The sequence below is a fragment of the Solanum verrucosum genome, unplaced genomic scaffold, assembly GCF_900185275.1.
Source record: "Solanum verrucosum unplaced genomic scaffold, falcon-dt-bn FXZP01000261.1, whole genome shotgun sequence".
NCBI classification, from domain to species: domain Eukaryota; kingdom Viridiplantae; phylum Streptophyta; class Magnoliopsida; order Solanales; family Solanaceae; genus Solanum; species Solanum verrucosum.
This window is the reverse complement of record NW_026019969.1, coordinates 942,707-1,069,858: the sequence shown is the minus strand read 5'-3', so window position 1 is coordinate 1,069,858 and position 127,152 is coordinate 942,707. Positions and strand designations below refer to the sequence as shown.

The window sequence follows — 127,152 nt, the reverse complement described above, 5'->3', positions numbered from 1 at the left end:
CCCAAACTCCGACCAACAGCTCATCAAACAACCACCAGTGACCACTGGAAACAACCGCTAAACAAATCCTCCATCCTCCTCATTCTTCTCCAGTAAGAAACCTCCAAAACAGCAATTATAAAACTTCGACAAACAGCCATGATCTCCGGCGAAACGAGCTCCGAGCTCGTGAGAAACAACCCAAAACAACCACCTCCAAAACCCCCTTTGTTTTTTCCCATTTTTTTCCGGCAGAAGCTCCGGTGAGGAGCTCAAAGCTCCGATGAACTGGAGCTGAACAACACCAGACCCCTTCCCCTTTCCCCCTTACGATTTTTTGTTGTTTTTTGTAGATATTCGGCGAGGTTTCGAACTCCGGCGGAAACCAACCAGATCTGGCGTGGCTCCAAGCTCAGGCGAACCAGATCTCGTACCAGCGAGGCTCTTACGCCGTCGGAAAAATCGATAGTGCTTACAAATGATTGTTCCAGTCATAAACTCCATCTCCGAAAACGCGGTACTTGTTTTACTGTTCTCTCATTTTTCTACCATAGCTACATGTATTTCGTTTATTTTTAGTGGGTTGATTTTATGTATTTTTGATTTCTTTAAATATTTATATATTTTTCTTATTATGTTACCATTTGTTCCACATTCACTGTTGTCATGCGGTAATGCCATGTTTTAAGACTGATTTTAGTATTATTTTTATTAGGTTGCTCTGTTAGTTAAATGTCAAAAATTGGCTTCCAGAAAGTCACTGTTGATATTTTTATTTGCTTTGATAATTATTAATTATTCCATCTGTTGTATTGATGTTATTAGTTGATTAATTCGGATAATATTGATTTATTTTTTATAAGTAGTTTAGTTAGTTTTGTTCGAATGAGTTTTTGTGCTTTTTGTTGTTAATCTTATTATGATATTGAATAGATGTTAGATTAAAATGTGACCAATGAAAAAAATCTCTTCATCGGTTTTCGAAGCCTTCATATTATAAAAGATGAAAATTTAGTTTAAGTTTATATATGTTGTATGTTAAAATTGGTCGATAAAGAAATTACCGTCGATTTTTAAGGTCTCTCATGTTAATTAGACAGGTTTTTATTTTTAAGTTACTATTTAATTTATTCATTTTATTCATATTTATTTATTACTAATACTTTTACTAAGTGTCTTTGCTTCTCATTGAAGCTATTCAAATGAACTTCGAACAACATTCTTTATTCATTATTTTGCATTATTCACGTTAGGCAAAGTTGTTTATTATATTATTGATTTACTTTATTATTTGTATATATTGCATGTTTGTTTTACTTGTATATTGTGTTGGGAACCACATTTGTGAATTTCGAAGGATGCTTAATACATTTCCTTTGAAGTCACTTGAATCCCATGCCTAGAATTTAATCGTTTCGTAGATACTTTTTAATTGATTTTCTAGTTTTTTCTAAAATTAGGTGGCGACTCCTTTATTTTTTATTTTTTTCTTAGAACTCTTTTAAAATCTATTTAATTGATTATTCTTCGAGTCACCTCGACGTTTCGTATTATTTGAATAGAGTAGAGATGTAAACCAAATGACGATCGACAACTTGTGGGACACCATATTCGTACTTAGCCTGGACATATCTCTGTAAGATCAGACAAATACATCAATGTATTCTCTAAGAAAACAAACCAGGTCCGTTCTTTGAGCTTTGGTCAGATGGACACTGATTCTAACCTTTTTGACACACTCTTTATCTCTGAGATTCACAATCTCAGTTTCTTTAAGATTCGACTTGTGTTGATTTTCAAATTGTCGAAATTCTTCCGGTATATGTTCAGGTACCTCATTTTCTTTTTCGTATTCTTCGCATACATCATCGCCTGCTTCATTTTGTTCATTCGGCTCGTGACATGTCATGACATTGACAGGTTTTAAATTATTATTACTTAAATCATAATAAAAAACAGTTAGGAAAGTAAACGTAAACAAATAAGTAAAATAAACAGGATTTTGATAAGAAAGACTTTTCATTTAAGTTGAAAAAATTGGGAACAAACTTTGGCCATGACCAAGGGTCATATTGCCTTTTCAAAACATCACGAGGGAATTCAAAAACTTAAAACACATAAAATCTGCATAAAAGGTGCATCCCAGATCTCTTTCGAATTACTACCGATTTTCATAACAAACAAAAACATGTCATTTCTACCAAGCTGCACGGGGAATCAGGAGCGATGTGGAGGTCCAATTCTGCAATTACTTTTCTGGCTCAGCATCGCAGATCCCTGAGGTCTTTGCTTCATCCTCCATGATTGCATTAACTTCTTCGAATAGGCCCCAGATTCCTTCCCCAAGGCCATCATCCTTGACATATTCTCGCATTGGAAATGACTGGTACAAATGAGGCATTGGTCTGGCAAGCATCCGATCATCACTTTTGTTCATTACATCCGCTTCATCATCATCTGTGGGGACATACCTCAAGTCAAACTTTACTCCTATGGCAGAAATTTGAATAGGCTCAACAATTCCTTGGAAATGCTTTCCCATCCTGAAATCTGATTTGAAATCACTCTGAAGCATAACAATAACAATCATCTTGTACACATAAGGCATATGAGGTTGTGGAGCCAAATCATCACCAGTGGCATTTATCAGCTTCAGTGTGTAAAAATCACAACCTCGGCAAACCTCATCAACAATCAGCGCATACTCGTCGGAATGACTCATTTCACCATGAATGACCAATTCCTGGTCCTTCCACACAAATTTCATCAGTTGGTGAAAAGTAGAGGACACAACCCTAGCTATGTGGATAAATGGTCTTCCCAGAAGCAGATTATAACTGGTGTTGATATTCAACACCTGGAACTCCACGTTAAACTCTGCAGGTCCCATCTCAATTACCAAGTTTACCGCACCCAAAGTGTTTCTTTGCTTTCCATCGAAAACTCTCACATTGACCTTGTTCTGGTGAACTTTTCCCACGTCGAAATTTAGCTGTTTCAGAGTGAAAAGTGGGCAAATGTTGAGATCAAACCCGTCATCGACCAGAACGTGATTTACAATCTTGTCTCGGCATTTGATGGTGACATGCAGAACCTTGTTGTGCATCCTGCCTTTAAAGGGTAACTCTTCGTCACAAAAATTGATGCGGTATCCTCGAATGACCTGGCTTATCATGGTCGCCAAGTTGTCACTGTCGGTACTCACGGGTACATAAGTGTCATCTAATGCCTTCATCAGAGCATGCCTATGCAATTGCGAACTCATCAACAAAGCCCATACAAAAATATGTGTCGGCGTCTTCTCCAAATGCTTCACGATCAAGTAATCTTTTGGCTGTATTTTTCTCCAAAACTCCTCCACTTCAGCTTCACTAAATGGGTTTTTAGACTGATCCTTCTTTTGCACTTCTTGAGCTAACTCTTCCAGTGTATAGCATCTGTCGGACCTAGTCATACCCTGGGTAGCGGCCGCTTCAATCACAAACTTTTGTTCGGAGGAAATTTCTCTTGGTACCAAGGTAACAACTTTTTGAGTGTGATAATTATAAATTCCTTCTTCTCCTTTATGGACAATACAACCACAACCTTCTTGAGATCATTTGGCCTAACCGAGACAATCGCCTTCGTCGTACACCATTTCTCCTTCGTCTCTATCATGTTGATATTGACGTCTTCATGGTTTGAAAGAGGATTGATGTTGACATTAGATGCAACAGTTTGAAGCGTGACAACTTTTTGGTCAATCAAATCTTAGATCTTGTGCTTCAAGTTGATACAGTCTTCGGTATCATGTCCAACACTGTTGGAATGATACGTACATTTTTTGTTAGGTCTGTAAAACCTAGAACTGGTATCGACAGGCTTGGGTCCAACTGGATGCATAAAACCTGCCGCAGTCAGCTATTCAAACAACTGTGTTCGACTCTCAACGAGAGGAGTAAAATTTTGGGCTGGTTTTTTCTCAAATCTTGAACTGGAATTGTAGTTGCCTTGTTGGGGAGGAGGCATTTGACGATAATTTGTGGCGTTTGGACGAGGATCTTGGTATCTGGGATATGAATTAGTTGGGTAATTTGGCTGTGGAGCTTGGTAAGTGGAAGAGTTATTTTGGTAGTGTGGAGGTGGGGTTTGATACATGTGGGGAGGGGTTTGGTAGTTTGATTGGACATTTGCGCAGTTTGGGGCTGCATTGCGATAGTGAGAAGGTGGAGTCTGGTATATTGAATGAGGGTTTTGATAAATGGGAGGAGTATTCTGGTAAACATGAGGGGGGAACATTTTGGTAACTAGGGGAGGGGTATTTTGGTAATTGGGGGAGGGGGTTTGATAATCAGCATGTACAAAACAAGCTGGGTGTGAGCTCTGCTAAGGTCGAGAACGACCTTGGTACGATGAAAATTTTCTCGAGGGTTTCTTTCCCTCAGATACATAAGAGATAAAAGACACGTCTTCCCTCTTTTTCTTTAATAGTCCCGAAGATCCGAGCGAGGCAGCAACATGGCCAATCTTCCCGGTTCTTAATCCATCTTCGATAGTCTTACATACCTTGACTATCTCAGCAAATTTTGCTCCAACGAGCAACATGATCCTATCATAATATTGATAACGTTCAAATATACCTCTTGAAAAGAAATATAAACGATCGTATGCAATATATTTACCCAACTATGAGTCGAGGTCGATCCCACAGAGAATATGGAAGAATATTGTCAATAGTAAATATTGAACTCGATAGTCGTTATAAAAATGGGGGATTTAAATTGAAATAAAATAAAATAAAAACAATAAAAAGATAGCTTTGAACTAAGTATTTATTTACATTCAGATTATTAAAAGTAACTAGGAATGTGTTCCCCATAAGCTCATAACGCGGTAATCCTAATAATAGTAATCCTTTTCTAGTGTATTACATGCAAACTGATAAGTTAGGTATCTCTAAATCCTTGGTCCGGCATCTAGAGAATTTCACCCCGCACCTTGGTCCGGCTACGTGTGTATAATTTACTAACCCTTACCTTTACCTCATATTAGACATCATAATCGATGTTTGGCTTAGTTATTACTTCGCACCAATCGACACTAGCCTATTAGATAGTATCACACTAAATCTATGTTGATAATTCTTTTCTTGTTGATTACCTCCTTGGTCCGGCAAGTAGCAACAAGGCGAGTTCTAACGTGTGCACTCGTTAAAAAGACTTCTAAACGAAAGAATTATCAATGCATGCAAGACACTATTCAAGAATTGCTTAGTTATTATTCATACTTTGTTAATCGCTTATGGTTCTCACAACCCTAGTTATGAAAGTTAGCTACTCATTATCTCAAAAACACAATCAAAATTTATTAAAATAAATATGCTTGTGTTAATCATAAAAATTTAAGAACAATAGCTAAACTATCTTTTATTAATCACGAATACAAATAAATAATAAAGGAGAAGAAAGAATAAACCACAATTCTCCGGCCTTCACGACGGCTCTTCCAAAGTTCCTAAGCTAGAAGAAAATTTATATTGTGTTTTGTATCTTGGTTCTTGGCCTCCCTAATAATTTTGTCCATGCCCTATTTATAGATGTAGGAAACCCTAAATAAAATAATTGAGTCCAAACAAATTAGGAAATCAAAACCCGAAAGGAATTGGATTCCTTTTTCTCGGCATGTAGCTTCCAATTTTGTGCGTGTAACTTCTTTGATGTTGCTGCCTGATACATGGACCAGCAGGTAAGTTTTTCTTTCCTTATTTGCATATAAATTATATTAATATTATATTAACTTATTTCCATTAAGCTGTCTGCTTGATTTCCTTCTTCAACTTTCCATCTTTAATTCGTTTTAGCTCCAAACATCTCCAATTTTCCATCAATTTAATCCTACAAATAAAATACACAATTTAGCGCAATCCATAAAATTTATGCTCATAAAGGACAAATATAAATACTAAATGTGAGGCAAATAATGATTAACAATATGTATTTTGACCTCACATCAAATATTCGGGCTCTTGAATCCTCACAAATACTTCAACGATTTCTTTCTCAGACATAGGAGGTCAAACCCTAGACACCTCCTTTCTTTATCGGTACACGAATTCTCTATAACTCTTAGTTGATTTCTATTTCATCTTCTCTAATGAATAACGATCAGGAACGATCTCTATATTGTAGGCGAATCGTTCGATAAACTCTTTAGATAGAGCATTCCAGCTAGACCATTGTCACGTTTCTTGAGATGTAAACCACTCCAGGGCTTCTCCACTGACACTTTGGCTAAAAAGCCGCATTAATAAAGCTTCATCTCTTTCGACCCTCCCGAGCTAGTCACAGTAGGCCCTTAGGTGCACTAAAGGGTTCTTTATTCCTCCGAAAACATAGAATTTTGGCACCTTGAACCCTTCTGGGAGGTCCAAATTCGAATGAATGCATAAATTCTCATAACTCAAATTGGCGACTTCAAGAATACACTGTAACTCTTTCATGGCTTTTCAGATCTCTTCCTTCATACCCAGCTTGGCAGCCTCTTCCTTTGACCTCCACTCTCTCTCTCGCTCCTCATAGTGGTCGAGCTCAGAACCATTGGCGTCATGCTCGTTGGGGATCGAGGTTTGGAAAGTGGCTTCTTGAGGTAGGGGTGGAGCAATGGAGGGACTCTGGGCATTTTGAGGGGCTTGATAGTTTTGAGGGAAAGTCTGTGGGCTCCCAGTTACCAAATTACCCCTCCCCCCAATTACCAAAATACCTCTCCTCATGTTTACCAGAATAGTCTTCCCGTTTATCAAAATCCTCCTTCAATATACCAGATTCCACCTTCTCACTACCGCAATGCAGCCCTAAGCTGCACGAATGTCCAGTCAAACTACCAAACCCCTCATCACATGTATTAAACCCCACCTCCACACTACCAAAACAACCCTTCCACTTACCAAGCTCCAAAGCCAAATTATCCAACTAATTCTTATCCCAGATACCAAGCTCCTCGTCCAAACGCCAAAAATCATCGTCAAATGCGTCCTCCCCAACAAGGCAACTACGATTCCCATCCAAGATTTGAGAAAAAACTAGCCCATATTTTTACTCCTCTCGTTGAGAGTCGAACACATCTGTTTGAACGGCTGACTGCGATAAGTTTTATGTATCCAGTTAGACCCAAGCCTATCGATACCAGTTCTAGGTTTTACAGACCTAGCCAAAAATGTGTGTATCATTCCAACAGTGTTGGACATGATACCGAAGACTGTATCAACTTGAAGCACAAGATCTAGGACAAGATTGGCCAGAAAGTGGTCACGCTTCAAATTACTGCACCTAATGTCAACAACAATCTTCTTCCGAACCATGGAGGCGTCAACATCAACATGATAGAGATGGATGAGGAATGGTGTACGACGAAGGCCATTGTCTCGGTTGGGCCAAATGATCTCGAGAAGGTTGTGGCTGCATTGTCTATAAATGAGAAGAAGGAATTTATAATTATCACACCTCAGAAGGTTGTTGCCTTGGTGCCAAGAGAAATTCCCTCCCGACAAAAGATTGTGATTAAAGCGGCCGCTACCCAGGGTATGACTAGGTCCGGCAGATGCTATACACCGAAAAAGTTCGCCCAGGGAGTGTAAAAGAAGGATCAGTCTTAAAGGATAATTAATGAAACTGAAGCAGTGAAGTTTTGGAGAAAAATGCAAACAAAGGATTACTCGATTGTGAAACATTTGGAGAAGAGCCGGCGCAAAATTTTGGATGGGCTTTGTTGATGAGTTCGCAATTGCATAGGCAGATTCTGATGAGATGACACTTATATACCTGTGGGTACCGACAGTGACAACCTAGCGGCCATGATAAGCCAGGTCGTTCGAGGACACCGCATCAGTTTATGTGACGAAGAGCTATCCTTTGGAGGCAGGATGCACAACAAGGTTCTGCATATCACTATTAAATGTTGAGACAAGATTGTAAATCGCGTTCTGGTTGATGACTGGTCTGGTCTCAACATTTGCCCACTTTCCACTCTGAAACAACTAAATTTTGACTTAGGAAAGGTTCACCAGAACCATGTCAATGTGAGAGCTTTCGATGGAAAGCAAAGAGACACTTTGGGTGCGGTAAACTTGGTAATTGAGATGGGTCCCACTGAGTTTAACGAAGAGTTCTAAGTGTTGGATATCAACACCAATTATAATCTGTTTCTGGGAAGACCATTTATCCACATGGCTAGGGCTATGCCCTCTACTCTTTACTAACTGATGAAATTTGTGTGGAAGGACCAGGAAATGGTCATTCATGGTGAAGGAGCCATTCCGACGAGTATGCGCTGATTGTTGATGAGGTTTTTCAAGATTGTCATTTTTACACGATGGAGCTGGTAAATGCCACCGGTGATGATATGGCTCCACAGCCTCCTATGCCTTCTGTGTACAAGATGATTGTTGTTGTTATGCTTCGGAGTGGTTTCGAACCAGGCTTCGGGTTGGGGAAACATTTCCAAAGAATTGTTGAGCCTATTCAAATTCCTGTCAGAGGAGCAAAGTTTGGTTTGAGGTATGTCCCCACAGATGCTGATGAAGCGTAGGGGATGAACAAGAATGTTGATTGGATGCTTGCCAGACTAATGCCTCATTTGTACCAGTCATTCCCAGTGCAAGAATATGTCAAGGATGATGGTCTTGGCAAGGAATCTAGGGCCTGTTCGAAGAAGTTGATGCAATTATCGAGGATGAAGCCATGACCTTGGGGATCCGCGATGCTGAGCCACAAGAGCAGTTGCAGAATTGGGCCTTCACACCGCTCCCGATTCCCCGTGCATCTTGGTTGAAAAGACATGTGTTTTTGTTTGTTGTGAAAATCGGTGGTAGTTCGGAAAAGGCCCGGGACCCACTTTTTATGCAGATTTTATGTGTTTTAAGTCTTTGAATTCCCTTGTGATATTTTGAAAAGGCTATATGACCCTTGGTCATGGCCAAAATTTGTTCCCAATTTTTTCTTTCAACTTAAATGAAAAGTCTCTTTTATCGAAATCCTGTTTATTTTACTTATCTGTTTATGTTTACTTTCCTAACTTTTTTTGTTTATGATTTCAGTAATAATAATTTAAAACTTACCAATGTCATGTCACAAGCCGAATGAACAAAATAAGGCAGGTGATGATGAATATGAAGAAGAAAATGAGGTAGCTGAACATGTTGCTAAAGAATTTCAACAATTTGAAAATCAGCGAAATGGGACATAGTCTAAAGAGGAGTGCCAAACTCTTGGGACACGAGCTGATAAGCGACATCCACCACAATCAAACCTCACCCCTATCAGAAAGGCATGTGGGTTTTTCTTAGGTTTATCGGTTCCAGTTTCACATTTGAAAATTTTTGGTTCACCGTAAACAACTTTTCAATCCAAGTGACAATGCGCCAAGAACTTTAAAAATTATGTCCGTGTAAGTTCTTAATTATGGGTGTGAAGTGCGCCACATTCATGACTAAGAGGTTGCAACCCTCTTTTTCGTACTCGATTTACTTTGTCGTTTTTTTTTTCAGAATCGAAGGTTATCTTGCATAATAGATTTTCTTTCCAACCGATTGAGTCGAACTACAAGCTGCCTGATTCCCTAAGTTGAGGGATATGTAGGCAGGATCAGTGTTGAAACTTGATTGTATTCCATCATTCACTCTTAAATATTATTCTTGAGCATTTCGATTTCTCCATAATTCGATATCGGGATAGCTTTTGAACTCTTTCAGAGTCGTGCGTTAAATCAAACGTATAGAACTACAAGTGTCTTGAATTCTCATACAACCTGAGATATGTAGGAAACCCAATTTCGGGGTTCGGTCATAATTCCTAAAGTCTGTACCAAATTCCCTTTTTCCGAAAGACGAAGATGTGGTCGGCCAAAATTGGATTAGTCAATTTCATTTGCCTCGAATTTCTTTCATCAATCCAAGTCAAACGAGGTACAGTTGTTGACACCCAATTTTGGACCTTCACAATATAAATTAACCATCGAGCTTCTTAAATTTCAAAACAATTTGAAATAATTGACTTTATAAAATTCAAAATATTTTTCAATATATTTTAAATAGTTTGGTCACTTGGTCACTTTTTATAATATTTTAAATAATAAACATATTTATATAATTATCTATATAATTAGTATATTTTATAAATATTCGAAAATCATCTCAAAAAAGATTTTTGTTTTGCTTAAATATCTTACTAATTAGTTTAGTTATATAATAGTTTACACTTTTGAATTAATTAGTTTATAATTAAGTCAATTATTTTATTTTGTTAAAATTAAGAAGCTCATTAATTAGTTTATATTAATTCGTCTTATTTAATCAGTAGCCGTATTTACTAAATGAATTCCATATGACTACATTCTTAATTCATTGGCTAAATTCGTAATGCAATTGACCACTCAATTCGGTTAAAATTGTAACTTATTTGCCAAATCCCTTAAACTCATTTGACCCTTTCCTCTCAATTTTAGCCGACCCAGTTTTAATTCAATGCTCAGCCCAATCCTAAACAAAACAATTCATATCAATACAACAACAATACAACATCGTACCTGACCCATTCCAACGATACAATACAGTACACCATCCCCTACGCGTTCTACTTTACGTGTACAATCCAGAAGAAACTCCAGCAAACTAGACGACCCCACTCCTGTACATCGCGTTCTTCTTCTTCACGCGAAAATCGAAATCTAGCAAGCAAATCGCGCTGCAAACCCAAAAATCTCATCCAACTACCCTACAGAATCCATACCCTAGCAGCCTCAACGTCAAACCCTCATGTCCCCTTTTCCCCCTTTCACGGAAGTCACTGTTTTTCCCAACCCCTTCATTGTTGCTTCGAAAAAAGTAGAAAAAATTCAAATTTTGTTTGAATTTTCCAACAAATTTTCCCCCTAAATCCCCCCAACTTCCCCTATAAATAACCCTCTACCCTCACTGATTAAGAGGAGGGGAAAAAGATTGGGATTTTGAGGTTATATACAAAAAATAGCTTACAAAAAGGTTTTTTTTTTAGTTTGAGTTCTTTGGCAATAGTGATTTTACACTTAAAATTTTATATTTAGCTCTCTTGTTCTAAGTTTCGAGAAGGTTGCCGCTCAGATTTTCTTGGTTTGCTATTTGTATTTGGCTTTTGTGGTGGATGAATCGCTGCCCTCTCAAGCTCGTTGTCTCCGCTCGCTGCTCTGGAAGAGGTGCTAGGGGGTTGATATACAACTGTATACTGGGACTATATACAACAATATATAGTTCATATACGATGGTGGAAATGGGAGCAGCAATTCTTAATTCAGTTTCTCTCTGACTCTTAAGTTATTCATTTGCGATTATTTATTGTTTGTTTTTATTTAATTCTAACTTTAGAATTATTAATTAACTTAGTCGAATTTCCCAAAAGATGAACCATTTTCTTTGTGTTGATAAACTTTAATGAATTTCATTTTGTCAATTTCGTGTTCTTTATTTACTTGATCAAATATCTTTAGCCAAAAAAAAAAGTTTCACTTGCCTTCAACTAATTAAGTTAGTTTCTTGCTTTAATTAACCAAATTTCTTTAAATTATAATTCTTAAAGTGATTCAAATAAATTCTTACATAATCTATTTTTTTTAAAAAGTTAATATTTTTATTTCGTCTTTAAAATGTTAAACTTAATGTTATTTTTTGAAATGATAATATTAATTTATTTTTTTAGAAGTTTTGATCACTTTCAAATGATTAAATTAGTTTTATTTTCCTAAAAACTCCCAAAAAAATGTTCTTTTGTGTACCTAATTATTTTCTCAAAATAGTCAAATATTTTAGTCAAGTCGTTGGATAATCGTGTGTTAAGGGCTACTTTAAGTGCTAATACCTTCTTAAAGTAGAAATAAGAACCTCTTACCCATTTTCTCTAAATTTTTAAAGGTTTATCTGTTAAGGCCTTTTTAAATTAAGATTTCTTAATTTCTTTAAAAAATTAAGTTTTCTTAATTTCTTTAAAAAATTAAGTGACGACTGTTTTCTAAGTATTTTTCTCAAATTGTTTTATACTTGGAACATTTCAAAAAGTGATTTTTCTAATGATAGTAAAATTACGGCATAACATAGACTATCTCAATTCCTATCTTATTGATGTGTGTGTTCGATCCCCCCACATATAGTCCTTTCCCCCATTTCCCGTTCCCAAGCCAAATTTAGGAAAAAGAAACACCAAGTCATTATCAAGTTGATACGGAGTCGTAATAGTGTTGCTTATTTAAGTGGTTTAGATCACTGCTTACTTACTTGACTTGCCCTTTTTTTTAAAGCAAGGGGGAAGTCGTGCAAGCAAGCGTAGTGAAATCTATTAGAAAAATAAACAATGCAACTTGATCAATATAAGAACAAAGCCAGGAGGTTGGCAACAAAGATGACTTTCTTTTCTTTTAGAACTTCCTGTAAAGTGGAAGGATAGGCCTTTGACACCAGAAATGTGAGGACCAAAATTAGGAGAATGAAGAGAGGAAGGAACCTCTTTTTAAGTACGTCCTACGTATTGCTCTTCTCTCAACCACTCTTTGGTATTTAGAAGCGTGTGTGTCTATATATTTATAACTTCTCATTCTTATAAATTTATTTATTATTTTCTATTTATAGATTGTTTGGCTCCAAAAAACAACTTATTACTAATTAATTAGCTTTAAATTTAATTTGAGGAACTATCATTAGATAAAAAAAATATGCCGCAACTTATATTTATTTACAGTTAGATATAAGGACAATCACATAAGATGATTTCCTAAAATTAAGATATTATATAATTCAATCAAGACAAATCAATAAAAATGATGAAATTATAATTAAAATGTGAGTCAAAAGTATCTAAACTTTCAAGATTAATATTATAGACTACATTGTATGAAATTGAGTAGTTGGCATATTAATGTATATAGAGATAAGAAAACCACTATAAAGTATTTGAATGTTGACCGGACAAAAGTTGACTTAATAATAATAATAATAATAATTTATTTGCCTATTTTATGATAATGATTTTCTTGCTAAAATTATTTATTGTTTTTGGTAGGTTTTAAGATTGGTAGATTTGGTTAATTTTGACTTCTAATCAAATCTAATGTAAATCAATAGATATAGAAAGTTATTTACAATATTTCCATATTTTATCTTTAAAAAATACCTCACACCAACTATAAAAGCCCTTCCTTTGTTCCATAATTTTTCATTCCTCGAATGCATTCTCTATTTCTCTATACATTTCTCCACCTTGGAGACTATATTTAAGCTTTCTTTTCTATCGTTCCAAAAATAGTTTTCAAAATTTGTGCACCAAAATCTAGAATGCAATAGGGAGAAGCAATCCACCAACACCAACAACTCTATTACAGGCTTGAGGGTTCATATGTGAGTCCCTTAGCTTTCCCACTGGTATAGTAATTTGTTCACTAATATCTCAATTTTCCTTTTTCCTTATATAAATATGCATGTTTGTTCTTTTCTGTACGCACTCTAGTTTGAGATTCATATAGGACCATTTCGATCATAAAACCCCTAAAGCAATCTCTTGGAATCTCAATTTTTTTGAGCCCACAATTTTTTTCTAAAGATATATATATATCAAATTTTTGAGTCAGGTTTTATTATTTTGATTATATATTATATTTTTCATTGAAAATTACATTTTTTTATACGCTTACTTCATAAAGTTCTTGTACATCTTTCCTTTTACAGACCTCATTTATAGAATTTTACTGACTGTGTTATAGTTGTTCAATATATATATGCCAACCAAAAAAAATACTAATTTTTTTTATGAAGTTTGGCTTTATCCCCCTAAACTTTTGAAGACGTCCTGGATTCAAACACTCATCAATAAGAGTTTATGTAGAGTATGTCTTATTGTGATAATTATGACAAAAAAGAGCTCTTAAATGCAAAAAAAAAAAGTGAAAGAAATTTCATAAAATATACGTGTTCTAGTAGACCACATTCTCTAAAATACAAGATGCTTTATGTAAGAGAGCAACAATTTTTTATTCTTTGTGGAATTTGAAATTGTAATTATTATTTCATTGTAGATGAACCATTTATATTTGATAAATAAGATGTTGGATCGATTGTCTATCGATATTTGCAAGCAAAACAATCAATTGAGCAAGTTATATGATGTTAATGGAAAAAAAATTGTGATCACAAAAACATGAGAAAAGACAATATCCATTTGACAACTTATGTTTTTGTGATCACAAATTCTTTCAATTGTCATCCTACAATTTGAAGAACACCCAGTTGATGATTTTGCTTGCAAAAATTGATCGATGATAGATTCAACATATGCTTTATCAAAACTAAATGATTCACATAATTCAATTGAAAAAATGATAATTGCAATCTCAACTCCACATAGGATAGAAAGTTCTGTTGCTTTCTTACCTAAAGTGTTTTTTGCATTTTGGAGGACACGATCTACTTAGAATGTTTATACTTTATGAACTTTCTTTAAAAAAAAATATATTTTTTCTCAAAATAATTGAATATTTAAATATGAAGAGTGATTCTTTGGAATTACAGAGTTGAGTATATTTTCGAGACTTTGTTACATTATTAAGATTGATAAGGTAAGGTCTAACTCTCTTTGTTTTTACTTATCCATGTTGAGACAAAGGGAGTATGAGATTGTCGTTCTATGCAACTGTAAATCATATAACCTATGATAGGTTTTTTTTTTTATAATGTAATGATAGTACATCAAAATGAAATTTACTGCTAATTAATTAGAAATAACTTTTTTCTGAAACCAAAAAATAACTAGCAAGCAATAATAGATAAACTTACAAGAATAAAAGGTTGTGACATAATTTTCTGTGGGGGCCTGCGTTCGCGCGGCTCCTGCCCAAATCTAAAACCAAAAAGTTTTCTTGTGCATTAATGCAACTCTGGCCACACAGTTTTCTATCTTAGTCTTGGCTTCAAAGAGCAAATATTTGTTCAGAAAATACAAACCAGCTTCACTGTCACATTGGGTCTATTTTGTTCAATCGAATGTAGCTTTTGAGTAACATTAATTACTCTCACGATTTATTGAGTTCACAACTTTAAATAATACAAAATGTTAAAACCTAAAGTAAGAACATATTCCTCTTAATTTCTTTTTTTGTTACACTTTTCCATCTGCAAATCTATGTTTTAGGTATGGCTAAATAACTTAATGTCTCTTATAGAGTAAACAATTCATTCCTCCATTTCCATGTTTAGAGTTGGAAGCATTTTTCATTAGGAGATCTTATAAGTAGTTAAGTTGGTTTACTATTATAACTTTCACCTTATTGGTGATGGTTCAACTCCTTATCCTGCAATCTGTTCCGGCCTTATAAAATAAAAATAAAAAATCTTTTCATTAGCAATGATTTGCTTCAGTTGATTCACATTATTAGCCCTTTTAGCCTTAGTACCTAGTGATGGCATGCAGTGCAGTTGCAGGTCAAATCCGTGAAAACTCAAACCCAATCCGTTCAACATAGGAAAATAATTTGTTTTAAGGTATATTTTTAATCTGAGTTTAATACTAGAAATGAAATTTATAAAATTCCTTTTTTATTAATGGCAAATAGTATTTAATTTAATAGATAATTACTTGACTTTCTTGGAGGTCAATTGTGGATTTTCCTTCCATGTAGTATTAATTTTGCATGATCATCTTCTATTCAATTTGGGTTGACTGGGAAAATAATGAATTAATATTACTAATAATTTATTTTCCTATTTTATGATGTTTATTTTCTTATAAATAATTAAGATTATATTTTTGGTATGTTTCAATATTGATAAGTTTTTTTTTTTTTTTTTTTTGAATGGTCAAATCTAATGTAAATCAATATATATAGAATGTTATTTACTAAATTTCCAAATATTATCTTAACAAAACATCTCACACCAACTATAAAAATCCTTATTTTCTACCCCTCAATTGCTAGGAGAGCTAGGGATAGTCAAGCACAACTTATTGCTTTCTTTTCTGTTTGTTTTTCGGTGTCTCACTTACAACATCTAGGATTCAGAGGTCGTAGAGTATATTTCTCATTTCTGCAATTTGCAAAACACATAGAAACAAATCATGTCATTTTTGTCCGCATTGAAGAAAAACAATGAAAATACTATACTCAGCGCAACTGATGTTGAGGGATTCATCAATCATACTCGCGGAGAACATAAGAAGACCAAAGAGAAAATTGAAACAATAAAAATGATAATGGAAACTTTGAAGAAGAAAACAGAATCTTTGAAGAAGAAAATTGAAGATATAAAGATAGCACATCTCGAACAAGAACAAGCACATGAAGTTGAAAAAGCCAAGGTGCAGAAACTTGACACCCAGTTGGAGCATGCTCAAGCAAAGCAAAGGGAGATTGAGCAGCTCAAGAATCCAACTCCTCGAGGGATTAAATCCAGCACTCAACCTCTACCTCCTCTGGCGTATGCAGAGATGTTCAATTTACTTTATGTATGCGTATGGTAAAAATTGTTCAATAATTAACCGCTTCTACTACATTTTAAAGAGTAAATGATATATATACTTACCACCTAATAATTAGGAGATATTAAATTGTTGACGGTATTTAGAAACAAATCGAAGAGAAAGCTTCGCAGTGGAAACATTATCAACCAAACATAGAATGCAATAGTGAAGAGCGATCAGAACTAAACTTGAGGATTGTAAAGTAAGATAAATAAAGATCAAATAGTTGTTTCTAGGATGAAATTAGCTAAAGAGAGTGTGGCTAATTGGAGACTAACTATTAATAAAGATCTAATAGTTGTTCCTTAGCTTAATTGGGATTGCTACTAATTAATTCATAAATAACCCTCAGTCCTAATGGAAGTGTAAAAACTCAATTCCAAGTTCGCTAATCCAAAATATTGACCTTCATCAAATTTGTAATTTTCAAGTCCTAGAATTAGATATAATATTCTTCCTCGAAACGTATATCCATCACCTCAGGGAAAATCACAATATAAATGACTCTATGGGTCATTACACTTCTATTAAGAAGGCGGGCATCATTATGTTATAGCTAATTAAAAGAGTATGGTGTCTAGAAATTTTAGAATGATTTGTTTATTGTACAAGTTACATGAATTTAATATTTAGCGATAGCTAAATATAGGTTTGTGAATGGTGAAGTGCTACTCAGTTGCATAAGCACTTAAAGCTGTGGAATTGTATTTATGACATGGAAAGGACTATTTGGATTATAACCGCAATTTGATATAGCTTTGGGCAAAATAAGCTTGATCTCTCCAAAATTACTTTTTTTTTTTTTTTTTTATGTATGACGAGTTACGACACATCATTATTTTATATTCTAAAAATAGCATTATAACCTCTTGTTCTTATAAGTTTATCTATTGCTTGCTAGTAAATTATTTGGCTAAAAAAATTAAAAACTTCTTACAAATTAATTAGCTCTAAATTTAATTTGATGCACTATCATTATGTTTAGAATTTTTATCGCATTATGTTTACTTACAATTAGAAGGACAATTACATACAATATTTTTCCTAAAAAGTTAAATATTATGTAATTCAATCTAGACAAATCAATGAAATACGTCGTCTTGTTCATATTAAGTGAATTGTTAAGGATAATAACACACCCTTTCAGAAAAAAATATTTAATGATATAAATTAAAGACTATTTTCCACTATTATACTTTTTATTATTCTCACGTTATTGTCCTAAAAAGTGATAAGTAGCTAAGAACCTCATTAGAAGGAAGGGTAACTATGCAAAAAGGTCTCAAAAATTCTCTTGAACTTTGAGATATTCACTTATTTTGGACTATGCAAAAAATCTCAACAATTCATTGAATGTGGACTAGAGGGACTAATAATTTATTTACATATTTTATGATAATGATTTTCTTTACTAAGAATATGATTCTGATAGATTTTTAAAAGTGATAGATTTGAAATCTCAACAATTCACTGAATGTGAACTAAAGGGAGTAACAATTTATTTACAATTTTTAATGATAATGATTTTCTTGCTAATATTATGATTTGGTAGGTTTTTTAAGACTGGTAGATTTAGAATCTCAAAAATTCAATGAATGTGAACTAGAGGGAGTAACACTTTAGTTACATATTTTATGATACTGATTTTCTTGCTAAGATTATGTTTTGGTAGGTCTTTAAGTTTGGTAGATTTGATTTAGCTTTGACTTCTAATCAATCTAATATAAATCAATATATATGGAATGTTATTTATAATATTTCCAATTTTTATCTTGTAAAAACCCCTCATATCAACTATAAAAGCCCTTTTTTGTTCCTTAATTTTTCATCCCTCAGTTGCATTTTCTATTCTTTCTATATATACATGGCCTCCACTTTGGAGATCATATTTTAGCTTTCTTTTGTCGTCCAAATTTTATTTTATTTTCAAAATTTGTGGACTAAAATCTGGATGTAATAGTGAGAAGCAATCCACCAGAGCCAACAACTCTCTTGCTAGTACACTCCTGAGGGGACATCTGTGAGTACCTTTGAGCTTCCGTACACTGATATGTATATTATCTAGTAAAGAGGAATAAGCAGGCAACACAATGTTAACATGTCGGCTTGTGTTGCCTGCTTATTCTCCTATCTGATCTGGTGCCCCTTATTCTGTTTTTTTTGTGGGCTCCATTTATATTTTATACTTACATTATTTATTTTTATTTGTCCACTTTAAATTTTAAACGTTTCTTAAATTTATAATAATATAGGTATTTTATCACAATTTTTTTATCAATCGATATATAATTTGAGATTTTTGAAAAATGATTTGAGAAATAAGTAATTAATGTTGAGGGTAAGATATGAAAAATTCTCTTAATATGTTGAAAGTGAAAGAATAATTTTAATATAATGGACAAATTAAAGTGAATGAATGGAATTTTTGAACGATTTCTACTAACTTTCAATGGTAAGATATACTCAAAAATTCAAAGGACATTTTGTTTTGTTGTTGTAGCAACTATGTTTTCTTTTTTGTTGACATGAAAAAACAAAATGTTACTTGTGTGGTTCTCATATTTTTCACTTCTAAGTTATCTGTTTGACTATAAAAAATATGATTCTCATTTTCTTCAATTAAATTTTACTTTATTTGAAAATCAGTGTTTGATCGTGAAAATTTGAAATGTAATTTGAAGTTGTATTTCAAATTTAAAGAAATCTAATTATAGCTTATTTTCTAACTCACTTTTAAAAGAATAGTACATTCAAATATGGATATTATATATTCTACATATTATAAAAAAATATAATCAATTGCTATAAAAATTAATGTTATTGGGTCCTTGCACCATGGGCAACGAGGGATATATATATATATATATCGTTAGCATTTTTGGTTACCCTTTCTACAAATTTACATGTTTGAGATTCACACACATTCAACAAAAAGAATTATATATCATATATCTTATTATGATAATCATGGTAAGAAATAACTCTCAAATGCAAAAATAAGTGAAAGACAGTAAAAGATGAGCGTTTTGAGGAGATCACATTCTCTAATATGCAAAAAGCTTTGTGTAGGAAAGCAACAGATTTTATTGTCTGAATAAGAAAGCAACAAATATGTTGCTTTTGTTGATTCCTTACACAAAGTTTTCAACATATTAGAGAACATGACCTATTCACAACGCTCATCTTTTGTGGATTGTTGATTATGTTGAATCGCTTCTCACTATTGCATTTTATATTTTGGCCCATAAAGTTCCTACCGCCAAATTTTCTCTTGAATTTGTCGCTATCGTCAACAATTTAATCTCTCAATCCATTGATAATATCTAAGTTGTTCTTTCACCTAAAACCTGATGATTATTAGATGAGTAAGTATATATTATTTACTCCTAAATATCTAAAATACATCAGTAATTGAACAAATTTTACTAAACACATTTTCCGTATGCAAACATAAATTAAATTGAACATGTCTATATGAGCTTCAAATAATTTTCTTTTCTCTTCGAAAACGTAAAGTATTAATTTGATTCCCAAAATTCAAATACCTCCACATAAATTGGGACATAGAAAGTATATGAGTTTAACAAGATTGGTTAAGATATCCATTTTAAAATAGGTTACTCATTTGAATTTTGTTTTTTTAGACAATATAAAAAAGGCTAAAATGTGATCTATAAAGTGGAGTACATGTAAAGAAAGAAATAGAGAATGCAAGGGGTGAAAAATTTAGGAACAAAAGAAAGATTTTTATATTTTGTGTGACCGAATATACCAAAATCAATATCATAAAATAGGTAACTAAATTATTGCTATTGTTTATTCAATTTTTGGGCAATCAACATTTCTTAATGTGGTGTTCTAGTATCTATGTACATTAATATTTTAACGACTCAATTGCTTACCTTGTAATCTATAGTATTAATCTTGATAGTTCAGATTATATGTTTTAGTAATAACCTGATCTTTTTATTGTTTTGTCTTGATTAAATTATCATAATATTATATACTAAAAAGTGGGAAGCTCCAAACTGTAAAATTGAATTTTCATTTTAACGCTATACAAAATTAAAATGTCATAAAATACCTAATTAATTAAATCAAATAATAATCATATCATATTAGGCATTAGCCCTCTCCAATTAGTAAATCTGTATTTTATTAAATGATAAATAAACGTATCCAAATATTGAACTATTGAACGGACAAAATAAGAAATGAACTTTCAATATTTCAGGGGAAGCTATACAAATTCCATTTAGTGCTATTGTACTTCGAAATGACAATAAAAATCAATTGAACAAGTGTTATTTTTCATCTTTTTGAGCTTGCATTTTCAATTTCAAATTACACGTAACTCATCAAATACTTTTTCTAATAAACTTCATATCATTTATATGTATTTATACTATGGGACACACATACAACACATGTACCCATAACTAGTGATCTTCAAAAGTAGGCAACATTCTCATTTTAACTCTGTTATTTTATGTTGCAAATCCACAGGTTTTAATTTACAAAAGCTAGTATCCTGGACTTCAGTTTTACACCTAACATTCCAGAATAATTTTTTAAAATTTTATTTTTTACTTGTACAAGTTCAAATTTTAAGACATTGTGCTGGAGTTTTTCATTGTTTAATTATCTAGGGGTATTTTTGTCCAGTTTTTTTTTTTGAACATCAAGAAATGATTATCTTTAACTACTTTGTAAATGTTGAATAGTTTTCAATTATAAGTCTGAAAAGTGATCCATCATCACTATTTTTACCATAGTGATTGGATATACTAAATTTCTTTTACTATTTGCTTGTCATAATTCAACATATTTATATGAAATATAAATTTGAAAAGTGACCCTCTTCTATATAGCTTCATGAAATTAAAATTGAATCAATGAATCATCAAATCATTTTGAAGCAAAGGTACAAGCAATGAAATTGATGTCAATGGTGATAAAGAATATGCTGAATGGAATTGGCATGTCCCGCGATAAGCTAGCGGGTACATTTAATTGGAGCCATATCAAATATGTCGCGGGTTTTTTGCCAACTTGTTGCACCACAACTTCCCTGTAACCCTAGAAGAGAATTCCATAATTGGTTAACTTGATCCGACAGATAGCCAAATAGGGAATGTTTAGATCGAGGGATAAGAGATAATAATTCTAGATAAAGTGTGGGATTACTAATTATGTGTTTGGAAGAAAATAGACATTTGTAATATTATAAGGATGTTCATATTCCAAACACAAGCCAAGTATAGAAGAGGGGTTATACATCATTCCCTTTGTTGATGAATTTATTTGATGGTAAGTGTTGGGAGAGCTAAGAGCATCATCACTACAACAAAAGTGTGTATTCAACTGTCAATTCCTATACAAACGTCTACACATAAAGGGGAACCACAAAACACAGTCGTGATCATCTAGACATGATTCCCTCGGAATTATGTATCTATTATCCAAATTTTGGCTAATAATCAAATTTAAATTCTTAAGTATGTACACGTACAGTCAGGATGCTGATCTGCCCAAGAAACAAATTCATCATCTGCTGGCCTGTCATGAACTTTTGTTTTAGCTTACTTGAGATTACATAGAATATTCAAGAGTTGGGCCTTTAGTTTGCACCAAACTCTTGATTCCACTTTTCAAGCTCCTCCCACTTGCTCTTTTGCAGGCTAGGCCTAATCACGGTCATGGCCTTCTGAAAATCTCCATATCTTAAACCCCTCACCTGTAAAATAAGAACACCAATTTTGGACGAGTCAATACCCAGTGTTATTCATCAATTAACATGGTTGGTACGCAAACTGACTTGCTTCCAAGTGTTGGTCATTATACTTGGTGGCAAGAATTATCAAAGAGATGCATATAATTTCAACCCTTAGAGATAGGAACAGACAAATTATAGAATTACAAAACAAACTTGGAGCTTTAAAAATGCTATTTCCAAATTGTCTCAACTCTCCTCTTCACTAAGCTTTTAAGATACCATGCCATCCAATTTCAGATAGTGCATCCAAAGGTGTATAACAAACTCAAACTGACATCTAAGACAAATGACATCAACCTCGGGTTTTTCAAGGGAACTAATTAGGAGTATGGATACTCCTTCGGCCCTGTATCTGACAAGGTTGACTGAGCAGAGGGTTCAAATTTCAAACGAATTTAATTCTTGACAATAATTTAATCTGTATAAACTTCAGTACAAAGAGTCAAATATTTTGAGATAGCCCGAAATGAGAAGTGAGTCCAATAAATTGGGACAGGGATGGAGTACCTAAATGAGCATGGGAAGAGTAGTCTTCATAATTCAACTTCATAGAAGAACATAAGGACATCTTTGGAGCAGTATTTCAACTACTCTTGGCATTATGCTTTTTATTGCATGTGGAATCATTAACTATATTAACAAAACAAATTCAAGAGGTAGCAGTGTAAGCTCCAGAAGAGTTACCACCTGATTTGCCTTGACTGAGAGAATGTTAGCACCAAGCTCTCTGATTGGCATCATTGCCGCCTCCTCGCATAAGGCTTGAAGATCACTTCCAGAATACCCTGTGGAAATGTAGATTTCAGATGAGCTTCTCATGAGAACAAGATATGTTGATAAGGGTTCATAAGAATCAGATGTTCAGCTAAGAGAATTTCTAATGGCAAAACTTTTAGAACTTTTTACCTTCTGTGTCTCTCACTAGTCGTTCTAGATCTCCATCTATCATCCAGTAAACAAAACTGAATTAGATTACATTGCAACAGCAGGCAACTAAACTGACTCTGCTTAATATTTCACAAAATAAAAAGAAACGGTCTCTCCAATACAATAAGAAGTCCTTCAAATGATAAGATTTGATCCTCTGTCATCCTCATAAACATTGTATAAGAAAAACAATTCGAGCAGGATTATCAGTAACCTTAAGAAAGATAACTCCATAACGCACATTGTCACAGAAATGAAGAACAGAAGTAAAGCATTTTCTTTTCAAGATAACTTAGTTCAGAGATGCTTGATATGGTTTCAGATAAAGAAGCCAGCACTGATTGCACAAGATTTTGGTAGAAGTAGGGAAAACTTAGTGATAAGTTATGAGACAGTGAAGACACAAGCACCAATATTTAAAAGAACTCTAGCTTGCAACTATCTTACTGTTTGCTCAGAAGTATATTAGACAAGTTCAATCATAAATTATAATAGACTTTTGCCAAGCTAATAAGGAAGGAAAAGAAGGGAGGGGGGTATGCATTAAAAGAGATTCCTTATACCCCCGGTTTGAATTAGACAAAAATTTCAAGTTCTTTCAAATTTTCCTTTTTTCTTTTGTTTAATTTTGTACATTTGATAATTGATTAAGAGCTTGCACATCATCATGCATGTATTTAGCTGTTATCTACAGATCACATCTCATATTGCTGATTGGTCTTGGTAACTGAAACATACAGATAAGCCAAGTACATAGAACTAAACATATACTGACTTCATTAAAATCATTAAGGGCTTAAAACTACTCTTTTTTTTTTTTTGGTTATCAAAAAAAACAGACAGTAGTTAGCCAACATCAACTAAATAATAATGCATCTAGTTTTCAAATACAATCTCACCAGGCAAAGAAAAAGCTTTCCCCTTTAGTCTGTGTTTCAGAAGCTGTCTTCTAACACTAGCATCAGGTAGAGGTATATATATTCTTTTCACCTGTTTCAAACAGTAACAAGCACATTAAGAAGAAAAAAACCCTACAGATTTCTTTAGCGTTTTTATTTGGGAGAAAGGTAATAGTTAATCTATATATCCACACTTATACTACATCAAAAAATGTAGTCCGCTTTCAAAAGCGTTGTAATTACATTTGATCCTATACTTTGCTGGATTACTACCAGTCTATAGCTGTATAAATGTCTTCTGATTGATCTATCACTACCTATTTACACCAAAAAATATTACAAAGCCAAACAATTTAACTTAAATTTCTGAATGCTGCTCTGCTTCTCCTCAAAACACCTCTGATTTCCATACTTCCCACCGAATGTTGGTTGGGATAATCTTCCATCTCTACTCCTTTCTTTAGTATTTTAAAGAACAATTCACATTGTTCTCGAGAAATTAGAAATATACTCTCCAGTAACATACTAATTAAGCTTCTGTGATCAGAGACAAGGAAAGGAAACTACTTTTTAGAATAAGGGACAGCTTGTGATGCAATTTACAATTTAGTTGCTCTACTAATTTCTCTTCTAATTATAAGCTGCTGGTCAGATTCAGATCATTCACTTAGTTTCTAGAGTCGAAAGTATTTTAGTAATGCAACACAGGTATTCCAACGGTCCAAATTTGAATTTCCAAGTAAGATGCTGCAAGGATATCAAAGTGAGAACTGAAAATGTTAATTGGGTTTTTCTTTGATCAAGAATGAATTGGGTTATTTTAATGACCCGTTAGAGAAGATGGGCCTATGTAACTTCTTACACTAGAGATTTTATTTTTTTTACCAAGTAAAGGTTTCTTACACAAGAATTATGTGAATTTTTTCAAGAGAAAACTCAAACATGTAGCGGTGAAGTATAGTTATATATCCATTATATTTATGCCCATCCACTTGGTTGAGTTTTTGGCCAAAAACATCCTTAAACTATAACCCTAACTTAAATTACATCCTTAAATGATTCTTCTTAACAAAAAACATCCTAAGTATTTTAAACTTAACAACTTTCATCCTTTTGTTAAAATTTAACAAAAAATTAACTGAATTCATACAAAAATATGTGTAATTCATACTACTCTCAGCAAAACTCCCTAAATCACCGAAGATTAAAAGAATCTCTTCATTCCGTGAAACATCTAAAATATTATTGTGAATTCTTTTTGGCAACAACACTTGGCATTATGTAGATCCTTTTGTTAGCAACTTTGTTTTAATTTATTTTTCATTTGATTTGATATTAAAAAATTACCAGTTATAATATTTTTTTCTCATTGGCGACCTGAGACTTTTACTTTTAATGATGGTGACAAAACTCGAGTGCCATAATGAAATTCAGAATTTTGATCACTTCAAATATCAAATTGCCCAAAAAAATTGTTGATCTAATTACATTTTGACTTTACAGAAGGTGAAGATGAAGTGAAATTAAGCTCCAACTTCGTTAAGTTGGTAAAGGAGAAGAAGAGCAGATCACGTTTCTTTGCAACACCATCCTAACTTTATTTCTTTTCAGCAAATAAGGGTCTAAAAAAATATTTTTTTTTTTTTTTTGAGGGGGGGGGTGTTGAGCTTTTTCCAACGGATAATGAAATTATGGGAAAAATTTTACTGAGAGCAGTGTGACCAGCACATGTTTTTGTGTAAAATCCATTAATTATTTGACAAAAAATTTAACAAAAGGATGAAAGTGGTTAAGTTTTAAATACTTGGGTGATGTTTTCTGTTGAGAAGGATAATTTAAGGATGTAGTTTAAGTTGAGGGTATGGTTTAGGGATGCTTTTGGCCAAAAACTCACTTGTGTCAGTATTATCTATTTTACCCATCAGACCCAAGGAAAAAAAAACATGTTTAAGCAAGCCAATGATGAAACCATAACTATATTCTCCGAGACAAATTGCATTATGATAAGTGACAGCACTTACCAATCTCCTTAGAACAGCGTCATCCAACTCTTGTGGCTTATTCGTTGCACCTGCATTAGCATAGGCAGACAGCTCAGTCACAGTAGCTAGAGAATACAAGGACCAAAAAAGATCAACTTCTGTAGACTGATAACATATGCTCAACAATCATGAAAATCTATAGTTCTCAAATTTCCATGGGCGGGAGGGGTTTAGTTGAAAAAAAGGAACTGATTAGCAATGGAAATTTCAGAGGGACCCTCTAGAAGTCACTGCATCAGAAGCAGTTTGACATTTTAAGTCCTAGCATACTGGAGTTTCAGACTAGAAAAGGTTTGGAAAAAATAGCAGAACTTTCATATCTTTGCAGTGTCAAGATAAAGCATGATGTCTTAAACATACTAGGTCATTAGGTTCTTTATGTTTTCTGATAGTTTGGAATAAGTTGTTGACAGACTTGATTATATAAATGACATTCTTACAAGTTTTAGGTCATTAGTTTCTTTTTTATCTTTTTCTGATAGTCTAGCCATAGAGAGTATATCCCTCAGAAGATTTCCTTTTCAGTGTCACTTTAATGGTGCCACCATAGAACTTGGCACTTTGTGGCATTTCCTTTATATGTTGACTTGTAGGAATTAACTTGCTTGGAGATTACTACAAGAGATGTCATATATGACCACTTAGAGAAGAAGAAAATGATCATTCGACAGATGATTACACTCAGAAAACACTATGCCATGAGCATCAGTTAGCAGGAACAGCTATCTGTTTGAGACACCATAACTAAGATAATAGTTCATATCGAGCATGAAGCTTACCAATTACAATTACCAGGCCATCGGAATTTGATGTCACCCCATCAAACTGAACTAGAAACTCTGACTTCAACCTTCTGCTTGCTTCATTCTCATTGGTAGTCCTCGTTGACATAATACTGTCTATCTGTTAACCACAAAGATAATCTGAAAGTAAGTTTTGCTACCAATAAGTGACTGATGCACCATTCAGATGTCTTTACCAATAAAAGACCCAAGCAAGCCTAGTGACAGATATGTACTTTTAAGCAGCAAAGTCCAAAAGAAAAATTACTGATTGTTTTTTTTGTTTTGGGTAAGGTAAGAGAAAAAAAAATGCACGTGTTTTTGACTAGAGTATCTGCAAGAATCATAAGAGACTTCATACACAGAATAGAGAAAAAGTTTGCAAGAGACTTCATACACATAATAAAGAACAAGACATTACGCAAATATCAAAGGTGAAAGTGAGAATGCCAATCAGTTTGAGGCAAACAGATAATCTATACATAGCTAATTACTTCCCAAAATCGCATTGCAAATCCTACAGAGGTCTATCCAAGACTTGACTAAGAAAGCTTCACTTCTTGATAGATGTGCTAAGTTCATTAGACTTCGGAAATCGGCAAGGCGGCAACAAAACTTGATGACAGACAGTTTATCATTAAATTCGATTTTCTCTCCAGTTAACTCATCAGATACAAATGAAATAGTTTTTTTCCTTTTTAGATTTAGTGAAGACAGAACCCAGATCGATGAATCTGAAGCAGCAGATCTGCAAGACTCGGTCTTTCTTTCTTCTTTCTCAGTTTAAAGAGAGAGGAAAGGAGAAGCGACCAGTGTTTGATCATTTTATTGACGGAATTTTCAATGAAAGCTGAGATAGGGCAAGTGTGAAGAGTCAACTATTGCCCTATTTCCATTATTTATTTGAAGAATGGCCCTGATATATGTGAAGTAGACAATTGACAAAGACTCTAATTATTTTGTAGGTATTTCTTGTATTGATTAAATGAAGGCCTAGTAGAAAAAAACATTGAATTAAGTATATTACCCGAGGCATCAACTGACATAACAATTTCTGAAAAAGTCTCACCTCATCCATGAAAATTACAGATGGCTGCTTGGAAATGGCAACCATGAATAGTGTCTTGACAAGCTTTTCACCCTCTCCAACCTGTCATAATGTGAAGCTCTGTCTATCAAAATGATACAACACAAAGTCAATCAAAAGGCACAAACAAAAGAGACACACACCCACTTTGATGTTAACGAAGAAGCAGACACATTGAAAAATGTTGCTTGCGACTCTGATGCTACTGCTTTGGCAAGCATGGTTTTTCCAGTACCTGGTGGGCCAAAAAGAAGTAGACCTGTAATACAATAACATCAACCTTGTCAGAAAAAAGTTCCTGGGTGTGTTATAATGTTTTTCATGCATAGAAGCAATACCTCTAGCTGGCTTTCTCAAGCCAGTGAAGAGGTCCTTTCTTTTGGTTGGTAGAATTACCATCTCTAAAAGAGCTTGCTTTGCCTTTTCAAGGCCAGCTGCAGGAAAACCAAATTTATGATTAAAATATTTAACAAATCATTACATAGGGGTTGGAGGCAATGGAGAGAATAAAACTTTGACTTCTCACCAATATCTTCCCATTTAACAGACGGGCTTCTATCCACAATTACAGAATTTATCATCTCCACCAACTTTGGATCAGACCCATCAGCACTGGCAGATTCCTGTGAAGGTTTATGGCTTGATATTCTATTACTTGGAACCCTCATAGTAGAGCTGACTTTCCCTGAAGCAGGTGCAGATAGAGATGATCCTTTTCGAGCAGACGAACTTGATTGTGAAACAGCCACTCTTTGGGATTGTGGTTCTGACTGCTGGGGAGAACATGCCAAAACCCATTATGACCACATGATACTTAACCCATTTTGCAACTTAAATCCCAGACATTCACAACATCTCCAACTCTGGCTTCATTCAAAAGTACACCCCAGTGGGAGTAGGAGTACCATGAACCAAACCAGCTTGGTGTCAAATGTCTTGTTCAGCTCATAAAACTTTCTATGATAACATAATTTAATTTCAAAAGGATTTGACAGCCATATAAAAAGTTTACCAAATGACTTGTAATAAACTTCCTTTTCTAGTCTTGTCCCTGGGAATTTAAGTATTCTCCATTGAATATGACTTAGAAGTTGAACCCTTCATAGGCAAAGTGATCGAACTATGTTCAAGCTTTCTAAATCAAGTTGTCCTAGCACTATCTATCGTCAAATTGCATCAAAACCAAACCGAGCTTGTAAAAGGTTGAGCTTGGCTTGTTTAGAACCTTAAGTGAGAGTGTTTTAGTTCCTTTCAAGTGACAAATGAAGAGGATTATCCCTTTTTTATTGATAAGGTTATGAATTTGATTAAAGAAAGGGCAAAAAACGTGCCCGTAAACAAGTAGACCAAAAATAGAAAACCATATAAACAGAAATGGTTTTCTACGAATGACACCAGTCATCTCATCTGTACAAATAGGAACCTCATGGGGGCACCAAAAGGAAATAAGGGACAAGAGTTCATTCCTTAAGTGTACAAAGTCTCTCTTTCCACATGGTCCACATAAGTGCTAGTGTGGTAACATCGCATGCCCTATGTCTTATCTTTTGTCTTCTAACGGTCCAGCTAAACATGGTTTCTTTCACAATGCCTGGCATGTGAATAACTAATTACATTACTTCTATTAACAAAATAATCACTAGGAACTAAGAAACTGGAAAAAAAAAGGAAATACAGAAATGACAGCAGGCAGATGCATCAAAGAGAAGAACCACTTTGAGCAACAATGTTGTTCCACATTAGCACCAAGAGCTTGTGCTGAAGTTATAAAATTTAAAAAGGAGGAGTAAAGTTATTAGGATGCGCCAAGAGGACGAGATAGAAAATAGAACTGCATTCAATCGGCTGGAAAAGATGTATTTGTTTCCTTAAAATGAACATCTGAAATTGTCTACTCAATGGAACAAGCTTACACTTCACACAGCAGTTCATACCTTGACTGAAGGTGTGCCACCTGAAACAGGAGTACGGGCAAAGGGAAGAAAGAGAAGTACTCAGTTATTCTCCCCGCTACTAAGATATGATTAGAAACTCAATGCAAGAAAGATAAGGTTTTTGAACCTGCTCGTCGACTTAGAGTCTGAAGTCTGTCTGAAACTTGAGACTGCCATTTTGATATCTTCTCACGATATGATTTCACCTTCTCGTGTTCACTGTTTAAAGAAACACAAGAGAGTTGTGGTTCAATTACTCCATAATCCATCAGATGGCCAAGAAAATCACATATGATAGAAAAGAATGATTTATTTCCACATATTACTTTAACCATAAGGTTTTCTGTTCATTTTACTAGGTAAAGTGAAGGAAACCAACTCATTTTCCATCCTATGTACCTAGTCGACATTCTACTTCAAAAATAAAAAATATCTTATGAAAGATCAGAGGAACTCCTGTTACAGAAAGAAAAAGAGACTGCCAATTGTTTAAGGCACAAGAATCCAGTCTACACCGACAGAACTGCAGGATCTGGGTGTTCAATGAATTAGCATATGATGCTCAATTGCACATAAATAGAAGAAATAATATTCAAAAGAAAATACAGAAAAATTATAACTATCCACATATAACTCATATAAAGAAGAGTGTAAGCACTGTTAGTCTGAAATAAAGAAAGAAGCCAACTCATATAAGAAACAGACTGGTCATGGTTCTCCAGGTTACTCATGATGCAAAACCATATAGTTATTGTAAAATATAGTTGCAGATGCAATAATCTCTCCATTTTGCCACACTGAAGTGTAATGGCTAAAATGCGACATGACAATCAAACGTCACAAGTTATATTTAGATATTTAAATAGAATTCTAGAGGTAAAAGAGATTGCATTTCATTCCTTCTTCAGATTTCCCAGCCCAACCAAATAATCAATCAATCAAATACAACCCAAACTAGTCGGGATTGACTATATAATCTTCTATATCCATTCCACTCAATCACTGAGCATTAGATTATTTTTATTTTCCCTAACACCGCCACTTAAGCAAATTAGATAACCTATACACCTTCACTTTAAACTAGTTTAAGCAAATAATGAGCTAAGGTTGACATACCCCCTGCTCTCGGGGTTGAACCATACATGTGTAGTTGAGCAATTTTTTAAAAATACATATTTCTAGAAATCCGCACTCACTGTCACAAAAAGAATAGCGTATGCAGTAGACTCCGCAGCATCTGATTTAAATTCTTGGATTTGCCTCTGTCAAAGTCCCAGTCTTTCATTCAAATACTGTAGCACTAAGCCTCTAATAACTTCAATCAAACAATAAAATACATAAATACAGTAAAAGCTCTTGACTCGATTGGAATATGAGGAAAAACTGAATACCTAGAAGCTATATAGGAAGGAACCGGAGTAGAAATGCCTTCGGCAAGTATCTTTTGAGCATTATGGTAGTGTGCAATTGCTTCATCAGCCAATCCCCATTCTTCAGCTCTAACAGCTTTGGCGATCTCTTCTTTGGCCAATTCAAAGTAGCCTTTTAGCTTATACGCCGTCCGTTCATTCCCGGCGGCAACGCCATCCATCGTCCGATCACCGGAGTTCTGCTGAGGATGGTTCAGAGACGAAGGCGATGATGGAGTATCAGAGAAGATCGAGCTTAGGGTTTCTGCCAGGTCTTTGAGAAAACTCATTTGGGAGAAATTTGTATTAATGGAGAATCGGAAAATCTAGCATCTTTAAGGTCCTGTTTGGTTTTGAGGTAAATATGATCTTCAAGAAAATGTTCTTTTATGAATTTTAAAGGATGATTAATGGAGGACAGACTATTTCCAGATTTACTTTAAGGCTTAAGTCATACACAGCCCCTTAAAGTTGTCCGCATAATTCACTTAGACACCTCAATTTGGGTTTGTTCCAATTGAACACCTTCATTAGTTAAAAAAATATACCTATTGAACACTGTGTGACAATCAATTAAAAATAGAGAGCGCGTGTCATACACTTGCTAATGATGTGGCATAGTAACAAATAAGAAAAAGACATGTGGCATTTCGTTCATAATAAAAAGTAAAAAATAAATTAAAAAGAAAAATAATAGAAAAACTATGTTTTTAACAAAAAGAAAAACTCTTTTCTTCTTTGCCAGAACACCCCACCCAACCCACCCATCCACCCTTCGTCCATCCCTCCGCTTTCTTTACCGGAACACGCACAAAGCCGCCGCGACTAAAATCAAGGATAATCATCTTCGTTCCACCTTTTTTTGTCTCAATGTATTTTTTTCCACTCATACACCTGTCCCTCTTGTGTATTTCGATATCCATCAACATTTAGTTGTCATTTCTCTCAATCTCACTTTTTTTTTCAATCATCAATTTAGATTCTCATATTTTATTTTTCTTCTTCTATGTTGTGAGTTCTTTAGGATTTGAATTTTTAACAATTTGAAAGAAAATAATTTCATATTCATATTAGTCTTACCGGAAAAAATGGAATTTCGCCGGAATTATTTTTGACACATTTGATTTTAGGTTTTGATAATATTAGTACTCCATTGTGGAATATCACTAGTAAAAATAATCATCAAGGAGTGTATGGGAAAGGGATGTGGCGGGGTCATGGCAAAGAAATTTGGCCGGATTTTTATTTAAATAATATGACATTGAAAAGTTTAATTGGGGATGACACAACCAATAATTTAACTAGCAAATTAAGTTTAGCAAATTTAGGTTTTCGTTTTAACAAAAAATGAAAAAAAAAAAGTAGATCGAAAATGAAGTGCAAGAGATTTTTAAGATGGAGCGAAGAAGATGACAGGTAAAGGGGTGCGGGGTGGGGTTGTTTCTTTTTCTTGATTAAGAGCTTATTTTTATAGTTATTTGGTTAATGTATGCAAGTGTGAAAAAAGTAACAAATTATCTAAAAAAAAAAATTGAAAAATGAAATAGGAACCTATTCACGCGCTCAACAGCGGTGAGGTACACTTATTTTGCCACGTAAGCACTTTGTGTTTAATAGGTATATGTTTTGAACAATTTAAGTGTTCAATAGGTACAAGTCCTAGTTGAGGTGTCTAAGTGAATTATGCGGACAACTTTAAGGGGCTGTGTATGACTTAAGCCTTTACTTTAAAGAAATTCTATTGGTAGCTTGAAAATCAAGTCCCTTCTTTGATTATTCTTCCCATTTTATTTTACTTCTTTGTTATTAAATAGAAAAAATTATCAAAATGGTCCTTCATGTATAAGAGTTGATTTCTTTTGATCCATAACATATATTACTTGATAGAAATAGTCCTTAATGTATGTAAAATGGTTATCATTTTGATCCTAAGCCCTAAATTCAACTTTTTCACTGTTAAAAATTAACGTTCCCCTTCTCCGGTTCTTCAGTACTTGTTCTTCCTCAATAAGAGGATACTAATCCACCCCATATATTGCTTATTCAAACTCACTCATAACTTTTTTCTTCTTTTTTCCAAGTAATTTCTAACTTCTGAGTCAATTGAAAATTTATTGAATTTAGTGAAAAGACGAAAAAAGACTCACCTATTAATTTCAATTTTCATGTTTCATTGAATTAACCAATTAGCTCATCCAATCCAAAAATCATCTAAGTCATTCAAAAGAGATTATAAACTAAATAGTAATAAAATAATGGAGAATTCTTTTTGTGTCTATATCATCCAAAAGCATGGATATGATACTTCTTATATCATTATATTACCGGTTTGAATAATTTTTTTGATTCAGTCAAAGCGTTTAAAAATAAAGTCATTCATACCATTAATGAAAAAATGGAACAACCTACTCAAATCATAATGAGTATTGAATTTTTCTAAAAGAAGATGGAGATCACAAGTGAGAAAAGTAGCAAAAAAACACTAGTAGGAATGTTCCAAATGAGGAGGGGCTCGTAGAAGACTTGTTTTTTATTCATGTTCATTGTGAGAATTGTGGGTCATCGGACATCTACCAAGAGTCAAATTTCAAACATTTTTCGATAGGTATGAACTTTTATACATACATGTGAAAAATATAATTTTTTATCTATTTTAGGGATTAATGAAGACAACACAAAGGATAGTTAAAAAATGAAAAAAAAAAAAGAGCTTTTAAAATCTATTTTAAGAAGATGATGCAGTTTTAGAGAGAAGCAGAAAGGAAGACAGAGCAACCAAGGAGAACAGAGAAATGAGTTAGGGAATGACACGGTAGTTTTAATAGAGAAAAGTTCAATTTAGGGTTTAGAATCAAAATGGTACTCATTTCGCATACATTAAGGACTATTTCTATCAAGTGATATATATTAAGGACCAAAATAAATCAACCCCTCCGTATACATGAAGGACCATTTTGATCATTTTCTCTTATTAAATATTACTATTATATAAATATATCTTTCTTAAAAGCAAGTGATTTTTTTTGTGTTTGGTAAGTAAATATAAATATTGTCCTAAAAATACTTACATATAATGTAGGTAAATATTATGGATAGGGGTAGTAAGGGTGTACATGATTGGATAGGTCCGAGTTTTTCAACTATCAAACCAAATCATTTATATCGGATTTTAAAATTTATAAATCAAACCAAACTAATAAAATTCAGATTTTTCCGATAAGGTAATCATACAAACATATAATTAACTTGCTCCAAATATCTCTTTAGTCCTACCAAAATACAACTATATAAGGCGTTTCTCAAAAAAATAATACATAATATGAGATGAGTGGTGACACTAACATATTCGACAAAGAATAATAATGAAATGACATAAAATAAATATTGCAAATTAATAAGTCAGTTAAAATAATCATAATTTAAAAATACTAAATTATGCTAAAATAAGTCTACTAATGAAAACATTACTCATTCATGCATACACTAATACACTCTATTCGACATTATTCTTTTACATCATCCCAAACGATCGGTTAAATTAGTATTCATAACGCATAGAAATTAAGGATGGTGATTGCTGGTGTGAGGACAAGCAAGCAAAATCAGCATAAATTGCAGACTAGATAAACCTTAGCTATGTGTGATGATGAAACACCCATATCTATATAAAAAATCCACAGGGGGGCCAACCTATAATAGAATAAAATGTATTATTAAATCATATTCCAAAGGAACAGTGACATATTCTATTGTTTATTCTTCAAGTTTCTGTCAATTCATTATCTATATGATATGTGATCAATTTTCTTGATTGGACTTTGCATCTGTGTGGTATATAGTACATAGAGATGGTTGTCATCTCTCCAAATATATAAAACAGATCCGAAAAAGGAAATGGATGTTCTTTATACCATCTTCATCTCTATAGCTATTCTCTTGTTCATTTGTGTGACTCCTATATTAGTTTTAATAGTAAGGATCTATGCTGGCAAGTCAATCAGAAACCCCAAATATGCACCAGTGGAGGGGACTGTGTTCCATCAGCTCTTATACTTCAACAGAATTTATGATTATCAAACAGAATTGGCTAAAAAGACCCCTACTTTCCGGTTACTGGCGCCGGAGCAGAGTGAAACATATACCACTGATTCAAGAAATATTGAGTACATTCTTAAGACAAACTTTAGTAAGTACTCTAAAGGAAAGCGAAACCAAGAGGTTATAATGGATTTGTTTGGTGAAGGGATTTTCGCGGTGGATGGTGAGAAATGGAAGCAGCAGAGAAAGCTTGCAAGTTTTGAGTTCTCAGCTAGAGTATTGAGAGACTATAGCTGCAAAGTTTTCAGAAAAGGAGCAGCCAAATTGGTCAGCAAGGTTTCTGAGTTCTCTCTTGCCAACCAAGTTTTTGATATGCAAGTAAGTCATTGAAGAACTTAATGAATTTCAGGGTTATATCACCAGTGGCGTAGCCAGGAATTTAATGAAGGGTGTCCAAACTTTTAATAGTAATTTTTTAAAAAAAAAAACGACGATTTAAATTACCAAAACAAATGATCAAGTTAAATATAGGAATATTTTTAATAGAATTACAAGTGTATAATTCAAAACTAACATAAAGAAAATAAACTACTATTGAAAACATAATTTAAATATATTATTACAATTATACTCGACGAGGTTTCATATCCTGAAACGTTTTTATAATAGACTCATTAGAAATAATACGAAATACTTTCTTTTCTACATAAGACACTATACAACCGTCTAAAAACTCATCATCCATTCGATTTTGCAAGTCATTTTTAGAGTATTTAAATCAATGCTTTGTTTTTGAGAAGAATGTGACAACATCTCTAATTGATCTACCATTGTTTCTTTATTTGGTTGACTTAGAGAAGTCAAACTTTTTTTTGGTACTCTATTATAATAATTTCTCATGTGTATTGAAACTTGAAACTAAAATATTAAGTTGGTTATTTTTGTTATAAAATAAGAGAACAAGAAGGAAAAACAGAGAGAGAATTATTGAGATTATATTCTTAATAATATTGTGATATAATTTGGGTAAATGAGTTTCCTATTTATAGAGAAAGAAAACCTTATTCCATAAGGGAAAAGTATTAAAATTTAAGGAAATCTTATTCCACAAGGAAAAGGTATTAAAATTTAAGGAAATAATTCAATTTTAATTGAAAAAAATCCACAAGAAAAAGTATTAAATTCAAGGAAATCTTATTCTACAAGGAAAATGTATTAAAATTTAAGGAAATAATTTAATTTTAATTGAAAAAAAATAGTTAGTAAAGGAGGGATTAGAACTTGGGTCTTGGAGACCTTCATGATACTATTAACCTCCAAGCTATTGAACTTTTATGTTAAAATTACGCATGTTTATTTACTTAATTGAATTCAAGAAGTCAAAATAATTACAGAAAAAGAATACAACCCTGCGGGGAATCGAACCAGGACAAAGAATACAACCCTGCGGGGAATCGAACCGGGACAAAAAGAAGGATTGCACAGGCTATTGCCAACTCCACTGCACATCACTTTGTTATTTCAGGGGGTCTAAATTCTATATATACCAATATAAAGTCAAAATTTTATTGGACACCCTGGAGCCTACGTGGCTCCGCCCCTTATCACTAGCCAATTTTTATCACTAAAATATGCTACCACACTTGTAGGAACTGCTAATGAGATGTTCCCTGGAATCAATATTCAAAGTTGGCTTTGGAGTTGATCTGAACTGCCTGGAAGGATCAAGTGGAGATGATAACAAATTCATCAAGGCCTTTGATGATTCAAATGCATTGTCATATTGGCGTTATGTCGATCCATTCTGGAAGCTTAAGAGATACTTCAACATTGGCTCTGAATTTCTTCTGAAAAAGAACATCAAGTTCATTCAAGAATTCGTTGATGAATTGATTAGAACAAGGCGCAAACAGCTAGAAATGAAACAAGATTCTGTAAGTCTTAGTTATTAAAATGTTAGGAGAGCTAGAAATGAAGCATTTCCATCTTCTAAAGCTATTTTGGAATCTCGTCTAACATAATTATTAACTTTCTTTCTGTTCTGCAAGATGGATAAGGAGGACATACTCTCAAGGTTTCTGGTAGAGAGCAAGAAGGATCCAGAAAAAATGACTAATCGGTATCTCAGAGATATTATACTGAATTTCATGCTTGCTGGCAAAGATAGTACTGCTAATACTCTTTCATGGTTTTTCTATGTGCTTTGCAAGAACCCCTTAATCCAAATAAAGATTGTTGAGGAAATAAGAGAAGTTATTGATAATAACATGAAGGATAATGGAAGTGTGGCTGATTTTGTAGCAAGTATTACAGAAGAAGTCCTCGAGAACATGCATTATCTTCATGCAACATTGACAGAGACCTTGAGGCTATACCCTGCTGTCCCAGTGGTACTACTTCTGTCCATAAAACTGCAATATATGCAAAACCAAATAAATCTATCATTTCTGCCCTTTTGTATCTATCTGCGACTATATATCATATGCAACATGTCATTTGTTGATATGCAGGATGGCAGGTGTGCAGATGCAGATGATGTTCTTCCTGATGGCTTTCACATCAAGAAAGGGGATGGGGTTTATTATATGTCCTATGCAATGGGGAGGATGCCTTACGTTTGGGGGGATGATGCTGAGGATTTCCGACCAGAACGATGGTTGAAAGATGGGATTTTCCAGCCAGCGTCACCATTCAAATTCATAGCATTTCATGTAAGCGTATGTTTTAATTATTCATACTTAGCGTCTCCCGAAATGATATAGGTGATCACTGAGGCAATATAGTTGTTGTTAAGTACAGTTCGTGTTAGATTGGGTTAGAGTCCCACATTGGTTGGGGAATGGACACATGGTCTGTTTATATGGACTTGGGAAATCCTCACCTTATGATCTAGCTAGGTTTAGCAGAGAGCTGATCAAGATCTCACCAAGGGCTTTTGATGCTTATGTTAGGTTGTAACTGCGAAGATAGTAGTATACTTTGGTCTACAGAATATATATCTTCTTTGGCCTATATTATATGTAATCTGTGATGGGATTAGAATACCATAAGGGATACTGCTAAATCATCCTTCACACAGGGGCTGCATCATATTATGCCTATTATCTTTTCTCTAACTCATTGGTTTATTAAATTTACAGGCTGGTCCAAGATTATGTCTAGGTAAAGATTTTGCTTATCGGCAAATGAAGATATTATCAATGGCTCTTCTCCATTTCTTCAGGTTCAAATTATCCAATGACACGAAAGAAGTAACTTATAGAACCATGTTTACACTCCACATCAAAGAAGGGCTTCAGGTTCGTGCAGTTCCAAGAAGAGGATTATTAGAAGAATGAAATACAGAAAGCCACTTTCAAATTTCAATGTTAAAATGTCATCTTTAAAGCTAATCTACAGATGTAATGACTGTCCATTCCTCCATGTGAACTATAAGTTCAATTATTCACCACAACTTTGTGACAAGAAAGTGGATAATAATGTTTCATCATGTTCTGGATTTCGTCTTAAAAGTAAGGAATGACTTCATATTAGCGAGATGTTGCACTCAGAATTCCATATTTGTAACCTGTCTTTTTTTTTTGTTAACTTGAATAACAAATTAAAAAGTAGGAGTTGAAATCATAACAAACTACCAAGTCCAATTTGATGCATTTTTTACTTGTTACTGAAACATATAACACACATTGAGTTAAGTCAAGAACTTTTGATATTATTGAGACAACAAAATTTTATCAACTAGATCAGATTATGCCCTATAAAGATTTTCATGAGGCTGATCTTGAGCCTCCATCCAAGCACGAATACCTAGGATGAACAAACATGGCATAGAAAAATTGAAGCACAGAAGGTGCCTAACTCACAGGGAACTAATATCAGCTTCAGACTTTTACTCAAGAGACTTTTTCAGAGGAAAAAGAGAGAGAAAGAGCTAGCCTAAAACTTTAACAATAAAACAAAGAATTGAGTAAAAGTCTCTGATACACAGAAAATTGAAATTGAATCTACATGTGCTCCTTATATGCAGTTCTCGATCAATCAATGCCTCAATTCCTAAATGTTACCTTGAGAAAAGTCTACAACAGAAACATTTTTGTAATGACTATGCATGATTCTTGATTAGTTTATGTATATTCTTGTTAGACAGGTTAATTATAGTAATCAATAAAGCATAGAGATAACAGGTGCATGCCAATTGGTGATATGAGGACAAGCAAGCCAAAACAGGAGAGGCAGTTGCAGGCGAGATAAACCTTACGGTATACGTGATAAGGACATGTTCTTTTCTTTATTCTGTAAGTTTCTTTCAATTCATTTTCTATGATGTGACTAGGATTAATATTTCCCAGTCCAATCCAGCAAGATTCCAAATTAAAAGTTCCCTCCAAGAACACTGTTTGATAAATCTACTAAGAATAAAAAATTGGTGAATCTTCTTGGGCATATCCTCTCTAGTATCTACAAGATTTTCAGTACTATAAGGCTGAGTTTTAAATAGATGGTTGTCACCTCTCCACACTAGAGAAAAAAATGGATGTCCTCTATACCATCTTCACCTGTATAGGAACTCTCTGTGTCATTTCTTTGACTTCCTTCTTAGTTTTAATAGTAAGGATCTATGCTGGCAAGTCAATCAGAAACCCCAAATATGCACCAGTGGAGGGGACTGTGTTCCATCAGCTTTTATACTTCAACAGAATTTATGATTATCAAACAGAATTGGCTAAAAAGGCCCCTACTTTCCGGTTACTGGCGCCGGAGCAGAGTGAAACATATACCACTGATTCAAGAAATATTGAGTACATTCTTAAGACAAACTTTAGTAAGTACTCTAAAGGAAAGCGAAATCAAGAGGTTATAATGGATTTGTTTGGTGAAGGGATTTTCGCGGTGGATGGTGAGAAATGGAAGCAGCAGAGAAAGATTGCAAGTTTTGAGTTCTCAGCTAGAGTATTGAGAGACTATAGCTGCAAAGTTTTCAGAAAAGGAGCAACCAAGTTGGTGAGCAAGGTTTTCGAGTTATCTCTTGCCAACCAAGTTTTTGATATGCAAGTAAGTCATTGAAGAATTTAATGAATTTCCGGGTTATATCACTAGCCATTTTTTATCACTAAAATATGCTACCACACTTGTAGGAACTGCTAATGAGATGCTCCCTGGAATCAATATTCAAAGTTGGCTTTGGTGTTGATCTGAACTGCCTGGACGGATCAAGTGGAGATGATAACGAATTCATCAAGGCCTTTGATGATTCAAATGCATTGTCATATTGGCGTTATGTCGATCCATTCTGGAAGCTTAAGAGATACTTCAACATCGGCTCTGAATTTCTTCTGAAAAAGAACATCAAGTTCATTCAAGAATTCGTTGATGAATTGATTAGAACAAGGCGCAAACAGCTAGAAATGAAACAAGATTCTGTAAGTCTTAGTTATTAAAATGTTTGGAGAGCTAGAAATGAAGCATTTCCATCTTCTAAAGCTATTTTGGAATCTCGTCTAACATAATTATTAACTTTCTTTCTATTCTGCAAGATGGATAAGGAGGACATACTCTCAAGGTTTCTGATAGAGAGCAAGAAGGATCCAGAAAAAATGACTAATCGGTATCTCAGAGATATTATACTGAATTTCATGCTTGCTGGCAAAGATAGTACTGCTAATACTCTTTCATGGTTTTTCTATGTGCTTTGCAAGAACCCCTTAATCCAAATAAAGATTGTTGAGGAAATAAGAGAAGTTATTGATAATAACATGAAGGATAATGGAAGTGTGGATGATTTTGTAGCAAGTATTACAGAAGAAGTCCTCGAGAAAATGCATTATCTTCATGCAACATTGACAGAGACCTTGAGGCTATACCCTGCTGTCCCAGTGGTACTACTTATGTCCATAAAACTGCAATATATGCACAACAAAATAAATATATCATTTCTTCTCTTTTGTATCTATCTGTGACTATATCTCATATGCAACATGTCATTTGTTGATATGCAGGATGGCAGGTGTGCGGATGCAGATGATGTTCTTCCTGATGGCTTTCACATCAAGAAAGGGGATGGGGTTTATTATATGTCCTATGCAATGGGGAGAATGCCTTATGTTTGGGGGGATGATGCTGAGGATTTCCGACCAGAAAGATGGTTGAAAGATGGGATTTTCCAGCCAGAGTCACCATTCAAATTCATAGCATTTCATGTAAGAGTATGCTGTAACTTGTAATCATAGTTACCTTCATAGGTAATCCCTGGGGCAATATAGTTGCTGTTAAGTACCGTCAATATTAGAGTGGATTAGAGTCCCACTTTGGTTGTGGGGAATTGACTCGTGGTCTACTTATATGGACTTGGCAATCCTCACCTCATGAACTAGCTTTTAGGGTTGAGTTAGCCCCAAGTGTCATATCTTTACTGTCGGAAAAATAGGAGATTATGCCTAAATATGTCAAGTTTTAGCAGAGAGCTTGTCAAGATCTCACCAAGGGTTTTGATGCTTATGTTAGTTTGTAACCGCGAAGATAGTAGTATACTTTGGTCTACAGAATATATATCTTCTTTGGCCTATATTATATGTAATCAGTGATGGGATTAGAATACCATAAGGGATACTGCTAAATCATCCTTGACACCGGGGATGCATCATATTATGCCTATTATCTTTTCTCTAACTCATTGGTTTATTAAATTTACAGGCTGGTCCAAGATTATGTCTAGGTAAAGATTTTGCTTATCGGCAAATGAAGATATTATCAATGGCTCTTCTCCATTTCTTCAGGTTCAAATTATCCGATAACACGAAAGAAGTAACTTATAGAACCATGTTTACACTCCACATCAAAGAAGGGCTTCAGGTTCGTGCAGTTCCAAGAAGAGGATTATTAGAAGAATGAAATACAGAAAGCCACTTTCAAATTTCAATGTATAAAATGTCATCTTTAAAGCTAATCTACAGATGTAATGACTGTCCATTCCTCCATGTGAACTATAAGTTCAACTATTCACCACAACTTTGTGACAAGAAAGTGGATGATAATGTTTCATCATGTTCTTGATTTCGTCTTAAAAGTAAGGAATGACTTCATATTAGCGAGATGTTGCACTCAGAATTCCATATTTGTAACCTGTCTTTTTTTTTTTTTTGTGAACTTGAATAACAAATTAAAAAGTAGGAGTTGAAATCATAACAAACTACCAAGTCCAATTTGATGCATTTTTTACTTGTTACTGAAACATATAACACACATTGAGTTAAGTCCAGAACTTTTGATATTATTTAGACAACAAAATTTTATCAACTAGATCAGATTATGCCCTATAAAGATTTTCATGAGGCTGATTTTGAGCCTCCATCCAAGCACGAATACCTAGGATGAGCAAATATGGCATAGCTTTGCAAGTTAATACTGTGAGTAAACCTAAGGTGTACTATCATAACGATGGTTATTTTTTAGTGCGATTTGCTAATATGGATGATAGAAATGAAGTACTGTACTCAGGACCATACTTGCTCAACAATCGACCCATTATTGTGAAGGTTTGGAGTCCTGAGTTTGACTTCAATAAGGAAGTGCTACAAACAGTCCCTATTTGGGTGAAATATCCTAATTTACCTCTTAGTTGCTGGAGTATGGATTCCTTGAGCAGAATTAGTAGTGGACTAGGGGAGCCATTATATGCAGATGAATGCACTACTAAGGTTAATAGAATATCATTTGCTAGAGTGCTTATTGAAATGGATGTGGCCAGGGAATTACCTAGAAAGCTGAAAGTTGAAGATCCAAGTGGAAGGTGTTTTGAACAAGCTGTACAATATGAATGGGTACCAGAATATTGTGCTAAATGCATGCAAGTGGGGCATAAATGCAATGAGAAAGAAGGGGTGAAAGTGCAAAGGAAAGTAACTAAATGGCAACCTAAAGTGGATACCAATAAAACAAAGGAGGGTAAGGTACCAGAAGTCAAGGAACAAGTAGTAGCACCTAGAGAAGAAATATGGAAACAAACACCAGTAAAGGCAGTAGGAAGAAGTCCAAACAAATCACCAGATGTGCAGATGAGGATGCAGAATAGGTTTGGCACTATACAGGTGTATGAACAAGGAGGTTCAAGGCAGGTGGAGTGTCAACTTAAGCACAAGCAAGGTGAAGAAGATAACAGGAACACACTAGATTTGACTGCATATGCAGCTAGTCACTTGGAACACTAGAGGACTAAATAAACCTCACAAACAGAAGGAATTAAGGCTGTTTTTGAGGGAAAATAATGTTAGTATTATAGCCGTACTAGAGCATAAAATAAAGGAAGGGTTAGCTAATAAAATAATTCAGAAAATTGCTCCAGGGTGGAGGTATGAGGAAAATTATGCATTTACTCCTAAGGGTAGAATTTGGATACTATGGGATTCTAAGTGTCACGCCCCGAGCTACCCCCGAGACGCGGACACGGGACCTAGGACCACAAGTGATCCCAAGCTAACCCTGCTGGCATGATCATGAGCATACTAAAGATAATAAACTGATGCGGAAGCTAATTCATAAATAAATCTGAAGAGATGGGGAATACCCATATACTATAACTGAATATATCAAATCTGAGAGTTTAATACAAAAGAAATATCAAACTCAAAACACTAAGCTGAATCTAACTATGTCTGAAATAAGCCTCTAAACTGACTAGAAATGCTGGGACAGGCCCCAGCTAAGTCTAGCAAAACTGAAACTAAAGGACTAAAATACTGAAAAGAACTCATGACTATTGTCCTCGGAGAATGAGGACTCACCACTGATTCTGCTGAACTGGAGATCGGGAACCGATCTAAGCGTGATCTGGATGCTGAGAACCTGAACCTACATCACGAGAAGATGTAGCGCACGTATGCGTCAGTACTTGAAGGGTACTGAGCATGCAGGATTGAGTAAAGCTGAAAGAACATATAACTGAACAAAGCAATAAAGCAATGAAATAATCTGAACATGATATAGATACTGAAAATACTGAATACTGAGCTAACTGATGCAATGACCAAATTTATAACATGCTGAGACTGAATACTGACTGTACTGAAATATGGTCAATGCAATAGAGTCTGACTGAACTGTGGGAGCTACTAATAACCGACATAAAACCACATGAGCTAAATGTGGAGTCCGATGTATACGCCCCATCGAGAGGACCCAATATACCCTGCCAGAGGTATAGAGGCATGCTGGCGTGATCACTAAACTGATGTTGCCCACAGAGGGGACTTACACCTACGTGGCTCGTAGTTCTGGGACTATATGGGTACGCTGAAACCCTAGTCCAACTCGGTATTATGCTACTCCCAATGAATTAAGTAGTTAACTGGTTATGACTGAATTTCTGAAAATACTGGATAGCTCGAACTGAACATGCAAACTGAGAATGCAACAATTAATCTGATAATGATGCATTCATAAACTGAGGCATGTAAAACTGAATACTGAAATATCTGACCTAGCATGTGTAATTCAAGAACTAAAGAAATACATAGCTAGGGTTCTGAAATTCATGCGATAAACTGAGCAATAACATGATAATCTGATTTGGAACATTTAAATAACTAATTCATGGTGATTTGCTATAATTCTAGAAACCTTAGGTTTGTTCATAATCATGGAATCAAGAATCTGACTGAATTCTAGGGACCTAATGGGCGAAAAGAACCCACTAGTGAAATCCCACATACCTGGTGACGAATTCCACGGAGAAATCTTTCGATTTCGGGGCTGGAACTGAAGGAACCTTGCTGAGTTCTTGAACTAAGGTTCTTGACCTTTTTCTCCCTTCTTGCTTCTAATTTTCTAAGTTTTGATTAATGATTTGACTTAGGTAAGTTCTAGTTATGTTTCTAGGTTTAAACTGATTAAAATCTCATGATTTAGGGTCTAAACGACGTATCTTAGGGGTTAAACGAAATAGGAAAAGACCAAAAGACCCTTAAATTAGCTGTTGTCGGAGTGACTGACGGACCTGACTGACGGTCCGTCGATTGGGTCCGTAGGTCGAGTCTGCCCAACAGGTCTTCACTAAAATGGGAATAACTTTTTACTCGGAGGTCGGAATTTAGCAAACTCGGTGGCGTTGAAAAGATAATTAAATTATCTATCTAATAATAGGTTATGGGACACATAATTCATTTTGTGCTAAAAGTTATGACCATCTGAAGTTGACCCATCAGAATTTTCAGCTAACTGGCTGCTATCCTTCGATCTACGGTCAGACCTACGGACCGTGGATCGAACGACGGTCCGTGCTGGTCAACCGTAGTTCATGTCAGAGGCTGGGTAAAGGAGGTCTTGATCCACGGACACAGACCACGGACCGTGGTCTGATCTACGGACCGTGGGTCTGTCCGTGAGTCGAGACTTAACCAATTTTCTGAGCTGGCTGGGGAGGGGTTGCAGTGGCGAACCACGGACCACCAGCACGGGCCGTGGTCTGATCTACGGACCGTGGATGGTGACCGTAAGTTGCACCTGCAACTTCTCAAAATCTGCATTTTTGTCTATTTTGAATACGGGGTGTTACACTAAGTCTGTGGATTGTGTAGTGGGAAGTAAGTCTGATCAATACATACAAACAAACATAAGGATTAATGGAAGTGGTTTGGAATTTATGTTTGTGGCAGTGTATGGGCTACATACAATTAAAGATAGACTGATAATGTGGGAGGACCTTAGGAGATTGATTGCCACAGCTCAAGGACCCTTGCTGTGCATGGGGGATTATAATGCAGTGTTACAAGCTGAAGATAGACCGCAAGGTAGTCAAGTACAAGATATAGAGGTTAAAGACTTCAATGATTTCATAATAGACACTGGTTTGCAGGAGATGAAAACAGTTGGGGGCACATACACCTGGACTAATGGGCATACTTGCAGCAGGATAGACAGGGCTTTAGTGAATGCTGAATGGATGATACAAATGCCAATTATGGAGGTGCATATACTCAGACCAGGGATATCTGATCATTCTCCTTTGAAGATTGCACTAGAAAAGAGGAGCCAAAAGAAGTATAGAGCTTTTAGATTCTTTAACTGCAATTCATACCAGGTTCCTACCAATAGTAAAGCAAGCATGGCAAGGAGAGACAAATGGGAGCATGGAAGTTATCTGGAAGAAACTCAAAAGAGTCATCAGAGCTATTAAAGAGTTGAATAATACTGAATTCAGGGGAGTTAGGGACAGGATTCAGACCATTAGAACACAGCTACATCAAATGCAACATGACATGATAGATTACAGGCAAGTGAACGATAAAAAGGACCAAGAGAAGGCACTGAAACAACAACTAGAGAAATGGAGTCTAATTGAGGAGAGTGCTATGAGACAAAAGTCAGGGGTGCAATGGTTATATCTAGGAGATGCAAACACAAGTTATTTCTTTGCTTACATGAAGAATAGGCTGGCACAGAATACTATAACTAATCTTACAACTGCTGCAGGTATCAGTGTGTATTCTCAAGAAGAAATTGAAAAGGAAGCTATTACATTTTATCAGGAACTGCTTGGTCAGAATGCATATAGGTTGCCTAGTGTGGATAAGCAAATAATGAAGGAAGGTGGGAAGTTGAATAGAGAACAACAATTGAAGTTAGCAGCTCCAGTTACAAAAGAGGAGGTGGAAGCTGCTTTGCAGGGAATTAATGATCTAAAAGCTCCAGGGAAGGATGGACTCAATGCTGTTTTTTTCAAGAAAGCTTGGCCAGTTGTAGGAGAGGAGGTAATTAATGCTGTCCTAGAATTCTTTAATACAGGGGAAATGTACCAGGCAATCAATTGTACAAATGTAACTCTCATTCCTAAGGTGCAGAATCCAACCAGAATTAGTGAATATAGGCCTATATCATGTTGCTCAACATTATACAAAATCATAGCTAAAGTCATCACTGCAAGGTTAAAACCTGTTATGGAAACACTAGTGGATCCAAATCAGTCAGCTTTTGTACCAGGGAGGGCTTTGAATGATAATGTGATATTGAGTCATGAATTGATTAAAGGGTATGGTAGACAAGGAATTTCAAGAAGATGTATGGTGAAAGTAGATATGAGGAAAGCATATGATTCCTTGGAATGGTCATTCTTGGAACAGATTCTGGAGGAGCTTCAAATGCCAGCCAAAGTCATTCAGTGGATCATGCAATGTGTTACTACAGTCACTTACTCTATCCAGATAAATGGACATAGCACAACTCCTTTTAAGGCCAAGAGGGGAGTGAGACAAGGAGATCCAATGTCTCCTTACCTATTTGTGCTAGCCATGGATTACTTGACTAGAATTTTAAAGAACTTGCAGAAAAATCAGGATTTCCACTATCATCCTAGATGCAAAAAACAGAACATAGTGCAGTTGAGTTTTGCTGATGATCTGCTAATGTTTTGTAGAGGTGATATCAAATCAGTGAAATGTATTAGAAATTGTTTTATGATGTTCTCTAAAGCTTCAGGTCTGGTTGCAAATGAAGAAAAGAGTAGTGTCTATTTTGGAGGAGTTAATAAACAACATCAAGAGGAGATTCTGCAGGAGCTACAATATGTGAAAGGTGAACTACCTTTTAGGTACCTTGGAGTGCCCTTAAGTACTAAAAGGATTTCCATTGTACAATGTAAACCTTTGCTGGACAGGATGTTAAGCAGGATTACAAGTTGGACAACAAAGTTTCTATCATATGCAGGTAGAGCTCAACTTATCAAAAGTGTGTTGTATGCAATACAAATGTTTTGGGCTCAGATATTTGCTCTTCCAAAGAAAGTGATACAAACAGTGGAAAATATGTGCAGAAAATTTTTATGGACAGGAAGCATTGAGACTTCAAAGAAAGCATTAGTGGCATGGGACAAGATGTGTTGGCCAAAAGCAAGTGGAGGATTGAATTTCCTTGATATATATACATGGAATAAAGCAGCAGTTGGCAAGTTATTGTGGAATTTAAGCAAGAAAAAGGATAAACTATGGGTTGTATGGATACATAGTTACTATGGGAAAAAAGGTATATGGAATATCCAAGCTCAACAAGCTTCTTGGGTGGTACAGAAGATATTAAAGGCTGCAAAATATTTACAAGAGGCAGGATTTACTGAGGAGGATATGAATAATATGAAACAGTACAACATAAGTAAAGTGTATTGGCAGATGAGAGGTACAAAGGAGAAGGTAGAATGGAGATCACTAGTGTGGACAAATTTTGGTGCCCCTAAGTGGTTGTTCATCATGTATTTGGCAGTGAAAAGAAGACTTGCGACCAAAGATAGATTGGCAAAGTGGGGAATCATTCAAGTACTAACTTGTCCCCTATGCCAATTAGTAGATGAAGATCATGATCACATATTTTTTCAATGTGCATATGCAGCAGAGGTGTGGAGGAGTATACTACGTTGGCAGGGAATAACAAGAAATGCAATGAACTGGACCAGTGAGATAAATTGGGCAGTGCATTACATGAAAGGGAGAAGCAACAAGTCCCTTGTATATAGAATGGCAATGGCAAACACAATTTATCATTTATGGCTAGAGCGCAATACCAGAATTTTTCAACACAAGCAGCAGTCAGTAAGCTACTTGATCAGGCATATAATTCAGGAGATACATGGAAGAGGCATTAGGTATCCAAGAATAGCTACTAGATTAAGCACTTTAAATTTTTACCCATAGAGATAGTTAGCAGATGTGAGAACTGTGTTTAGCAAGGATGGAGCTTATGTCCATACCGGCTACTTTTTGATTTGTAACGTTTACTTGGTAAATAAAATGTTTACTTACCAAAAAAAATAAAAATATGGCATAGGAAAATTGAAGCACAGAAGCTGCCTCTAACTCACAGGGAACTAATATCAGCTTCAGACTTTTACTTGTTTCAGAGGAAAAAGAGAGAGAGAGAAAGAGCTAGCCTAAAGCTTTAACAATAAAACAAAGAATTGAGTAAAAGTTTCTGATACATAGAAAATTGCAATTGAATCTACATGTGCTCCTTATATGCAGTTCTCGATCAATCAATCAACTATGCCTTAATTCCTAAATGTTACCTTGAGAAAAGTCTACAACAGAAACATTTTTGTAATGACTATGCATGATTCTTGATTAGTTTATGTATATTCTTGTTAGACAGGTTAATTATAGTAATCAATAAAGCATAGAGATAACAGGGCATGCCAATTGGTGATATGAGGACAAGCAAGCCAAAACAGGAGAGGCAGTTGCAGGCGAGATAAACCTTACGGTATACGTGATAAGGACATGTTCTTTTCTTTATTCTGTAAGTTTCTTTCAATTCATTTTCTATGATGTGACTAGGATTAATATTTCCCAGTCCAATCCAGCAAGATTCCAAATTAACAGTTCCCTCCAAGAACACTGTTTGATAAATCTACTAAGAAAAAAAATTGGTGAATCTTCTTGGGCATATCCTCTCTAGTATCTACAAGATTTTCAGTACTATAAGGCTGAGTTTTAAATAGATGGTTGTCACCTCTCCACACTAGAAAAAAAAATGGATGTCCTCTATACCATATTCACCTGTATAGGAACTCTCTGTGTCATTTCTTTGACTTCCTTCTTAGTTTTAATACTAAGGATCTATGCTGGCAAGTCAATCGGAAACCCCAAATCTGCACCAGTGGTAGGAACTGTGTTTCACCAACTCTTCTACTTCAAAAGACTTTATGATTATCAAACAGAAGTCGCCAAGAAAATTCCTACCTCCCGACTTCTAGCTCCAGACGAGAGCATAATATGCACCACTGATTCAAGAAATGTTGAGCACATTCTTAAGACAAAGTTTGGCAAGTATTCTAAAGGCAAGCGTAATGAAGAGATAATAATGGATTTGTTTGGAAAAGGGATTTTTGCTGTGGATGGTGAGAAATGGAAGCAGCAGAGAAAGCTTGCAAGCCTGGAGTTCTCAGCTAGGGTCTTGAGAGACTTTAGCTGCACAGTTTTCAGAAAAAGAGCAGCCAAATTGGTCAGAAAAGTTTTTCAATTCTATAACTCCAACCAAGTTTTTGATATTCAAGTAAGTCATTGAACAATTCTTTTAGCACTTCCCCTCAAAGTTAACAGTCCCTAAACAACTTAATACTATTAGTACTGTTTCAACAGTCAGTTGTTATCACAAAACTTTATATGCACCATACTTGTAGGAACTGCTAATGAGATGTTCCCTGGATTCAATATTCAAAGTTGGCTTTGGAGTTGATTTAAACTGTCTGGATGGATCAGGAGGAGATGATAACAGTTTCATCAAGGCCTTTGATGATTCTAATGAATTGATATATTGGCGTTACGTCGATCCCTTTTGGAAGCTTAAGAGATACTTCAATATCGGCTCTGAAGCTCTCCTAAAAAAGAACATCAAATTCATCCATGAATTTGTTGATGAACTGATTAGATCAAGGCGCAAACAGCTAGAAGTGAAACAAGATTCCGTAAGTCTTAATTTCAGATTATTAATGTGTTAGGAATGCCAGACCTGTACATTTACATCCTCAAAAGTACATAATCTTTTTGACTCTATCATTGTTATGAATGTTTTGTCTGTTCTGCAAGATTGATAAGGAGGATATACTGTCAAGGTTTCTGGTAGAGAGCAAGAAGGATCCAGAGAAAATGACTGATCAGTATCTCAGAGATATAATACTGAATTTTATGCTTGCTGGCAAAGACAGTACTGCTAATACTCTTTCATGGTTCTTTTACATGCTTTGCAAGAACCCCTTAATACAAGAAAAGGTTGTTGAGGAAATTACAAAAGTTATTGGTAATAACATGAAGGATAAGGAACATTTGGAAGATTTTGTAGCAAGTATTACAGAAGAAGTCCTCGAGAAAATACATTATCTTCATGCAGCGTTGACAGAAACCTTGAGGCTATACCCTGCAGTCCCAGTGGTACAATTTTTGTCCAAGAAACTGCAATTTTTCTCAAAATTGAAACTAAACTCTTATCATTTCTACTCTCCCATTTGACACATGCAATATGTTATTTGTTAATATTCAGGATGGCAGATGTGCAGATGCAGACGATGTTCTTCCTGATGGCTTTCACATCAGAAAGGGGGATGAAGTCAATTATGTGTCCTATGCAATGGGGAGAATGCCTTATATTTGGGGGAATGATGCTGAAGATTTCCGACCTGAAAGATGGTTGAAAGATGGGATTTTCCAGCCAGAGTCACCATTCAAATTCATAGCATTTCATGTATGTTTTAAGCCTCCATACTTGGTGACTCCTATATTGGTAGTGATAGCTTATACGAGTCCATCACACACCACTGGACCAGGTCCGTTACACACCTTTATGCAGTAAAAGGTAAAATACAGAACAAAAATAACATGGATGTTTACGTGGAAACCTCCTTGTTCAAGGGAGGAAAAACCACAACTTGTCCCACAAAATTTCTAACTAGTCTTTACTATCTTCTAGCAACAAGTGAATACAGTCTCCAACAATCATACAAGGATTAAACTCTTAATCCTATAACCTGTAACACCTCTGTTACAGAAAGAGCCAAAGCAATAACTCTATTGCCCACTATATCGAACTAAGTCTAGTTAATATAGACTTCAATCACATATTACATAGTTAACTCTAACTATGCTCATTGTTGGCTAGAATGATAAAGACACGATCTATCCCTTTATAGATTAGGAATGGATCTTACAAGTTGACTCAAAGTTTACAAACTTTCTGATGAACAGCAGAAGACACACTTGATAACTCTATCAGGTCTCTTTCAGTTCACGAGAGCTTGTTGTTTTTCTTGAGAAACAAAAGACACCTTTTTCACTCAGAAACTTGGATGTTCGAAACTAGGTAGTTTCATGTCAACAAAGGTATATTATCCTCTGACCGAAACAACCTAGTGTCCTCCCATTGGCTGAGGGCTCTATCCTCTTTTCCTGTGCTCACCAGCGATGACAAGGTTGGCAGCCTTACAGTTGTTCCCCATTTGACTAGAGTATATGCTCAACTCATGGGACCAGGTCCCATTGTTTGTTAGGATCATCAAAACAAAGGAGTTACAGGTAGTTATTGTTGAGGCACTGCATCTTTTGGAAAGCAATATTGCAAAAAATAAGAGATTATTCTCAAAAATGTCAAGTTTTAGTAGAGACCTAAAAGAAGTTAAGCTGTTACAGAAACATAACCCTTGAGAAATTACCTTTTGGAAAATGTTCCACTCGAGCCTAATGTTTGCTCGAGCTTACACACAAAATATCAGACTATCATCTAATGGTTGTGATAACTTACAATATTTTAGACTACGGTCTAACGTTTTCTCATAAGATACTCAGTTTGCTCAAAGGGGATCTTTAGATCATGATCTAAAAGGTCCATAAATTCAAAGAGAAATAAAAAAAGAAGATCATTTACTAAACATCTGTCCCAAAGAAGGGACGACCGATGAAAATTTTAATAGTCTTTTCTCTAAGTTCTTTGCTTTCTTGATTCACAGGCTGGTCCACGAATATGTCTAGGCAAAGATTTCGCTTACAAGCAAATGAAGATTTTAGCAATGGCTCTTCTCCATTTCTTCAGGTTCAAGTTATCCGATGAGATGAAAGTAGTAACCTACAGAACCATGTTTACACTCCACATCAATGAAGGGCTTCCAGTTCATGCAGTTCCAAGAAGAGGATTAGTAGGAGGCTGAAATGCAGAAAGCACTATGAATGTCATCTTTAAAGCTAATATACATAAGTTATGATTGTCTATTTGACATTTGAACTATTAGTTCAACTATTCACAAATTTGTGTCAAGAAAGTGAAATTTTAGTACTATTTCATCAAGTTCTTGATTTCTTCTTAAAAGTACGAAATGGCTTCATATTAGTGAAATGTTGCACTCTTGAATGCCATATTCAAAATGTTTCTTTTTTTTTTGGTGAACTTAAATAACCAAGTAAAAAGTGGGACTTGAAATTATGTAGCACTCTGTTGTCCAATTTAAATTTTCTTTTCCCTTGTTAGTGGAACATATAGCACATTGGATCATTAAATTTGATTGACTAGGTCAGATCATACCGTATAAAGCAGGACAGACAAACATGACATGAAATCATTTTGGCATTTTGTTTCAGACTTATCCTTTATCAAAAGGACCAACAGTCTGATGATCTCATGATATTTGAAGGGGAAAGAAAGGGAAAAGACAAACAGGAAGTAAGACTGAGACAGAAGAGCTTATCTAAATTGCTGATGCACAGAATAGAACAAGATTGCTGATGCACAGAAAGTTGTAAAAACCAAAAAATAATATTGATGATGAAGATGAAGATGAATTAAGTCAAAAGAGCGTATTTTAGCGATAACATTATAAGCCAAAAATATGCACTAGGACATGGCAGTGGTTTCGATGGATATTCTTCATAGCTCCATTATCTCCATAATAGCCACCATTCTCTCACTTCTCTTTTGTGGATTCATATTTCATCTTCTAACCAAAAAAGTAAATGGAAAAAAAAGATACCATCCAATTGGTGGCACCATTTTCAATCAGCTCATCAACTTCCACAGGTTACACCATTACATGACTGATCTTGCTGGCAAGTACAAGACTTACAGGTTAATCAGCCCTTTTAGGAATGAGATTTATACTTCTGACCCTGCTAACGTTGAGTACATTCTCAAAACAAACTTTGACAACTATGGCAAGGTAGGGTATGTTCTTGAAATCCCAGATAACCCTTTTTATGTAGGAACTGATTGATTCTTGAATGCCTTATTAGTAACTGTTATTCAATCTGTATTCAAAAGAACAACAAACAGTAACCAAAAAAAATAATAATTGAATATGATAAAACTTGAGCCCACTGTCACATTAAATAATTCAAAGTTTCTTATTTCATGTTGTGGACAGATATATACAATAGGGCTACAGTTACTGTTTGATAAAAGAGAATTTTATAAATCTGCATATTTTGGTAAATAGATGTTATAGTAGTACTAAATCTTGGGTAAATTCAAAGTATTTGGAGTTGGAAAATTGGAAACTAGTGGCGTTTCCTTCCTGTTGTATGGTCAAACTATCTAGTTGTAGTTCATTGAGGCTCTTTTCTCTTCTTCTTAAGGTCAGTTTAGACTGGGGGTTGTGATGAATTGGATCTTATTTCAAGTATCTAAATGAATCCCTGGATCTGTCTCAATTCCCAAATAAGTAGCAGCTGGCTATACGAATCTCCCAACTGGTGTGACAAAATGGTAGAATGATTTTCTGATTCCCACTTCAAATAATCTGCAGGGTTGGTATAATTACAGCATTCTTAAAGACCTGTTTGGGGATGATATTTTCACAGTTGATGGGGATAAGTGTAAGGGGCAGAGGAAGTTGTCGAGCCATGAGTTCTCCACGAGGGTCTTGAGGGATTTCAGCAGTGTGGTCTTTAGAAAAAATGTTGCAAAGCTAGCTCACGTATTGTCTGAAGCTGCCAATTCCAACACAACAGTTGACATTCAAGTAAATTCCATGACTCGACTACATTAAACAACCCTTTTATGTTTTCACCAGACAACTGAGCCTAGTTTGTCAATGTAGGATTTATTCATGAAATCAACTCAAGATTCTATATTCAGAGTTGCCTGTGGAGTTGAGCTAGACAGCATGTGTGGTTCAAATGAAGAGAGCAAAAAATTTGGCGATGCATTTGACAATGCTAATGCAATGACAACTTGGAGATATGTTGATGTCTTCTGGAAGATTAAAAGAGCTCTCAATATCAGAGTAGAAGCCAAGTTAAGGGACAATATAAGAACTGTTGATGCATTTGTTTATAAGCTGATCCAGAGAAAAACTGAGCAGATGACTATACCAGAAGCTGAATTATCTGTAGGTTAATCGTCTTACAGCTACTTCTTTTACTTATGCAGATAGATTCTTAGATATTATGATATTTTTCCAGTTGCAGTGGAAGAAAGAAGACATTTTGTCAAGGTTTCTGCATATATCTGGTACAAATCCAAAGTATTTGCGCGATATAATATTGAACTTCATAATAGCAGGCAAAGATACAACAGCAATTACCCTTTCTTGGTTCATCTATGTGCTATGCAAGCATCCTCATGTACAGGAGAAAGTAGCACAAGAGATTAAAGAATCAACAACCGAGAAAGAAATGCAACAGATATAACAGATTTTGCTGCCAATGTGAGTGAAGATGCCCTAGAAAAGATGCAATGTCTTCATGCAGCACTGACAGAGACTATTAGGCTCTATCCTGCAATTCCAATGGTAATAAACAACTTCTTTTATCGTACATCAGTGGCTAAGTAGATGTATGTGTTAAATTTGACAAGATTCAAAGATGAATTAATGTGAAGATTTGGTAGTTAGGAAGATAATTCTTCATTGGTACAAAAGTCAAGATAACATCTTTTGTAGGTGAAATTTAGGTGAACTATAAAATGGTTTCACAAGGTAAATCTTGACATTTTGACACATTGTGATGTCATGGATGACATCAATAGGAAGAATTCACTCATATAAATAGGTAGTTCCTAATTCATTTGTAACACACCTCTCACTTGCCTTCTCATCTTCGAAGGCATTTGATCTTCTTTCTCTCTTGTAGTATTTCACTTGTACTCTTTTGGAGTGAAATAAATATTGGTTGGTTGTGTCCGAGGAGTAGGCAAAAGAAAATAAAAGTTTGCCGAACCTCGTTAATTCCTAGTGTTCTTTCTATTGTTGTCTCATCTACTATTTATTAACTACCTTTAGATATAGCAGTTGTGATTTCATTACTCTCTATATATTCGGCTTCCGCAACAGTATGCTTTATGTTGTTATTTTTGGTTTTCCCTTTAAGGCAGGATCCAAAATATGCTTTTCGGATGACACCTTACCAGATGGATTCAATGTGAACAAAGGAGACATGGTTTCTTACCTACCATATGCAATGGGAAGAATGAAATTCATATGGGGTGATGATGCAGAAGAATATAAACCAGAGAGATGGCTTGATCACGATGGTTTCTTCAGGCATGAGAGCCCCTTCAAATTTACTGCTTTCCAGGTTAGTCAAATCTTTTTTTTAGCTTTAATTATCATTTTTTTAAGTCTTGAACGCAAGTCTGTACTTATTTGCCTAGTGCCTAAATACTGGCACATTAACCAATTAGCTAAGCACATTCTTTTGCTGATAAAACAGGCAGGGCCGAGGATCTGCTTGGTGAAGCAGTTTGCTTATAGGCAGATGAAAATATTCTCGGCTGTGTTGTTACATTACTTTGTTTTTAAGTTGAGTAATGACAAGAACACGGTCAACTATAGGACAATGATTAGTCTTCAGATCGACGGGGGACTCCATGTTGATGTCTTTCATAGATAGGGCCACTAGAAAGAGTATAAATTAAACTGTATATTAGTATCAGTCCAACTATGCATCAAATGTAATTCCATGACATCTGTATCCAAAATAAGCCTTTCAAATAACATCAACCGGGCGATTGAAATAAGGTTTGTAATCTAAGGAAGGTTTCATTGTTATTCAATTCATATTTTCCTTGTTTTACCTTCCTCCCTTATGTTTTCACGCCATGCAAGTTTCACAGATCAAAGTTGCTTGAGCGTTAACTTATCTCATCGCAGTTTACTGTTCATGAGTAATAACAGCCATCTGAAACTAACAGTATTTCTATGCAAAATCTGGTGAGTGGAACTGTTAAGATTCGGAAAAGGGAATAAGTTCAGAATAAAAATTAACAATAAACATAAACTACTTCAAAGGAGGAGATAATAATGAAGACAAATGGATGCTGAGCTAAGTGACACTAAAGTGAATTAGCATATAAAAATTTACCCCTTTGCATTTGTTAAAGGATGATTGTTGGAGTCTATATTCACTTGTTGTTTGAAGATAGTGAAAAGCAGTTGGAAAATCCCGTTGGACAGGTCGTGGTTTTTCCTCCCTTGAGCAAGGAGGTTTCCACGTAAAAATCTTTGTTCTTATTCTGTACTTTAGTTTTTACTGCATTAAAGTGTGACAAGGACCTGGTCCTGTGGCGTGTGATGGACCGTATAAGTTATCACTAGGGCTGCATAAAACACATCGCACAAACATGGCTTAGAAATAATATTGGATACTTTATGCGCTTAGCAGCTGCCTGACTCACAGGGAACGTAACATCAGCAATTTGCAATGCCTCTTAAATTGGATTTGCCTTTGCTGTTTTATGTCCTGCCAAACAGGCTATAAAGCAGATGATACCCTATAAAACATATGGATTAGAAACATTGTATACTTTAATTTTGACGGCTTAGAAGCTGCCTAACTCACAGGGAGCGGGAGCCAAACCTATATACATTCATGGGGGACCATATCTTGAAGATGAATTGAATGAGTTAATAACTCATATGGTCATTCAACGGTAGATAATTTGCGATAGTTGAATGACCATATAAGTTAGTCACTCTGAATTAAATCAAAATGACTTTCTGATTTTCATTTCCATGATAGTTGCAAAGTTGATAATCTAACTCGGGGTGTGTGAGGTACAGAGGAAAACATTTTTCCGAAGTCAAAATGTTTGAAGAATATTTTCTCTAGTAAAACAAGTTCGCTAAAAGTAAGGAAAAGGATTTCCTAGTGAAAGTAGGGAAAACAAGTTCCACAAGTGACATTCCACATTTATTATATCCAACCCACATTTAATGAAGAAATGGCCATTCATATACAATAACATGAATTTAATCAATGTTGAATTACTTGTTGCAACTCCGTAGCTTCTCCATTTGTTTTGACATAGCGAATTGCTAGAGTTTGAAAGAACTTGTCTAGTTTGTGAAGGGCATAAATGTCCACCTATAAAAACATTTCGTCTTTCAATTTTTAAATTTGAATGTAGCTAAAACCAAAGGATATAGTAAGAAACTCACTTATTTTCTTGTAAAACATATTCCTTCGTATCAAAAATACACACTGAAATATTTTATCAAAAAATTTGACTTACCAAACATGGAAAAATTGAAAAACATTTTATACAAAATATTTTCCTCCTTACGAAACTTACCCTTAGTCTTTGTTTTTTATGACATGGTCCCTAATGGATTAATTATCTAAGCATTAGATGGAACAGCTTCTACTCAATCCCATGAAGTATAAAAATGATACGTTATAAGCCAAATATGCACAAGGACACAGCAGTAGTTTAATTTCCATGGAAATTCTTCATAGTTCCATTATGTCCATAACAGCCACCATTGTCTCATTTCTCTTTTGTGGATTCATAGTTCATCTTCTGACCAGAAAACTACATGACAAAGGGAGATACCATCCAATCGGTGGCACCATTTTCAATCAGCTCATCAACTTCCACAGGTTGCACTGTTACATGACTGATCTTGCTGGCAAGTACAAGACTTACAGATTATAATTAGCCCTTTCAGGAATGAGATTTATACTTGTGACCCTGCTAACGTTGAGTACATTCTCAAAACAAACTTTGACAACTATGGCAAGGTACATCATTTTCTTGAACTTCATTTTATGTTGTAATTTGATTGATTCTGAAAAGCCCCATTATAATTTTTGTCTTTGTTAGAGCGCGTTGGAGTTCCATATTTGTTGGAGAAAGAACTGGTGGTTTTCTTATATGGAATTGGAAATTTTTTCACTCATGAGCTAGTTTTTGGGATTGAGTTAGACCCAAGAATCATATCTTAACATGGTATTAGAGTCAGGTCCATCTTGTTTTAGGCTCCAATTAGGCTTGGGCATGAAGGGGTTGTTAGAGTAGGTTAGAATTCCATATTGGTTTGGGAATAGATTAGTGGTCTACTTATATGGACTTGTGCAATACTCTCCTCATGAACTATCTTATTTCCAGCATCTGAATGAATCGCAGAATCTGTTAGTCTATCAATAAATTACCATGCCTTAACTCTCAAATAAGTTGCAGACGGCTACAAGATACTCCCAATAGATGTAACAGAGTGATTTTCGGGTTGCCAACTTGAGTTTTTCGAATAATCTGCAGGGATGGCATAGTTACAGCATCCTAAAGGACCTGTTAGGGGATGGAATTTTCACAGTTGATGGTGATAAGTGGAGGGAGCAGAGGAAGTTGTCGAGTCACGAGTTCTCCACAAGGGTCTTGAGGGATTTTAGCAGTGTGGTTTTCAGAAAAAATGCAGCCAAGTTTGCCCATATATTGTCTGAACTTGTCAAATCCAACAAGATAGTGGACATTCAAGTAAGTACTTGTCCACGAATTGACTTCATAGAAGGATTGCTTTTTTACCAGACTAGTAATCCTGGTTTTATCGATGTAGGATCTGTTCATGAAAGCAACTATAGATTCCGTATTCAGGGTTGCCTTTGGAGTTGAGCTAGACAGCATGTGTGGTTCAAATGAACAAGGCAAAAACTTCATTGCTGCATTTGACGATGCAAGTGCAATGACACTTTGGGGATATGTTGATATCTTGTGGAAGATTAAAAGATTTCTCAATATCGGATCAGAAGCCAAGTTAAAAGAACATATAAAAAGTGTTGATGCATTTGTTTATAAACTGATCCATAGAAAAACTGAGCAGATGAGTACTCCAGAAGCTGATTTATCTGTAAGCGAATCGCCTTATATATACTATTTTTATTAATGCAAATAGATTCTTAGACATTATAGTCTTTTGCCAGTTGCAGTGGAAGAAAGAAGACATTTTGTCAAGGTTTCTGCAAATAACTGGAACAGATGAAAAGTTTTTGCGTGATTTAATATTGAACTTCATAATAGCAGGCAGAGATACAAAGCATTATATATGTTACAAATGATTAACTATGTATCAATTTGTTCAACGAATTATTAAAAAAAATTAGTTACCAAATATCATGTCCAAAAAAATTTGAACAGTGAATGGACAATGAGGAGTTATGAAGGGTCCATGTATCCAAGAAGCAGCTACAGAAACTAAGTGGAGTTGAATTTTTTCTGCAAATTCAATTGCTGCTTTCTCTGTCAATGTCTTGCAGGTTGAATAACATGGCAAAAGTGGCTTTGCAAATTTGATGAAATTAACATCACTCCAAGAGCTTTCATCTACTATATCTAAGCCTTTTATCATTAATTATAACAGCAGTAGCACTAGAAGTATATACGACTCGCTTAACTGTCTTTGAATCAACACAATCGCCAATGTTGCTGTAATGACACTTTTTACCTTCGTTTCGTTCACATCTTCTTCTTCTTCTTCCATATCCATTGGCTGAGCTACGTGGAAAACTCCCACACATCCTTCAATTGCTGCAGTAAAACTTTGTGGTTTGTTCATATCAGCATTGAAAATTTGAAGTCTCTCTGATGCACCTTCTAGTTTTGTCAGGTACTTAATATCTCTCTTCCTATCTGAAAAATAGAGTATTTTCAGTTTTGACTAAATTTAGCTATTGATAAACTATATGATATTTGAAAATTGAAGTTAATATATTAATTAACCCGGATGAGATCGAATCGTCATGTTTACAGAATAACCATGTTGAAGAAGCCTCATAATGAGCCATGATCCAAGAAATCCTGTTCCTCCTGTTACACATACTCTGCCCATTTCTTTGCTTTCCATCTCTTTTCCTCTCCTCTAAAATTTAAGTGAAACTGTTGGAGATAATAAGAGGCTGCATTCACCACTCTTGTAAAACAAGATAAGAAAGAGGAGAATGGACTCCTTACAGACAAGTTGGGCCAGCTATTTATTGGCCTCGTTTGATTTGATATTGGAATTGACAACTCACGAGTTTTACACAACTATAAAAAGTAAAAAAAATAATTGTATATATGGTAAAGAATAAAATCATCCAGAATTAGAGTAAATACATTAATTATGTTTTACTTTTTTTTTCCAGCAATTACGTGTATAAATAGTGGTAGAAATCTGTACATTGATCATAAGAAAATACAGAAAAAATTTGCATACATTCTGTCCTATATTTCTACAGAAACTAATGATAAATTAACACGTTTTATACAATTGGACTTGTCTAAAATTTCTATACCATTTAATGAGAAAACCTACCAAAACTTAGTTAATTGCATTTTAAAAATAAAATCTTATGAAAAAAAAAATGATTATTCACGTATCTTGAAATATTATTATTACTTAGAAGTCACGTTATTCATATTTATTTTTTTGATGTGTAAGAAATTCAATTAAAATATATGAACAAATTATAATTGTAGATTTGATTTTCGAATTAGTTTAAGTGTGTTGGTTCAAAGGTACTATCAACTGTGATTTGTGGTTTAGGGAAATGACATAAATTCACCTTGAAGTTGCTGCGAAAAGTCAGTTAAAATGCTTAAACTATTGAGACGACATATTACACACCTATGCTACTCAAACTTGAATTTAATACCACCATCAAAGCTGACTTGGAAATAAAATTAAACACAAAATAAATATTGATAACATAAATATCCAAAATAAGACTATCAAATAACATGGAAATGAAGTTAATTTGTTATCTATGGGATGTATCATTGTTACCCATTCACATTTTCCTTCCCAAGTTTGAAGTTGGAGTAGGAAAAATTACATGATCTCTAAGCTTTAATTGTTGCTCTTTTTCAGCTTCCACCATCAAACATCCATGAGAATTACCCTTAAATTTGAATGTTCATAATATCCTTTAACAAATAAGTAAATTATTGATTCATGACTTTTAAATTTGAAGTTCCTTAACAGTAATACATGAGAACGAGAAAAGCAGAACAAATTGTAATTATTTGACAAAATACCCAAATTTCTCAAATACTTGAAAAAAGTAGTATTTGAGTCAAATAAACTCACAATAGATCACAAATGTACTATTCTCTTTGTCAAATAATTTTTGTTCATTATTGAATTTGCACATTTGTTAAGAAACTATAAATATAAGGATGATTTTACTACATCATCTTTTGAATATAATTAATACAATATCTTAAAAAATGTAATAGAGAAATGACTATAATTAATGAGGTACTAAGTGTAAATTTATTCATTGATTTCATAAAGTGGACAAGTATTGTTGGACATTCCAAAATAATATAGCGGACAACTATTATTGAACGGAGCGAATATTTGCTCAGCTTAACATACTTTCCATTTTCTAATAATAGAAAGGTACAATCCCTACGTTTGCACAGCCCCCGCTAAATTCTTGCTTGCCCACTTCCTCAAGGCTCAAATAATAGCCAACGTGGGGTTGCTTCTTCCGGAAAGTAAGTTAGCGATAGGTGTGTGCAAAGATAGAATCGAAAAAATGGTTACTTCCTTCATTTTAATTTATGTGACATTTTTTGGATTTTGAGATTCAATTTAGTCTATCTTTGACGGTAAAGTTTTCATATATCTTTTAAATTTTTTGAATTGTTAATTATTGTGACTTATAAATTTTCTACATAGTTTACAAATATATAAATTCATTTCAAAAAATTTGAAGATTGCATGCGCAAATTTTCAGTCAAACTTAAACTGTTTGACTCTAGAAAAATGAAAAGTATCATATAAATTGGGACAAATGGGGTATTATTTAATGTTATTGGGTTTTTGGGTGCATGGGTTTTTAATGATTTTATTAAAATAAACTATCGAGTTATCAATTCGATTTTGATTTGGGTTTTTAAATATTGGATTATTGAATAAAGTGATAACCCCTTAAGACTGTAATAATTTTTGTTGTTGCCCTTCATATATAAGTATTAAATATTAATATCAGTACTTTACTAGTTACCGTAACTTTGCCCTTAGCCTTCAATTCACATTATTATTTGTGTTGTACTTGTATAATTTTTTTCATGTTAGTTACTATTGTTACTATTTTTATGAGAATTATGTAAAGTTACAATATTATCCTATCGCGTCAAATTATTGGAGAAATCATTTATTTGTTTTATGAGAACTTTCTTATTGGTTAAATCGAAAATCGAACTGTTAAGAATCAAAAACCTGATTAATCAAAAACCGATAAAAAATATCTTATCAGTTTAGTTGTTGATTTAGCATATTTAAAAATTGAAAATCGATAAACCAAACCAATAATAAATAAAATCGAACCTAATTGATGGTAGCACAAAACCAAAAAAATGAAAACATAAAATTCAACTATTTTAACCGACTAATTCCTTTTTATATTTCAAAGTCGTAGTCAGACGGCCTCTATAAATAGAACGACTGCCCGCCTCTGAATAATGTAACAATATTTAGTTCAAAACTGTTCTGTGGTATTATTATATATTTTGAAAATACATCGATGGATTTAATATTGGCATCGAAAAAGTAGATAAAAAAATTTCCTCTTCTTAGCCAAAAAAAACTTGCTGCTGGATTATTTCCTCTTCGGCCTCTTGCGTTTGTTTGTCAAGGTACGTATAACATATATGGTCCTGGACAATCTTCTCCAGTTAATTATTGCTATAACATAATCATTTATATAATTCTCACACATGTGAATGCATTGTTGGACTGATATCATCAAAAGATCCAAAAGAAGAAGTTAGTCCCTCCATTCCATAATAATTGATCACTTTCCATTTTATACCGTGCTTAAGAAATCATAAATAAAATGATCAATTTGACTAATTTACTCTTTATCCATATTGATGAATATCAAGATAATTTAAGATGACATAGGACATACAAAATGTATAAGTACTCCAAAAAGGATGAGAGCAATAGTACAAAGGAGTAATTAAGTATTTAATGAACTCTTTGGAAAGATAAATTCCAGGAGCTTTAATTTTGTTTAACCTTCCAAAAGAAATTATGGAAACATTAAGCATGATGATGATATTAACTAAAGGGGTAAAATGAGAAAAAAAATAATTAATTTTATCTTGATTTAGTAAGTGATCAAGTAAGTTGGGACTAGTGGTGGCAAATGGGTGGGTTGGGTCAAATTTGGGCTGGTTGAAAATGGATCAACATAAAATAGGTAATAATTCAACCCGCCCATATTTGATATGGTAAAAATGGATTGGATAACAAATAGGTTGGGTAAAATACTAGTTTACACATATTTTCATGAGTAAATAGTACTCTACTTAAGAATTCAACATGGAGAAAATATTTTAGTCTTTTTTTAGATGAAAAATGTTGAAAATGTTTCATTTAGTTTTATTGTATCATAAAAGTCGAAAAATTATCCTATAACTTTCAATATAAAATAAATTTATGTAATAACAAGGGGAAAATATTTTTAATTTCAAAGTAAATGAATATTTGCATTTTAGGACTAAAAAATGATTAATGCACTTTAAGCAATGTCAATTCTAATACATAATTTACTTATTTTACACTATTATTTATTATCCAATATAAAATTAAACAAATAAAAAAATAATTATAATTAACAAAAGAAATGTACATTTAAAATATATATTTTTGGAGGGCTAAAGACTTCATATTTTTAATTATAGAGAAAAATAATTAGTTCTATAGAAGAACATAAAAAGGAAGATAATTTACAATATTTTTAGTGATATCATGAATTTTGAGTGAAAAAAAGTTAGAAGCTTAACTCATTTGGTTAATCCATATTTTACCCATATTTTTATGAGTTGAATATGGGTATCAATCCATATTTTATCCTTGTACCCATTAAAATATGGATGAATTGGGCGGGTTACCAAAATATGGCCTCATTTTGCCAGCACTAGTTGGGACAAGTATTTTTAGAAAGGTGATCAGTTCATATGGGACAGAGGGAGTATAAAATTACAAAAAAGGGATATTCTACTGGTTACCATGAAAGAAGCGTCATGGTGGTACAATGTTGGAGAGTCTAAACTCGAAATAATTTTCTTAGGAGAATATGATGATGAATACACACCTGGAGAATACTGTGGTTTCTTCTTAACTGGATTCATCGGTATTATAAATGGATTCTCTAATGAAATTATAGCTAAATCTTTTCACATGAACAAATGTCCGAGAAATGGATATACACAAATCTGCCATTCTATTACTTTTGTATTGAATAAAAATATTACTTTTGATTTACTCGATCAACTCAGAGTATCCTTTTTTTTTTAAAACAGATTTAAATGAATTCGTTAGTTTCATAAGCCAACTTCAATAATATATTTGACCTATACTAAAATGTTGACTTCTTTATAATGAGTTTAGTTTAGATAAAAGGTCATTTTTGGGCAAATAGAGGTACCACATTACTTTTACTTTACTTATGACCATATTATATTATATAGATATAGATATAGATATATTAACAATGTAAAAATGTGAAATGTGTCTCAATTATTAATGCTTATCGATCATAAAAATGTGAAATATGTCTCAAGGACACTAATTTAACAAGATGTAACCATGAACTAACCACCAAATTCATTTCCTTTTTATTCTTAAGATGAAGAAGACATTCATATAACATACACATACTGGCACACAGCAGCATATAAGCTTGCGCGCATTCAGAAAAAGCTAAAACAAAAGCTGCTTACATTTAGAGTCGTCACTAAGGGCTAAGCCCGTTAGGCCGGCCTGACCGAACTCATGATTTAACAGAGCTGGGCTAGCTATGACAACTCTAACAGAAGTAGAATAGTGTAGATCTACTTCATCATCCATTTTATTTTCAAGCATGAAATTATTATACTTGTTAAACATAGGTATACATCTCAAATGTCTAACAAGTAACTATTACTTAAATAGTTGAAGGTGGGGCAATCACTGCACCCTTAGCAATCTTGGATTTGAAGTGCTCAGTCAAATCTGGAGTCATATTTAGAGAGGCCTCTAAAACTGATGGAGATATTGCTTCCCAAATTGATTTTTTCCCACCTGATAATTCTCCATATACTTGCCTGCAAATATATATATACATTATATTTTAAATGAACTATAGCATCAATTATCGTAAATAATAGTACTTACTTTGATGACGTTATGACGGAGAAGAACTCCATTCCTCCTTCATCAGCTTCTACAACAAATGGAAAGAATTTGGAACAAAAAACAACCCACCTTCTTCCACTTTAGTATCCAACACAACCTTACGTAAAGGTCCCACAATTTGAACACGTCCACTTCCTTTCGTAACATAACTCAATTGAACGGATAAATCCGCTGTAAAAATGGGACCAAATAAAGCACCACTTTCCAAAACTACGTGATTCGCGCTTAATCCAACGTCTCCTAGCAATGGTAAATTCCTACAAGTTACCGCAGATAAGACTCCACCATTTTTTACCTCAACACAAGGTTTAGCACTATCCAAGTTAAAAACCAACTTGTGTTTCACTTTGTTGCATGGGTGTGGCATTTTTGTGCCTTCATTGATCTTAATTAAAAGATTAGTTTTACTTTGGTCTTTTATAAGTTTTTCAGATTCAGTTTTGGTCATGTGAAAAGATTTAGCTATGAATTCATTAGAGAATCCATTTAGAGTGCCGATGAATCCAGCTAAGCAGAAACCGCAGTATTCTCCAGGTGTGTATTCGTCATCATATTCTCCTAAGAAAATTATTTTGAATTCAGAGTCGCCATCATTGTACCACCATGACACTGTTTTCAAGGTAAGTGGTAGGGCATCCCCTTTTTGTAATTTTATAACTTCTTCTTTTGAATCTTCCGGTGATATCAATCCAACAATGCATTCACCTGTAAAAATTATACTAATTAATAAGAAAGGATTGTCCAAGACGATATAATTAAGTGTGACTCCAATAACTACTATGTATGTCGAGATAATATCTCAAATAGTCATACGTACCTTCACAAACATAACCAATTTTTGAGGAAACAGAATAGTAAGGTTGAGAAAAACCATGAGGGTGCAGAAGTAATAATCCAGCAGCAAGTTTTTTTTGGCTAAGAAGAGGAAATTGACTATTTGACCAACCGTAATATCCACCAACTCCTTCAACTTCCATCATTGTTTTATCTGCTTTTTTCGATGCCAATATTAAATCCATCGTCCCAAATTACACAAACTCCAACTATATTTTACCAATAAAACACTTTCAAGGTGAATATATATATATATATATATTGTTCAATGCTCATATATTCTTCAGAGGCTGACTCGTTCTATTTATAGAGACAACAGACCACTACTTTGAAATATAACAATTAATATTAGTCCGTTAAAAGATATTCTTTTTGTTTCTAATTACTTGTTCACTTTTGAATTGACACACCTATTAAGAAAAAATAAGTGACATAGTGAATTTATCATTTTACCCCTACTAATTATAAAGTACTAGATGAATTAAAACTTAAGATTTTCAAGCAGTTTTACCTTTTTCAAAGTAGTTAATTTAGAGTATAATAGGTAAAAAAAATTTGTCTTTTCTTAATTTGTCAAAATGGACAAGTAATTAGGGATAACTAAAAAAAAAGTGGACAAGTAATTAGGGACAGAGGGAGTACGTGGAATGTATCAAAATGCTCTTTAATTTTGTGATTTTAAACATGACAGTGGAAAGTTAGAATTAAAGACTTATCAAATTAAAAAAAAAAAGAAGACATAATACATAAATATGTCATTTAATTTTAGCTTCAACTAACATCTATACCATCCAATTTTGGATGTATTCAAATACACTTAAATTATATAAAGTCAAATAAATAGATACACATTCTACGTGGTAAATTAGAGTATAACAGTCTGTTTGGTAAATGTATTAATATAGATAGATCGATTATACATAATGAATTGAAATTAAAATTTTGTGATCATCTGATGTAAAGTTTAGGTTATTAGAGAAACAATGAATTGAAATCAAAATTTTGAACAACATTTTAGTGGCACTTTAATCCGCCTTTCACAAGAACAGAAGATTGATCTATTAGAGAATTCATTGACTACCATCTTGCATCACCTAAATCTATTAGAATTTTAATTGAGAAAAGGATTTGATATACTCTTTAACTTTGCGATTTAGAGCTGATGTATTCCTCATTAAAAAAGAGGCTCACATATATTTCTACTATTACACAAATAGTCCAAATATATCTTTTTCCGCTAACAAAAGTGAAATGTGATTTGATTTTTTAAAAATAAAATTGATATAAGGGTATATTTGATCCTTATCACAAAATTCATGGGATATTTGATCATTCTTACACATGAGTATTTTTTTACTCTTTTTTATTCAACGACTAATTTGAGTTTTAAATAGAGCAACTATAATTATCATCAGTAATTATAGTTTGCCTAATTACAGTTCATAGCTATAATTAAAGAGAGGAGAGAAGCACCGGGATTAGGAAAGAGCAAGAAGAAACGTTAGCAAGATTTGAGAGATAGAGAGGAGATATGATATACGTAAACAGGTTATATTTAGAGAGAGGAGAAAGTCGAGGGAGATTTGGGAGAAAGAAGAAAGATACTAAATATAGGTTGTATTCGACGTATAAATAAATAAAATCTTATACATACAAGTTAAAACACTAGTATTCATCCATTTCATACGCTCTTGTACGCTCATTTAGCATGATTATCAAGTTGAGGGATTAATGCACTGAATGGCTATAATTATTAACGAAGTATATATAATTCAGTTAAAATAAACATAACAGATCATAAATCATGGCTAAAGTTAGGAATGTGGAAAATTTGTAGCTCATTGTAGGGTGGCCATAGCCCACATTGATATAATGAGCACATAATTTGATTTACGAGGAGTTTGACTTTGATTAATCTCACGTTTGGCTATTATTATTTGAGGGATTAATTTGATTTATAGAGGAGTTTGACTTTTTGTTAATTTATTTCCATACAGAAGCAAGATCAACCTCGCTATTGGCAATTATTGGAGGGAATTGAGCCAACCTATAATATCACGTTCAAGAGGTTCAAAATCAATATATAGTCATAAAAATTCTTTAAAATAGGAATTCGGTGAACCCCCTAACTACCTCTAGGTCTGCCCCTGTTTGTAGCCCAAACAGATAAGCTTTTAAATACTCTTCTTTTTAATTAATTTAAAAAGAATGTCTTTCTTTTTTTGTCACTATTTAATTTGAACAAAATATTTTGATACGTTATGTGTATCTACCGGTAATAAACACACCATCAAATTGAAACGGGGAGTAAGTTATGTACATAACAGCCACCATTATCTCAATTATTGTGTTCATACTTCATTTTCTGATCAAAAAATTACATGGAAAAAAGAGATACCATCCAATTGGTGGCACCGTTTTCAATCTGCTTATCAACTTCCATAGAGTGCACCATTACATGACTGATCTTGCTGGCAAGTACAAGACTTACAGATTGAGTAGCCCTTTCAAGAATAGGATTTTTACTTCTGACCCTGCTAACGTCGAATACATTCTTAAAACAAACTTTGAAAACTATGGCAAGGTACACCATTTTGATCTTGACATCCCCAAATTATATGTTGTTATTTGATTGATTTAGTAATATTTACATTTGTTGTTAGAATGGTTTAGAGTCCACTTTGGTTACGGAATGAACTGGTGATCTACTTATATGTATATGGGCAATACTCTCATTGCAAGGTCAAGGTATATCAGTAAATTACGATGCCTCAACTCCTACATAAGTTGCAACCGGCTAGCTATATGGATGTCTCAATAGATGTAACAAAATGGTGTAACGATTTTCGGATTGCCAAACTTGAGTTTCCAAATTTTCTGCAGGGAGGGTATAATTACTACATCCTAAAGGACTTGTTAGGGGATGGAATTTTCACAGTTGATGGTGATAAGTGGCGGGAGCAGAGGAAGTTGTCAAGCCATGACTTCTCCACAAGGGTCTTGAGGGATTTTAGCAGTGTGGTATTCAGAAAAAATGCAGCAAAGTTTGCCCATATATTGACTGAAGCAGTCGAATCCAACATGATAGTAGACATTCAAGTAAGTCAATGAATCGAGTCGACTTCACAGAATGGTACCTTGTTTATTCTTACCAGATGTGTAATCCTAGTTTTATCAATGTAGGATCTATTCATGAAAGCATCTCTAGATTCTATATTCAGAGTTGCCTTTGGAGTTGAGCTAGACAGCATGTGTGGTTCAAATGAACAAGGCAAAAAATTTAGCGATGCATTTGATGATGCAAGTGCATTGATACTTCGGAGATATGTTGATATTTTATGGAAGATTAAAAGATCTCTCAATATCGGAACAGAAGCCAAGTTAAAGAAAAATATAACAACTGTCGATGTGTTTATTTATAAGTTGATCCAGAGAAAAACTGAGGAGATGAGTAAACCGGAAGCTGATTTATCTGTAAGCGAATCGCCTTATAGCTGCTACTTTTACTAATGCAGATAGATGCGTATATATAATAAAATGTTCTGCCAGTTGCAGTGGAAGAAAGAAGACATTTTGTCAAGGTTTCTGAAAATAACTGGTACAGATCCAAAGTATTTGCGTGATATAATATTAAACTTCATAATAGCAGGCAAAGATACAACAGCAACCACCCTTTCTTGGTTCATATATGTGCTTTGCAAGTACCCTCATGTACAGGAAAAAATAGCACAAGAGATTAAAGAATCAGTAACTCATGAGAAAGAAAATGCAACAGACGTAACGGATTTTGCTTCTAATGTGAGTGAAGATGCCCTTGAAAAGATGCAATATCTTCATGCAGCATTGACAGAGACTCTTAGGCTCTATCCTGCAGTTCCAGCGGTAATAAAGAACTTCTTTTATCATACAGCTGTGGCCAAATAGATGTATTCTTTAAGTTGTTACTTTTTGTTTTTCCTCTTAGTGCAGGATACAAAACTATGCTTTTCGGATGACACCTTACCAGATGGATTCAGTGTGAACAAAGGGGACACGGTGTCTTACTTACCATATGCAATGGGAAGAATGAAATTAATATGGGGTGATGATGCAGAAGAATATGAACCAGAGAGATGGCTTGATCGCGATGGTTTCTTCAGGCATGAGAACCCCTTCAAATTTACCGCTTTCCAGGTTGGTCAAATCTGTTATCAGTTTTATTGAAGCCTTGGACACGATTCTGTATAATTAGCCTAGTGCCTATATACTATCACATATTCACATTAACTATCTAGCTAAGCACATTCTTTTATTGATAAAACAGGCAGGGCCGAGGATCTGCTTGGGGAAGGAGTTTGCTTATAGACAGATGAAGATATTCTCTGCTGTGTTGTTACATTACTTTGTTTTCAAGTTGAGTGATAACAAGAAGGCTATAAACTACAGGACAATGATTAATCTTCACATTGATGGGGGATTGCATGTCCGTGTCTTTCGTAGATAGGGCAATTAGAAAGAGTTTACATAAATATGTAATAAAGTATATTAGCATCGGTCCAGTTCTGGCCGAATGTTGTTTATGACATCAACATCCTATCAAATAACATTAACCTGGCATGGAAATAAGGTTTTCTATCTATGGGATGTATCATTGTTACACATTCACATTTTCCTTGTTACCCCTTCCCTGACCACACCTTAGGAGAGGAGATGCTAAATCTTCTATTGGTGCCACAAGTCATTGCTTTAGTTGCCTTATAGTTAAGTTACGCCTATATATATGCTTCTTCTTTTTTTATCAAAGCAACACCATTTACTGTTATTAGTTGGCTTGAAATAGTGTCCATTTTATCTTTTCCCCCAATAATCATGTAGACTCTTTGAAGTAAAACGAACTGAAACAGAGTTAACACAAAATCTCCATTAACAAGGAGCTAAGATAGAAGAAGAGAAACTCTCATTGTTTGAGTTCAAAGACTAACTTTTACAATGCTGAAAAGTACTATTTATAGAATCTAACTTCTAATCAAACTAACTAACTAACTTGAAGAATTAGTTGTAACAAACAATATAAAAGGTCTATACTACCCTTGAGCATCTTGGTGAAATAACTAACTCCTTAACTACCTTACACTCATATCTCATCACTCCCCTTCAAGTTAGGTGGGGCAAAAAATATTTAAGACACCTAACTTGGATAAGAGATATTCGTGTTGATACTTTGATAGCCCTTTTGTCAATACATCTGCAGGCTGCTCTTGTGTAGGAAGGTAGTTAACTTTGATCAAACCTTGTTGTAATCTTTCCCTTATAAAATGACAATCGATTTCAATATGTTTTGTCCTCTCATGATATACCGGATTTGCAGCAATCTGTATGGCAGCTTTACTATCACTATACACTTGAACTGGTAGCTGCACGTCAACTTCTATTTCTCTAAGTAATCCAAGTAACCAAATTAACTCTGACACAGTGGAGGCAAGACTCCTATATTCAGCTTCAGCTGAGCTCTTGGAAACTATAGTCTGCTTCTTTGCCTTCCATGACACCAAAGAGTTCCCTACCTTAACCACATATCCTGTTACTGATCTTCTGGTAAGTGGACAAGATGCCCAATCTGCATCACAAAATGCAGTGACTACTTCATCAGAAGAGCTAGGAAACAATAACCCCTGCCCAGGCTGTTTTTTTCAAATATCTCACTACTCTTAAGGCTGCATCCATGTGAGATTTCTTTGGCTGTTGTAGGAACTGACTTAGGTTCTGTGTGCTGAAAGACAAGTCTGGTCTTGTCATGTTCAGATACAACAGTTTTCCAATTAATCTTTGATACATTGTCTGATCTACTAGAGGATCTTCAGGAGCTCCATGACTTTTCTCATGTTCATCATATAGTTTTGAGGTTAGTTTAACATTAACATCAATAGGAGTACCTGCAGGCTTAGCTGCTGACATCCCAACCTCAGCTATAAGTTCCAAAGCATACTTTCTTTGATGCATCAATATCCCTTCTGCTGACCTAGTGAACTCAATGCCCAGAAAATATTTCAATTCACCTAAGTCCTTCATTTTAAAAGCCTGCTGCAATTCCAGTTTTGTCTTCTCTATTAACTTCAAGCTGCTGCCAGTAATCATCATATCATCCACATATACTAACACCACAACAATGCCTGCTTCTGATTTATTGACAAATAAGGAATGATCATATTGACTTTGTTTGAAGTTAAGAGTAGTAAGAGCTTCAGTCAGCTTATGGTTCCACTGCCTTGGAGCCTGTTTGAGCCCATATAATGACTTTGTTAGTCTGCATACTTTCTCCCCTTGACTAACAAAGCCTTGAGGGAGCTTCATATAAATCTCATCATCAAGATCACCCTGCAAGAAGGCATTGAACACATCCATTTGATGAATGTGCCAATGTCTTGAAGCAGCTAAAGACACCACTGTCCTCACAGTCACCATCTTCACAACAGGGGAAAAAGTTTCTTGATAGTCGATACCTTCCAGTTGACTATATCCCTTAGCAACTAGCCTTGCTTTAAACCTTTCTATCTCTCCTGTGGACTTGTATTTAATCTTGTAAACCCACCGACAACCAATAGGTTTCTTTCCTGGTGGTAGCTCAGTTATCTCCCAAGTCTTATTATCTTCAAGGGCTTGAATCTCAGTTTGCATAGCATCTACCCACCTAGTGTCTGTCACAGCCTCTGAATAGGTGGTAGGTTCTCTAACTGAGGATGTAGCAGCAATGTATGATTGATAAGTAGGAGAAAGATGACCATAACTGATATAATTGCACACAGGATACTGCACTTTGGAATGCAATTTGGAGGAAACAAAATCTTTGAGCCATGTAGGAGTATTTTTAGTTCTGGTAGATCTTCTGGGATCAGCTGGTATAACAGCATCTGTGACTGCTGGAACTGGTTCCCCAACTGAATCAGAAACATCTGAAGAAACAATCTCAACATCTGGTAGCACAGATGAGCCTTCAAGACAAGATAGTTCATCATTGATAGAACTAGGTGTTTGGAAAAATTGAGTAGTGGAGGTATCAAATAGAGCAGCTGAATCTGACAGTGGATTTGGAAACAAGGAATGTTTTTCAGACATCTTGATCTGTGAGAAAGGGAATATATCTTCTCTAAATATAACATCTCTGCTAACAAAGAATGATTTAGCAGTAAGATCAAATAAAACATAACCTTTTTGTGTCTCTGAATACCCCATATGAACTGCAGACTTAGATCTGGGCATCATTTTGTCATGTTCAACTAGATTTTTGGAAAGACACAGACATCCAATAGTTCTCAAGTGTGTCAATCTAGGTTTACTTCCATATAATCTTTCATAGGGACTTTGATAATTCAGAACACTACTAGGAACTCTATTAATGAGATATGCTGCAGCTAGAACACAATGCCCCCAATACTTCAATGGAATTTTACCCTGAAACCTCAATGCCCTTGTCACTTCTAGTAAGTGTCTATGTTTCCTCTCAGCTACCCCATTTTGCTGAGGGGTATAAGAACAAGACCTTTGATGAATAATACCCAACTCTTGAAACATTGTAGTACAAACTGAGTTTACAAACTCAGTACCATTGTCAGATCTGATCACCTTGACTTGTGTAGCAAATTGATTCTTAACATACTGCAAAAAAATCTTTAATGCTACACATACATCAAACTTGTGTTTAAGTAAGAAGAGCCAAGTCATTCTGGAAAAATCATCAACAATGGTAAGAAAGTACTTATTGCCATCAAATGTAGCTGTATTGTATGGACCCCAAAGATCAACATGAATCAAATCAAAGCTAGTACAACTTTTGATACTACTAGATGGAAAAGGAAGTCGAGTCTGTTTTGCATAGGGACATACTAAACATTTGGAAACTTTACACATACTATTGATATTCAAATCAAACATCTTAGCTAGTACTACAGATGACACATGTCCAAGCCTTTGATGCCACAATTCCATATCAGATGGGACTTGTGCTACTGTCAATGCAGTATTCTTTTCATCACCTCCAGAACTTTGTGTATACAGACACCCTGCTTCTTTACCAACCACTCTCACCTTCCCATTGTAAAGCTCCTGAAGAACACAGAAGTTAGGGAAGAATGTAACTGAACAATCAAGTTCCTTTGTTAACTTACTCACAGACATCAAGTTATACTTGAATTCAGGTAAGTAAAATACATTTGAGATAACACTCCTGTCTGTTAAGGCACAAGAACCAACATGAGTAACCTGAGTAGTACCCCCATTAGGCAGATGTACAATTTTAGGAATCTGTAATTTTGACACAGAACCTTTTATAAACATGTCCATCTGAGAAACCATATGGTTTGTTGCACCAGAGTCTACAATCCATACTGCATTAGTCTCAGAAACAAACAAGGATTTACCTGCAGTGTGAGCAGCAAAAGTAGTATTGCTCTCAGATGTTGCAGGGCCTTGGTTTTGTGTGAGACCTCTAAGAATATGGTCATATTGTTCCTTTGTGAATGTACAACCCTTCAGTAATCGTTTCACATCTATTTCTGCTTGACTTGCTGCTTTAGAAATGCTATTACCATCCACTCTTCCATGCTCACTTTGTGCAGTAGCAGACTTCAGATCCCATCCTGCTTCATGCACATTAGTATTCAAGCCATAAGAAAAATGAGCCTGACCTGAACCAGGATTGTTGTAGCCTGAAGGAACACCACCTTGAACCTTCCTTTTGGACTTGAAATCAGGAGGATACCCCACAATTTTGTAGCAAAATTCTTTACTATGACCCTTACATTTACAGAAATCACAAATGAGAAGAGAGTTCCTTTTAAATCTCTGATTCACTCCTGAAGTAGAACCAGCAGCAGATGATTTAGAGTACATGGCCATAGGATCCATACTCTCAGAACTCAGCCCCATATTGCTAATGTGTGAAATCACTGCCTTTTGACTCTCATCCCCTACTACCATAGCATAAGCATGATTGACAGTTGGTAAGGGATTCATCATTAAAATTTGACTTCTAGCCTGATGATATGACTCATTAAGCCCCATTAAAAACTGATACAATTTCTGTCTGCTCAAGTGGTTTACAAACTCCTTCGACTTAGCACAATTACATCCAGGAGAAGGAACTACAGCCTCAAACTCATCCCACAAGGTCTTGAGTCTGGTGTAATACACAGAAACAGAAGCAGTCCCCTGTTGTAGTGATACAATGTCTTTATGAAGACTATAGGTTCTCGAACCATCTACCCTGTCAAATCTTTCTTTTAAATCACTCCAAACATGAGAAGCATTTGTAGCAAAAGCAATTCCACTCAGTAAACTCTTCGACACTGAGTTCATTAACCAGGACAGTACTACAGCATTCACTCTCTCCCATTGTCCCCACAATTCTTCACTAAACATCTCTTTACTACAGGTTCCATCAATTAACCCCAGTTTATTGCGTCCTAACAATGCTAGTGTAATCGATCTATTCCATAGAGAGTAGTTCTCAATTCCAAGTAATTGAAACGAAATAAGATTTACTCCACTTAAATCTGTAGGACTAAGAAAAAGAGGATGATTGTAGTCAATACCTTGGCCAATTACAGAATTAGGTATCGACATTGATACACCTGTGTTTTCTCCATTGTTGCCTGGAATTGAGTCTGCAGATGTTCTTCCATTCGTCATCCTGATTCACTGCTGATCAACAATTGTTTGCAGAAGCTAAGTACTCACCAATTATCTACAAATTTTACCCAAAACTTTGTGTAAAACCTATAGATCGACTGATGAACCGATGGATCTGTGAATCTGTAACTTGATTCTATAATCCTCGATCGAAATTGCCTATCACAGTAATCACTGTGTGTGGCTCTGATACCATGAAGTAAAACGAACTGAAACAGAGTTAACACAAAATCTCCATTAACAAGGAGCTAAGATAGAAGAAGAGAAACTCTCATTGTTTGAGTTCAAAGACTAACTTTTACAATGCTGAAAAGTACTATTTATAGAATCTAACTTCTAATCAAACTAACTAACTAACTTGAAGAATTAGTTGTAACAAACAATATAAAAGGTCTATACTACCCTTGAGCATCTTGGTGAAATAACTAACTCCTTAACTACCTTACACTCATATCTCATCACTCTTGTATCGAAAATAAAAAACTTAAGCATTAGAGGTTTTTCTCCCTCCAGCTTTCATTTTCTATTTGAGTTTAATTCTCTTTTCGTTTGTATTTATTAACATACTAGTGTTGAGAATTTGTCCTCTACTACTGTATAAATTTTGTACAAGTATGTAACACTAATTAAGATAAAATATCATCTGATGATATGTGATATATCGAGGAACTCTTGCTCTAAATTTGAGAAGTGCATGTAAACATCACTAACAAAATTAATAAAGGCAAAGGGAAAATTTATATATCCACAAAAATCTACTACATTTTGAATTTCTCTCTTAATCACCTTCCACCTCCGATATTCAACATCTTATAACCTTCATTTATAGCGTTGTTCTTCCGCACGCATAAGAAAAATAATTGTTCGATACACAAAATACAAGGCCTAAGCATTATCTGATATTATTGAAGGATTATCATATACAAAAAATAGATTGATTGAACATATACAATATTATGATAAAAAAATGATTCTCGATAGGAAGATGGTAGCTAGGTATGATCTAAAACATGAAAAATTAAGCTCTAACAAAATAAGGGGTAAAAAATTAAATGGAAGAAAGACAAATGTAACACTTTTCCGGATGATTAAATTACATAACATAATTAAGTGAAATGACAAAGAAAGGAAGAAGAGAGTTTCCATCTCATCACTTACCCAAAGTATGTAAATTAGTGAAAATGCTGCTTTGAATTCCTCCGATAATTGCCTAAAAACTAATTATTAAAAGAGAAGTTTCTCAAAACATGAAAATGTATTAGTTACTAACTATGCTTGCTAAAAGGCCAACTTTGTGAATAGATAGCTTTCAACCTCCATGAAGATTTTCAACATCCATTTTCATCATTGCAAGCTCCGTATGAAGTTTTAGAATTTGTATAGATTTCTCTCCTGAAAAAAATAAAATATAATGAGAGTAATCAGTGATCAACTAATGCATTTAGAGAGAAATAAAAAATTTGCTTAATAATCATGAATATTTGCAAAAAATATGACCACCGGCACCTCTTTGCTACACAAATATGATATATAACTCTCATAATTAATTACCACTGCAACTCTTCATTAACCTTCTTTATTATAATTATTATAGCAATAAGCATTTATAGGTAATGGGAGAAAGAATTTAATTACCAAGGAAATCAAAAGGCCAAAACGGAGAAAACAAACAAGCAGGTTATGATGATTAGCATTAGTATAATAATATAATAATATTATTATTTAATATTTAATTAATTAATTTTTATAACTTTTTTATTTAGTGTAGGGGTAAAATGGTAATTCAACTTTTGACTTGGATTCTTCCCACTTTTAATAATATATGATGATATGATATATGATATATGATGATGCAATACACATAACAGCATCACGTGTTATTCTGGCTTTTGAACAATACAATTCTTAGAGGATTTGGAAGCAGATGATACCATATAAAGCACTTCAAATTTATGCTGGCTCGACAGATAATTTGATAAACCAATGATTTTTTTTTTGTATCTCTCAAAAATCAAATGCCTAACCCTAACATTTTCGAAGAAAACCAAGCCTATGTTACTGTGGACCAAATCTTGAAGATGAATTAAGTCAAAAAGGAAATTTTAATAATATGATTGTATTTCAAAGTTGATAATCTTAGTCTTTGGTTTTTATGAGATGGTCCCTAATGGAGCCATAAATTATCTAAGCATTAGATGGACCAGCATCTACTCCCATGACACATTAAATAATACATTATAAGCCAAACATGCACAAGGATACGTTAGTGCCTTAGTTATTTCCATGGATATTCTTCAGAGTTCCATCTCCATAACAGCCATAATTCTTTCACTTGTCTTTTGTGTGTTCATACTTCATCTTCTGACCAAAAAAGTACATGTAAAAAAGAGGTACCATCCCGTTGGCGGCACCATTTTCAATCATCTCATCAACTTCCACAAGTTGCACCATTACATGACTGATCTTGCTGGCAAGTACAAGACTTACAGATTGATTAGCCCTTTCAGGAATGATATTTTTACTTCTGACCCTGCTAACGTCGAATACATTCTCAAAACAAACTTTGAAAATTATGGCAAGGTACACCATTTTCTTGATATCCCAGATAATCTTTTTTAATGTTGGAATTTGATCGACTCTGAAAAGATGTAAACCAGAGAAACTTCTCAAATAATATTCATAATAATCGTGTCTAATGAAAAATAACAAAATCCAAACCTATATATAAGGAAACCTATCCCAAATAGCATGACATTTCAATTTGACTACTCTGCAGGGAAGGTATAGTTACAACATCCTAAAGGACCTATTCGGGGATGGGATTTTCACAGCTGATGGTGATAAGTGGCGGGAGCAGAGGAAGTTTTTGAGCCACGAGTTCTCCGCAAGGGTCTTGAGGGATTTTAGCAGTGTGGTATTCAGAAAAGATGCAGCAAAGTTAGCCCATATATTGTCTGAAGCTGTCAAATCCAGCAAGATAATAGACATTCAAGTAAGTCCACAAATCGACTTCACAGAATGGTGCCTTATTTATTCTTACCAGACGAATAATCCTAGTTTTATCGATGTAGGATCTGTTCATGAAAGCAACTCTAGATTCTATATTCAGAATTGCCTTCGGAGTTGAGCTAGACAGCATGTGTGGTTCAAATGATGAAGGCAAAAACTTTATCAATGCATTTGACGATGCAAGTGCATTGACACTTTGGAGATTTGTTGATATCTTATGGAAGATTAAAAGATTTCTCAATATCGGATCAGAAGCCAAGTTAAGAGACAATATAAAAACTATTGATGAGTTTGTTTATAAGCTGATCCACAGAAAAACTGAACAGATGAGTAAACCAGAAGCTGATTTATCTGTAGGTTAATAGTCTTATATCTACTACTTTTATTAATGCGGACAGATGCTAATTAGACATTATAATCTTTTTCCAGTTGCAATGGAAGAAAGAAGACATTTTGTCAAGGTTTCTTCAAATAGCTGAAACAGATCCAAAGTATTTGCGTGATATAATATTGAACTTCATAATAGCAGGCAAAGATACAACATCAACCACCCTTTCTTGGTTCATATATGTGCTATGCAAATATCCTCATGTACAGGAGAAAGTAGTACAGGAGATTAAAGAAGCAACAAATGAGAAACAAGATGCAACAGACGTAATGGATTTTGCTGCCAATGTGAGTGAAGTTGCCCTTGAAAAGATGCAATATCTTCATGCAGCATTGACCGAGACTCTTAGGCTCTATCCTGCAGTTCCAGTGGTAATAAAGAACTTCTTTTATCATACATCACCGGCCAATTAGATTCATGTTATAAAGTAGTTGTTTTTGTTTTCCTTTTACTGCAGAATGGAAAACTATGCTTTTCCGATGACACCTTACCTGATGGATTCAGTGTGAACAAAGGGGACATAGTGGCTTACCAATCATATGCAATGGGAAGAATGAAATTTATATGGGGTGATGATGCAGAAGAATATAAACCAGAGAGATGGCTTAATGGGGATGGTTTCTTCAGGCCTGAGAACCCCTTCAAATTTACAGCTTTCCAGGTTGGTCAAAGCACGTTATTAGCTTTAATTATCATTTGTTAGAGCCTTGAACGCGAGGTAATACTTAATTTTTCTAATGCCTGTATATTTTCTTATTATAACTAGCTAAGCCCATTCCTTTGTTGATAAAACAGGCAGGGCCAAGGATCTGCTTGGGGAAGGAGTTTGCCTATAGGCAAATGAAGATATTATCTGCTTTGTTGTTACGTTACTTCGTTTTCAGGTTGAGTGATGAAGAGAAGACTGTCAACTACAGAACAATGATTAGTCTTCACATTGATGGGGGATTGCATGTTCGCGTCTTTCACAGATAGTGAAATTAGAAAGACTTTACAATAATATGTATATTAGTATTACTCCAATTCTGCCTGAATGTTGTTTATGACATCAATAAACAAAATAAGCCTATTAAGTACCAAATAACATGGAAATAAAGTTTGCTGTCTATGGGATGTAGCATTGTTACACATTCACATTTACATTGTTTTACCTTCTTCCCGAAATGTATTCATGCCATGCCAGTTTGAGATGTTCAGTGGAAAAACAAATGTGCCTAGACTTCAGGAGAAACTGGAAGTAGAATTTCAATCTTGGTTTCTAGCTTCATACGCAACCACGGATAGAAATTGCATGAACATTTACTTACCTCATTGCTGTTTACTGTTTACGAGTAATCAACAGGCATTTGAAAAGCTTCACTTAGAAGTAAAACTAACAGAAGTTCTACACTACTTCAAAGGAGGGAATAACAATGAAGACAAGCATAAGTGACTTAGCATCTAAATCTGTATCGTTAGTTTGTTTCCTTCAATACAGATTCCCTGCTCTGAAACATTAGGTCCCATAAAGTTCGCAGATTCAATAAGAGAAACAATTATAGCTCAAGAAAACAGTCAAATTGTGGATGTGAAAAATCTCACATTTGACTTAAAAAACAGCACCTGTTGGCTCTATTTGTCGATGTATACAATAGTTATTACATCTACAAGTCATTCTCACTGTACAACTCACTCTTATGGAATGCAGATTGTCTGAATTTTGCTCCAGTGCCTGTAAAGAAACATTCTTCGTGCTAAGTAAAAAAATAACAAGCTCCTTGGACCCGTGCTCAGCACAGGCATATTCCCTGCGGTATTTTTTAAATATGGTGCAGCAAAAGAAGGCTCTCATTGATTTTATTAAGCATAAAAGGGCTTTAGATAGCCAACTTGATACATAATCGGCAGAAAATCTGCATAACAAAAATTCAAAAAGGCAAAATAATCCCATCAACAAAACAGCCTAATAAAAATTTAAAAATTCAAACATGGCTATAAAGTAAATGATACTATATAAAAGATTTTGCAGAAACATGGCTTAGAATCATTGGATACTTGAATTTTGAGGGCTTATAGCAGCTACCTAACATCAGAAATTGCAAGGCCTATAAAGCATGTTGCACAAACGTGACTTCGAAACATTGGATACTTGTCATTTAACGACCTCTTAAAATATATTGCAGACGATCCCCTATAATTGCATGTTCTATTTCTCAAAGATCAAATGCATAACAGTAACAATATCTAACCAAATCTTGAAACTTAACTAAGTCAAAAGGAAACTTTAATATGATTGTCATTTCCATGATAGTTGCAATGTTTATAATTATCTAACTTAGTCTTTAGTTTTAATGACATGGTCCCTAATGGAATAATTATCTAAGCATCAGATGGACCACTTGCAATATGCTACCAAAATTCTCCTCTCTATATCAATAGACAAGTTGGTTTCTATTTTTTTCATCATTTTCACACTCTCCAAAAAATGAGTTTCTCTAATTTCCCTTCCAAAACTAGCTGCTTATCTGAGAATTATGGATTAGAAATTTTCAACGAAATGCGCAAACAATACAAAGAGATGATATCAACACTTCCCAAACGAGAGTCTGAGTATCCGTTTTTTCGATAGCTGTCAATATGAAGGCTTTTGGTACAATCCACCCTTGTTAGAATCAGCTCTATGTATGCAACAAAACTTCAAAGCTCAACCCTCTGATATTTTCCTTTGCAGTGCTCCAAAAACAGGCACCACTTGGCGTAATGCCTTAACCTTTTCCATTATGACTAGACATGACGATTTTACAAATAGCACTTTACTCAATAAGTTACCCCTGAATGCATACCCTTCTTGGAATTAGCTTTTCTCTCCAATCCTAAATTTGTAGACGCGGAGTTGCCATTATTATCAACACATCTTCCTTACACACTCTTACCAAAATCTATATTAGAATAAGATAATTGCAAGATCATTTACATATGTAGATAACCAAAAGATACATTTGTTTCTTGGTGGCATTTCACACAAAAGATCAAAGCTAAATTAAGTAGTAAAGTATCCCTAGTTACACTCGATCAAGCATTTAAGAGGTTTTGCCAAGGAAAATCCGGATATGGACCTTACTGGGATCACGTATTGGGATACTGGAAAGCAAGTGTTGAGAGACCCGAGAGAGTGTTCTTCTTCAAGTACGAAGATTTGAAGGAGGACACGTTGGGTTATGTGAAAAAGTTGGCTGATTTCATGGACAAACCATTCTCTAAGGAGGAACAAGAGCGAGGTGTGCCTCAAGAAATTGTGTCACGTTGTAATTTCGAAAATTGAAGCAATTTAGAAGTGAATAAGAGTGAGAAATATATATATGAAACCGTGCAGGAGTAAGTAACAGTCAACTTTTTCGAAAAGGAGAAATTGGCGATTGGAAGAATTATTTGACAAAGGATATGGCAAAATTCATTGATGACATAACGCTTGAGAAATTTAAATCTTCGGGGTTGACATTTGCTTCTTCAAAGTAATTAAGAGGTTAATGTACACCTATATTTAAGAACATCTCATCCATCTAATGTAATTTTAATTTCGTTCTTCTTTAGTCATCATATTTTTTCGGTTATTTTAAATAAATTCTCAAGTACTGTATCATTATTCATGAGTATTTTTCCAACTATTGTTGAATTTTTGTAATTAATATATTTTTAGAGGATTTATGGCAGGTGCATTAACATTTTAAAAGAGTTTGAGTAACATAAATTTCACTTGGAGGTACATTAATACTGATATTCGTTATAGTATATAGTAATATGGCCCTCAATTACTTAATGTGCAGTGTATTAAATTGGTCGTAAGCTCATTAAATTTCTACTAATTAAAATAAAAAATGTTAAATAAATCCTTAAACTGATACTACAAAAATAAAAATTCAACTTCTTAAATTTTACTCTAACAAGTTATAAAAATTTTAAAAATAAAATATTTTTTTGTCATTACCGAATAAAGAAGATAAATAATTAATGCACAGACATGTTTAAAAAACAAAAAGAAAAATGGTACGACTTTAACTAGCCCTTTCACACCACTGTATATGTTTTAAGTATACTAGCTCAATTTTTCTAAAACAAATGTCTTTTTCTTTTTAAAAGATAAAAATAAATAAAGTAGCTAAGTATGTACAGATTAATAATTATTTTTTAAACAAATTAAATAATTAAATTTAAACAAGGAGTTATTAAGAAAAATATTGAAGTTATCAACTTATTTGTTACAACTTAAATTAATCAAAAATATATTCTTATACTAGTTTATTTATTTTTGCAAATAAAAATAAAATATGCTAAAATAATAGAAAAACTAAAATTTGAATCTTATATGTGCAGCAAAGAAAAAAAAAAGTAGCACAAGAGATTAAAGAAGCAAAACTTGAGAAAGAAGATGCAACAGACATAATGGATATTGCTCTGCCTCAAATGTTTTCATGACATCAGTATCCAAAGTAACACGGACCAGACGATGAAACTAAGGTTTGAATACTGAATAGATTGTGTCGTTTTACGGTGTTACACATTGTCATGTAGGGGTGTTCATGGTTTGAATAAAAACCGATTCAAACCGAAAAACCAAATCAAACCGATTAAATGAATCGATTTAATTTGGGTTTTGGTTTGGTTTGATTTTAGATTGTTAAGAACCGATGGTATTTGGTTTGGTTATGGTTTTGCTCGAAAAAACCCGAAGAAATAACCGAACCGAACCAACAAGTTATATACATAAATTTTATTATTATACATACATAATATATTATATTCATTAACAATTTTAAAGATTTTATATATATTTCATCAAAATTTATTTATAATTTACTTATGAAAGAAAAAATGTCCAAGGTGAGAACATTTTTCTTATTGGTTTCATGTATATGAGTGTCTATGGAAATTCTTTGTGGGATTGAAAATGTCATTGCCTCTTTCTTCTATGCCAAAATAGTAAATTTTGAAGTTTTATTCAGTAAATTCAATGATCGAAAGTTCTGTAATGCCAATCATTCTAACTATTTTTCGTTTGAATGGATTGTTGTCACTTTTTTCACGTTTTGAATGAATTGTTTCTTTTATTTTTATGTATGGTTAATAATCGAATAACCGAACCAAACCAAACCAAAACCGAAAACAACCAAACCGATAAATGTATATTATATTTGGTTTGATTTGGTTTGGTTTTGATAATTTTAAAACCGATTAAGTTGATTTGGTTTTGATTTTGACCAATAACCGACACAAACCAACCCGTGAACACCCCTATTGTCATGCATCAATAATTTGGAAGATAAACTTATAAGAAAAATGGTATGCAGTGGCGGCTCAAGCTAATTTGTAGCCTAAAACCAAAAATAAATTGAATATCTAACTTTTAATTATTTTTTATTTTTTATTTATAAGATGTAAAGTTTTAATCTAGTGATCTTGAATATATCACGTGGAAGTTAAATTTAAAAATTGACAATAAAAGAAAGAAATATTATTTAATGTTTCAAAACAAACTAAAAAAGAAAGAGAAATAAATTAAAAAATATAGAGTATTTTTTCATTAAAAAGGTTTATAATAATTTTATTCTTACTAAAAAATTGGCTCTTCAATTTTGGGGCATAAGACAGAATTTTTAAAGGTATTGAGCCGCTCATGAGAATACGAGATAGATCTACTCATAATAAGTAGGATAAAGGATAATACGGGACTATTAAAATAATAAGTAAAATGAGAAGAAAAAGCAGGTAAGCACCCAAAATGAGACTTTTGGCGTTTACCTTAGCCTTAGTCTTTGTTTTTTATGACATGGTCCCTAATGAATTGTCATTTTCTTCCTATGATGTATACATTATAAGCCAAATATGCACAAGCACACAACAGTGGGTTTCCATGGATATTCTTCATATCTCCATTGCAGCTACCATTCTCTCACTTGTCTTTTGTGGATTCATACTTCATCTTCTGACCAGAAAAGTAGATGGCAAAAAGAGATACCATCCAATTGGCGGAACCATTTTCAATCAGCTCATCAACTTCCACAGGCTGCACCATTACATGACTGATCTTGCTAGCAAGTACAAGACTTACAGATTGATTAGCCCTTTCAGGAGTGAGATTTATACTTCTGACCCTGTTAACGTCGAGTACATTCTCAAAACTAACTTTGACAACTATGGCAGGGTACATAATCGATCTCCTTGAAATCCCCATCATTTATTTATTTATTTTCATATTGATTAGATTCGAAAAACTTCATCATTTTGCAACTTTTGCATTCATGACTTTGAAGTTGAGGACAAGTAGTTTCTTGTACATTAAATAATTCAAAAGTTTCTTATTGAGTGAGGTAGACAGATTTATTGAGTAGGGCTGCAGTTAAGCAATCTCTTTGTTTAATGTGAATCAGATCTGTCTATTTTAGCTCTCATCTGCAATTTAGTATCAAATCTTGGGTAAATTCGAAGGATTTGGAGTTTGGAAAAAGGAAGTTAACTTTCTTGACTGGCTGTAAGGTTAACTATCTAGTTGCAGTTTAGTGGGGCCTCTATCTTTTTTTCAATTATGCCTCAGTTTCCAAATTAGTTGCAGTCAAAAACTATATGATTATACTAGTCTACTGTAAACAAATGATACTTGGGTTGCGAATTGAGTATTTTTGTATAATCGACAGGGGAGGTATCATTACAGCAATCTAAAGGACCTGCTAGGGGATGGGATTTTCACAGTTGATGGTGATAAGTGGCGAGAACAGAGGAAATTGTCAAGCCATGAATTCTCGACAAGGGTCTTGAGGGATTTCAGCAGTGTGGTCTTTAGAAAAAATGTGGCAAAGCTTGCCCATATATTGTCTGAAGCAGCCAGTTCTGAAAAGACGGTGGACATTCAAGTAAGTCTTAATTGAACAACCCTTTTTTGTTTTCACCAGACAAGTATACACAGTTTCATGAATGCAGGATCTTTTCATGAAAGCAACTCTAGATTCTATATTCAAAGTTGCCTTTGGAGTTGAGCTAGATAGCATGTGTGGTTCAAATGAAGAAGGCAAAAAGTTTGGCGATGCATTTGACAATGCAAGTGAAATGACACTTTGGAGATATGTTGATATCTTCTGGAAGATTAAAAGAACTCTCAATATCGGATCAGAAGCCAAGTTAAGAAACAATATAAGAACTATTGATGAGTTTGTTTATAAGCTGATCCACAGAAAGACTGAACAGATGTGTAGACCAGAAGCTGATTTATCTGTAGGTTAATCGTCTTATATCTACTACTTTTATTAATGCGGACAGATGCTAATTAGACATTATAATCTTTTTCCAGTTGCAATGGAAGAAAGAAGATATTTTGTCAAGGTTTCTGCAAATAACTGGAACAGATCCAAAGTTTTTGCGTGATATAATATTGAGCTTCATAATAGCTGGCAAAGATACAACAGCAACCACCCTTTCTTGGTTCATATATGTGCTATGCAAGTACCCTCATGTACAGGAAAAAGTAGCACAAGAGATTAAAGAAGCAACAGCTGAGAAAGAAGATGCAACAGACATAACAGATTTTGCTGCCAATGTGAGTGAAGATGCCCTTGAAAAGATGCAATATCTTCATGCAGCATTGACCGAGACTCTTAGGCTCTATCCTGCAGTTCCAGTGGTAATAAAGAACTTACTTTATCATACATCACCCGCCAATTAGATGCATGTTATAAAGTTGTAATTTTTGTTTTCCTTTTACTGCAGGATGGAAAAATATGCTTTTCCGATGACACCTTACCCGATGGATTCAGTGTGAACAAAGGGGACATGGTGTCTTACCAACCATATGCAATGGGAAGAATGAAATTTATATGGGGCGATGATGCAGAAGAATATAAACCAGAGAGATGGCTTGATGGGGATGGTTTCTTCAGGCCAGAGAGCCCCTTCAAATTTACAGCTTTCCAGGTTGGTTAAAGCTCCTTATCAGTTTTACCATCATTTGTCAAAGAATCCAAGATGAAATGCCTATCACCATCAACTTTCTTAGTGCATTTATACTGTCACATTAACTAGCCAAGTCATTCTTCTGTTTATAAAACAGGCAGGCCCGCGAATCTGCTTGGGGAAGGAATTTGCTTTCAGGCAGATGAAGATATTCTCTTCTGTGTTGTTAAGTTACTTTGTTTTCAAGCTGAGTGATGACAAGAAGACTGTCAACTACAGGACAATGATTAATCTTCACATCAATGGGGGACTGCATGTTCGTGTCTTTCACAGATAGGGCCAATGAATGAGAGCCATACATATGTTAGGATGTCCTTGGTGAGCTATATATACCAAAGATAGCAAACATGACAGTGCCAACCCTCTTCTTCTAGAATGTAAGAAGTTTATCAAATAACACTGAACAGACCAAAAGGTGTCATTGCTACACATTTTTCTTGTTTTACCCTCCTGTAACTGAAATTGCTATGGTTCTTAGATGGTCTATAAAATCTTTTATCATTTAGCCCTTTGGTTAGCCTCATTTTGTGTTGAATGACAAACATGTAAGTTTATTCAATCCATTTGAAAAGAATCGTCATTTTGTCTACTACTGTCAATAAGGAAGACACAAAAATTTGAAATCTAATCGTTAGTTGTGAAGGCTTATTAGAAACTTCATTAAGCTGTAAGTGGTTCAGATGCCAATTGCTAGAACGTCACAGCAGAGATGTTGAACAAGAAATTTCACATAAATAAGCAACCTTAAGATTTTCTACCTTCTGGTGACTGATATGTAGTTAATACAGTTCTTTGTTTGATAGATGTGAAGCTTCTATAATTATTTTTTCTTTAATTTATGGGCATTAACTTGCTTTGAAGACGATAAACAACAGAACTTCTCAGTTCCAATGACCAGCAAGATTCAGTATAACTCAGGTTCATTGGAAAATTATATATACACGTACCTTTACACACAGTGTGCGCAAATCTGTGTGACACGTGTCTCAACTATGTCTCTATGCCAAAATAATAATAAAAAATAATGAGGAACTGAGAGAAGCAATTAAATAAAGATGAAAAAACATATCTTACAAGAGAACATTTACAAGGGAGTATCTTGACTGTGATTCCTTGATACGTAAGTCCCAATACGCTGATTGAGAAAGGGGTAAACAGAAATGAACAAATGGCTAAATTTCCTATACTCTAACATCAAACAATTGGACAGCATGTACAACTATAGCGATTTTCAAACCAAAATAGAAATAAAAATGCTGAACAGTAAAAAACTACTGGACAGCCTTGTGGTTTACCTAATACATTACACTCATGTTACATGTCGAAATGTTGAAATGTTATCCTCATCGCACAGTGATTATGATACAGTCAAGAGATGGAGCTGTCGCGTCAGTTAAGTATCCAAATTGCATGACCCATAGCAGCACCTTTCATCTTGTAAGATATGGATGTAATTTTCATCAGGAGAAACTTTGGTTAACCCTTTGTAAATCGAAGTCCAGTATCCTGAAACCTTCACTTCATAAGAGGGCTGAGTCCATCACCTTCCCAACCCAGCTTAAGCATTTGATCTACTACCTTCAAGCTCAACTGCATACAGATATGGATGGAGAGTCAACACTAAGATGTTTATAAGCTATAGAAAGCCCAAATTGCGCCATATTATAGGAGCCCAAACTATGTGATTGAATAAATCCTCCCATCACACAGAGGTTGAAGTAGTAACTACTATACTGGTTTTATCAATTACATCAGGTTAAAAAGCTACCCAGCAAGATTACATTGCATAACTCTTGTCCAGAAAACCTCAGTAATCAGATTGGCGGGAATCAAATTATGATCATCGGTACTGGTTTAAAAGTAACAAGGGTACAAGACTAGTAAAGTAGGTTTTGGCTATTAGCTTCTTGGAAAAGAAATGACGAGCCAGTTTTCAGTTGATTAAGATATGGCATATATATCAAACAAACACCTTTCTTTAAATACCTAAACACAATAACAAATAAGTAGATAAAAAATGCATACATATAGAATAAATTCAATCCTTATTTCATATGTTCTGTTTTATTGTATTTCTTATATCAAACAACTAAATTAGCAATTTAGCATGCATGTTACAGCGCTCAGAGTGGTAAAAAATTGGTATTCAATTTCTAAGATTATTTTTTTTTGAGAGTGAACAGACTCAATTTCTCCAAAAATATTAATCAGGATAAACTTTTTCCACACCCATGAGCACCGAAGTTTCCAGCTTCAAAAGCTCTCACCCCTCTTACCATCTATACTCACCATGGAACTCATTTGACACTTCAACAGGGAGATTCTCTTAGCAGTCATTTTCCAGTACGTAATCCTGTAAATTTTCTTCTAACGGAATGGAACTTGGGGGATACTCTAATCTTTTCTTTTGTTTCATATTATGTGGAGGCGGGGCCCGTGGGGTAGGGAAGAGAAGAAATTTCATGAAAGAGTTGATAGTGTGACACAGACAAGTGAGGATATGGTAGATCAAAACTATCATTCTATATTGTATGTCCAAAGGTTAAGGTCACATCTTTTACATAATAAAAATAGCAAATTCTATTTGTTCTTCGCCGCTTTGGGTTGTGGGGCTTACTTCCTAGCCCCAGTGGGATTCAAAAAGGGAAATGATATTCCACAAAGAACTGTTAAACATAACTATCAAAGAGATATCTCATGGCCCATTAATATCCACAAAATGCAACTTGACACGAAATCAAAGGTGTGTAGGACTTAAAGAGTCACACGAACTGCACTAACATTTCATATATCTACTCACTTGGAGATATTTATAGAAAGAAGAAGATAGGGGTGAAATCGGAAATAGAACCCAAAAGTCACCATTAGCAAAACACTCTTACCACAAAGAGAGAGTATTCAACTTACTGCAGGATCTGTGAAGATTATCAACTGCCTATCAGCTGTCGATAATAAGAGATTAGTGTTATCCTTGTTCAGAGCCAGAGCCATAACATCTTGACCCTCTCCAAGCTTCATAATGTGAAATACCTGCAAGCCAAAATATCAGCTTCTAGTTCATACATATATGCAAAGCATGGTGGGAAATGGGTCCTATTATCAAGCAACTAAGAAAAAGGGATGTCTAGTTGCATTGGTTAGAAGGTGCTAAGAAGCAGCATACACAACCCAAACTTGGCAAAGCAGCAAACAAACAAACTAGACGGTCTGCCTTACAGCTCCTCACTTAATGGTGCCAGTATTAACTTGGACAGGAAAAGAGAAAGAAAAATAAGGTCCAAAGAAAGGCTTCATTATACCTTTAAAGTAAACATGTCGAGGAAGCAGATTGAAGGTACAGAGATATCTAATCTATTTCCTTCACTGTTTTCATCTAATTCTCCATCAGAATCTCCAAGTTCTGGCTTTTGCCACTTCATAGACTTGTTGTCCAATGGTCCATCATTTTCAGAATATGGATTTACCCCAAGCAAAGCATTTTGTCCATCAACAGAAATCTCCATGCAACTAATGGTGGAGCAGGGAGGAAACTGAGTCCTAGCAATAAGAATCCCATTAAGAGTAAAGGTGCTTAGTGTTTTATGGAATTTGTTCCAAGCCATTATAATTCCATCAGATGACAGACAAACAGAATGTGCCTCCACTCCAACTAGCCTTCTGACCAATCGACCCCTTCTTATGGTATGTAGCAAAACATCTGACGAACTGGAGCATGAAACCACAATACCAAGATCTGAACTCACACAGCAACATAATATTTCCCCAAGATGGCCTCGAAGGACATGTATGGGACCCTCAATTCGATGCCTCTTACTTTTATCTCTCGAGCTGTTTGGTGTAGTACTGGTTGAAGGTGTGCTTGAACCAGTGGAAGCCTCTGATGTGCTGCTGCTGCGCGGTGTTGACGCCCTATTTATTCTCCAGAGAAGCACGGTGGCGTCTCTAGACCCTGTTACAAGATAATTGCTATCTGAAGACAAAGCCAGGCATGTTACAGGAGCACAATGTCCTCTGGCTACTTCTAAAGTTTTTGCCCCATCTGATGATATCAGTCGTACGCTGTTGTCTACATGGCCACCTAGATTCAAGTGCAGAAACTCCTATTAGTCAGTATGTTTAGGTTTCAGTAACAACATACACATGCAATACTGATCTCCCTTCATTGGGAAGTCTTGCACTCAAATTATTCAATACTTTTTAATTAGACTCTTTTTTTCCCTACCAACTAAGGAACCCCCGGGCACTCTCATAAATCAAAACAACTGAAGTTCTAGACTTCTGACATGATTTCCAGACACAAGCTCTCTAGTAGTTCTAACTTAAGAAATGAGATAAATGAAGAAAATAACAAAATGAACACTAATATATACTCCCTCCCTTTTCACTTTACGTGGTAGTGCTGGACTGGGTATGGAGTTTAACAAAGAAAGAAAGACTTTAGGAACTTGCCGTTTCAATCATGCAATGACATTTCTGTGGCTATAAAAGCATGTCATTAAAGACAAAATATGAAGTCTCAAATTTAAATTGTTTCCCAACAAAGGAAGGTATCATTCTTTTGGAACAGATTTAAAAAGAAAGAATGCAACTTCAAATGGAACAGGGAGAGTAATTCCCAACCACATTTGCAAAACATCAAAAGCAGTAAATCGGCTAAGGAATCTTGCCTTAGGTAAGTGAGGGTTGACCACTAAAATATTGTTATAAGATGGAAGTATGCAAACTATTCACTAACCCCCAAAACAATAGAACAAATATAAAGATATTTCTAATTGGTGGTAATGAACTAAAATATCATTCTTTCACAACGGTATTTAGATAACTAAGATAATTTTTAGATTTAAATAAATAGAATATATACTGCTTGCCTGTAAGAATTTCTTTGTCACATGTAATTGCAACTACAGACGAGCCTCTGATTCCAGAAGCTGCAAATGCCAGGGCTTGAGGGAAATGCCATTCCTCTGACTCAGAGCCAGTTGGCCCCTTGAACATTCGCATGAATGTTCCACCAGCTGAGCTAGCACCAGGTTTTCCATGTTGGAAGAGGAAAGGTGCTCCCTGACCATCTGGTGTATTTGGTTGCCATTTATGCTGAGCTACGTGAGCAGCCGGTGCATTTGTATCAACAATTACAAGGGAATCAGAAGAAGCCTGCATCGCTGCAGCAGGTAAGTTGCAGCGCTCAGGGTGGGGAACCGTATATGGTTTAGCAGCTCTAGGATTCCGGAATATTGTCTGCACAAATGAGAGAAGTACCAAGGTTACATTTGAGCCTACCAATTATGATAACATATTACTATTTAACTGAAAAATGAACCATACCATCTGCTAAAAACAGCATTATGGATTATCATAAAAACAAGATACACTGAGACCTTCACACAGAAGAAGGGAACTTCCAGGCTTAACAATAAGTTCTCTAGATTCATAAGACAAAAAAACTAGCTCAAGAGAATAGGATACAGCAAGAAAAACAAAAAGAAATTATGGTTCCCAAGAAGGGGTTCAGGGGAAAGTGTGACTTGAAAGTTTGAGAAAATAAAATATAGAGGCTCGGAAATAATGGGACACATAAACATATAAATTACTGGTGATATTCTACCACCAAGGTGGAAAGATAAACCTACTCATAAAATTGGCCGAAAGTGGCTAAGAGAACTTGTGTTCTTCAACCAGACAATTGAGTTCCTTTTTCTTTTCCTAAAGAGAGTTAAATGACCTACAACAATTAAACACTTCACCCTTCTATACGAGCGAAAGATAGACAGTACTAGATTTACGGTTCCCTCATATTAATTAATTAAAAAGATAAAACTACTAGTACTCATTTGGGTCAACTTAAATTTTACTCTTATATATGTTACAGTTGACTCTGAAAACTTAAATGGAGAGAACTATGAATGCAAAAAACTCACCTGTAGCTGGAGAACTTCTTCCAGAGGCATCCTTTTCATGTGTGGGACAGTAAGAAGTTGAGATGGTGTTTGTCCAAAGTAAGCAATCTGATCTTGCATAGCACGCTGCTGGACCTTTTGACAAGATTTAGCATTTCAAAATCACTCGTACTCAAGTCAGTGGAATAACTAAAGCAAAAAGAACAGGAACAAAAGCATACTGGATCAGTTATCTTGTCAATATCCACTGTTCCTTCATACGTCAAGTAAAAGAAAACATTATTTGCCTGTATAGCTTCTTTTCCTCGTTGCTTATACCTGATTATGCAAAGAATTTTATTTGAAAAGAAAAGAGTAGGAAAAAGAAAAGACAACAATTAATGGAAATACCCAATTTTAATGCACCCAAAACAACTTAGGCACACTTCAAATTCTCAAGGAAAGCAATAACAAAACCTAAGCAAAACTAAACTCTGTAAATGATCTTTCCAAGTGCAAGACAGACAAAACCTACCCAAAAATGAGATCAATCCATTCATGTAGATGAGCAGAGACGTGCTCACTCTCAAGTGCCATCCGATGTTTATGAATAAAATCAACTTTGTTTTTAGCCCAAGGTGGAAGCCGCACAGAGTCTGAAACAGAGATGAGAAACAAATGATTACAGTTGAAGACCAGGACAAAATTTAGCTCTGTATGCTGCTATATACAATAAAACTGTATTTCATACCCAGCTTTTCTCCCAACTGTGTCGTACCAAATTCAATTGAATTCTCATTTGTTAGCATCTCTGGAAGATAAAATAGCTCCGGAACCTAGGTATTAAGAACAATATCCCATTATGAATTTATGAGCACATGGAGTAAAATCTTTAACTGACTCCAGAAACAGCAAAAGATAACAAATCATTAGCAGCGGAAAGCATTATCTGCATCTTCTGTCTCTAATTGAATCTTACTACCCTTTCCAGGACATGCAAATTGACGTTCAAAATGGAATATTTTGTCACTTTATATATCACAAAAAACAAAAATTAATCTATCATTTCACTTCAGGACCCACTTGATATAAAAGTGGTTAGTTGACTATCCAACTTGAAAACTCTACTAATTTGCTAATCCCCCTGTTTCAGTTTATATAAGGCTATTTCCTTTGTAGTGTGCTCCAAAGGAATGACCCCTTCCGAAAATTGGAAATAATTGATCTTTGCTTCCCATTTTACCCTTAGAGACAAGCTTTTAAAGCCAAATAAACGTTATAACGTGTTCAACTTAAGTTTTAAAAGTTTTAAAGCCACATAAATGTTGTCATGTTTAAGACCACAAGTTCCAAAAGTTCTCATGTCTTTCTTAAACTCCGTGCCCAGTCAAACAGGACTGAATAAAATTAAACAGAGGCAGTACATTTATCTCAAGAATTGAGTATGTCAAATAATAACATTCAATTTTCTTTTGAGATGGTAACAATTTATAATAGAAAGCACAAAGGTTGCCTGACCATAATTTCCGAGAGATAGTCCAAAAGTATACACAACGATAATATAATCAAATGGTAACAGAGTAGTGAGGTGGCAGAAGAAATATAGTTCATACCAACTCTTTAACATCACTCATCTCCTCAAGAACACTTTTCCAAGTGGCAGCAATATCTGAGAACATCCTGTCTGCATGATCAAATTTGCCACCTTGGAGCTGAATAGATAGGGTAGTGAAGGGCTCCAGCCTGATTAGATAATATAACACCTGGTGTACATAAAATTCATAGCAAAGTCTTAGAACAGAATCTGTAAATTTACTGCTGACTATGTTCACACTCAAGTGATACATATTCAACATATAATAAAGAATAGAGGTGGAATAATCTATGTAGCAAACCGAGTCAGAAAAATTAAATATGCAAAAGTGTTAGTAAGTCGAGAGATCAATGAAGATGCATGCATCTCCAGAAAGATGATTGTTTGGTCGAGTATACATTGAATGTGACAGACTCGTTAAAACTCATATTTTCTAGCGCTGAAGAAGATAATAAAACTCATATTCTTTATTGTTCCGCCATACATAAAATTTTATGTTCATCAATTTGAGCTCTGCTTAAGTTTTTGAGTGACCTGTTGAAGCAAATAGTCATTACTCATCCTGAGGTGGAAAAGATCATTAGCACATTCAAGTATACAGCAGTTTTTTTTAGTTTTTCTTTTTTATGAAATAAGTTGTTGTATTGAAAAGGCATCAAAGAGATAAAGGATATACAGCAGGTTTAAGGACCATAAAGGATAACCAGACTGTTTCCTTTCTTCAGATAGTGTTGCAGTCTTGCAGATGTGCAATGCAAACACCAAGAATCATTCACAGTATCCCTTTAACTGACGCTTCATACAAAAGGAGTCAAAATATTATGACATATGTACAATAGGAAGTGTCTAGCAATGGTGGTAATATTGATTAGTATGCTAACGAGATCTTTATACTGAAGTCCTTTGACCATGGTTTAATTACGAGGGAAACTGGAAGCAAACATACAAATCGAACTGGTCCAGCTATGCCCCGTATAGGCTAAAACTTTTCCTACAGAAGCCACTTGGAACTGAATAATGACAATAAACAACTTCAAGAAAGGAGGAGAATTCACATTGATTGGTGCTTCTAGTGGAAAGAAATTGGTGCAGTATCAATCATATGCTAAACCATAGCAAGGTGACCTTTGAACTATGGAACTTGTCCCTAGTTCCGACAAGTGTATGGAACATCTGGTAGATGAATAAACAGAGAAAAAAATGTAGGATCGCAACAATTTCATCATAAAAAGGTAGAGTTCCTATTTCTTTGGAAAACAATCATGTCAAATCTCCTACACCAAGACCCAAGGGGTGATCTAATGGATATGGATGTGCTGCTAGCCATGGAAGAGCATGCAAACGGATTTATAATACAAAAGGTTTGGGAAATTCATGACTTTTAAGTTGTAAAGAGGACTTCTAGTGATATTTACTTGTTTGTAATGGCATTAAACGCTCTCCATGAGAATAAATTTTAACAAAAGAGAACCATTTCACAAAATCATTTCTTGGTGTTTGGTTGAACAAAAGTTGGTATAATGACAGGGGGCGAGGGTGGAGCATAGGCAGGTGTTTGGTGATAATCATAAGTAGCCAACAATAAAAATTAACATTTAATATTGATAAAAGAAATGATACTGGATTAGGAAGAAGAACAAAACAACTTATGACTATAAAAGGACAGAATTGTTCTTCTCATTTTGGTGTAAAGCATAGTTCTTGATGATTTTGACATCCTAAATAATTAGGACAGGGAAAGCATTTACGTGATACCAAATAGGACATTAGTTGAAACAGATTATAGCAGTTGAGGTTGAGGCTACTTATAAATATTACTCCCTCCGTCCCATTTTATGTGGCATCGTTTGACTTGGCACGGTGTTTAAGAAAAAAGCTTTTGAAACTTGTGGTCTAAAACAATGCATAGATATTTGTGTGGTTGAAAATCATTTCATTAAGGGTAAAAGGGGTATTTTAAAGTTAAATTGTTTCTAATTATAGTAAGGTGACATTCTTTTTGGGATGGACTAAAAAGGAAAGGATGCCACATAAAATGGACGGAGGGAGTATTATTTACTGGCATTATAACTGTCTATTCATATTGAATCAATCAAGTAATTAACAATCATGAGACTGCTAAACCTAAATGAAAATGGTAACATTTCAAAATATGCTACTAATACGTTAAACCATTCAGGATATCTGACAATATAGAGTGGTACAGTCATCGCAGATACTAGTTTAAAATGGCTTAGGACAACCAAATGAAAGAACAAACACATACTGTTCCTGCACTTGAGTAATGTGAGCCATAGTGGAACTTTGGGATGACAGGGTCATCAAAACTAGAGTATCTCTCTTGAAACTTCCTTAATCGGTCAGGATTTAATGCTCCAACTGGCTGCAAGTATACATTTCTTATGTCAATCATACAATAACCTGGAGATGATTTGACACATGCAATATATGCCAACCTTTGATAGGTCCCGGTAAGATGACGGATTAGCAAAATCCAAGTCGGTTGAAGTATAATCAGAAATGACCCAGGGGAACACAGGATACTGCAAAACCGAAAGGGAACTGATCAAGTAAACACGTGATTCCTCTTGAGCCCTCACAATGAGAAAATGGTACCTGAGTAATATCATTGTAACTACGTCCGGCCAGTGTGTTAAGCTGCATTAGATACTCAAAGTTGCTGACCTGAAAAGATATGGATGAGCAGATAATGAATCAGTTTGACAAAGGAGGCATTGCAGATATATATGTTCAGAAAATGCACTTCTCCCTTATTAATTATGAAGGAATTCCCAAAGGGGTTTATTATAAGGTTTTGAACTACTCCAACCATTGGCTCAAGGTATTGGTCAGATGCTTAGGTTCTATCAAGTGGTATAAATACATTCTTTCACATTGTAACTATCCTTTGATAAGCACATACTCACACTACCAAGTCCACAACAAAATTCACCTGTGAATCCCAAAATTAGGTTATACATGATGGGGATGTTAAGCTATATTATATAATTGGCTCCTATAGTTGTCTAAGGGGTTCTTAGAGGCTTTGGTCTATTCCACTAGTTGCCTTTAATTTTTTTAATTTTTTTTTTGGGAAAGGTAACACTAAATTACCTTAAGTTTCACATTAATGCATAGATTCTTTTCACATGGTATAGAGTCAAATGTGGAGCCTCTATTTTTTCACAACAGTTTAAGCCCACTCCTTGACCTATTGACACTACTCTCTCTTTTCCAGACGCCTACCTCTTCAACCTGCTAAGCCTACTCTCTGTACATGTGCATTCTTCAGTCTGTTGAGCTACTTCGTCTTCTCAACCAGGTGAGGGGGAGAGAGAGAGAGAAGATGGATAAAAGGAAAGAAATCCGAAAGAAAAGGAGAGATCATCAATCCATGTGTGCGTTACATGTGTGGATTGGTGTTTAACATGCATTTGCTCCACATTAGCTGTATAAGGATTTGCAAAAGGTTTTAATGTTCTGACTACTCTACCCATCCCACCAATTGCCTCAAGACATCAGGTTACATGCTACGATTCTTTCTACCGCTTCCTCATATACATAGATATAAACAGAAATTTCATTTTCTAGCATACCTCCCGGCGAGCCCAACGTTCCATGAGTTGAGTTCGTTTAAGAAGTTGTTCAGGTCTCTGCAAGATGAGAAGTAGCATAAACATATAATGGGATAGAAGATTGGTGAATGCTAAAGAAAGCAGAATCTCTTGTTTGACCATGAAGATTCAAGTCTTTTGTGCAGTGAAATTTTGATGGATACAAGTCAATGTGTCAAGCATAGCCCACACAGACTATTGCAAACTAATTGAACAAAGTTTGTTCACATGCCAAAGACCGATGAATAAGCTACAGAAAAGTAGAAACCTGAGTTGCGAGGTAGATATTGTTCAAATGAGAGGGACGAGTTTGAACAATAGCTCGATATGCATCTCTTCTTGCCTCAGTACTCTGTTTCAAAAACCAAGAAAATTAACCTAATTCTTGAAGAAGTAAAAATTTGAAAATAAGAGCATGTAATTATAACAATGTAGTACAAGGTTATACCCCAAAGTCAAAGAAAAAGTTTGACCGGTCGACCATAAATAATTCCAATGCACTTCTCCTTAGAAGATATCTGTAAAGACAAGAAGTCAGGCAAAATGGCTGCTGCAGAAAGAAGACAGCTTTCTAAATAGACAAAATCATGTCATTTTTTTCCAGAGAAATTCAGATCGATTAATGAAATAATCACTTCACAACACCCATGGGGTCCATAAAGTGAACCCTCCGGGGGGGAAATCACAAAAGAGACAGCAGGAATCTAGGAAAGTAAAAGGGACTATTAAATTTTTTTACAAATGGAGCAGCATTGTGAAATGTGACTGAAATGTGTAAGAGTGCTTGCAAATCCTTTTACAGATTGAAATGTTACCAACATGTAAAAGAATGTGAATCACCTTTCAAGCATCCAACAATGTGAATCGCCTTTCAAGCTTCCAACCAAATGAAATACATTATCAAAGAAAATATGTTCCTTGACATTCGTGATTTATTCATGTAAACCAATTCTATGTTTATAAACATCAGAATCCTATTCTCCATTTGTTATGGTTTGGATATCTATTCTAGTCTTTGTTTAAAATCATAACAGTAACCTAGTCTCAACGAACTAGAAAACCCTCGTCTCTACAATAAAACAGAAACTGAATGTCTGCTCAACCAGCAGAGTAGAAGGTCTATGAAATAGTAAAAACGATAAATGGGAATGAGCATCTCAAATTGAACCACACAGTAATCAATTGAGGGTTTTTTCAGATAACTTTGTCCTTGTGTTGTTTGAATAGATCTTAAGCAGAAATTCAGTTTACCCTCACCTTCTGCTATAGATCTGATGAAGGGAAGAGATCAACCAGCTTCGATCCTTTCCTTTGACTTTTTCTTCACTGCTGCAATCAAGACCATCCCCAGCCACACTGATCTCAATGTTATCAACGATAAAATTTATTCTCCTCGTTGTAATCTGGCACAAGAAAACACTTTTCAAGTAAATAATTTTAACTTTGTTGAGATGAAGATTAGCAAACTTTTGTCCTCACTCAAAAAAATTGATCTGTTCCCTACAATGGCAAACTTTGGAATCCAAACAAAGTCTGCAAAAACTTATAAAGATACATGCAAACAGCTTATTTACCAAGGAGGCAGTGAATCTTTTTAACACTGAGAAATCCCCGAGGGTCGGTGGCACACAATTCAAAACTCAGTGGATAATGGGCCCACCCCTTTATCTTTCTTCACTTAAAAATATCATGCTTTTGTCTACAGCATGGTTCGAATCATGAAATGTGAGCTCCGCCTATGTGAGCTTTGCATAGCTGGTTCCAAGTCCCAAAAAAGTTCAGTAGTGGTAGGTAGGCAACCACTAGTCATAAATGATGAGCCCTATAAACATTGCTGACCCTTTAAATTTTTACCGGGCATAATAATAAATTCAGCCATAAAATGAGCTAAGATATACATAGAGGCCTTTTTTGGGTAATAAAAAATGAAAATTTTGATCTCAAATGCCCAAAAAAATAGGACCTCCTACCTAAGGAAATATACAGAGGATCTTTTGTATAACAAAAGGAAAGAAACTAATAGACAAAACAAAGCAGCTCTTCATCTCTAATCCACCAGCTATTCTATTGGGTCTAACCATTTTGCATTGCCCGTATGATTGTCATAACCAACGGAAGCAGGTCGCCTGTCACAGTCTAAAGACCAATGTCCATCACCTAAGTTATCAAAGGCAAATTTCTTGCTACACATGATTTCACTAGAAACTTATAGATGACAGGCTAGAGAATTTCACAACTCAGTTCACATACAGGTTGGCAGCTAAGACTATATCATATGACGAGGACAGAAAAAGGATGGTGTTTTGAGTTTCAAAAAAAAAAAAAAAAGGAGGGTGTTTTGCACTTGAAAAAGTAACAAGTGCATTCTTCAGCCTACAAAATTGATAGTATTTCTATCAATTAAAACCATAAGCATTCAACCTAAAAAGAATAGCAATACATCTTTTCGAATAGTTTATATTTAAGCACCGAGCAATTAGTATCTTCGATATGGCTCTTCATATTCTGGTCCATGCGATTCCTAATATCTATAAAGTACCCTAGTAGTGCTCTATGAATATGGGACATCATACCATAATTTTGGGATCTCTTTACAGGACGGGTGCATTTAAATCTTTATGAACTGTCTAAGCAAATGAAATGTTCCCATGGTATCAGGAGTATACCATGTCCGTGAGAATTCTGGAACTCAGAAACTAACTGGATGAAATGCTTTCGAAACCACCCCACCCAAAAAGCAATGGCAGCTCTGTCCCAACAGCAGGGGGGTGAGGAAAACTTTGATTTCAAATGCTTTCACCAGTTTGCAACTACTCTTTTGACCTTCAATCCCTTCTTCAGTTCAATAGCATTTCCTTTTTTTCTCAGTAATATGCAAATATTATTCACATAAAGGCAGCACTAAGATGGTTACATAGAATGCACAACTTCTTCAGTCCACCGAATTTCCAGTCATCCTTCTCATTAAGGTAGTTGAGTTTCAAAAGACGTGCATTTCAAAATGTCAATCATTGGAAAATTAGAAGCTTATACATAATAAGCCAATAAGTCTATTAGTAAAATGAAATATTTCATAGAAACCATATTTTGTATATGCAGACTTACTTGGAAAGTTCCTCTAGAAACCTTCAACGGCCTGACCATTGATGATGGTAGCTCAAGGACAATCCTTTCATCATGTTCGCTAGGAACATAACCAGGGGCAACTGCTGAAGGACTCTGCACCACGTCATGGTGGTTAGTAACTGGAGTGTCTCCCGATTCCGAAGATGTCTGCAGTGGTTGCTCAGCAGTTCCAGACATTCTTCTCTGAATGTCACCATGATGTACTGTGTCATCTAACTTACTATCCAAGTTGGAACCATCTTCCTGTTCATAATCCTCGTGTACTGGCTCAATGGAAATAGCATCTGCTGCCAAAAGAGAGGCTTTTGATGGACTGATTGTTTGATCTTCCCCCTCTTTTAGTCCGGTATGATCAGCATAATCTGCAGCAGAACCAAAATGATCTGACCCTCCATAGTTCCTTCTCAAACATTTCCGCATTCTTGCAGATGTTTCCATATTATCCAGCTTCCAGTAAACCTACTCATAAACATAGTCATTAAATCCTGAGTTGTAAAGCCCTTGATCAGACAAATAAAACAAAAGCAGCAAGTAACATACACGCTGAGGATTGTACAGACAATCACTAAATGGGCCAAAAAGACATTTGATCTCTAACAAGCTATGGATAAGTTTTCTCCATTGGCGTATTCCAGTATACAAGCGGTGCTGCGCAATTACATTCACTTGTGACCGCCTCTCAACCTATAACCACATAGACAAACAAGGAATCATGCAATGAAATCAACAATGTCATTGAGAGCAGTTTTATGGACCTATCAGAGAAAAAGACTAGTGGCAAGTGTATGAAGATGACCTCTGATCGCTGCATGTTTCTGGCTAAAGCTAAACTTCCAACAAGAACAGCAATGAATTTGTAAGACAGGGCATTAAAATCTTTCCCATAAACAGATTTAGTATCAACTGACTGCAAACATTCCATCCACGCTGTTCCCATGGCTTCAGAAACATTCCATCTCATCACGCGTCCCATGTCGCTTCTACTCCGTCGCTGTGCTGATGTAGCCATTGCCACTGCACTGAGACCTCTTCCTGATCCTATCTTTGCATTGCGTTCAAGATCTCGTGCAGCAGCCAATGCCGCTGCTTTTGCTGCCGCCTTGTCCTTGGGAATAGCTGGAGATTTGCTAGGTGCCTCTATAGGTTTCTGAAAACTTGAAAACGTATGAAGTCTAGCTGCTTTGCGCTCTAGCAATGAAGAATCCCGCTTTAGATGTGTAGTTGTTGCTGGTGCTGGAGCTTCACCTCCAGCAGCGCCAGCAGCTAACATTGCCAGTGCCATAGCAGCAGGTGGAGATGCAAAAGCAGCAGCCCAGCTAGGGGATATCATAGACAAAGCAGCCTGAAAAAAAGAATATCTTAGTTCTTGGAGATTAACATATACAGAAGATTTTAGTAAGTTCTCAGAAGCAACTGACTAACAAAATGTAGCAGCACTAGTCCAATGCTTCAGTAGCTGAAGAAAGAAAGACTGTACAAGCAAAAGCAGAATTACTCATTTGCAGCTTTGATAGGAAATGAAGTGCTAGATTGGAGTGTTAAAAGTGGTGAACCTGGTGTGATATGCAAACTAGACATTGAGAAGGCATTTGATCAACTCAACTGGTCTTACCTTATTCCTATCCTAAAGAAGATGGGTTTTGGAGACAGGTGGATTAGATGGATCAAATTTAGCATTTCAACTGTGAAATACTCACTCATTGTTAACAGAGGACCAGTGGGCTTTCTCTGTCCTCAGAAAGGAATCAGACAAGGGGATCCCCTCTCTCCCTTTTTGTTTATTATAGCAATGGAGGGTCTAAGCAAAATGTTAGAGAAGACCAGGCATGAGCAGTGGATTCAAGGTTTCAGTGTAGGTACCAATCCCGGGCCTCCGTCACAGTCGCAGACCTACTATATGCTGATGATACACTCATTTTCTGTGAGGCTGACTCAACCCAAATGTTATACCTGAACCTTACTCTCCTCCTCTTTGAAGCTCTTTCAGGATTGCATATCAATGTGCTGAAAAGCATAATGTATCTGGTCAACAATGTCGCTAATATTGAAGAGCTGGCAAGTATTATGGGATTATTTATTGGGACATTTCCAACCACCTACCTTGGCATACCCTGGGCAGCAAATTCAAGAATGTTGAAATCTGAAATAGGATCATAGAGAAATTTGAAAAAAGATTGGCCTCCTGGCAGATGCAGTATCTATCAATGGGAGGAAGACTAGTCCTTATCAACAGTGTGCTTGATAGCATACCCACATACTACATGTCACTTTTCCCCATCCCTGGCAAGATCCATAATCAACTGGACAAGATTAGGAGGGACTTCTTATGGAAGGAAATAGCAATTCTCACAAACTTCATCTCATCAAATGGGACAAAGTCAAATGTTACCTTCTCAAAAAAAAAAAGGGGGGGGGACAAAGTCAAACAACCGAAAACAAGGGAGGTATGGGCATTAGAGACTTAGCTTCTCACAACAAAAGCTTGCTCATGAAATGGTTGTGGAGATTTAGTACAAACGACTCTAGTCTCTGGAAAGAAGATGTTGCTGCTAAGCATGAAAGAAAGGATAAATGGAGCACAAAAACTTCCAATTCACCCCACAGGGTTGCCCCTGGAAATACATTAGCAAGTTGTGGAGTGAATTTTCTATAGAGGTATGGTTCAAAGCAGGGGATGGCTCACATATTAAATTCTGAAGTGGCAGATAGCTAAGTAACACTCCACTCATGGAAGCCTACCCAAACCTATTCCAAATAGCTCAAGACAAAAACTCGACAATTGCACCGAATTGATGTGTCAACAACTGGAATGTAATGCTCAGAAGAAATGTGCAGGATTGGGAGATGGGAAGTAGGCTTGAACTACTTGCTAGTATGGAAAAATATAATATGAATGAGAATTGTGCTGACAGACCGGTATAAGGAAGAAACAACACCTTCACTGTGAAAGATTGTTATCATCAAATATGCTGTAAGAACAAGATCACAGAACTTTGGCTCTGGAAACTTATTTGGAAGACCAAAATGCCTACCAAGATCATCTGCTTTTGTTGGATTGCTCTCCAGGAAGCATGCTCAACACAAGGTAATCTCAACAAAAGAGGCCTTGATCTGGATAATAAATGCTATATGTGTCAGAATAGCACAGAAACAGTTACCTGCTCCTTCACTGTGCAGTGGCCAAGGTTCTATGGAATATGTTCTGCTGCATTTTAGCTTACAATGGGTCATGCCACAATATGTGAAAGAAGCCTATGCAAGCTGGAATACATGGAGAGTTGACAAGTCCATCAAGAAAGTCTGGGTGATGATCCCTGGAGTTATTTTTTGGTGTTTATGGACTGAAAGGAACCGTAGATATTTTGATAGGCTCTCAACTCCAAACCACTCTCTTAAAGCTAGATGTTTACTTATGCTGTTCAGTTGGGTTCATTTAACCCCTGTATTCAGCACTGAACAATTTCTTGATTTTGTTAGTTCTCTAGTACTAGTTTGAAGATTGTAAAGGAGCTAACAACTTTTGTTTATGCTCTCTGCAAGCCCTTTTGTCTATTCTGTAATTCTGCATCTGCTTGATGCTTCTTATGAAATACCTTACTTCATCAAAAAAAAAAAACTGCAGATATGGATGGTAACTGAAATGTGCCAGATTCTAATTAATTAACAAAAATACTTCAATAATAATGACAACTGTAAAGAACTTGTCACTTTATTCAAGTTTTTTATGACAAACTCCAACTCTCAAAAAAGTTTACAGACTTACAGTAAAATCTAGAACTGAAATTTCATCACTATGTACATGGAAGTTTAATATATCTACCTCAAGGGGCAAAGCATCTGCAGCCAATGATCGGTCATCAACAACAAAAGGATTTAAACCATCTGCAGTTGCCAGTTCATGAATTCCGGCCAAGAGGGGTCGCCACCTCCTTAAGGCTGCAATAAAAGGTGGTAAAATAACCTCTAGGTATTGCTTCCTTAGAGGAGTTCGATCCCTACCAACAGCATGCCAGACCTGCAACATATGGATGACAGAAACATGAATCGAAATACAGAAAGCATCAGAAACATAATGTACAGCTAAACTACAAGAACGAAAGAGTTCTATCTTAAACCTCCCTATAAATTGCTGACTCAGACAAGTAACTAGGTAGATATAATACTAACCTCAGAGAACATAACACAGGAGGCAACCAACACTCTCTGTCTTCTGGACTCAGAAATAGGCATGTTGAGAATTGGTGAAAGCACGCTGTCGACAAAAAATTGAGTTATGAGTGGGAATCGAATTGGCATAGACAGCGATAGCAGAATAAATATCACAATTACTAATCAAGCATGTTATGAAATTTAGGCAAGTAACATGTTTATGGGTATAAATTTACACCAATATCAAGAAAGATATTTGGTATGTTTTCTTTAAGACGAGTTATTGCAATTAACAAATCATCACATTGCTCTGATAGCATGTTAATATACAAATTACTTCGGGAAAAAAATTGAAATTTGTTAAAAAGTTGAGAGCTATAGAGTAGTGGTAAGTGTTGGTATGAAATTAGAATATTAGATTGTACCGCATGTCTATAAATAGGTATTCCTTGCATAGTACAATCAAAAAGTCTTTTTTTTTTTCTTTTTTTTTTTGCTTCAAGCGGTTTTAGCATCTGAAACTTTTAGTGATCTCATTCTCACACTAGTAAGTCACCTTAAGGTTCACGTGCAATTCATGGTACCTTAACCAGAAGTCTTGTGAATATGCAAAACCTAAAAAATAAAAATAAAAGGAGGCACAAAAAGAAGAAAGAGGAAAATTGAGTAGCTCAAAAAAGGTCAGCATATTGATACCTCCATAACAATGAGGATCGTGGTTTCCTTGATGGTATACGAGCATTCACGTCTAAAATAGAAAGATTGCTAGTCTGTCTACGAAAACCCTCTGACGTCCCATCTTCTGTGTTTCCATGCCTCATTAGCATCTGATTTCCACCATCATCTTCTTCCCTTAATGAGACAAGCACCATTCGCAGCATGCAAAGAAAAGGCTGGTCACTGTCTAACAATTGATATAGTGCTGCCATGCCTCCCATTCCAGTACCTGATCCTCCTCCGATGCCTAGACCACCACCCAGTCCAGACTCATCTAACAACAGTGCTTCTAACATTGCAACCGATTTCTTTACTAAAGGAAGTTCAATCCAGTTTCCATCAGCATCTTTTTCCAATGAAGAATTCCAAGCTTCCCAACCACTGCCACCACCACCAATATCCGAGGTGTTTGAGGGAAGACCGACTCCATACCATAATCGGCTCCTGTATTTCCACCCCTCAGCTAAATCTAAGGTACAGCTACCATATGACACAAATGCGCAAGAAACAGATTCATAAGGTTCAGTAGCTGCTGCTGCAGCTAGCCGCTCCATCACAGTTGCAGATATCTGTCCATTTGGATCAGCCATTGACGCAAGAACCTAGTTGAAACCAGCATCAGTAAACTAAGTTCAATGAACAAGAAACCAAAAACAATATAGTAGACTGTTACAAACATTTCAATATGGTCTGTCCAATAAATCTGGCTACAAACAAAATAGAGAGCATTACAAGCACAAGTGAGAATCACACTTGCAGTCTTAACCCAGTTAGCAGAGAGATTGAAGATTTTCCAAAACAATTACATGTAGGTGTAGGTGTAGATGAAAATGCAGCAACCACAGAAGACAGAGGAAACAGAGAACAACTAGAGATGCAGACAAGACCTAGAAGCGGAACAAACTCCAACAGAACTGGCAGGAAAATATGCACATCACAGAGGATAGAAAAAGAAAAGATCTGCAGACTAATATGACCAGATAGTACTTTAAAAAAAAAAAAAAGAGGAACAGATAATACTTGAAGAAGAGGAATTCCTAAACTCAAAACATAAGTCTATAAATACATACATCAAGTGACATTCTTCCAGAGCTATTGGATGATTTATGATCAGCTACAGTGTCAAGAGTGTCTCCACCAACTACACTGGCAGGCTGACTACCTACATGCACAGCATTTGACAGAGGAGTAACAGAACCAGTAGGAACACGTGCAGTCCTGTAAAGTTTGCTCTGCAGTCTCAGATGGTCCTCAACAAGCATTAAGATCACAATGGCATTCTCTACCAAGGCGACAGAAAGTTGAGCCGCATTTTCTGCTCCCAGCTTGGCATCCTTAGCTGACAGCCCTTCAGCTGCCACACCAGCAGCAGCGGCGGCAATAACCTGAGTCTGCAGAAAAAGAAAAGCTGGATGTAGACATTGTTGTAGTTTCACATATGTTAATTTCTCGAGATGTAGAAAAGTTCAGGATGAATTCCATCAGATTATCAGAATATAACAAAAACTTTAATTACAGTGAAGGGGCAAAAAAACAGTTTGCTATATTTGATAAGGAGGACAGTGACACCAAGCTAACAGACAAGCAACCATATTTATGCTATATTCACAATTTATACTCAAGTGTATAGAAAGCGCAACATGCAAATCCTCTCTTTCCATACAGATACTTCTTAGAATTTTTCTTAGTTCTCTTTATTGCATGGATAGCTAGTTGGTGCATCATTGATATTATTACTTTGCCTTATCAAACAGAAAACTACTCTGAATTTAACAAAAATCATAACTGGAAGTGAGGCCCTAAAACAATGTTGATTTTGAAATTAAAATAATTTGAAAAGGATCAAGGTGACACCAATGCTCAAGCTAACTACAAAGGCAACGAATTTGGGGAAAACTAAGACTTCAATTACTCCCTCCATCCTAATTCATGTGATTATAAACTATAAAGAAATAAAACTTGGGTCTAACTCAACCCAAGAGCTAGCTCATGAGGGGAGAATTGTCCAACCATACAAGCAGAACAATTACCCCATCCATGGCCGATGTGGGACTTCTGACACATCCACATGTCCAGGCCGGAATTTAGACAATACAACAAGAGAGCCCAACACCGAGTAAACCAATTAATAGGATGGGTTTGGAGATACCATGATAAGAAATGGACCTTGGACCTTGGACCTTAGACCTAACTCAACCTCAAAAGTTAGCTCATGAAGCGAGGATTATCTAAGACCATATAAGGAGACCAATTATCCATCCATCAACAATGTGAGACTTCAGATAATGATGTTGTTGACTGCATATGTAGCTTAAGAAAGAAACAAACAAACAATTGAGGGGCAGGTATCACAAAGCATTATCAGAATGAGATAAGAATTCCCAGCTGGAATGTGAGGGGAGTAAATGAGTTGAAGAAGAGGATCACCCTGAAATCTCTTATTCAGAGGTGGAAAATTGATATTGTATGTTTACAGGAAACAAAAATTGAAGAATGGTCACCAGGTCTTGTTTGACAAATTTAGGGGAACAGATGGTGCAACTGGGCTGAGCTTAAAGCCTCTGGTACAAGGAGGGCATCATAACAATTTGGGACAAAAGACAGTGGACTTGCTAAGGGATACAACAGGGACTGTTTCCATTCTCTTGTTTATTTGAAAGCTTAAAGGAAGATTTAGGTGGGTCTTTTTAGGGTTTCATTTCTATGATTCACACTCTGCTTTGAAAGAGGAATTGTGAATGAGTTGGCTGCAGCAAAAGGGCTATGGGTGATTGGTGATGACTTCCAACATTTGCAGATTTAAAACTGAGAGAATGAATTGTGACGATACATCAATGAAGGAATTCTCAGATTCAATTGAAGACCTAGGTCTTATTGATTTACCATTACATAGGGCTGTATACACATAGTGTGAGTTAGGCCCAAGACCTAATGTAATGAAATGGATCTTGGGCCTTACTCAATCTCAAAGCTAGCTCATACGGAGGAGGATTGTTCAAGTCTTATAAGGAGTTAAGGGATCTCATCCCTCACCGTTGTGGGATTCTTTCCATTCATCACACACACGCCTAAACCCTTTTTATCGGACCGGACCATGCACATTCATGAACCGGGAGTATATTCACAACTCCCACAATCCTGCACGGTCCGAGGGCCCCCACATCAGATCCAATAGGCCTAGCTCTGATACCATGTAAAGAAATGGATCTTGGGCCTCACTCAACCCCAAGAGGCAAGAGCTAACTTTTGGGTTGAGGTAGGCCCAAGAACCATTTCTTTACATGGCATTAGAGCCAGACCCAATCCGGTGTGGGGCCCAGGTTCCCAGACAGTTGTAGAGGGGTGGAAATACCCCGGTCCATGAATGGAGATGCACCACTGGACAGTGGATCCCCGGATAAATATTGTTCGGATCTGGGTGTGGGGGGGTGATGAATGGAAAGAATCCCACATTGGTGAGGGATGAGATCCCTGGACTCCTTATAAGGCTTGGGCAATCCTCCTCCTTTTTGAGCTAGCTTTTGGGGTGTGAGTTAGGCCCAAAACCTAATTTGACAAAAAAAAAACACTGGAGCAGGTCATTCTGATATCATACTGAAGATAAAAGTCACTAGCAGAAAAGGAAACAAAACAAAAGAATTATGAAGTCACGTTTTCAGCTTTCATCATAGAGACCAGAGCATGAAGAACAAGGTTACCTGAACTTGCAACTCCCGTGCAGCAAAATCCAGCAAGCTTCCCAACAGCCTTCTTTTGAAAATGGGCAGTGACTCTTCACGTCTTGGGATGTAATGTAAGCAAAATTGAAAACTAATGAGAACACCAAAATTGCCTTTGGATAGAAACATAAGATGCTGTCTTTACAGACCACTTATCATACAAAGCACAAGAAAAATTAAAATGGTGCTTCAGAGGAAAAATATCTCCAGACAGGTTATGTTACCTGATTCAATAACAGCCTAAAAGCACTATTATAGACAGGACAAACACTCTGAAAAAAGTCCAAAAAAGTCTACACATCCAAGTTGTCATCCTCAAGCAGTGGTATCAAGGTCAGGAAGACCTAATGCTTTTTAGCTCATGTGAATTGAAGGAGACAATTGGTTAACAATGTTGTGATGGAATAAGCAGGGTAATGAGTCCAAAAGTACATATCCAATAATGGTGTTCAGCACAAAACTCATGAAACAAGTGGGTCTGAAAGTCACCAGAAATATTCAAAGTGACTATCCTTTCCTCTCCCTTATGTTGCTGGTTTCAGCAAAGTGAGGAACTTTTAACCAAAACTCTGATATCATGTGAGAAATAAAGGCACGTGAAGACAATTGACTTATGCTAAGTCATTTTTATATCCAAGTACATAATCATGTTTTCCTGGTGTGAAAGACCAATACGAAGTATAACCATATACACCTTAACTATGTACATTAACTATCTATATTAATCTTATAAGAGGTGCAAAGCCAAAACCCAAAATTTCCATTCTACTTCATTTAAACTGATTGAAAATTGCAATAACCAGGGGAATTATTCATGAAAGTACATCTAATAACATACTCTAAATTATTCAATACAAAGCAAATTTATACAGAAAAAGGGGGGATGGTCTCACTCTAGTACTCTAATAGTAACATATAGCACTTCGAAAGAAAAGACCTTTGCCGAGAGGAAAATCACAGCAGCAAAATCAAACACTGGGATCTATTCAACAAACTTGTAAACGCTAGTACCTGATTCTCAGGTCTCCTGTGCTAGAACCACCCACCATGGAAAGCCATTCTGCACAATGAATTGTAGCTTCAATATCCTGTCCAAAAAAAGTATATCAAATGAAATGTTCAATGCAGATATAAAATAGGAGAATGGCCAGTGCAGGTGACAAAACAAAGACCAAAATGCTTTAGAAATACATATATAAATTAGTCGTAACTAGTTACTGACGCTTCCTCAATCCTATCAGGCCAATAAGCAAAAGATATAAAACACCAAAGCAATCTAACACCCGAAAGTCTGAAACAAAAGGAAAATAAGACCGGGAGATGACTCATAACCAAAAATCAGGAGGAGCAGTCGTCAAGTGCTAAGTGATTTGAAAGTAGCCAACTGCATTTGCTCGTTCTGGTGTTGCAAATATAAAGGTTCTTATACATCAATTTATGTGAGTGGAGAGATAATGAGTATAAACCAGTCAAGAACCCATAGGAGGGTTTTGGTTTTTCAAGTCTTAACAGGGCAGAGGGCTGTGATAAGCAGGTCATGGTTGACATTTGAGAGGGACTTAGTTGGTGAAAGCCAATAGAGAGTTTTGATCCTTGATATGATACAAAGTCAACAGAATTTAGTTGTTTAGGACAGAGAGTAGCAGAAGATTTTAAATTGCTGCTGTCAAAGAAGGGGAAGGATGAGCACTATAAGATTTCAGGCAAGAGAGGGGACTTGGTCGAAGTAGCCCACCAACATCGTGAAATCCCTATAGAAGGTCCTTGAAAATCAGGTAGTGAAGTTTTAATGAACAGACAGTGATTCTTTTGAATTGTTCAAATTGAGGGGAGCTATCTGCAGAGTGCTAACATTTTCAAGCTATGAGGAAACAAAAATTAATTAGAGAACAAGCACTGAGAAATTCATGAAAGAGGCCACAGTCTCACCTGCACAAAGGAGGAGCTATAGAGAACACTCTAGAGCCCCTAGCTATCAAAGGGCTAACTATGACTCAGAACATTCTGAAACCTGACTAGTGCTCTATCTTCCCACTTCCATTGGCAGATAGGATAAATCCAAAAGATATTGGATCCCTAACTTACACCAAGTTCTCCAGAAGAATGTGAGCCACCAACATCTGGTCTTGATGAAACAAGTAACTTCTCTTTGGCCATATATCTATCAAACAAGTCTCTATTTGAGTCCTTCATGCCCACTCCAAGCAACCAAGAATAAAAAAATGTTTGAAGAATCCAGGACTGACATAATCGTTCCAAGACTATCAACATATCCATTCAGCTCTCGTAATAAGATATCTTATTCGTTCAATCATGCTTATTAGTAGTGCTAGCTCACCTCACAGATAGAATCATTCACCCTATTATTCTCCATCTTAATGCATACACTCTGTTAGTTATCATCCTACTGGTGCTACACCTATGTTCTAAATGTTTTGATGTCACATGAGAAAATAAAATGGTTACTAAATTTTACCTGCCATCCATCCTTCTGGCGCATTGAGTGCTCTAACACAATTATTAGGAAGTTGTGTATGAGGTCTTCTATATCTCTCAAGCTTCCTGGGTTAGCAGTCTTACTTGCTCCTGTCTGTCACAGAAAGATCAAAGAATCAAAGTCAGAATCTCTACGTTTCTTTTAGCCTCTGCTGATAATGGAAAAAGCTCACTCTAACCACTACTTCACAGGGAAAAGAAGTATCAGAAGAGACATTTTGTAGTTCCACCTATGAGAATCACGTTTAAGTTAACAAAGCCAAAAAAGGTGTATCAGTGACCACATGGGAAACTATTCCTGTATACAGAATTATAGGTGCATAAACAATGCAAAACGACAGGCAACATGCACAAAAAGTATCAAAGAAGTGAAAACATAACATAATCTTTTTGTATCACTCCTTACAGTGACTTCCAATAAGAAAGCAAAGTATTTTTGTGAAACAGTAAAAAAAATGCTACCTCATAGTTAGATATCAGGATCTCCAATATCCACTCAGGCCACTCATCCATTTTGGTTAGATTGATTCTGTTTTCTGGGTGACTGCAAGCCATAATCAGAAGATCCTGAAACCAAACAGAAAATTGAAGTGAGAGAGAGACATGACGAGAATGTTCAAAAAAGACAATATATGAAGGCAATACATTGAGAGGAAGGTGTCATCAAAATAATCCCACCGACCACTCAACAAGTCAAAACATGAATGACAAAAATGTTGCAGGTCTGTAATATCTTACAAACTAAGACCTTCTCCCTCCTACATCAACTTCAAAAAGAAAAAGATTGAATTCTTCTTGGATTCTTGCTCTTGAGCAGGTTTAATTTTGTCTTCCCCCTTCCACCAGGTACAAAAATGACAAACAAGAAAATGAAAGGCAGAAAATTAATCGTGTTGATTTTGTTATGTTCTAGAAAAAATTGAGGGCTACATAGAGTTGTAAAGAAAACAATTTCTCTTGCCTAGCCCTCACATGGACCAGACCCCTTTTATCTCCAATCCTCTTTTCTCACACATTTCAATGCAAATAAGGAACCTCCGAGATAAATTATTACCAGATTCAATTTCAAAGAGGATGATGATAATTAGTAAAAAAAAAATGGCATGATGCTTGGTTGGGGCACATCCCCAAAGATAAGTTCCCCTTTTGTCCAATCTTGCTGTAAAAGTAACTACTACCATTGCACAATGAAAGAAATATTATGGATTGGAGCTAAGGTTTAGAAGGAATTGCCATGATTTGGAGGTTGACAGGATATTCTCAATACTAAAGAAGCTGGGAGTCATTAATGAACAGCCTCCTGAATCCCTACTCCTTGTTATGTATTACAAACAAGAGGCAACTTCAACTGTTAAATCATGCTACAGTTCATCATTAAAAACAAAGTGTCCTACTGAAAACTGGCAATGGAAGATGTTTTGGAAAACAAAGCTTCTCTTCGACAGCTTCAGCCGGATAGCCGTACATAACATTTGCCTGATCTTGCAGATTTCACATGTGTGCTAGGGAGCTTGAAGATGCAAATCATTTATTTTTGCATCGCCCTACTGCAACACAATTATAGAACATGGTAACATTTTTAGCACGAGGTAGGCTATGGCTTCTTCATGAATAAAGCTTAAGTGAGCTGGTCAGGTAGAACAAGCAACATAAATGATTTTTAGCGGTAGTCATCTGTCCTCGTTCTCCTCTTTGAATTTCCCTATTGAGTGGGGATCGGTGTTTGCAAATATGCATTCCCTCGGGCTGGAGAAAAGCAGAGAGATGTTGAAGTGATGTCCAAGTCCAAAGGCAATGACATCGCAATGCAAGCCCTCGGTTAACAAGCCAACCTAGTCCTCTCGAAAGAACACAACCTTGGCCTGCCTTTTGACTCCTCCCATGCTGTGCCATTACCAATTGCGGGTAACCCCCGGTCTGGCTGTCCCTGACCTAGAACTATTTAGAAACACAGAACTAGAATGCTTTTTGTGGGGCCTTAAGGAAAATGGTGCTACTTTTCATTATTTGTTTTCTTTGACAACCGAAAAATTCCCTGCGGATTAGCTGGCCCAGCCCAGTTGACGCACAGGTTCATACTTTATGGAGTATGGACATGTCCCTCTACCCTTCTCCCATTCAAATGCCAAACTGTAGTCCTTAACAGGGTTCAAACTAGTGACATACACCTACAACACATCCCATGTTATTCTTCCTTTACCACTGAACCACAGCCCTGTGCATGATGCTACTTTTGGTATATTTTATATATCTTTAATTTATGAACACAAGATTCAAAAGTCTTCTTTAATTTCTTAAACTCTATGTCAAGTCAAAATACAACAAACAAATTGAAATGAAGAGAGTACTTAGATCCAAAAAACAAGGACTTATTAGCTGACTGTACTGATTCCTCTTCTTGAATTACTTATTGAGAGCTTATTAGTTGACCTTACCGGTTCCTCTATCAAAGCAAAATGTATACAATTAACTATGTAACATTCTTGCCACACGAAATATCCCCAAGAGTGACAGGTTCAAGTATCTTGCATCTATAATTCAGGGGAGTGGGGACATCGACGATGATATTACACATCGTATTGGTGCAGTGTGGATGAAGTGGAGGCTTGCCTATAGAGTCTTGTGTCATAAAAAGGTACCACCAAAACTCAAGGGTAAGTTATATAGAGTGGTGGTTAGACTGACATTGTTGTATGCCGCAGAGTGTTGGACAGTCAAAAACTCTCATGTCCAGAAGATGCATGTTACGGAGATGAGGATGTTGAGGTGGATGTGTGGCCATATAAAGGGCGATAAGATTAGGAAGGCCTCCGTGGTGGATAAATTGAGGGAAGCGCAATTGAAATGGTTTGGACATGTCAAGAGGAGAGACATAGACGCACCGGTGGGAGGTGCGAGAAATTGGTTATAAAGGGTACAAGGAGAGGAAGAGGTAAGCCGAAGAAGTATTGGGGAGAGGTGATAACTAATAAGATAGGATATGATGCAGCTTCAGGTTACCGAGGACATGACCTTAGATAGGAAGGTGTAGAGGACCCGTATTAGGATAGCACGTTAGTAGGTAGTGTATGGTTGTCTTGCTTAGGATGGTTGGTGTTTGCCATTTTACAAGTTGTTTTATTGTAGTTCTTGTTTTTTGATAAAATAGCAGTGTTTATTCTTGTTTTCAATAATGTCCTAATATGTTGTTTATTGATTATCACACTATTCTATTGTTGTCTTTGCTCCCTTTTGGTAGACTTTGCACTGTTTTCTTGTTGCTTACTATCTTTTCTTCATTGTCGCCTTTTTCTTCACTTGAGCAGATTATATTTCGAAAACAACCTTTCTACCTCCACAAGGTAGTGATAAGGTTTGCATACAGTCTACCCTCCCTAGACCTCACTTGTGGGATTTCCCTGGGTATGTTGTATTTTGTTATCATAAACAATTGTGAAACTTATTATCGCAGCCTATACTCGCAAAGATCGTTGTTCAGCCAAAAAGAGTCAGAAACAATGTTATATTTGCCTTATTCAACAGAAGTAGTTCCGATATTAAAGTTTGATGTTAAATTTTCTATAATGAACTTAGAACCAACAGATAACCAAACGCTCAATTTTAAATATTCAAGCCAGAACAAACTTTAGAACACCCACCCAATGGTAATGAAGTGCCAAGAGCCTACGACCGCTTCAGTACAAAGAAGATAAGGTGTACAAGTTATTAGGAAAAAAGAGACACGATTCAATACCTGCAATGCTCGGCTTTGGAATGGCTTTGGTGCATATGGAAGTGATCTTAAAAGAATCAATAAAAGTTGGATATGCTCAAACCGATGCCCAGAATCATAGAAGTTCAATCCTTCATCTGTTGACGAGGCATTTATCTACATCAGGAGCAAAAAACCTTCAGCTTTATCTTTGAAAGACTGCCGAGAGCAGAAAACTCAATGGTAAATAGAGTATAGCCCCAAAACTCTTACATCTATAAATAATAAAGTGACTATCTGAATGATTAGCGGAGAGGAAATCCAAAATCCAAACAGTGAGGCATTCAACAAAACTAATCACAAAAAGGATAATATGAGCCCAAAAACAAGATTAGGGAACACCTATATTGATCATGGCATAAACTTTGTCTAGATACCTGAAAACTGGTTATTTCCAATAAAAAAATATTCAACTCATGGTGTTTAGAAAGGTCTAAAACTTATTTTCACATCAATATCACGTGAATAAATACAGATTTATTACTCACGAGGTACACAGCCCTAATATTGCTAAGCAGATTATATTCATATGTTTGCATTTTATCAAATCTTATTCTACTCAATAAACCATAAATTAAGAAAGTTATAGTGGTGACATTAACGGTACAGTACATAAAGTGCTAGAAGAAAATTATTCAAAAGGAAAGCTAGTAATATATTCTACTTGTCAAAAAAAAATTACTCTGGCATAAAAATCTCCAAAAACTAATGAAAGCAAAGTCATGATGCCACCTTGTTCCATAAAACACTTGTAGTAAATAAAATAATGCAAGTACCTTATCAAATCTGGGAAAAGAAAACATGGCTTATTTGATAGTCTATACACGGTATAATTTCTCCACGAGATATTCATTAACATCATATTTTATAAAAAGGGAAGCGATCCTCACTGATATCATCATTTGAACAACAAAAGGGACTAATATTATTATGCAGTTTTTTCCATCCAAATGGATGAAAAAGCTGTAGAAGGGATCCTTCTTTACCTTTCTAAGCAAAGCTGAGAAACATATAAACCCTCATATTTGATTACAATATAAAACAGTTCCATCACTTAACATACTTGTTCCAGAACTATTAAAACCACCAGAGGCCAGAGAGCTATCTATTAGCACATAGTGCATCATACCAAGATATTGCATTACAGAAATGCATGATGATATGAAGTCTGAGTTGAAACTTGGTTGACTTCCCAGGGAAAACACATAACGGAAGTTTCATTCTAAATGTTTGAGATATTTACGGTTTCCATTCTCTGGATTACATATCTAAACAGGATAGGCAAGAAAAAGGGAAAAGAAAAACAGCAGTAACGATAAAGAGGTATCTAGTTTTTGCACCAATTTATTTCAGATGTAAAGCGAGAAGCTGAAAAGGTCATGTATATGTTTGTAACTATGCATAACATCTTCAAGCAGGGACTCTATGCTCATCTATTTGAGCATCTGTTCCTACGCAAACAGTATACTATCTTTCTATTTCACAGCGAAGAAAGGATTTTTTCCTAGAAACATACTAAGAGGGTTTCACACAGAAAAAAAATAAAGTGGTTGGTTTTCACAAAGAAAAATTATCCAAGGAAATAGAAGAAATGGCAGGAACTGAATGACTAAAGAAGCAGCATATCAAGAGGAAAAGCATATTAATACCGAGGCACCCAATAAAGCTGTGTATACTCTGCCAGTCATGAGCCTATTTGGTGCTGCTTGGAAGGCCTTTTGTAATGCAAAAAGTAGAAGGGAAACCTTATCATCAAACATGGTACCCCCTCCTTCAAGCAACCCCAAAAGGTTGTTTATCACATCTGGGGGAGCATGTGTACCAAATTTCAGATAGCCTGATGAAACTAAAGAACCCAAGAGGTTAATAATTCCAAGCACAATTTCATCACTTTTATCAACATTGTATGCATTATTCCGAGCATTTTCAGCACTTATTGAAAAGCTTATTCCACCCAAGTTTTTTAGAAATGCATTCTCTGGGATAGACTGCATCTTTTCAATAGTAGACCTAGTGGAAATTGTGGCGCCCACACCATTGAAGGACTCAGGTACAGATTCCATTGCATTCAAACCTGTCTCTCTTTCTTTTGTATATCCTGTTTCACCAACTTCACTACTTCCCATGGGACAATGTGCCTCAGTATCCACTTCAGCTTCCTGGGCTGATGCAATAGTGGCATTATGATCTACAGTGGATAAATCATCACAACCTCCAATCTTAACTTCGCGCTGCAATAGGACAAGAAGTGTTTCTATACCACCACCAGATAAAAATGCATCAGAAAAGGTTTGAGCCCTGGACATATTTGGCTGTACAACCAACCTGTACATGAGATGTAGCACCCTGGCAACCTGAAATAACAAAAGTATTATGTTAGACTCAAATAGAAAGCAAGGCATATCCATTGGGAAGTATCAATTAAGAAAATGAAGTATCAAGAAAGTTCTCTTTTAAGAATAAGATTTTATTCCCCAGTATACAGAAGGTAGTAAATGCTACTAGTGTGGAGAAGGGAGTGAAGACAACAAAACACCTCTTGTTCACTGTACAGCTATATGTGAGAAGTGTTCCTGAACATTAGTGGAAAATGTCATGCCTTTACTTAAAGAGTTATTTTTCTGTGGGAGTGGATACAGTTAGAAAAGACTAAGACTAGAAGGGTATTTGGAGGATAATACCAGCCTCATCTTATGTGTTTTGAGGAACGAGAAAAAACAGAGGTGCTTTGGAGGAAAGATTACAGCTGTACACATAGTAAAGTGCAAAAGGTCTTAAGACTGTATCAAAAGAGCACAAAATGTCTTAGTTAGTTGCTAACTGGTGAATTAAGTGTATGTGCATGATGAAAGAATATGACAGATTTCATTAGCTCATTTTTACTTTCTCAGTCAAGTTTTCGGCAGATGTTAAGTATCAAATAACTGGCACAAACTTTATGGAAGAGTACTAAAAAGAGCAAAATTTGAAAATTCAAATTGAGAAGTGTTTCTTAAAAATTACTTTATGCTATTAGAGTTGTTCCTCTTTCTTTTCCAACAACTATGTAAACCAAATTACAATATTTTTAACTCAATTGTACGAAATTTTAGGACATGATACATGCAACAACAACAACATACCCAGTGAAATCCCACAAGTGAGGTCAAGGGAGGGTATAATGTGCGGAGACGTTACCACTACCTCGTGATGGTAGAGAGGATGTTTCAAAAGACCCTCGGCTCAAGTGCAACAAATCCCGGTATAAAGAAGAAAGAGACGATAAAGAGAATATAGCAAATAATAAGGATACAGCGCAAAAGTCTACCAGAGAGGGAGCCAAAACAACGATAGAATCATGTGATAATCGAAACACCATAAACAACATACTAGGATAGATTATTAAAAACAATAATAAACAATGAGAAATAAAAAACAAGAACTAAAATAATACAACTAGTACCATCGCAAACACCAGCCACCCTAATAGATAATTGCCTATAATGTGTACCATTATGAATAAGATACTGTGGATACTAAAACAAGTAAGAAAACCATAAGAACTTATTTGATTAGTCCTTTTGCACTTTTTAAGATAGAAGAATTATGAGCAAATTCAAATATTAGTATCATCGAACAGTGTGAGCGTCTAAAAGTAAAGCTACTGAGATGAGACACTGATAACTAAAAAAAAAAGTTAATAATTACGAAACAGGAAGATCACATGCGACAAAAGAATACGGTGTGAAAAAACTGATATGCTTTGAAGAATAAAGATACAACAAAGTAAAAAGTTTGAGAAAACTACCAAGAGTGTATTCTTAAGTGACTAAGAAAATATAAATACTTAATATAATAGATTTATATGTCAATCAATGCTCAAAACAAAGACATAATAAACCGTCAAAACTCAACACCAACGAGGAACAGTAGTCTAAGTTTCCTTACAAAGAGCAACAAGACAGTTATTTAACCTAGAAACTTCTCCCCACTCAGCATACTTAAATATGAAAAACTGCACGTTACCTGATTTGGCTGTGGACAATCCACCATGAAACCAAGCAAACAACGGACATCATCTGTAGCTAGCAAAGGAGGTGCAGCCACAACTAGGAGCTCAATAACAACTAAGAGTTCATCAACCAAAGCGTTTACTTCACCCACAGGACGTGTTTCGTCGTTCATAAATGTATCGGTAGAGTCACTTTCACGAATAGTCCAATAACATCTTCTGCAGCCATCTAGAAGCATTTGAATCGCATTGGCATCGCGCATCACAGATGACTCTGTGAAAACCATATCTGCAAGAGAAGAGAGAAGCTTCTTCTGAAGACCATAACTGCATAAGCTCCAAATCTTCAGATCCAGTAGAAGCATACTGAAAAGCTGCACCTTGAGTGAGTGGTTGTGCTTTAGTGATTGGCACAACGAAACAACTGCTGCTACCAGCGCCTCATCCCCGACTCCATCACGCTTCGCAACATCAAGGGAAGACAAAGTTTGTAGAAGGTAGTTTAAGATTCTTGACAGGACTTCTGGACCTTTTCTACGGCTCAACTCTTCATTGTTTCCAGGATGTTCAATGGCCTTAGAGATGATTCTGAATATGGGAGCAGCAATAGCAGTTGTTGCTAATGATAAAGAAAGGTCACCTTGCTGAGGTTCCAAGCTATTCTCTTGCACATTACTCACTGCCAAAGGAAGTAAGGACATGGGACCTCCATAGGCCAATGCCCAAAGAGCTTCCGTTGGGCGCATTCTTGTTGCAACATGAACTTGCCCAAGAATCTCTGCAGGTCTTCGAAGCACACCTGAACGATTCAGAATCATTAACAATAATAAATAGACAACAGTTACATTCTTCAAGCCACATCTAGACTAGACAAAATGAACATGTTAGGTTAAAAAAGATAAAACTTTGGTTATTTACATGTCTTTGTACCAAATGAAAGAAAGACATAAAGAGGAAGGGCCAGAGAGAAAAAGAGGTATCAGATTCAATTTGTGTACAGAAAACATTTGCCAAGCACTCATTCATCCAAAATAAATATTATGTTTTAACATATGAAATTTGATAAGGTGACATTCAGAATTGCAACAACTATAGCCACACTCTGAAAGTTTGGAAGAGGGTGTTGGAGATGAGGGTGATAAAAGGTGTGGGCTATTTTCGTGAATCAATTTGGATTCATGCTTCATGTTGGGGCACTCAACTGCAGAAGTCATTCATCTCGTAAGGAGACTAGTGGAACAGTATAGAGAGAGGAACGACTTACATGTAGTATTCATCGACCTAGAAAAGGCTTACGACAAAGGTGGTATTCATCGACCTAGAAAAGGCTTATGACAAAGGTGGTATTCATCGACCTAGAAAAGGCTTACGACAAAGGTGGTATTCATCGACCTAGAAAAGGCTTACGACAAAGTCCCAAGGGAGGTTATAAGGAGATACTTGGAGGTTAGAGGTGTGCTTGTGGCGTACACTAGGGTGATCAAGGATGTGTATGATGGAGTCAAGACCACAGTAAAAGCAATAGGAAGAGACTCGGAGCACTTCCCAGTTGTGATTGGTTGCACCAGGGATCAACTTTTAGCCTGTTTTTATTTGTCTTGGTGACGGATGAATTGGCGTACATATCTAAGTAGAGGTGTCATGGTGTATGTTATCTGCGGATGACGTAGTTTTGATTGACAAGACACGCGGAGGAGTTAAAGATAAACTAAAGGTTTGGAGACAGACCCTAGAGTGTGCAAGTTCAGTGGCATAACGCATGAGGCTGGTGCAGAAATGAGGTGTGAACACAGACCATCCAAAAAAGAGGAAGTTTCAAGTAGCTTGGGTCCATTATCCAAGAAAATGAGGAGATTGGCGATGATGTCACAGATCGAATTGGTGCACAGTGGATGAAATGGAGCTCGCATCCGGAGCTTGCTAGAAAAAAAGTTGTTTTCACTTTTTTCACTCAAAATTACTCACAAAAAGTCAAAAACAACTTCAACTTGTATTCAGGGCCAAACACAACTCCAACTTTCAAATATCACTTTTCACTTTGAAAAGAAAAACTACTTTTTTCAAATACGAGACAATTTTCATGGTCAAACACCCCCATAGTTAAATGTAGAAAAACGAGAAAATACATAGGATGGTCTAATTATTAAGTTTATATGATCAATGCTAGCAACTCTAAAGCATCAAGCTTTGTAAACTTGTGATGATGATCTAGAAAATAATGGACATCATAATTGATATTGATATGTGCTGTAAATGTAACAGAATTGTCAAACCTGCTGAACCAGAAGGAGAAGCATCTGGACAAAAACGGCCACTGAGCAAGCCAGGATGATAGAGGAGATGAAGACATCCTGAGATTTCAGCATCCAGAACAGAACTTTCTTCAGCCAACTTTTGCACGTAGTCATTTGTTGCTAACCACGGTGAGCCAGCTCCATGACCAAAAGAAGGAAGCACATCTCCTCCCCTAGAAGCTAAACGTGCCATTTTTTCTGGCCCAATTGGTTCCTTAAAAATGTATACAGGGCCCATCTCAGCAAACAGAGGGCATTGACGACGACGACGTTGTAAACCAGCCATAGTTGGGGGTGGATTAGTCCCAATACAGCAGAATGCAAGCGGCTTGGATATTCGGGGAAAGTCAAATGGTCGACTCTCATATAATGATCCATCAATGTACAGCCTCAGTTCACTATCGGCTTTCCCTATGAGGCCTTGCTTACAAGAGTGTTCAAGACCAATAAAGTACCAACACTGTGGCTTGAACGCGTGAGTGAAATGCAGAGAAGACTTCCTTCCTTTTCCACTACCGCTTTCAACCACCAAAAATTGAGCGTGGAAGTATGCTTCAATCCCTTGATTATCAGCTGACAAGAAGCTGAAGAGCCGTGGCATGTGAGCTGTGCCTTCCCCAGCCAGTGCAGTGGCTGCAGCAGCAGCTGACATCGCAGATGATTTTCCTGACGTGGCAGCTGCAGCGGCAGCAATTGCAGCTGCTGCAGTTGCTGTATTTAGAGTATCAGCAAAGGACTCAATGTAGATCCATGTAGCAAATGAATATCCATTAGTAAAAGGCCAGCGACTCTCCCCTGGACCCAGCAAGCCAGAACTTTCACCATCAAATTCGAAGGTGCATGCTGGACCTCTCGACTCTTTCCCACTCATGGCCTTCTCCAAAGAAAGCAATAAACGAGCCGCCCACTTGGTGGCAAGTGTTTTTGTGACTACTTGAAACCAACCATGCAGATCCCTTACACTAAGAGAATATGCAGCTAAGTGTTGAATGCAAAGGCATAAAGGAGTCCCATCCCATCTTGATGGCTCTGAAGTAGCAAAATCCTGACAAAATATCTTTTCAGCCGAATGCAGCAGGACACGCAACAAACCAGCTGTAGAGCACATTGCTCGGTTTCTAGTGCAAGCACGCAAAATAGCAAGCAAACCTTTAACCATGCGAGACCTAGGTGACATGAGACCTGCAATGTCCCCGACGGAGGGAAGCCAAGGAATGAGTTCACCTGCCACAATGGCTGCTCTAGAGTTCAACATCACGCTTGGCGGATTATTATCCTCATCATCCTCAAAACACTCAACCCCTCCCATGGTGGCAAGAAGTGAATCAACTACCAGAAATGCAATAGAGTCAGCATCATCTCCAGTTCCAAAACTCTCAACACCACTTACAACATTTTTCAGCTTGTCCAATCCTTCAGGCTTTCCCATAATAGCAGAGTCTACTAAATGCAAGAGTTCTGGTTCCACATTTGGCACAACCTGTTTCGTCTTAGGTTTTGGTGGTGATCCAAATGGAGAATATGCATCATCCCCATATGAATACAAAGCAGAATCCATCGAAGAAGAAGACTGTCTAGTTTCATCTATATCCATAAATTGCCTGTCAGGATTAGGGCTCAAAATATCGCTTTCATGGTGCACCTCAATGTCTACATAATCATCCCCAGATGGGATTTTCCCCAAGGAAAATTCAAACTTGTCCTCAGTCCCACCTGAAGACCCTCTTAAATTATCAGATCCTGGAGATTGATTTAAGCCCCCAATAATCTTATCTTGATCTTTCAATGAAACAATGTCAAATAGCTCAGCATCTACCATAGGAGCTGAAGAAGAATCAACCCCTTTCGAGTCTACATTACTATGTACATTATCTACATTATCACCACCCAGTTCATTCTGGGTATTTTTGGGTTTCTCCTCTTCCATTCTGCAAACCCAAATGCTTAAAAATACAATCTTGGAAATGGAATCATAACTACAACGATTGGAAAACTTGAAACATGCACATTTTTTCCCAAAAAAGGCAAAAGATCAAACAAAATGGTAATCAAGATTTTACCTTTTGTGAAGGTTGATCCAATATCTGGGATTGAAAGATCAAGAAAATGAAGAATCAAGCGATGGGTGGTGGAATGGAAGCGAAATAGGAGGAAAGTTGAGCCAGCCAAGGTTTCGATTAGTCAAATAAAGAGCCCATTTGCTTTCAACAGCCCATTTGCCTAATTTTCAATATTTTCTTTCTTTTTCCTTTTTTCTATTTTTGGGTTTGGGTACCTAATTACACATTATTTATTTCTTCAATCTTCTTTTTAATGGTCAAAATTTTATTAGCTCATTGAATTTTTCTCATGTACATTTTATGTATCAAGTAAATTGAATTAATGACTTAAATCTTTATTAATCAGATTTTTTATTAAATTTAATTAATGTTATTATCTGATAAAAGTAAAAGTGGATAGAAATAATATATATGGACGTGTGATATTTACTAAAACATAATAATTCTTCTTTTTCACAAGGTGAAATATTTTTGTTATTTGTAAGAGTAATTAATTATTATGTTGAATTTCGTAGGTTAGATATTTATTATTTATTTTATCTTATTTACGTACCCTTTATTGTGGTTATAATCATGACAGTATGTACTAACCTATTGATTAAATTAAATACAATTTATATAGTTCAAAACTTGATCCACTTATTTGATAGGTGATGTTGTCGTTATCAAATTATTTAAATACTATTTGTAAGACTATAACTACAGTTGAATGGTAGGTTAACTTGAAAAAGTTAAAATGTAATTATGTTGAAGTCATAAGTTTTAAAAATATACATTCAGATTAATTATCTTGAATATCTATTGTTTTTGTAATTAATTATTATGTTGAATTTCGTAGGTTAGATATTTATTATTTATTTTATCTTATCTGTGTACCCCTTATTGTGGTTATAATCATGACAGTATGTACTAACCTATTGATTAAATTAAAATATACAATTTATACAGTTCAAAACTTGATCCACTTATTTGATAGGTGATGTTGTCGTTGTCAAATTATTTAAATACTATTTGAAAGACTATACTACAGTTGAATGGTAGGTTAACTTGAAAAAGTTAAAATGTAATTATGTTGAAGTCATAAGTTTTAAAAATATACATTCAGATTAATTATCTTGAATATCTATCCTTTTTGTTATTTTGATGAATTGTTAATAGGGGATTTAATATACACATTTTATTACATTTGAGTGCGTAAAATATAAATTTTAATCTAAATATCTACAAAAAAATATATATTTTAATATTAAGAAAGTGAAATTTTTGTATTTGTATATTAATATGGAGTTAATTTATGTTTTGAAGTATAATAATAAACACGAAAATAAATATTTAATAAAGAGTAAGTATGAAAAAATATGCATATTTGTATTTAAGATATTTGATTTGTATAAGATAGATTAATTATTTTTTTATGTTTTTAGAGTCGAGTCTTCTCGTTGTATTGGGTAAGGAAATAATTATTTTTTATTTCTTTTATAAGTAAAAAATTTATTACTATCAAATGTGATAATTATTACTTACCAAGAAAAAAAAACTGTGGGCAATGGACACGGGAGGATCTTGGTGTATGGGTAAGGGTGCCATGGCATTCACTGACCTCGGTTAAAATTTTATATATGTG

The 127,152-nt window shown here is 35.4% G+C and overlaps 8 protein-coding genes and 1 pseudogene across 12 annotated transcripts; 6 read left to right on the top strand and 3 right to left on the bottom strand.

The window, feature by feature from the left end:
* Positions 1-21,793: 21,793 nt before the first annotated feature.
* On the bottom strand, positions 21,794-31,778 carry LOC125815705 (uncharacterized). Of its 2 annotated transcripts, none has more exons than XM_049495244.1 (13): positions 31,320-31,778; positions 30,056-30,147; positions 29,929-29,948; positions 28,521-28,767; positions 28,333-28,428; positions 28,138-28,253; positions 27,977-28,057; positions 26,905-27,028; positions 26,105-26,154; positions 24,084-24,174; positions 23,164-23,199; positions 22,945-23,042; positions 21,794-22,218 (listed from the first exon to the last, which is right to left on the bottom strand). In XM_049495244.1, the coding sequence occupies exons 1-13, from the start codon at positions 31,625-31,627 to the stop codon at positions 22,102-22,104; spliced, it is 1,476 nt and encodes a 491-aa protein (XP_049351201.1). In that variant the 5' UTR covers positions 31,628-31,778; the 3' UTR covers positions 21,794-22,101. The 2 variants fall into 2 exon arrangements, with proteins under 2 accessions (XP_049351201.1, XP_049351203.1); XM_049495246.1 differs by having other exon boundaries at positions 28,521-28,764; positions 31,320-31,729.
* A 3,327-nt stretch (positions 31,779-35,105) lies between these two features.
* LOC125815679 (cytochrome P450 704C1) lies at positions 35,106-50,333 on the top strand. Of its 4 annotated transcripts, XR_007442186.1 has the most exons (7): positions 35,108-35,753; positions 37,025-37,309; positions 37,424-37,765; positions 37,886-38,086; positions 38,516-38,742; positions 49,500-49,610; positions 50,230-50,333. XR_007442186.1 is itself a non-coding variant. In XM_049495210.1 (6 exons), the coding sequence occupies exons 1-6, from the start codon at positions 35,232-35,234 to the stop codon at positions 49,518-49,520; spliced, it is 1,530 nt and encodes a 509-aa protein (XP_049351167.1). In that variant the 5' UTR covers positions 35,106-35,231; the 3' UTR covers positions 49,521-49,750. The 4 variants fall into 4 exon arrangements, 3 of the variants coding, with proteins under 3 accessions (XP_049351167.1, XP_049351168.1, XP_049351166.1); XM_049495210.1 differs by lacking the exon at positions 50,230-50,333 and having other exon boundaries at positions 35,106-35,753; positions 38,516-38,674; positions 49,500-49,750; XM_049495211.1 differs by lacking the exons at positions 49,500-49,610; positions 50,230-50,333 and adding an exon at positions 39,523-39,770 and having other exon boundaries at positions 35,106-35,753; positions 38,516-38,674.
* On the top strand, positions 39,834-42,324 carry LOC125815678 (cytochrome P450 704C1-like). The gene is made up of 5 exons (XM_049495208.1): positions 39,834-40,427; positions 40,511-40,795; positions 40,910-41,251; positions 41,372-41,572; positions 42,066-42,324. Exons 1-5 carry the CDS (start codon positions 39,906-39,908, stop codon positions 42,261-42,263), a joined length of 1,548 nt encoding a protein of 515 aa, XP_049351165.1. The 5' UTR covers positions 39,834-39,905; the 3' UTR covers positions 42,264-42,324.
* Positions 49,809-53,123, top strand: LOC125815680 (cytochrome P450 704C1-like). The gene is made up of 5 exons (XM_049495212.1): positions 49,809-50,402; positions 50,530-50,814; positions 50,936-51,277; positions 51,387-51,587; positions 52,846-53,123. The coding sequence occupies exons 1-5, from the start codon at positions 49,881-49,883 to the stop codon at positions 53,041-53,043; spliced, it is 1,548 nt and encodes a 515-aa protein (XP_049351169.1). The 5' UTR covers positions 49,809-49,880; the 3' UTR covers positions 53,044-53,123.
* Positions 53,124-53,730: 607 nt separating this feature from the next.
* LOC125815968 (cytochrome P450 704C1-like) lies at positions 53,731-56,716 on the top strand (annotated as a pseudogene).
* A 1,826-nt stretch (positions 56,717-58,542) lies between these two features.
* On the top strand, positions 58,543-88,451 carry LOC125815966 (cytochrome P450 704C1-like). The gene is made up of 8 exons (XM_049495545.1): positions 58,543-58,705; positions 69,550-69,688; positions 69,988-70,203; positions 70,288-70,578; positions 70,654-70,685; positions 87,515-87,812; positions 87,899-88,102; positions 88,239-88,451. Exons 1-8 carry the CDS (start codon positions 58,545-58,547, stop codon positions 88,416-88,418), a joined length of 1,521 nt encoding a protein of 506 aa, XP_049351502.1. The 5' UTR covers positions 58,543-58,544; the 3' UTR covers positions 88,419-88,451.
* Positions 66,020-67,347, bottom strand: LOC125815971 (13S globulin seed storage protein 2-like). Its single transcript, XM_049495548.1, is given in 4 exon segments — positions 66,020-66,179; positions 66,250-66,319; positions 66,322-66,975; positions 67,088-67,347. Coding segments are annotated over 4 exon segments (1,086 nt in total). The 5' UTR covers positions 67,290-67,347.
* LOC125815969 (cytochrome P450 704C1-like) lies at positions 79,177-81,139 on the top strand. Its single transcript, XM_049495546.1, has 6 exons — positions 79,177-79,347; positions 79,544-79,759; positions 79,839-80,129; positions 80,206-80,535; positions 80,622-80,825; positions 80,960-81,139. Exons 1-6 carry the CDS (start codon positions 79,222-79,224, stop codon positions 81,137-81,139), a joined length of 1,347 nt encoding a protein of 448 aa, XP_049351503.1. The 5' UTR covers positions 79,177-79,221.
* Positions 88,452-89,170: 719 nt separating the features above from the next.
* LOC125815961 (BEACH domain-containing protein C2) lies at positions 89,171-125,680 on the bottom strand. Its single transcript, XM_049495540.1, has 31 exons — positions 123,448-125,680; positions 121,189-121,973; positions 118,833-119,537; positions 117,166-117,300; positions 113,895-113,999; positions 113,413-113,526; positions 111,948-112,024; positions 110,916-110,997; positions 108,288-108,608; positions 107,197-107,819; positions 106,519-106,603; positions 106,172-106,366; positions 103,148-103,693; positions 102,892-103,035; positions 102,331-102,810; positions 100,483-100,628; positions 99,674-99,743; positions 99,494-99,577; positions 99,208-99,264; positions 98,228-98,296; positions 98,068-98,154; positions 97,878-97,994; positions 95,631-95,780; positions 94,769-94,853; positions 94,553-94,673; positions 94,260-94,356; positions 94,060-94,173; positions 93,010-93,379; positions 91,441-92,219; positions 91,049-91,171; positions 89,171-89,731 (listed from the first exon to the last, which is right to left on the bottom strand). Exons 1-31 carry the CDS (start codon positions 125,393-125,395, stop codon positions 89,657-89,659), a joined length of 8,889 nt encoding a protein of 2,962 aa, XP_049351497.1. The 5' UTR covers positions 125,396-125,680; the 3' UTR covers positions 89,171-89,656.
* Between the last annotated feature and the right edge of the window lie 1,472 nt (positions 125,681-127,152).

Bases quoted from the DNA above. Each gene is read 5' to 3' on its own strand.
- LOC125815705 (XM_049495244.1), bottom strand. From the start codon at position 31,627: ATGAGTTTTCTCAAAGACCTGGCAGAAACCCTAAGCTCGATCTTCTCT. The intron at 29,949-30,055 runs GTTCAAAAACCT...CTCCTGTTTCAG, and splicing joins GACTCTAAGTCGACGAGCAG to GTGGCACACCTTCAGTCAAG. The intron at 28,254-28,332 runs GTATTGCTTCTA...ATTGTATTACAG, and splicing joins CTTGAGAAAGCCAGCTAGAG to GTCTACTTCTTTTTGGCCCA.
- LOC125815969 (XM_049495546.1), top strand. From the start codon at position 79,222: ATGACTGATCTTGCTGGCAAGTACAAGACTTACAGATTGATTAGCCCT. The intron at 79,348-79,543 runs GTACACCATTTT...ACTACTCTGCAG, and splicing joins ACTTTGAAAATTATGGCAAG to GGAAGGTATAGTTACAACAT. The intron at 80,826-80,959 runs GTTGGTCAAAGC...TTGATAAAACAG, and splicing joins TCAAATTTACAGCTTTCCAG to GCAGGGCCAAGGATCTGCTT.
- LOC125815966 (XM_049495545.1), top strand. From the start codon at position 58,545: ATGGAAATTCTTCATAGTTCCATTATGTCCATAACAGCCACCATTGTC. The intron at 70,204-70,287 runs GTAAGTCAATGA...TTATCAATGTAG, and splicing joins ACATGATAGTAGACATTCAA to GATCTATTCATGAAAGCATC. The intron at 70,686-87,514 runs GTTTCTGAAAAT...TATTTTGTCAAG, and splicing joins AAAGAAGACATTTTGTCAAG to GTTTCTGCAAATAACTGGAA.
- LOC125815679 (XM_049495209.1), top strand. From the start codon at position 35,232: ATGGATGTTCTTTATACCATCTTCATCTCTATAGCTATTCTCTTGTTC. The intron at 35,754-37,024 runs GTAAGTCATTGA...CCACACTTGTAG, and splicing joins ACCAAGTTTTTGATATGCAA to GAACTGCTAATGAGATGTTC. The intron at 37,766-37,885 runs GTACTACTTCTG...GTTGATATGCAG, and splicing joins TATACCCTGCTGTCCCAGTG to GATGGCAGGTGTGCAGATGC.
- LOC125815961 (XM_049495540.1), bottom strand. From the start codon at position 125,395: ATGGAAGAGGAGAAACCCAAAAATACCCAGAATGAACTGGGTGGTGAT. The intron at 119,538-121,188 runs GTAACGTGCAGT...TTGTTATTTCAG, and splicing joins ATTGTCCACAGCCAAATCAG to GTTGCCAGGGTGCTACATCT. The intron at 91,172-91,440 runs GTATAATGAAGC...TTTGGCTTGCAG, and splicing joins TCGACATGTTTACTTTAAAG to GTATTTCACATTATGAAGCT.
- LOC125815678 (XM_049495208.1), top strand. From the start codon at position 39,906: ATGGATGTCCTCTATACCATCTTCACCTGTATAGGAACTCTCTGTGTC. The intron at 41,252-41,371 runs GTACTACTTATG...GTTGATATGCAG, and splicing joins TATACCCTGCTGTCCCAGTG to GATGGCAGGTGTGCGGATGC. The intron at 41,573-42,065 runs GTAAGAGTATGC...TTAAATTTACAG, and splicing joins TCAAATTCATAGCATTTCAT to GCTGGTCCAAGATTATGTCT.
- LOC125815680 (XM_049495212.1), top strand. From the start codon at position 49,881: ATGGATGTCCTCTATACCATATTCACCTGTATAGGAACTCTCTGTGTC. The intron at 50,403-50,529 runs GTAAGTCATTGA...CCATACTTGTAG, and splicing joins ACCAAGTTTTTGATATTCAA to GAACTGCTAATGAGATGTTC. The intron at 50,815-50,935 runs GTAAGTCTTAAT...CTGTTCTGCAAG, and splicing joins TAGAAGTGAAACAAGATTCC to ATTGATAAGGAGGATATACT.